This window comes from Ursus americanus, chromosome 32, assembly GCF_024610735.1.
Source record: "Ursus americanus isolate L20-20 chromosome 32, mUrsAme1.1.p, whole genome shotgun sequence".
Taxonomy (NCBI): domain Eukaryota; kingdom Metazoa; phylum Chordata; class Mammalia; order Carnivora; family Ursidae; genus Ursus; species Ursus americanus.
The window spans coordinates 7,584,498-7,728,676 of NC_142158.1; the positions used below are offsets into that span (position 1 = coordinate 7,584,498).

The 144,179-nt window shown below is 44.6% G+C and overlaps 2 protein-coding genes and 2 long non-coding RNA genes across 12 annotated transcripts; 2 read left to right on the top strand and 2 right to left on the bottom strand.

Annotated features, from left to right (window-relative positions):
• Window positions 1-38,747: 38,747 nt before the first annotated feature.
• Window positions 38,748-88,713, bottom strand: SERPINB9 (serpin family B member 9). Of its 5 annotated transcripts, XM_087858225.1 has the most exons (10): window positions 88,303-88,713; window positions 61,599-61,762; window positions 61,109-61,255; window positions 54,735-55,039; window positions 51,857-52,034; window positions 48,313-48,450; window positions 47,841-47,958; window positions 45,759-45,901; window positions 44,532-44,687; window positions 38,748-43,311 (listed from the first exon to the last, which is right to left on the bottom strand). In XM_087858225.1, the coding sequence occupies exons 5-10, from the start codon at window positions 52,022-52,024 to the stop codon at window positions 42,907-42,909; spliced, it is 1,128 nt and encodes a 375-aa protein (XP_087714351.1). In that variant the 5' UTR covers window positions 52,025-52,034; window positions 54,735-55,039; window positions 61,109-61,255; window positions 61,599-61,762; window positions 88,303-88,713; the 3' UTR covers window positions 38,748-42,906. The 5 variants fall into 5 exon arrangements, with proteins under 5 accessions (XP_087714351.1, XP_087714350.1, XP_045667596.2 ...); XM_087858224.1 differs by having other exon boundaries at window positions 61,109-61,762; XM_045811640.2 differs by having other exon boundaries at window positions 54,206-55,039; window positions 61,109-61,762.
• LOC148107308 (uncharacterized) lies at window positions 52,715-57,235 on the top strand. The gene is made up of 2 exons (XR_015722669.1): window positions 52,715-52,857; window positions 53,303-57,235. It is a non-coding gene; the product is annotated as an uncharacterized LOC148107308 (long non-coding RNA).
• Window positions 88,714-90,661: 1,948 nt separating the features above from the next.
• SERPINB6 (serpin family B member 6) lies at window positions 90,662-111,412 on the bottom strand. Of its 5 annotated transcripts, none has more exons than XM_045811623.2 (7): window positions 111,267-111,412; window positions 100,243-100,417; window positions 99,114-99,260; window positions 95,906-96,023; window positions 94,700-94,842; window positions 91,405-91,560; window positions 90,662-91,214 (listed from the first exon to the last, which is right to left on the bottom strand). In XM_045811623.2, exons 2-7 carry the CDS (start codon window positions 100,405-100,407, stop codon window positions 90,810-90,812), a joined length of 1,134 nt encoding a protein of 377 aa, XP_045667579.1. In that variant the 5' UTR covers window positions 100,408-100,417; window positions 111,267-111,412; the 3' UTR covers window positions 90,662-90,809. The 5 variants fall into 5 exon arrangements, with proteins under 5 accessions (XP_045667579.1, XP_045667581.1, XP_045667580.1 ...); XM_045811625.2 differs by lacking the exon at window positions 111,267-111,412 and adding an exon at window positions 111,138-111,241; XM_045811624.2 differs by lacking the exon at window positions 111,267-111,412 and adding an exon at window positions 110,926-111,036.
• An 11,909-nt stretch (window positions 111,413-123,321) lies between these two features.
• Window positions 123,322-125,398, top strand: LOC148107309 (uncharacterized). Its single transcript, XR_015722554.1, has 2 exons — window positions 123,322-123,695; window positions 124,566-125,398. It is a non-coding gene; the product is annotated as an uncharacterized LOC148107309 (long non-coding RNA).
• The last annotated feature ends 18,781 nt before the right edge of the window (window positions 125,399-144,179 follow it).

A 144,179-nucleotide genomic window follows, 5' to 3' on the forward strand; every position in this document is an offset into this window, starting at 1 on the left:
CACACTACAGCAATACACAACAGCACGTTTGAATCTCACCAACACGCTGTTGAACAAAAGAATGCAGACATAAAAGAGTATGCTTCTAGTTCTGGAAAGTTCAAAAACAGAACTAATCCATGGTGTTTAAAGTCAGGAAAGACATTATCTCTGGGAAAAAGGAGTACTGTACTGACTGTTTTCTTATTTTCTGTATTCTTGGTGCTCTGGCATTTGGGGCCCTGATGCTGGAGAGACTGCCCCTACCAGGGCTCACTAATCCCTAGAGACAGTGAGTGATTCCCCTGATAGTGAAGCTTTGGCATACAAACCGACCGGTTTGGTGAGCATACTCTCGACTATCTTTTTTAGCAAACTCTCACACCTCAAGCCAGTATTCCCCCTGCCCTAAATCAGGGCCAGGTACCAAATAGCTAGAGACTACCTGAATAGCCCAGGGCCCAGCAAAATCATTTAAACCTCCCAATCCTAAGTTTTCTTGCCTTGCCCATTCCTGCCTGCAAAAACCCCAGCAAAAGCTCTGGGCCACACTTTGCCCTCTCGCCTTCTGCCTGGGGTGCTTGCCAGGTCCTGCATGGTCTGGCATGATGTGGCATGGCGTGGCATGGTATGACATGGTTTGCCTTTTATTTCTAGGGATCTGAGAGTATAGACCTCCTTCATGACTGTCATGCCCATGTCGGCAGTCCTACCATAACTGACAAAAACACATCCCAGCTTCACTTTTAACACAGGGGGTGTGAGTGGGAGCGGCATGGGGTGGGGAGGGCTCTGGGGTACTGATAATGTGGCATTTCTTCACATGGGTAATGGTTACACAGATGTATTCATTTTGTGATAATGCACTGAGTTGTACACATAATTTCTGTACTTTTCTGCATGCATGTCATACTTCAATAAAAATCTTTTAAAAGTAGCAAAAGAAAATGCTGAATGCCAGTGACTATCTTTTTTCCTGTCTCCTCTTTTCCCCTGCTGCAGGCTCAATCCGCGTGAAGCTGATTGGCATGTCATCCAGCATGTGCACTCCCCTGTGTCAGCAGCCTGTGCCCAAGGGACCCGGATGAACTGGTGAGTGCCCTGCCCTTCCAGCTCTCCCACGTCCGGCAACACACAACTCCGAAGCCAGGTAAGAAGCCCTTCCCGTCTGTTCCCGCGTGTGAGCACACATCAACACCTGACTCACGGGGCACGATAAAGCAGATGCAGTATAAGTGTTTCAAAGATCCACAGCCTTGGGGCGCCTGGGTAGCGCAGTCCTTAAGCGTCTGCCTTCGGCTCAGGGCGTGATCCCAGCGTTCTGGGATCAAGCCCCACATCAGGCTCCTCCGCTGGGAGCCTGCTTCTTTCTCTCTCACTCCCCTGCTGTGTTTCCTCTCTCGCTGGCTGTCTCTCTGTCACATAAATAAATAAAATCTTAAAAAAAAAAAAAAAAAAAAAAAGATCCACAGCCAGATTTGTAAAACCCAGGAGAAAATCTCCAAGCAGCACCAGTAGGTGTTTGAGAACGACTCGTGTTTGTTCCTGCCTTCCAGGCTGGCTATACTGTGGTTAGAGAAGGGGGCTCTCTCTTCTGGTCATCTTTAGAAGTGTTTTCAGACTTGCTTTACGGTCCACATTATGGTCAATTTTTGTGAATTCTCCTGTGTATCAGAAGAAAAGATCTATCTGAAATCCATTAGGGGCAGTGCTCTATATAAGTGGCCAATAGGATAAGCGCACTAATCGTTTTATTCAGGTCTCTACTTAGGTTTACCAAGCATATTTAGCAAGACAACGACTAAACATCAGTATTTCTGTTGACTAGCAATGAATGGAAAATGAAATGAAAAGAAAGATACCACCTAAAGTAGCATCAAAAAATCAAGAGGGTGGAAATATATCCAGCAAGACATATAAAAACCTCTATGCAGAAAGATTTTAAAATTATTAAGAGAATTTTTTTAGAAATCTAACTAAATGAAGCAATGAATCATGTTCATTGAGTGGAATTCACTATTGTAAAGATGGCTCTTTACCTTTAATTGATTTTTTAAATCAATCTCAATCCCAATCAGTATTCCAAATGAAGTGTGTGTGTGTGCGTGTCTGTGTGTGTGTGTGTCTGTGTGTGACTGTGTGTGTGTGTGTGTGTGTGTGACTGTGTGTGACTGTGTGTGTGTGTGTGTGCATGTGAAACTAGGGAAGCTGATCATAAAATCTGCATGGTGTTGTAAATGATCAAAACACTCTTTTTTGTTGTTATTTATTATTGATCAAAACACTCTTGAAGGAGAACAAAGCAAGAGGACATATCCTGCTATATATCAAAACTTACAAAGCTGTAATAATTAAAACAGCACGGTGTTGGTGCCGAGAGAGATGACAGGTTAATGAAATAAAATGGAAGGTCCAGGAACAGACCTTTGCATATACTGACACTTGATATATGACATAAGTGGCAAGGTGACCATGGGGAGAGGACAGAATACTTAATAAGTGGTGAGAATATCTATATGCAAAAAGTAAAGAGAGAGGTGGGGGGGGTGCCTGACTGGCTCAGTGGGTAGAGCATGCGACTCTTGATCTCAGGTTGTGAATTCGAGCCCCGTGTTGGGTGTTCAGATTACTTAAAAATAAAAATCTTAAAAGAGAGAGAGAGGGAGAAGAAAAAGTCCTTACCTTACACCAAACCAAAAAAATCAATTTCATGGACATTTAAGATCTATGAAATGCAATGTGAAAAAATAAAATTAAATAAACTTTTGGAAGAAAATGTAGGAGATTTTCCGTGAGTTTTCAAAGAAGATAAAGAAAGCATTTAGTATAAAAGAAGCAATTAATAAATCTGACTACTTTAAGAATTTCTGTTTATTACAAAAATACCATTAAAAGAGTTAAAAACACGAGCCACACAGTTGAATGAGAATTGAATGGTATATGATGGACAAAGACTGTTATCACATGTACATGCATGTATATAACTGAAAGAAATCACATCAAAAACTAAAAAAAAAAAGGCAAACAATTTGAATAAACACTTCAAAAGAGAAAATCCAAATGGCTCATAATGTATGAAAAGGTGTTAAATGCAAATTTTAATGAGATACCTTATACTCACACTGGCAAAAATTTAAAATTCTGACAATTCCAAGTGTTGACAAGGAAGTAGAGCCACTGGCATTCTCTCACTCCTTGGGAGGATTATGACCTGGTAAAACCACTTTGGAAAATAGTTTAATGTTATTTAAGAATCTTGCCCCAGCAATTCTTCCTTCTCCTAGAGAAATATGTTCACATTTACATCAAAGAGATGTATAAGAGGGGTGCCTGGGTGGCTCAGCTCTTGATCCTGAGATCCTGGGATCAAGTCCCACACTGGGCTCCCAGCTCAGCGGGGAGCCTACTTCTCCCTCTTCCCCTGCTGGTTGTCTCTCTCTCTCTCACACACACACACACACACATAAATAAAATCTTTAAAAAAAAAAAGTACAAGAATGTTCAAGGAGCTTTATTAGTGAACTGCAAAGATCAATAGTAGAATGGATACATGAGCTGTGATATATCCATTCAGTGGAAAGCAATAAAAAGAGACAAGTTATTGCTACATTCACAACGTGGATGAAATTCCAAAACATAAGTTGAGCAAAACAAACCACATTCCAACAACTACATTTCAACATTATCTCATTTCTCTCCATCTCAAAATCAAGCTAAAGCAAACTACGCCACTTTAGAGAAAAGCAAGGAAATGATTGCAAAAGTCAGAAGAGTTGTTACCCGTTGGGGGGATGTGGGGGCTGTGATCGGGAGGGGTCCCATGGAGGGGAGAGTATTTGAATTTTTGACTTGGGTTACTTGAGTGCATGCTTTGTAATTAGCTGTTCCATTTCCCTTATGGTCTGTGCTGTACATTTTATAATAAGCGAGATAAGATCATACCAAGTGATCGAGCAGATGAACATAGCACCAAATGCCTGACAAGGTGCTGTGTCTGTAATTACAAAGTTAAATGAAGAAATGAGTAGAACATAGGAGTCGGAGATAAAGGAGTACTGGGCAGGTGCGTCAGCAGGGGAGCTGGTTCTGCTACCAGCCCTACTTCCCTTGACAGCCCTCCCTTGGGATTCCTCGCTTGTGCTCTGTGCTGCGCGGCCCCCTGCTGGGACGCTCTGTGATAGATGCCGCGCTGACCACAGACGGCCGTAAGGGGGCGCTAGCCTGCCGGACGAGACATGGAGGTGAGTCCTGGAGGGGCTTTGCCGGGCTGTAGCGGCGTTGCCTGAAGTCGAGGCCGGACCCTGTCCTCCGAGCTGGCTGTCAGCCTTGGTAGTACTATGCAGCAGTAGCTGAATTTTTTACAGACCTTTTGATTTTGTTCAGAAGTTGCCAGTCAGATAAAAGCCAGGCTTAAGTAGGGGGAAAGAGCTTGCTCTGCACTTGCCGCACGAATTGAGAATAAGTACAAACAAATCCACAAATCTGGCATTCTTCTAAAGAGTAGGAAGACTCATGTGTAAAGACTGCCAGCCTTGAGTCAAGTCATCTGAAATGCCAAGTCACTGCATGAAAAGCTGAGCGCTCCCAACTCAATGCTCCGAAGCAACACAGACATTCTAAAACAGGAACCAAAAAAAGTGAAAATCAGATGCTCCAAACAACATGAACTGATCTGAAGGCATTGCAAGAAGGACACCGTCGCTGAGATGGAATCCAAGTCCATCAAACGACACGTGCCTTTTCCACGCATAGTGCAAGAGACGGCCAGCGTTCCCATCCACTCCCTCATCAGTTTGTTCGGGTTGGAAAGGGGAGCTTCCCCCAGTGTTCACACAGGCTCTCTCCAGTGCTGTGTGCACGCTCCTTTCTCCCAGTCTGAGGACTCATTGCTGGTGGGTGGGAGGGAGCTCTTCCTAAGACCCCCTCTTCAGTCCTCTTATCTTGGGCACTGCCAGCATTACTTCCCACCAAGTCTTCCTGGCCCAGCTCGACCTACAACGAAAAGGAGTATCAGTCCTCCACGGGGTTTTCCTCATGACCCTGCATCTGGACTTGAACTATTCCTCCTGCCCCACATCCTGAAAGTAGGAGGGCCTTACTCTTAGATTTGTCTTGACCTTCAAAACAAGGTAATCACAGATCATCCAGAAGCCCCATAAAAACCTTGATTTTTTTTCTCCTCTCTTTTCAAAAGTCATTTTGAATTGGTTTGTTTTGCCATTCAGTTTAAGACACTATAATTAAGCAAACTGTTGCACTTTTAATTAACTTGAAGGTTGGCGGAGTTAAAAGCCTCATAGTACCATTTTGTAAATACGTTAAATGTGGTTCTTATGAGTAACTTATTTCCATGTTGTTGTGGTCTCTAGATAAGATATTTTATTTTAGATAATCTCTCAAGACATTAACAAAATGTACAATATTCCATGAGCATGGAGCTGTTTTAAGCTTAAAAAGTGATTTTTGTAAACTGAGAGCAGTATTTACTGTAGGTAAAAGAGAAATATGACAATTACTTGCTATTTACATAAATAATTGTTCAACTTATTTCAGTAACTTATTTTTAACTTGTTAAAGCAAGAAAAATGACTCAAATCACTCTGCAAATAATGTTTTCCTATGAATAGTGTGAGAGTAGGTGAGACACAGTAATTTCATGACAATGAATAATTTTGTCCCTGATCAGAGGCTGCAGGTGACAAGACAGTCCCGGGAAATTCTAAACCAGTTACATTATCATATCTTGGGCAGCTTAATGATTGAGGTTAGAGAAATGGATAAAATAATCCCTCAGAATTTCTTCTAGTCCCTTTATTTTCTGCCAAAAAATGGGACAAACCCAGTGTTCAAATTTCAGCTGCATAACATAGTTCTATCCACCAGAGGGCTGAATATCTTCATTATAAAATAACCAGGGCTCTCCTGTCCTAGGACCAGAACACTCCTGTAGTTCTTCAAACAAGACTAGTCCCCTTTCCAGGATACCTGAAATTTCCAGAAAATTTCCACTTACAAGTGTACATGTCAGTCAGGGTTTTCCTTAACCTCACTTCCTTTCTTTCTCCTTCGTTCCATAGGTCTTTTTTCAGTATCTCAAATTAGCAAACCCACTTTCTTCCAGATCTTTGTCCCTGCTACTATCTGGCCCTGGAATGCCTGACTCCTTACAAGTCTGACCTTTGCTCAGTGCCACCACTGCTGAGACTGCCCCTGGCCACTAGGCCTCTGTTCTTGTTCCAAGTTACTTTCTGTTTACTTTCCAGCACCTGCCACCAGCAGAAATTATCCTGGTCATGAATGCATTGTCTGTCTCTTTCAACAAACTATCCCATCACAAGGGGGCTTTGACCCCCTTTTTCACGGCCATATCCCCAGTATCCAGAACAACACCTAAAACGTAGTAGATGTTTAGTAAGTATTGAAAAATGCCCAGAGGCGCCTGGGTGGCTCAGTCGGTTAAGCATCCCACTCTCGGTTTGGGCTCAGGTCGTGATCTCAGGGTTATGAGACTGAGCCCCGTGTGGCAAAAAGAGCTGCACTGGAGTCATGAGGAATGGCTGATTATATACTTTCAGATTGGGAGAGGGTTAGGGACAGCACAAACTCCAAGGTCTTTTGGAAACAAGGTTTCCAGGATCCTGAGGGGGCTAGCTATTGTTAGAAAAACATTATTTATTACTGTTTAGTAAAAACTCAGTCATGAGACCCTTCCGGTGTATATCGGTGGGTCATATGCTTAGGGAATGTTTGCCAACATGTATTTTCGGGGGTAAAGATGAAGGAAGGTTCCAAAGGAATTTTTATATGTTAAAGTAGACTTTCAGGATCCTGGGGGTTGGGCTAGGATTGCCTTTTGCCCTCAGCAAAGTATTAACACTAAGGCGGCTGAGTCCCCGGAGGAAGGTCATTCTGCCGGTTTCAAGGGCTTGTCAGTGGGCTGAAGTAACAAGGAAATTCCATATTTCTTTTTCCTCTGTTTCCCACGTCAGCGGCCACGTAGGGCTCTGTGTGAGAGCTGCCTCGGAGGGGTGGCTTCCCTGCCTTCCTGTCGGGTGGTGCCCTTGGCACCCTTACCCCACCTCTGCTGACGTTTCCTTCACAGGAAAAGTTGAACAAAGTATGTAACTCCTTTCACCTTTTTAAGCACTCTCTTTATAGCATATTTCCATATTTCCAACTATGCTCAGAAAAAATATCGTTTTAGGGGCGCCTGGGTGACTCCGTTGATTAAGACTCTTGATTTCAGCTCAGGTCTTAATCTCAGGGTCCTGGGATGGAGCCCCGAGTGGGCTTCCGTGTTCAGCATGGGGTCTGCTTGAAATTCTCTCTCCCTCCCTCTCTGCCCCTCCCACTTTCTCTCTCTCTCTCTCTCAAATAAGTACATAAATCTTAAAAACAAAAAAGAAAGAAAGATACCACTTTAAAGATTTTTGCAGTTCCTGGTCATCTATGCAGAGGAAGCTTCTTCCAAATTCTTCCAGCTTCTTCCAGCTATGAGGGCATCCTGCCACCTATTACCTTCCAACACAACCACTCGTCAACACCAGCTGGGGTCCTGCACCTCACTGCATTCTGACAGTAACACCCTGGAGTTCCGGCAGAGGCCACAGGTCGTGGGCTGGTCTTCCTGGTATGGCCAACCCCTCCCTTGAAACAATCTAAAGGCCCATTATGAACCACCTCATTAGTGTGCAAAAGGCACTATGAATAACCAAAGACACAGCTAACGCTCAGGAAATCCCACGGGTTTGTGTAGTTCTAAGGCAGGAACTAGCCGTAGGCCGAATCTGTTTTGTTATACCATACCTAAACTCACAGATAACTAGCTCCTACGGCACTAGCCTTCTGGGTCAGACTGGCGCTGTCTGGGGAGGGGGCTGAGAACTCAGGAAAGCATAGACTTGCAGGTCCATCGTAGAATTGCAGATGTCCTTCCCCATCATCCAGTTCAGCTCATTTTTCTGAGACACCAGGTGAACAGAGAAGCTCAGAGACTCTTGCCCAGAGTTGACCAGTTGGCCAGTAACAACGCAAATAACACAGCATAGGAACTGGGTCTGCGGTAGGTCACTGTTACACAGCCTGGCCACTGTGTATTTCCTCATGTACCAATCATTTTTACACAGGCCGGTGACCATCCTTCGTAATGAAGCTGGTATGTTTAATCCCCAAGCAAAACCTCCTTGACAGCGCTCTTCCCACGAACCTGCCTTAGCCGCGGTACTCTGCGTCATCGACAGCATCAAGTCCTCTTTCAAATAACCTGAGAGGTGGGTAAGACACCTCGTTGGTTGCTTGGGTTGGGAGGTGAGAATGTGTGAAACCCTCAAAGGGCAATGTCAAGAAACAGAAGGGGGTGCCTTCACAGGGGACAGGCGCTGTCCGGGAAGGACTATGCAGGCATTGTGGTGAGTGTGTTATGTGTGAGGAGGGCCGAACTGTTCTGGGCAGAGCAGCCGAGAATTCGAAGCTGGAAGGGCAGCCAGAGGCTACAGAAGAGAGAAGAGGCGACAAGAGGCTAGCTTCTGAGCAGAGAAGAGGGGGTTCCCCAAAACGCCAAAACACTTCTGCTAGTGTGGCTAAGGAGGGAAAAAGTCAGGGGTACAACCCTGCCCCACTCCCTATAGCCTCCTCCCCACGCCCTTGACGTCTCTCAGATGTACCCCCTCCTCTCCTGACCTTCTGCCACAGCCCCTCCCTGCTCCCTTGACCCTCTCCTGCATTTTCTCCTACCCATTTCGCAGTAAACGTGCGCTACCACAGACCGTTTGTGTGAGTGGGGGGCTTTTGTTTTAATCCCGAAGACCAAAATTGTCTCTGACTCCTACACTCTGTGTTCTAGGGCTCAGCTGATTCTATTAGTCCTGTTGAACAGACCCTTCCTGTTGACTAATTCAATATAAAGTTATTAGGGCTCTTACTAACATCTCTCAAATATCCCTTCTCCTTTGCCATTTAAAATAGCATAATCATGGGAGTCCTATCCCTCATGGTCACAAGTCCTACCATCATTCAAGGGGAAGACACTATACAGGGGGTGAAACATTGGGCGCCATCTTAAAATTCTGCCCCCTGAATCAGCCGAAGCATTTTCAGTCCCTCTGTGTCCTCTCAAAGACACCAAAATCATTAAGATCTGTAATCTCTGGGACTTTTTTTTTTTTTTAAAGATTTTATTTATTTATGTGACAGAGAGACAGCCAGCGAGAGAGGGAACACAGCAGGGGGAGTGGGAGAGGAAGAAGCAGGCTCATAGCGGAAGAGCCTGATGTGGGACTCGATCCTGGATCGCCAGGATCACGCCCTGAGCCGAAGGCAGACGCTTTAACGACTGCGCCACCCAGGCGCCCCTCTCTGGGACTTTTTGACTGTGTAATGATGCTAGTCCTTTCTTGCTGTACTTTCCCTGTGTCCTGGCAAGTTGGTACTACTCCTGATTCTCAGGTTCTTTTTTTTTTTTTTAATATTTCATTTAAATTCAATATAGTTAACGTATAATACATTATTAGTTTCAGGGGTAGAATTTAGTGATCATCAGTTGCATATAACACTCAGTGCTCATTACATCAAGTGCCCTCCTTAATGCCCATCACCCAGTTACCCCATCTCCCACCCACCTCCCCTCTAGCAACCCTCAGTTTGTTCCCTATAGTGAAGAGTCTCTTACGGTTTGCCTCCCTCTCTGTTTTCAGCTTATTTTATTTTTCCTTCCCTTCCCCTGTGTTCATCTGTTCTTTCTTAAATTCCACATATAAGTGAATCATATGGTATTTATCTTTCTCTGACTGACTTGTTTCATTTAGAATACCCTCTAGTTCCATCCACGTCGTTGCAAATGGCAAGATTTCAGTCTTTTTGATGGTTGCATAATAGCATAATATTCCATTGTATATATGAACTGCATCTCCTTTATCCATTCATCTGTTGATGGATATCTGGGCTCTTTCCGTAACTTGGCTATTGTAGACATCGCTGCTATAAACATTGGGGTGCAGGTTCTCCTTCGGTTCACTACATTTATATCTTTGGGTTAAATACCTAGTAGGGCAACTGCTGGGCCATAGGATATGTCTATTTTCAACTTCTTGAGGAACCTCCATACTGTTTTCCAGAGTGGCTATACCAGTTTGCATTCCCACCAATAGTGTAAGAGCAATCCCTATCAAAATACCACCAGCATTTTTCGCAGAGCTGGACCAAACAATTCTAAAATTTTTTGGGAACCAGAAAGACCCCAAATAGCCAAAGTAATGTTGAAAAAGAAAACCGAAGCTGGAGGCATCACAATGCCAGACTTCAAGCTATGTGACAAAGCTGTAATCATCAAGACAGTATGGTACTGGCACGAAAACAGACATAGATCAATGGAACAGAATGGAGAAACCAGAGATGGACCCTCAACTCTATGGTCAACTAATCTTCTACAAAGCAGGAAAGAATATCCAATGGAAAAAAACATTCTCTTCAACAAATGGTGTTGGGAAAATTGGACAGCCAAATACAAAAGAATGAAATTGGACCATACACAAAAATAAATTCAGAATGGATGAAAGACCTAAATGTGAGACAGGAATCCATCAAAATCCGAGAGGAGAACACAGACAGCAACCTCTTCAACATTGGCCGCAGCAACTTCTTACTAGACATGTTTCTGGAGGCAAGGGAAACAAAAGCAAAAATGAACTATTGGGACTTCATCAAGATAAAAACTTCTGCACAGCAAAGGAAACAATCAAGGAAACTAAAAGGCAATTCAGGTTCATAATCTACCACCTGAAGAAATGAAAGCCCTCATGTGCCACAGAGAGGGTAGTGTAGTTCTTTGTAATTACAGGATGTTTAATGGTAATGTCTCCAATAAAAATTCTCTCATAGTTTCACTAAACGAGTGTTTGTAACATCCCGTGCATAATGGACCCAAATGGAAACAATTCAAATTTCTATCAACAGTAGGACAGATACAATAGTATACTTATACAATGTTCATTTATAAAATGGTATATTTGTACAATACAATGATATGCTGCAATAAGAATAAGCTATGAGTGAACTGAAAAATATAGAGGAATTTCTTGTGTAATGTATTTAGGGGAAACGCCAACCATAAATTTGTGAAAACAGTAAGATTACATTTAAATAAAAAGTTCCAAAACAGACTAAGCTAACTTACAATGTTCAAAATCATCATAACCCTGGAGGGAAGAGTAACAGTGATTAGAAGGATAATTCTGTGGTGTGATCTTGATCTGAGTATTTATTTCATGAGTTAGTTCAATAAATAAAAATTCACTGGACTCTATACTTATGAATGCTATTATTTTCTGCATGTATTTTATATTTCAGTAAAAAGTTCAAGGATAGATAAAGCAAATGATAACCACAAGAAAATATATGGAAGAAAATATCCTCAAATAAATTACAAACAGAAGATAAGACGATCACCCTCCTGAAAATACCTCTGCGATAACGTTCTCTGCTCATACGATGCTTTTGACTTTGAAATTATTTTACAGATGAAGTCAGGTTACAAAGAGTGTAGAATTACCTATCAAGTCGTATGTATTAGAACATAAGCACATTTTCTGGAATAAAACTATCCCTTTTATTTCCCACAGATCAGGTAGAAGTTCTGCCCTGAGGCTTTCATGCTGTCACATTCACTTTATTTTTTTTTAATTTATTTTTTTATTATGATATGTTAGTCACCATACAGTACATCATTAGTTTTTGATATAGCGTTCCATGATTCATTGTTTGCATATAACACCCAGTGCTCCATGCAATATGTGCCCTCCTTAACACCCATCACAGGGCTAGCCCATCCCTCCACCCCCGCCCCTCCGAAACCCTCAGTTTGTTTCCCAGAGTCCACAGTGTCTTGTGGTTCATTCTCCCTTCTGTTTACCCCCCTTCATTCTTCTCTTCCTTCTCCTACCGATCTCCCTGCTATTCCTTATGTTCCACAAATGAGTGAAGCTATATGATAATTGTCTTTCTCTGCTTGACTTATTTCACTTAGCATAATCTCCTCCAGTCCCGTCCATGTTGCTGCAAATGTTGGGTACTCGTTCTTTCTGATGGCTGAGTAATATTCCACTGTATATATGGACCATATCTTTATCCATTCGTCTGTTGAAGGGCATCTCGGGTCCTTCCACAGTTTGGCTATTGTGTCACATTCACTTTAACAGAGCTTTGGGTTAATTTTGGTGGAATGGCTCTATGCCCTGTAGCAAGCATCTTGGCTGTTTCAGTGGGCTTGGCATAGCTTTTTTTTTAAATATATTATCATTAAGGAGCAAAAAGTAAATAATTTTTAAAAATATATAACCTTGTAGTTTGTTTCCAATCACTTGGTTTATAGAGAACAAAACAGATTGCAGCATATCATATTGAACACGAGTAATCTTCTCAAAGGATGTGAATGAATGACATACGAATGAATGACATTACATTGGATGAGTAGATATCATGAACACAGATACACGACTATTAATTGTAATGTATCTTAGAATGGCAGTGATTCTGACTTGAAATCTACATTTCACATTTAATTCTGGGAAATCTTTGTTGGTATTATACTTTCTTTTATCTCGTGTATGTATCAACTATTGGTGATAGATTTCATCTTCTCTATGGTAGTTTTGTGTTGAGATCATTAAATATAAGGTAGTGTAAACCAATGGTGGCAGAGGTCTGGGAGAGTTAATATCCTTATGTATTTTCTCTCCTGGTTCTGTCCTAGACTTTGCATCTTCTCATTTTATTATCTTCCCTGGGTTATCCAATCCATTGCTGTGCTCTAAAAAATCTACGTCTACACTGCTGACACTTTTTTAAAACATTATTCGACAATTCTATACATGACTCAGTGCTTATCATGATGAGTGTACTCTTTAATCCCCATCACCTATTTCACCCATCCCCCCACCCACCTCCCCTTTGGTAATCATCAGTTTGTTCTCTAGACTTAAGAGTCTGCATCTTGGTTTGTCTTTCTCTCCTTTTTTTTTTTTTCCTTTTTTCATTTGTTTTATTTCTTACATTCTACATATGAGTGAAATCATATGGTTTTTGTCTTTGATTGGCTTATTTTGCTTAGCATTATACTCTCTAGCTCCATCTCTGTTGTTGCAAATGACAAGATTTCATTCTTTTTAATGGCTGAGTAATATCCTGTATCCCTTTGATGTATCCCTTTGAATTAGTGTTTTTGTATTCTTTGGGTAAATACCCAGTCGTGCAATTACTGGATCATAGGGTAGTTCCATTTTTAGCTTTTTGAAGAACCTTCATACTGTTTTCCGCAGTGGCTGCACCAGTCTGCACTCCCACCAACAGTGCATGAGGACGTCGAGAACATCTTCTCCAATACTTACTGTTTCTTGTGTTTTTGATTTTAGCCATTTTGACAGGTGTGAGATGATTTCATTGTAGTTTTGATTTGCATTTCCCTTATGATGAGTGATGTTTAGCATCTTTTCGTGTGTCTGTTGGCCATCTGGGTGTCTTCTTTGGAGAAATGTCTGTTCACGTCTTCTGCTCATTTTTTAATTGGATCATTTGTTTTTTGGGTGTTGAGTTTTATAAGTTCTTTATATATTTTAGATACTAAATCTTTATATCAGAGATGTCATTTGCAAATATCTTCTCCCATTTTAGTTTTATTGATTGTTTCCTTCGTTGTGCAGAAGCTTTTTATTTTGATGTAGTCCCAATAGTTTATTTTTGCTTTTGTTTCCCTTGCCTCAGGAGATATATCTAGAAAGAAGTTCCTACATCCAGTGTCAAAGAAATTACTGCCTGTACTTTCTTCTAGGATTTTTATAGTTTCAGGTCTTACATTTAGGTCCTTAATCCATTTTGAATTTATCTGTACATGGTGTAAGCCAGTGGTCCAGTTTCATTCTTTTGCATGTTGCTGTCCAACTCTCTCAAAGCCAGTCTAATACCATGTTTTTGAAAAGCCTTTTATTTGAAATGATTACAGATGTATAGGAAGTTGTGAAAAATGTACAAGAATGTCCTGTGCACCCTTCACCAGGCTTCCTCCTGGTGCTGCGGTACCATCTTGCATAACTGAGGTACAGTAGCAAAGCCAGGAATTTGACATTGGTACAATCTTCAGGATTTATTCATATTTCACCCATTTTCTGCATGCATGCATTTGCTGTTGTTGTTGCAAAAGCAAATACAAATAGAGTCAAAACATTAATTTTGCATGGTACAAAAAGGAAAAAAACTCTTCCCCCATCCCCTTCTCTTTCAGAGCACTTTTTAAGAAAAGTTGTAATTATACATTCTTTCACTATCCCTTTGAGTCATTTGTAAACCTTTTTAAAACCTAAATGAATTTCTCACCAGCTTTATAACTCAGGGCTTTCTCTCAAGGCCTTGGGAACCATCTCTCTGAAATGCAATCATCAAGGAAGACAGCATTCCTATCTTCTAGTCGCTATGGGAGAGTGGAAGCCTAACTTCAGTGGGCATCTCCTTCCAAGTTGCAAAACTACCTCTCGTTGTAAAGATATGAGAAGTTTACTTATCCTTTGGATGAGCCCAATGAGCTAACACAGATGGTGACCTCGGCTATCAGATGAATTTCGAATGAACGGTGCGTAATAAATGGTACTGTCAGGTCCTTTTATTTGAGGACTGGTTATTGTTTATCTCAAGAACATGTGTGTAATGGATTGTACCTGCCTGGTGTAAAAGGCTAAGATTTCTATCTTTGCACTGTGTTAGTGGATTGCCTGGGATGCACATCAGATTCCGGTTCAATCATAAACTGTTTTCTTTCTCTTCTCCCTTTGGAGAGATGTTTTCTGGGTTAACAGGAGATTTTAACCATGTGTGGTTCTGTGCAACCTGATAACATGTGCAGATTTGTTTCATCACCACAACCAAGATATATAACCATTCCTTCACCACAAAGCTCCCTCCTGCCACCACTTTCTAGGTACACCTATCTACCTGTCCCCCTTCTCCCAACCCCTGGCAACCACCAATATATTCAAGAAAATAATTTCAAGAAGATTATATACATAGAATTATATTATAAAGTATGTAACCTTTAGAGATTGGCTCTTTTTCACTCAGCATACTTCTCTTGAGGTCCCTCCAAATTGTTGTGTGTATCAATAGTTCGTTCCTTTTTATTGCTGAAAAGTATTCCATGGTAAATGGCTTTTTAAACAATTCATTTATGAAGGACATTTGGGTGGTTTCCAGTTTGGGACTATAATGAATACAACCACTGTAAACATTTGTGTTCATGCTTATTTGTGAACAAAAGTTTTCTTTACTCTGGGACAAATGTCCAAGACACAGTTGTTGGGTCATAAACTAAGTACAGGTTTCATTTTTAAAGAAACGGACAACTATTTCTAGAATGTTTGTACCCTACCAGTGATGAAGTCTGAGTGATCCAGTTTCTCCAAATCCTTGTCAGCATGTGGTGTTATCACAGTTTTGTGTTTTGGTCATTCCAGTAGGTGTGGAGTGATAACCACATTGTGATTTTAGTTTGCATTTCCCGAATGGCTAATGACACTGAACATCTTTTCATGTGTTTAGTTGCCATCTATTAATCCTCTCCACTGTAAGGCCGATCATGACTTTTGCCTATTTTTTTTTTAAGATTTTATTTATTTATTCGACAGAGATAGAGACAGCCAGCGAGAGAGGGAACACAAGCAGGGGGAGTGGGAGAGGAAGAAGCAGGCTCACAGCGGAGGAGCCTGATGTGGGGCTCGATCCCATAACGTCGGGATCACGCCCTGAGCCGAAGGCAGACGCTTAACCGCTGTGCCACCCAGGCGCCCCGATACCACACTGTCTTGATTACTGTAGCTAGACAATAAGCCTCAACACTGGGTAGAGTAATTCCTCCCAGTTTAATCTTTTTCAAAAACTTTTTTAACTATTCTCTGTCCTTTGCCTTTCCACACAAATTTTAAAATAAGCTTGTCTATGTCTACAAAAAAACCTTGCTGGGATTTTGATAGGAATCACCCAAAACCTATAGATCATTGAGGAGAACTGAGTCTTTACTATGCTGAGTCTTCCAATTCATGAACATGGTATGTCTCTCTCTCTATATTTAGATCTTCTTTGATATCTTTCATCAGCATTTTGCAATTTTCAATGTACAGATCCTGTACATGTTTCACTACGCTTGTACCTAAATATTTCATTTTCTTTGGAGTGACTGTAACTCACTTTGAACTGACTGAAGTCATTTATTAATTCAAGGGGGGATTCCTTTTGTGGATTCTGTTAGAGTTATTACATAGACAATCATGTCATCTGTGAAAAAGAACAGTTTTATTTCTCCAAGTCCAATCTATATGCCTTTTATTTTTTTTTCTTTCCTTATTACACGAACTACAACTAGTATCACTGTTTGTAGTTGATATGTCTCCTAAGTCTCTCCTTTTAAAAAAAAATAATAAACCTTTTTTAGAATAGTTTTTGATTTAAAGAAAAGTTGTGGCGATAGTACAGTTTCCCCTACTGTTAACATCTTACAGTAATGTGGTACATTTGTCACAACTAATGAATCAATACTGATACATTAGTAAAGTCCATAGTGGATTCATGTTTTCTTAGTTTTTACCTAGTGTTCTTTCTCTATTCCAGGATCCCAGTCAGGACAAAACATTATATTTAGTCCTCACATGTAGTCCTCAGGTTTGTCTTAGCTCTGACAGGTTTTCAGACTTTCTTTGCTTTTGATGACCATAACAGTCTGGAAGAGTACTGTTCAGGTGTTTTGTAGAACACCTCTCAACTGGGATTTGTCTGACATTTTTCTCACGGTTAGACAGGGGTTGTGGGCTTTTGGGAGAAAGATCACAAAGGTAAAGTGCCACTCTTACCAAAATATATCAAGGATACATGCTATATCAACATGATTTACTACTGCTGATGTTGACCTTGCTCAGCTGACCGAGGTAATGTTTGTCAGGTTCCTGTGCTGTAACTCTCCCATTCCAACAACGAGAAACCTGTTGCCACCATCCACCTACTTAAATGTTCATTAGTAATATTACTTTTTATTAAGAGAGGCATGGAGAAAGTCCCTCAGACCCCTTGATACTGAAACCAGGCAAGAAATGTCTAGTTACAATTCCTCAAATGAAACCCCCTTGATTTTCCCACAGTTTCATTTCATTATCTTCAACCTACCTAATAACCGAGGCCGCTTAGGAACCTTGGACATGAGCATACTTACAGCTAATGTTGAAATTGGAAAGTTTGTGTGGATGCCAACATTAAAATTTTTTGATATTTCCAAAAAATTCACATGATTTCCTGTTCAGTTACAAAAGGTAATCTGAAGAAATCAAACTGCTTCCCTCCCTGGGTAAATTCACCTTTGTGGTTTCTTCTTATAACTTACAGTCAATTGTGCTTATGTGGGTGTCCAAACAGTCTAAAGTTCCCTTATTTCTTATTCTGTGTAAGGCTGTGTTTGAAGATCGCGTGCTATAAAGAGAACCAGAACAGATAACCAATGCCAAGCAGCAATCTTGGCCAAGGGCTTCCCTCCTGAGAATGTAATGCAGCATGACCACATTGCTGAGCAGGATGATAAATAAGGCATACCCCTGGGGCAGATTATAATAACTATTCCTGAGAGAAGAATCAGAGTCTGGTCAAGTGAACCCACAGGTCAGGAAGTTCTGTTCGCTCTTACAGTTCTCTTTGGTAAGTGTTCTCAAAAGCAAGGAGATCAGCCCTTTTATTTCCACATCATTTCTCAGAAGGAGAGATGTTTCAAGTGCACTTTCAAGATGTTTAAAAGGATCGAACAACAGAGGCATCTTTATCTGGGATCTTTATCCTAAAAGCGGAAGACAGAAAGTTGTCACTACTGAGATGAAAGAGCACTGGAAGACTTTTTAAGGGTCAAAGTGTGAATGCTGACAGACAGACAGACATCCAGGGGATTGGAGATGTATGCTTTATGGAGAAAACTGCAAATAGCCATTTGCTCCTCTAAATCGAGGATAGGCATTTTCTTTCTAAATCCAAATTAACATTCATTCCACTCCTGCTCTAATTTGCAGTGTACTCTCAGAACATTCTAAAGTTGTTTGAAAATCACAGCATAAAGCTTAAGTGCACATACCATTAATTTCTGAGCTCAGAAGTTCAAATGAGATCCTTTATTAGGGTGTTCGCCCTGCAGTGTGGGGGGGTGAGGTCAGCTGCACATGTATTGTAACGGGAAAGAGAAGAATACAGCAGAGCAGCCAGAAGGAATTGGCTTATGGACAGGACAACCTTCCACAGAACGCTCTTTGTTCTGTGGCGCTAGATGAAGAAAAGGAACGGGTGATCTATACGCAACATTTGGGGTTTGTGCATTTTGCCACCTCAACGTCTGCAGTGGTCACGACAACCACTCCCGTCCCTCCCTGACTGACCTCCACAGAGGACCTGTGCACAAACTTAGATAGGGACATCTCTGTCTTGCACAACATTCCAGAAAAGTCAGGCTTGATATTGTCAAAAGCATTGGTAATTCCCTAAATGCCAAGAACAGACCCCACACTGCAGTTTTCTTTGTTGTCCATTGCTCCTGGCTTTGTTCACCTGCTGAGCTTTCCACGGGTAAGATCATTTTTCACCCGGAAGAAAAGAGAAAAGAGCCCTGTGGTCCAGCTGGTGACCCAGTCACTCAGGGCTGCACTGCTTCCCCGTGGAATTACCCAGGATGGTGGCATCCTGAAGTCCTCTGTCCATGAGGTAGGGCTTCTTGGAGGTTCAGACACGGCCAGGCCAATATCACTTTTTGAGTCTCCTGGTTTAATAAAAAATAAAAATTAAGTAATGCAAGCATTATGGTATGTTTTAAAATTTTGTATTTAACAAATGGTTGCTTTTAAAAATGCAAATCAGTATAGTTGTGCTATCCCCAAGTTAACTATAGGATTTATAGGTAAAACATTGTTATATGGTTTCTTTTATGGGACATGAGCCTAAATTTTATTATTAAAGTATTGTCTGTCCATCTTTTCAGTGTATCTATCTCTCTGACCCGTCATATAATGACATTAGAAAATAATGTCAACAGTTGAACTTTGAGGTAAGTGGCCCCTAGTCCCAGGCTCTGCTGCCTGACATCCCAAGGCCTGGAAACTGTACCAGGTCCCCAAATACCCTGACATTAGCCCTGAACGGTCACCTGGGCCCTGGAGGGAGGTGTTTAGTTGTATGCAACAGGTCAAAATGGAGTTAAGGTTCAAGAATATTTGAGTTTTCCATCCCCGACAGCTGGTTTAAGATGGCGGTCAAGTTGATTTCAAATAACCAATTAGTTACTAATTACTAATTTGTTGTATTTTTATGTTTTATTAGCTACTCTGAATCTATTCATGAATTGCTATAGAGCTGACAGTAAAGAGTTTCTCATCTCCTTGGCAAAGAATTTAGCTTACATCTTTGAGCCTATCTGCAGTTATTTTTTTAAAAAGATTCTATTTATTTATTTGACAGAGAGAGAGGGAGAGAGAGAGAGCACACAAGCAGTGTGAGCGACAGAGGGAGAGGAAGAAGTTGGCTCCGACATAGGGCTCGATCCCAGAACCCTGGGATCATGACCTGAGCCAAAAAGAAGAGTCTGATATTTAACCAACTGAGCCACGCAGGCTCCCCTGGAGTTATTTTTTTAATTTTAGTTCCCGTAGAGTTGAAATAGTGTTACATTAGTTTCAGGTGTATAACATAGTGATTCAACACTTCCATAATCACCCAGTGCTCATGACACTGCTTAATCCCCATCACCTGTTTCACCCCTCCCCCATCCTCCTCTCCTCTGGTGACCATCAGTGTGTTCTCTACAGTTAAAAGTCTTTTCGGTTTGTCCCTCTTTCTTTTCTCCTTTGTTCATTTGTTTTGTTTCTTCAATTCCACATATGAGTGAAATCATATGGTATTTGTCTTTCTCTGATTGGCTTATTTCACTCAGCATTATACTCTCTAGCTCCATCCATGTTGTTGCAAATGGCAAGAATTCATTCTATTTATGGTTGAATAATATGCCATTATACACACTCATGTGTGGAGGGACACCTGGGCTGTTTCCACAGTTGGCTATTGTATTTCCTGCCGCAATAAAGCATAGGGGTGCATACATCCTTTTGAACACTTTGAACCTGTCTGCAGTTTTGCATCTGACATTTAAGTAACGTCGATGTGCTAAGAGGTTTTGTTCTGTTTTCTTTCATCTCAAAATGCAAATGAAACTTGATCCAGAAAGTTTGTACTATGATAAAATAGTCAAATAATTTCTACAAGGAGGGAGCTAACTGTGTACTATTGAATTTTCAGAAAAAGCACAACCAACCATTATGAAATAAACCCATAAGGCATTTCCATGGAAGTAGGGGTAAGAAGCTTTATTTTCACTTTACTTACATGGATATGCTTCATGGGGAGGCCCGCTGTTTTGGATAAAACAAGCAGTAGGAGGGGCGCCTCGTGGCTCAGTCAGTTAAGCATCAACTCTTGATCTCAGTTCAGGTCTTGATCTCAGGGTCGGGGGTTCAAGCCCTGCATTGGGCTCCATGCTGAACATGGAGCCTACTTTAAAAACAAAAAACCAAAAAATACAAACAGTGGGATTTTCTTGAACAGTGTCTACCAGCCTGTGACACAAAACAAGAAATCCCCCTTGGGGCACAGAGGTACTTCAAAGAACTCAGACAGACAGTGGGGCCAGAGGAAGACAAGCCAGTGGAAGCATAAGGCAGGTCCCAGGATGTCACTGAAAAAGGCATGGGTTGTGCTGCTTCCATGATTCGACCAAAGGGAGAGGATTTCAGGCTCTGGGGTAGGTCTGGGGAGACAGAAGAGCGGAACTGCCTTGCTGGAAACTGGAGAATGCAAGGTGGTGTGCACAGAGGGTCTGCTGCTAGGCAGCCTGAGCTAGGATGGAAGGACCCCCAATCACTGAGAAAATGAGCAAAGGATGAAGCACCAATGCCTTTTCAAAAAAGGTTCCTGAGTGAGGATGTGGAGAAAGTGGAATCCTTGCGTGCTGTTGGTACGACACTGAGAAACGGTATGACGGTACCTCAAAAAATTCAATGTAGAATTATCATATGATCCAGGAATTTCACTTCTGTGTATATACCCAAAGGAATTGAAAACAGACTCTTGAAAAGATATTTGTACACCCATGTTCACAGCAGCATTATTCACACCAACCAAAAAGTGGAAGCAGTCCATGTGTCCTCGGAAGGATGACCGGACAAGATGTGGTGTGTATGAGGAAGGAAGTTCTGACAGATGCTATGACACGGATTGGACCTTGAGGACGTGATGCTGAGTGAACAACACTGGTCACAAGAGGACAGACTATGATTCCACTTACACGAGGTACCTAGAGTAGTCAAATTCATATTAACAGTAGAAGGAGAAATGAAAGTGGAATGGGGGCCGCCAGAGGCTGGGGGAGCGGGGGAGGGCGAGTTAGTGTTTAATGCGGACAATGTTTAATGAGTTTCAGTTTGGGAAAATGAAAAAGTTCTATGGGTGAATGGTGGTGATGGTTACACAACAGGGTGGATATATTCAATGACACTCAACTGTATCCTCTCCCTCCCTCCCTTCCTCTCTTTTATCACTCAGCTAAAAAAAGAGAGAGTTCTCACTTGAGGTATGCAAAAAATAGTTTGGTTTCATTTTCTCCAATTGACTGCAGGCGTCTTCTGGAGCTAACAGAGCCCAGTCCAGCTCCCTGTCAGGAGTCCCCCTTTCTCATGCCCACCTCTGGTTCAGGCCTCCCCGCCTCTCCCCCCACACCCGGCCAGCCCCTGGCTGGCTTCCGGATCATGCTCTGACCCAGGCCTTCAGTTGTTTTTACCATGAATGTTTATAGTACAGTTTCGATGAAAGTGCCAGGAATCAGGTTAGGTTCTGGGAAGACAGAACTAAACAGTGTGGCAGCCCTCAAAATTACGTTACTCCTCTGATCCTAAACAATGGCCTGGAATTAAGCACAGATTAAAGATGGCTCCAGTCCTCACTGCTCTATTCCCTGTCTCTTCTCAGTCCGTCCCTTCTGTGACCATTTGATGGATTTTGTCTCTCCTCACCTTTGTCCACACTGATCATGTGGCTTAGGGTACGTCCACACCGATCACGCTGCTTAGGGTACGTCCACACCGATCACGTGGCTTAGGGTACGTCCACACCGATCACGCGGCTTAGGGTACGTCCACACCGATCATGTGGCTTAGGATACCCTATCTGTTCAGCTCATCAGCCTTTTCCTTGAGTTTTTGAGTTGAACTTTGTTAAATAACAAAAATTCAACCAAGTAAATTTGAAGATATAATTGGCTTTATGAAACGATTCGTGAATGGGTAGCACCCCATTTAGCACGTAGAGGGCTGCTCTGAGAAGTTCTACAAATGGAAGGTTTTTCTAGAAAGAGGGTGGGGCAGAAAGTACTAGCAAAAGAAAAGGATTCTTCTGGGCAAGGCCTCTTTCCCTTTGAGGGAAAAGCCAGGCGTCTTATCATGCAGGTGACCTCATCCTCCTTTGGGAGTGGAAAGCCCCCTGTACCAGACTCCCTGGTGATGGAAATCTTTCTGACTGGCCTGGTAAGACAATATTTCTGGCGAAGGTTGAAACTGCAGCTAAATCTGATATTAAGCCCCAATTTGGGGACGCAGGCTAAGTGATGACATTGGGGTCTGTGGTTTTCTTTCTAACAAGCTCCATCCTCCTCTCTTGTTTGTCTCTCTCTATAATCAAACACCTGCGTTTGAGTCCCAGCTGTGCCACCGACTGTCTGAGGGATCTTAGAGACGGTTCTAAACCTTTTTGTCTTAAATTCTTCATTTTAAAATGAAGATAATGGTTCTGGCTTTGCCTGTGGCCTAGAGCTGTTATAAAAATCAAATACACAAAAGGATCAAAAGTTTTTCTAAATTGTTAGTTGTTATTGTATTATCACAATACAATTGTGTTATTATCACAATACAATTGTGTTATTGTATCGTGCTACCTTGTGTTGCACGTAGACTTGCTTTTCTTTCTTATGCGGTTAACTCCTTGCAGAAGAGCACCATGTCAGAATTCTCTCCACGTTTCTCACAGTTCCTAGCACATTTCAACAGTGTCTCAGCCCTCCCACCGGAGGGCCAGGCCACAGGTTGCCCAGCTCCCGGAATGACGTACCTGTCACACTCTGTATGGATGGCTTGCTCTGGAGCTTTGCAAACAAATGAAGCCCTTCCCCGTCCCCTCCCCACCCAACCAGGAGAGGATCCTAACATCTCAGAAAATAAGTTGTCCTTGCTCTGCCACAACTTAAGTTGCATTGAATTTCTAAACCATCTCTTAACCCAAGAACCGGTGCTGGAAGGGTTTATTTTATTTTATTTTATTTTATTTTATTTTATTTTATTTTTTAATACGGGAAGGGTATATTTTAGAAGTGGGTAGAGAGAACACAACAACAAGCAATGACTCATGGCATTTACATCCCCGTTGACATGGACGTCAGGGAGCAGAGTGGGCTTGCTCAGCCCCCCGGGGACGTGGGGCAGCTCCAGGACCTAGGCCTGCACCTCTCTACACAGGATGGGGGAGCCCCAGCTGCTGGTTCATCCTGTGCCCCATCTGTTCTCATTCTAAAACACAGCAGGTGTAGCTAGGCAACCACGCCAGGGGACTGAAGGGGAAAGCAAGGTCTTATTCAACACATAAGCTTGACTCAGCATACTCACGTGATTGCAGACCCAGAGAAACCACCTCTGGTGTCTAGGGACTCATTTGCATTTTAAAAACCGAAAGAAATCATAGTGGTTCTTAAAATCTGAATTACTTTCTTGTGGCTGCTTTAACGAACTACCACAGATGGGGGGCTTACACAACAGAAGTGTATGGATTCCCAGTGCTGCTGGTGGCAAGTCCAAGATCAAGGTGCCAGCAGGTTTGGCTCTCTACGCATCGTCTTCTCTCTGTGTGTCTGTGTCCAAATTTCCTACTGAGTTAGGGCCCACCCCGTGACCTCATTTTACCTTAATTTCTCTCGAAACGTATCTCTAGGGGACGCCTGGGTGGCTCAGTCGTTAAGTGTCTGCCTTTGGCTCAGGGTCCTGGGATCGAGCCCCACATTGGACTCCTCCGCTATGAGCCTGCTTCTTCCTCTCCCACTCCCCCTGCTTGTGTTCCCTCTCTCGCTGGCTGTCTCTCTCTCTGCCAAATAAATAAATCTTTAAAAAAAGAAAGAAAGAAAGAAAGAAAGAAAGAAAGAAAGAAAGAAAGAAAGAAAGAAAGAAAGAAAGAAAGAAATCTCTAAATCCCACCTCCAAATATAATACGTATTCTCGGGGGCTGGGGGGGTAAAACTTCAACACATGAATTCAAGGGGATATGATTCAGCTCATAGCAATATGCCAATGTTTCCAGACAAGTTTCTGCACAGGTAGACGTACACTTAGCTTGCTAATTTTAAAAAGATCTCTTCTGTTTATTTTTTCATTGAACTGCCTGGACTGCTTTCCTTTGAAGTATGCAGCATGGATAAGGGCCAGTTGTCAATAAACCAGTTGAGTTGGCAGGCAATACGTCTACCATTTTATCTTTTTTAAAAGAAAGACAATAGGTCTAAGTAACGCTTAAGCACTCATGCTATGATAACACACATAAACGATATATCGCGAGCTAAGGACCAACTTCTCAAACTGTGTTATGGTTATAATGCCTAGAAGTCGAGTTAACCAAACAGTAATCTGCATTTTCCACAGGGTGTCTGAAACTATTCCGGACAAAATGGAGTGCAGAGAGTTTGGGCTGACTGTTGTCTCTGCCAGAGGGCAAATTATAATTCTCTTAAAAAGGTGTTGAGCAGAAACAGAAGAGCAATATTGAGTCATTCATAAATAGAGAGATGTTTCTAAAATCAGTGAGCAGGCTGAAGATGGTGAAGTTGTAGCTGTGGCTAGCTTTATGAAGAAAGCTTTTCAGGGCTGAAGAAATGAAAGAATGAAGGGAATCCTGCTGCTCCGGGTGTGGAGAAATCCAGAGTGGGATTGGGGTGGCGTGAGGAAAACGTACCTTGTCTGACTGGAAGGGCGTTGTGGCTGGTTGTGGAAGGTGGGTGTCTGGGATGAGACACCCGCAGCCTCACTGGGACTGATCATGCCCCAGGCATTGCCCCGAGAACTTGAGAAACATCATTGTAGTTCGTCCTCACAAGCCTAACCCCTAGGAGGAAGGTCCTAACGTGACCCCCACAGGATGCTAAGAGTAATGGGGCTTCTCAGAGCCCCCTGATGGAAGGTCGCTTTGAGCTGAGGAATGCAGGAATTATTCCCACTTGTCATGCCAGACAGTCAAAGACCACAGCCAAGGTGGGGTTTTGGGGGGAGGGGTGCTCTTTTGTATCCCCAGCTTGTTTTTTAAGTATAGAGCTTGTTTTTTAAGTCTCCCGGAATAATTAAAAGTAGAGCACTTTTCCTTAGTGTAAAAATGTTACCAATTTATACGTGGCAGAAATACCCATGGAAAATCCTAATAACAGCATAATGATGCGAGCTTTCCCCTTAGGTACCTTGTGCCCCCCCACAGCCCACGCACGTGTGTGGGTTGCCTGGATACACCTACAGCCTCAGCAAAGTCAGCCCCTCTGGCTCTGCCTGATAACATTGCTGGCCAGATTAAAAGTCCTACAGAAAGACCAGAATTAAAACAAGCCTTCTCATTCCTAAATAGTCAATAACTTTTACAAGAAATGAAAATCCTAAAAATTGTGCTGATGAGATAGCTTCCTCCCAACAGTCACAGGTGGCTGTATATACAGGGCTACATGGCAAAGAGGACAGACTGTGACAGCAGGAACTGGCCAGCCACACCCAGAGGGAGAGAGGGGCAGCCCGCTGCAGAGAGGCTCAGTCCTACAACCATCGGCCCGTTTGTCCATCTTGTTTCATGGCTGAATTTTAAGGCCCTTAAAGATGGCGTTCCATTGTGTACTTTTGTGACCCCTTCCTCTGTCCTCCAGCATCCAGCAGACTTCACTCAACACTTGACTCATAACCAGTCATTCCATTCTTTTTCAGGCTTCCTAGGAAGTTAGTTTCATTTCAGGTGCAGTATAATAAAAAAAATATGAGTCGTCATTCCCAGTTCCTGGCACAGAGCTCCTAAAATGGGCAAGTAGAGGGTTGGAAGTTTCAGCTCCACCCTCAGACCTCTGAGGAAAGGAGATAGGCTGGAGATTGAGTTCAATAACAAAGCCAGTGATGACTCAATTGGACTTACATGGAAATCCCTAAACAATGGGGTTTGAAGAGCTTCCAGGTTGACGAACACATGAAGGTGCTTGGGAGGGTGGCGTGCCCAGAAAATTCTGTGCCCCTCCCCACATACATTGCCCTGTGCAGTGATATCCCTTATAAGAAACCAATAACTGTAAGTAAAGTGCCTTCCTGAGTTCTGTGAGTTGTTCTGTCAAATTATTGAATGTAGGGGTTGGTCATGGGAACTTCTTTTTTTTTTTTTTTTTTATCCGTATAGAATCCTTTATTTTTTTTTTTTTTAATGATTTTTTATTATATTATGTTAGTCACCATACAGTACATCCCCGGTTTCCAATGTAAGGCTCAATGATTCATTAGTTCTGTATAACACGGTCATGGGAACTTCTAATTTGTAGTGATCTGGGCAGAAATAGAAGTCTCCTGGGCACCCCATTTGCAGCTAGCACCCCCACTTCAGGGAGCGTCTTGTGGGGCTAAAGTCTTCAATTTGTGACATCTGTACTCTGTGTAGATTGAGTTGAAAAAATGAATTATTTTTGGACAGCCCGTTGGTGTCACAGAACTGAGTCATGTGAGAAAAAAACCTCTGAGGCACTCCGACTTAGACTTACTGATAGTGTTGCTAAATGCGTGACAATTTTTTCCTTGTCAGTCATGGTTTCATTAGGTGTGACTTACTGAGAGGAAATCATGTCTTCTCGCCAACGAGCCTATTGGCCATTCTAAGCAAGTACTCAGTTCCCAGTTTGTTAATGTTAAGGAGAAGTAACATTAACATGCAAACCTTGACAAAGGTCTTTACTTCTCTTTACAGAAAGTGCTTTTCAAAAAAAGAAAAATAAATTACCTTAGGTGTTGCCCTTCCGTTTCTGAAAGAACAGTGGGTGTTCAAGGAAAGTCTTTCTACTAAGTCCACTGGGTCTTTTCCTGGTGATGTTGTCTGGGAAGCTCACACATTCAGGAAAAGATCATGTATAAAATTAGAAAGGGACCAAGCAGTGGTGTTAATATTTGGTGGGCTGAAACTTGTTCTGTTCCTGAGTCATCGACAATGAACAAACATGATGATTCTAACATCTGATTTGCGTGTGGACCGAAGTGCTCTGAGTCCAAGCTATCATCAAAGCTCTTATGTTCACATATTGGTGTTAATCCTTTGTGGTTAATTAATAAAAGGACATTTGGAGCACTTTGCGGTCTCCTTTGCTCTAGTCATGTGTGTTGACTTGCTCCTCAAGACAGGGTTACAGATGCAGGTGTTTCGGAGGACTCCTACCTTGTCTTTGCCCAATAAAATGGAATTAACTAATATCGTCACTATTTTTAATAAACACAAAAACCTATTAGCTTAAAAATTTGGTTCCTCGTATGTTAGTCTGAAGTAAATTCCAAAATAGATTAATATAAAAAATAAAACTATTAAACCTCTAAAGAAAAATATAGGTGAATATTTATATAATCTTAGTGCCAAGAAGACTTTCTATGTGGGACGGTATAAAAGAGGGAGAAGGTATAAAGAAAAGGTGATAAGATTGACCACAAAAATAAGAAGATTTCATGGGAATGTATTAATGGACATTGAACAAAGCCTATGTGATATTTGGTTAAGCGAAATATGCATAGGTGGGACACTGCTAGCTGATTTAGGCACTAAAGTTATAAAGTTCCAGAAACTGTTTATTTTGTGTATCTTGTCTTCTCCCAGTCCTGTTTTAGCTGAGATCAACTAAGATGAGCATCAACAGTAATCTTGTTTGCAGGACATGGTCTAAGAATGATCTCTCTTTTCTCAGTGTCTCAGAAAATGAAGGAGCTGGGGTGTTCAGAGAGGCTGTACTGGAGTAAAAGAGTTTTAAAAGACATGACAGTGAAATTTGATGCCGAACCGTGAATGGTTTCTCATGAGAAGAAAAGAGTATAAAAGACATTTCCAGGGATGCCTGTGTGGCTCAGTCAGTTGAGCAACCGACTTGATTTCAGCTCAGGTCATGACCTCGGCGTCCTGGGATCGAGCCCCACGTGTTTGGGGGTCTGCACTCAGGGGGGAGTCTGCTTGAGGATTCTCTCTCTCCCTCTGCCCCCTCCCTGTTCTCACTCTCCCTCTCTCAAATAAATAAATAAATCTTAAAAAAAAAAATATCCAGGACCATAGGGAAATTTGACTGTGGATTGGATATGAGGAAATAATTGTTCATTTGAATATGTGTGAATATGGTATTATAATTATGAAGGAAAATGTGCTTTTTTTAAGATTTTATTTATTTATTTATTTATTTATTTATTTATTTATTTATTTATTTGAAAGAGAGACAGCTCAAGAGAGAGCACAGGCAGAAGGGCCGAGAGAGAGGGAGAAGAAGGCTCCCCGCTGAGCAGGGAGCCTGACTTGGGGCTTGATCCCAGGACCCTGGGATCATGACCAGGGCCCAAAGCAGACCCTTAACCGACTGAGCCACCCAGGTGCCCAGAAAATGTCTTTTTAAAAAATAAATGCATACTGAAGTATTTAGGAGTAAAAGTCGTAATGTCTTCACTGATTTTTTTAAATGGCGATGTCTGATCCACTGTTAAGACCATCTACTAAGTTTTTTATTTCAGGTTTTCAATTCTAGAATTTTCTTTCTCGTGTGTGTGTGTGTGTGTGTATGTATGTTTTAATATCTATTTCTCTGTTGGGTGTTCGTTCTTTATGCCATCTATTCCTTAAATCCTTTAACATGTTTATACCACTTATATTGCAATCTTTGGCTGTTCATTTCAACATTTGCATCATTTTTGTGTCTGTTTCTATTGACCGCTTTTTTCCTCTGGTTATGGGTCATATTTACTTACGCTTTCATATAATTAGTAATTTTTTACTCCATGCTAGACATTGTGGGTTATGTTGCCTTCCTTTAAATACAGGTGAATTTCATTCTTACTTGGTGGCTCCGTTTGATGCTGCTGAGGCCAAGTGCTGTCAGGGGGGGGTCTAGAGTAGCCTTTATTCTTGGGCTATATTAACCCTAGGCCTAAGGCCTGGGCTTCCTGGACTCTCAGTCCGATGCCCAAGTTGTTCAGCAGGGGTTTCTTCACCCTATAAGGTCAGGAATCTAACAAGGCAGTCAAATTGCACTGCACAGCCCGCTATCTGGAATCTTGGTTCAGCCCTCATGACCCGGTCTGTTCTCTGCCAAATCTCACAGAATCTTGTCTCATCTTGCAGCTCAGTGTTGAGTCAACAACTCAAGGAGACGCCCCTGCACGCTTCGGGGGCTGCTTTTCCGCGTCTCTCTTCTGTGGCGCTGCAATTGTGGCTTGCTCCAGCAAACTTGGACTCCCGCCTCTGTCCATTCTACCCAGTGAGACTCCTCCTTTCTGCTCGGGCTCCTCCTCCCTGTGCTACAGTTCGGAACGCACTCAGGTAGACTATAGACCTCATTTCATGTGTTGCCCATCTTTCAAAGATCACGGCCTTGCACCGTCCACCCAGTTCCTGAAAGCAGCTAGTTCGTATATGTTGTCCAGTCTTATGGTTAATTACAATGGGAGGACAAGTCCAGGACTTGCTTCTCCATATTGCCTAGAACTAGAAGTCACCTCAACTTGCTCATTAATCTCTGAACTTCAGCTTCATCAACACCTGTGGCATGAGGCGTTGGACTAGATCCGTGGTTCTCAAACGTTATCACCACCTGGAGGGGCCTCATCCTCGGAATTGCTGAGGTCTGGCGTGGGGGTATGCAAGAATTTACTTTTTGGGGCACCTGGGTGGCTCAGTCAGTTAAGCGTCCAACTCTTGATTTCAGCTCAGGTCATGATCTTGGGGTTGCGGGATCAAGCCCTGCATTGGGCTCCACGCTCTGTGTGGAGTCTGCTTATCCCTCTCGCTCTGCTCCTACCCCTGCTTATGTGTGCTCCACGCCTCTCTTTCACTCTGTCAAATAAATAATCTTTTTTTAAAAAAAGAATGTATATTTTCAACAAATCCCCAAGTGATTGCAATGTTGCTTTATTCCGGGGGCACCTGGGTGGCACAGCAGTTAAGCGTCTGCCTTCGGCTCAGGGCGTGATCTCGGCGTTATGGGATTGAGCCCCACATCAGGCTCCTCCGCTATGAGCCTGCTTCTTCCTCTCCCACTCCCCCTGCTTGTGTTCCCTCTCTCGCTGGCTGTCTCTCTCTCTGTCGAATAAATAAATAAAATCTTAGAAGAAAAAAAAAAAGACCACATTCTGAAGAACCACCAGACTAGATCTATGTGTGTCAACACTGTTAGTACATAAAGGTTTTTAAAAATACCAATGTTGAGGCACCAACATAAAAAATTAAACTAAAATTCCTAGTGGAAGCTAGGCTTGGGATGTTTGCTTGTTTTAATTGTACACCTGTCTTTACAACTGTTCCATCCATCCTCAGTCATCCAGGAGGCCACGGAGAACTAATTTTATGTGCGAACTTCAATGTGCACATCATTATTTTCTTTTCATTGATTTAATTATATTGATTGTTAAAACTACATTTACGATAAAAATTCAAACATTGCAAAGGAGCACACTGAAAGAAAGGTAAGATATCCAGGCCTAGATAGGATGAGTAGCTCCCCAGGAGATTTTCCTATGTGGCCAATGTGGAGAACCCCTAGGCTAGATGTTTCCAGTGGCCATTCCAGCACTGACTTTCTAGAATTCCATGATATACAGAGGGGAACTTGCAAAGCAGTTGGAGAAACAAGGACACTATTCACCTGGGGGAGGGCAAGCGAGATGGCAGGACAAGGAAGTCTTGCCAAGTAGAATTCCCAACTCCAAAGGATGGAACACGTGAGCACCCCAGCAACGGTGACATCCAAGAGAGGACTCTCAGAACTGCCCCGATTTGAGTTAGGCAGACGGTCCTCATGCTCCTAAAGCTGTGCGTCTGGTGTATAATTCTGCCCACGCTCAGAACAACTTCTCAGTCTAGGCAACGCTTTCTCCACCTACAATATGTGTTTCCAGTGTACAAGTTGGATTTACTCTCTTGCATAAACCCTTATGCAGTTACAGAAACTTTTTGAACTGCAAAAATCTTCAGATGTTACAGAGTCAGTATTTTTATGGCTAAGATACACATTACTTAACAGTTTATAAAGCACTTTGGCATACATATGTCACTAGTTTACAAAGGTTCAGTGTTTTGTGAATACAAGCGGAGCTGATGTTATCTGTGTTTTATAAGGTTCTGAAAAGTTCTGTGGCTTAGGAAAGGTTCCTTAGTGGACTGGAGGCACAGCCTGGACAAAGCTGATTGACTCATTCCAAGCCCAGGCCTTCCCACGAAACAACACCTCTGAGTTCTTTGCAAAGTGAGCCATGGAGGAAGTTATCACAGATCTTCAAGGTCCCATCACATTTTTTACTTCCTTTCCCATTCCAACAGCACCGGCAGAAGTCCTCATGAGAAGCTCTATGAAGGTGTGGGGAAAAAATCAATGTTTGATTGTATCGGTCAGGATAGGCTTGGTTACACGGTAGTAACAAATAATCCCTCAAATCTCAGTGGTTTAAAATAACAGAGTCATTTCATCTTCAGGCTGTATGTCCATGATGGATAGGCAGGGACGCTGGGGGTCCCAGGCTGGTGCGGCAGCTGTCATCTCAAATGTTGCCGATGCCATGCTAGATTGACAAAAAGAATTCTAGCGGACCGCAAACTGCCAGTTAATATTCCTGTGTGTGTCCCTTCCGCATATAACCCAGTGGCCAGAACGGGTCATGTGGCCCCACCAGGGAGCCAGAGAAAACAATCCCTGCCAAGTTCAAGAAGGGAGGAAACGCAGGGACTTTCGGCAAATGATTCTAATGACCACACCACAATCCCTCCTCATCTGCAGTGGGAGCCTCTGGGCGTTTGGGCAGCAACGTTTCCCTTTGACCCCAGGAAAAGCATGGCCAAGGCAGAGGAGACATTTAGGAGAGAAAAAAAAAACCCAAACATTGTGTGAAGGGTTTTCTTCACATAGTTTCTTTAAAAGATGGATAGCAAAGGTGCCATGTGCTTGAGAGGGCATCCATGGTGGGGGCGGAGGGTCAGGAACTAGAGCACAAAGAGAAATGTATTTTGTGTGTTTGACGGTTTGCTGTCCTCTCCTCAAGGACAGGTGGCTTCTCAGTAGAGCCAGCAGAGTGTTCAGGGCTTGGAGGGGAGGAGGAGCTTGGCTACTGCACAGCCCAGGGAACTGGGGGAGGTGAGGGAGCTTGGGAAGCTGCCTCTTCTCGTTCCTCCTCACTCACACTCAGAGGACTCCGCAAAGCAGGTGATGGCCAGCGAGGCTGGGCAACAGTGAAGCAGGAGGTTATGCTTGCCAAGGGAGGGAGCGATGCCAGAGGCAGCTCCCAGGGGCCATCTGACAGGGGGGAGGGAAGAAGGCCTATCAGACCTGAATCACCACTCCCCATTTAGCCCCTTCCCTCGCAGTCGCACTTCTCCCCTGCCTGCCCACCACTCATGACCCTCCCTTATGCTGCCTCTGGTTGTCCAAAGATGGCCCCCTAGGGAGCCCCGGGTTGGTGAACCCCTCGGCCGGACCCTGCATTAATTAATTAATAAATGCCTGTCTCTTCGTCCTTCCACTTCTTGTCTTCACCATCTGCCCATGAAAGGTTTCATTCCCCATTTCCTGTGGCCTTAATTATGCCTCAGGAGGAGAACAATCTGATTAACTTGAAACAGTCACAGAAGCTAAAATTCATCAAGCTCTTACTGTCAGTTCCCTGTTGTCCCAAGTTTATCACAACCCTAATCCTTGGAGACAGGCATGGTCACAGACGAGGAAATCAGGCTGGGGAACTGCAGTCACTTACTTGAGAGAGTCCAGTCAGTAAGTGGCACCATAAGGGTCACACCCAGGCCCTCCGGCTGCAGAACCCAGCACCTAACCACTGTGCCGCCCTTGCGCTCGGCTAACGTAACGACTGATCACAGCACGCCCGGCGGATCTCGATTTCGGGAATTTCAGGCGACTCAGGCATAGTTTTGCTTGGCCCCCAGCCAGAGCACTCCCAGACCAGGGTCTTCTGGTGGACACCAGACGATCCTCCTGCCATGCCAAGGCCCTCCTCTCCTTGCCCTCGGTGAGTCCAGAACCCTCTCCCAGTTCTTGTCCTTGCAGGACTTGAGTCCCTCCCAGCCCTTGCCTCCATCCCGTCTTTGATGACCTAGATGCCCGCCTGGGAGCTCTGCTTCCCCAAGCTCTCTCCTTGGAACCGAAACCTGGGCTACCATCCTTGGCTTACCTCTGGAAGGCCCCACGGACCAAGGAGAGGGTGCTTACCAGGTATTGGGGGGGCGGGGGCGTCACAGAGCTGATCTGCCGGAGAGCAGGCCCAGGGTGGTGGTGAGAATATCCTGGGCAGTGGCCAGTCAGAATAAATGCTGGCCAAACACAACCAACGAGACCATATTGCTGCAGACTTGTTAACGATTAGCATCATCAGGCTTCTCCCCAATGAGGTTGTGGAATATACGTGAGGTTCAGTGGGGTGGAGTCCGGACCCGACAACCAAGAAAGAATTCTTGAGACATCTTCGGTGCAAAATGGTGGTTTATGAAGGCACGGGGACAGGACCCGTGAGCAGAAAGAGCTGCTGCACAGGGGTTGTGAGGGGTGGCTGATTATTTACGATGGGGTTGGGGGAGGTAAGGAAACAGGGAGGTTGAGAAAGGACTTTCGTATGTTAAAGAAGTATGTTAAAGAAGACTCGCAGGATACCCGAGGCCGAGGCCGGGCCATCGTTGAGTTGTTTTTTTCCTCTAGCAAGGCATTAACATGAAGATAGCTGGAAACTTCCTGGATTCCTAGAAGTGTCTGTCTGTGGTCTGCAGGCTATAAGACATTTAGTTGTATTTCATTTCCTTCTGGAAACTAGGTTAGCGATAGAAATGCTTTGCTCTTGTAAACTGCTAAGACATTCGCAAACTGAGGGAGACTCAAGTCTTGCAGGATTGTGTTCTCTATAGGCTGTTTCTTTGTCCTTTAGGGCAGCCAGGAGTGCCTGAGGAATGTCACGTACATCCCATGGGGGGGGGGGGGGTTGCGGGGTGTCAGTTTCTGCTTTGTCCTCAACTTGCCTTCTGTTCCCTCATCATCCCCAAGTCACTAATTCCAGATCTCACATGTTCGTATCTAAAATCAATGCTCATATGAGGACATAATGTCCTGGCTCTCAGAGCCTTCTCTCCTGACCCTTCGCAGCTTCCACTCTGCAGTTGCCTCTGAATAGGAATCAAAAGCCTTGGCCTTAAGAAAATGGAACACTGAGGTCTTGTCCCTGCTAGTCCAACTGTAATTACTAAACAACGCAGCCCTGTTTTCTAATCCCAGGCACACACGAGATGCCTGGATCCTATGGTCCTTCCCTGTCCTCTCCCAAAGCCGAAATGACTCCCCTCGGGCCCCAGGGTTCTCCCGTGACACAAGCACAAGTGAGCAGACGGCTGAGAGCGATACCAGTCCCGCAGATTCCCCTCCATCCCTCTCCAAACGTCCAGCAGCTCTTGCTCCTCCTCTTCCGCTTCCAGCGATTGGCCTCGGTGCGGGAGGAGGGGGCTAGGGGGAGAAGGAGGGTGGGGGGAGGAGGGGAGGAGGAGGGGAGGGAGAAGTGGGGGAAGGAGGGGAGGAGGAGGGGAGGGAAGAGTGGGGGAAGGAGGGGAGGGAGGAGTGGGGGAAGGAGGGGAGGGAGGAGTGGGGGAAGGAGGGGAGGAAAAGGGGAGGGAGGAGGGGAGGGAGGAGTGGGGAGAGGAGAGGCCCGGGACTGGAGGGCGGGGCAGGGCCCCTCAGACCCGGAGGGACGGAGCTGGGGGTGGGGGGGCAGGGCCGGGGCTTCGGGGCTTCGCTGGACACCCTGATACCTGGTCCACACCCCAGAGCTGCTCTCCCTTCTCCCCCACCCCGAGGTCTGGACCAACTTGGCTTCACTCCAGGCATTTCCTACACCGAATCCCGCTTCATCCTGTCCACCCAGGCTGGGGCTCCCAGGGTGGTGGCGCAGGGTCTGGGGCATCCATAAGCCATCCTTCCTTGGAGAGATCGAGTTTTGGAGCCTGGCTACCCTCGCCTTCCCCCCTGCTTTGCCTGAAACTTCCGGCAATAGACCCTCCTTAATGTTTAAAGAAAACAAGGACAAAACACTGGCAAGGCAACGTTTCCACTGCGAAAAGCTAGGCCGCCGGGAGGGCATCCGGGCCAGGCTGGCGAGCAGGGAGCCCGTGTGTCCTGCAGTCGGGGCGCGCGTGGTCCACACACGCTCTCCCACGCTCCCTTCTGACTTGCAGTCTGCGAGCCCTGGCTTCATTCCCCTTGCCAGCCTTGCAGTACCCAAGTGAACAAGGGGCTGACCCTCTCTGAACCTCAGTTTTCTCATCAGTATTTACCTTCCCAGGTTGCTGTGCGGACTAAGTAAGGTAAGGCATGCGCAGTGCCCAGCACGTTCTGGCATCCAGCAGGATTTAACAAGTGCCAATTCCTCCTTCCCCAAGACGAAGGGATTACCAGATCTCCTTTTCTCTACCTCCTAGTTTTTCAGTGGAGTCCACAGTCCCTCTCCTTGGCGGCTTAGGCTGTGCTGATGCCGTCTTTGCCTGGTTGTTGCGAAGAGATGCAGAAACGTAGGCTTGGAGAGCGCTGGAGCTGGAAGTCTTGTCCAAATGGACTTCCTTATTTCGTAGCCCTGGAAGGTTAGGGCCTGGCTCCCACAGCAGGTAGTGGAGGGAAGTATTAGGACTCAGCCTTCCCACTTTGGGATTAGCATCATGGTCTGGGACTGGAAAGTTCCCCTCCTCCTGCCCACATTGTACAAACAACCTTAGCTCCTGAGAAGTCAGAGAAGCAGCCCAAACCCCAGAGAACAAAGAAGAAAGGCTGTTGGTCTCTACAGTCACCAGGTCCTTTTAGCAGCTCGGCAATATCGCCAAGTGCTCTTGACCTTCCCTGTTGTGTGACCCAGCTCTGTGAACCTCACCCACGGTCGCATCACAATCAAGCTGCTCTCTCATTTTACGGGCCAGGAGCTGGGCCCAGAGAGGCCAGGCAACTTTAGTTTGGCCCATTTTGGTTTGTTGAGATCGATATTTGCACTCCCTGCACGGTTCTCCTGGGCAATATCCCAATGTCCGGCATACCCAAGGGACGTGAATCAAGCTCACTTACTGAGTCTCTATCTCTGTCCATCTCTGTCTCTCCCCCCCTGCACCCCCCCCCCCCGCCTCTGCATGAGCCAAACTCATTCAACAGACTCTCTCTGTCTTCCCCTGCTTCCCGTGCACAGGGGTGGGGGAAGTGGTTCTCTCTAATCCCTCTTACCTGGGAGAGGTCTAGAGATCTACGTGCTTTCCTGGGGGGAGAGATGTCAGTGGCACAGTCCCCGAGAAGGAAACTTCCCCTCCCTGCAGCTTGCCCGACCACCTCGTCATTCACCACAGCTCCTCACAGTGCCCTGGCCAGTGAGGCTGATAAGGGACCGTGAAGCATTAACTAACCCTCAGACACCAGGTCTGTAGACCGGACTGAAGACACTGCTGACCAATGAGCTTGTAAAACACAAGGGCTCCTTCTGTCCTGGCCAGAGTGCTGGGTTCCAAGAGCTCCCTCTTTTCAGCCTTTCAAGCATCCTTGACTTTTTCCCCTTGGCAAACTATTCCTGGAATTTCTGATTGTTCCCTTGCCGGGCTAGTTAATGACCTCAGCCCTGTTGGTGTTTGTTTTAGCCTTGAACATACATCATCTTTGTGTTTCAGGCAAAACTAAAAGATTCCCATTGTCATATCCTGTTAGAAGATCATTCAGAAAAAATTGTGTTTCTGTTTCCCTTGACAGCCAAGGATTACAAAGTTGAAACGCTCTCTGGAATCTCACAAAGCCCAGTCTGTCCTGGCCTTGTGTGATTGGTGTTGCCCAGGTGACACGGGCTTCAGCAGCATGGGACCTGTGGATTTGCAAAAGACCCCACACTCGCCAAGGCCCTGTCCCTGATCTGATGCTCGGTTGTCGTGTCCTGAAATTCAAACCAGGGACCTCATTTTCATTTGCACTCAGCTTCATAGATTGTGTAGCTGGTGCTGGGTGCTGAGTCTGGGGTACAACTGTGGGAAAACTCCTGCCCTCCAGGGGTTTACAAACTCGTGCAGGTGGGTGAATAATTCATTTACATTCAGTGTACCAAATGCTTCTGCTTCAAAGAATTAAACACACAGGTGGAGTATTTCATCCACAAGGATTAGTGAGTGTCAGCGGCTGATGGGGACTTTGGGGCTGTGGGAGGCGAATGGAGGGGGAAAGGTGGGGAGGAAGGGTTTCAAGGTAGAATGTGGAAAGTGTGAAGCCCCAGAGGAAAGACAAAGCATGGAATCATCAGGAAGCTATAAAGAGTTGAGTCAGGCTAGAGTTGAGGATTGTCCTTGGAGAAAGGCAAAGATGGACAGGAGAGTGGGTTAAATTAGGAAGTGTCTTGTATTAGCCCACTCTGAGTGCCCTAATAAAATAGGGCAGACTGGGCGGCTTACACAACAGACATTTCTTTCTCACAGTTCTGGAGGTTGGAAAGCAGAGATGAAGATGTCAGGAGGGCTGGTTTCCCCCAGGCCTCTCTCCTTGGCTTGAGGATGGCCGCCTTCTCATGTGGCCTTTTCTCTGTGCTTGTTTGCCCTTGTATCTCTTCTTCTTTTTAATTTTTTTTTAAAAGATTTTATTTGTCAGAGAGAGAGCGCAAGCAGGGGGAACAGCAGGCAGAGGGAGAAGCAGGCTCCCCGCTGAGCAATGAGCTGGATGTAGGACTCGATCCCAGGACCCCGGGATCATGACCTGAGCCAAAGGCAGACGCTGAACTGACTGAGCCACCCAGGCGTCCCTCGTCTTCTTTTTGTAAGGACACCTTTCATGTCAGATTAGGATCTCACCCTTCTGACCGCATTTAAGTTTAATTACTTCCTTAAAGGCTCTGTCTCAACATAATCACATTCTGGTTGGGGTGGTGTGGGAGTTGACATGTACCTTTGGAGGGAACACTACCAAGTTCCTTACAGTTTAATCTTTATCTTAAAAGTGGTGTGAAACTACCGAAGCCCGTCCTCAGCCACACAGCCCTAGGGAGTATTATGGGCAAAGTATATGAAGTCGGGGGCGGTTGGGTGGCACAGCGGTTAAGCGTCTGCCTTCAGCTCAGGGCGTGATCCTGGCGTTATGGGATCGAGCCCCACATCGGGCTCCTCCGCTGGGAGCCTGCTTCTTCCTCTCCCACTCCTCCTGCTTGTGTTCCCTCTCTCGCTGGCTGTCTCTATCTCTGTCGAATAAATAAATAAAAATCTTTTAAAAAAAAAAGTATATGAAGTCGGTTCACAGGACAGGAAATCAAGTTTTGGAAAATAATTTTTTAAAAAGATAGAAATGAACCTTACTCATGTAAAGAGGAACAAACATGTGAGACTGACATTCTTATTAAAAATTCTTCTAAAAGCTAAGAATAAAATAGTTCAAAGCTGTTCATGTAAATTTTATTTCCGTTTCAATACTGTGTTACTCAGAATTACACGTGTGGTTATATCCTAGAGTTCTTCCTCCGAATTATGTGCAGATCACAGGATTCGATTTTCCTAGTTGAAACGTTAAATAATATGGAAACAAGAGTGAAAACTGGAAATTTTCTCTCATCCCCCCTCCAAACCTTTCCCAGAGATAACCTCTGTTAGCGGCGAAGGCTTAGCCCTTTAAACCTTTTCCCGGAGACACATACATGAATTCACGTGCACACGTACAGGGTCTGTTCACATAAATGCCTGCATCACGCTATCACGTTGCGCTGCAAGCTGTATTCTTCACTGAATTTGTTCTGATGATCTTTTTCAGGAACGGCATATAGACCTTTCACAATTTAAAAAAATGTTCTGCAGAGTATTGCACAATATAAATGAATTAAATTCTTCTCCTATTGCAGAAAAAATAAATTGAAACGGTTACATCCTAAGGCACCCAGTCAGTGTCCCTGAGAAGTGAAGACCTGCTTGAGGTGGAAAAACCCACACCCACTGGTGTCAGAAGTATTTCGTAGCAGGAGGCAGAAACGGTGTTTCTCTTTAGTACGTATTAAACGTCAATTGTTTGTTTATATGCCACCCATAACCAGAGGAGGGAAAACTGCTCTCACTTACAATTACTATAATGATCATAAAATTTAGAAATTACCAGAACAAGAAAAACAAAACTATGTCTCTCTCTCGCTCTCTAGAGAGAGCGAGACAGAGCTAAAAAAGGATTTGAATAAATGGAGACTCCTCACATTTTCCAAACAAAACTAAATACTGTAAATAGATTAATTTATCCCCAAATTTTTATGTTTAATGTCACATTAATCTCTCCAAAACAATACCAAAGTTAAAAGCATTATTTTGAGTACTGCAAAATTATTCTGACATTCAGCTTGAAGAATGAAGATGAGAAAATCACCGTGAACACTGGGGAAAAACTAATTATTTACAAATGATGTTGAGAAATTGGCTATTTGTCAATAAATAAAATTATGTTTTCTTCTGAATGTCAACAACACAAAAACAAATTCAAATTAAAAACATAATAATTTAGAAGAAAATATAGGTGACGAACTGGCTTCAATGGGAAAATGCTCTAAGAATTGAAAGCAATGTAAAATCACTGAGGAAAAACCTAGATTTGACTATAGGGAGGAAAAAACCATTCTTTTAACAAAACATTGTAACAAAATTTATGAAAAGTTTGTCACCAATAAAAGAAATACAAAAGGTGGGTATCCTTGTATAATATATACTGCAGAGATGTTTACATAGGTAAAACTTTTAAGTTGTTAACATATATATATATACATATATATATATATTTTTTTTTTTTACTTAACATCATCTATCCATGAGACTGAATGTACACCCACTTTGTACTTTAGTTTCTAACTCCTACATAGTATAACAAAGTATGCCCATATCTTCATTATCTATTCCCACTGAGATGGACACTTAAGTAGCTTCCAACTCATTGCCAACATAAATGAAATTGCAGTGAACACCCTCTTGCCTGTGCCTCTGTGGACTCGTGCAATGACATCAGTGGGTCACACACCCAGAAATGAGCCTGCTGGAGCCCAGAGCAGACACCAATTGAGTTCACTGCCAGATTGCTTCCTATCTTGGCCATATTGGTTCCTGTTCCCACAAGGGCTCCCAAATTTCCCCTCTTCCTGGCTGACACTGCACAGTATTCAACTTTCTGACGCCAATCTGATGGATGTAAAGCAGTATCTCATGGTATTTTATTTGTACTTTTCTGATCAGTTATTGTCTTACTTTCTTTGATTTGCAGGAGTTCTTTGTATACCCTAGTGTTAATTCCTTACTGATTTTTTATAATATTTTCTTTCAGTCTGGTTATGGTGTCCTTCATGGAATAGATTTGATACACATATGCCTATTGTATAATTTTTCACCTTATCACTCGTTTCGATATTATCTTTCTTATCTATTAGAGATATCTTTTTTCAATTCAAAAGTAGTTATAGGTGCTGAGACAACTGATATCCCATACGCAAAAAAATTAAGTTGGACCCCTACCTCACATCCGTATACATCAAAATGGATCAATATTCGAAATATAAGAGCTAAGATCATAAAAGTCTTAGGAAAAAACAGTTGTAAATTTTCCTGACTTTGGATTGGGCAAAGGATTCTTACATATGATACCATAAGTATGAGTGATAAAAGAAAAAAATAGATAAACTGGACATCACTGAAATTAAAAACCTTTGTGGATCAAAGGGCACTATCAAGAAAGGGAAAATATAAGCTACACAATGGGAGAGAATATTTGCAAACCATATATCTGATAAGGGTCTCTTATCCAGTATATATAAAGAACTCTTACAACTTGACAACAAAAAGACAACCCAATGAAAAAATGGACAAAGGACTTGAAGAGACTTATCTCCAAAGAAGATATTCAAAGGGCCAGTAAACACATGAAAAAATGTTCAACACTATTAGTCATTAGGAAAATGCAATTAAACTCACAATGGGATTTCACTTCCCACCCACTAGAGACACCATCCCTTTTTTAAAAAGAGGGGTGGGAAATAACAAGTGTTGGTAAGGATATGAAGAAATTGGAACCCTTATACAACAGATATCCAAACAAATACATGTACTTGCATGTTTGCAGAAGGATTACTCATAAATAGACAAAAGATAGAAACAAATCAAATGTCCATCAACGAACGACTGGATAAACAAATCTTATGCTACAGCCATACAGTGGAATATTATTCAGTCATGAAAAGAGATGAAGTACATGCTAGAACATGAATGAGCCTTGAACGTGTCATGCTGAGTAAAAGCCGAAAACCAAAGGTCATATATTATATAATTCATTTATATGAAATATCCAGAGTAGGTAAATCCATAGAGGTAGAAAGCAGACTGGCAGTTGCCAGGAGTTGGACGGGGAGAGAAGGGGGAGGCACTGCACAGGGTTTTCCTTTAGGGTGATGAACATTTTTTGGAACTAGATAAAGGCAGTGGTTGCACAACATTTTTAATGTACTAAAGGTCACTGCGTTGTTCGCTTTAGAATGATTAATTTTACACTATGTGAATTTCACCTCAATAACAAATTCTTTAAGAAGGCCCCAATAATGTCACTGATATCTAATCACTTTTTAAAAAGTTACTGAGCTCACATGTGATCCAATTACTATCGCTGCATTGTACACAGCACCTAGACATGTAAAGTGTAGCCCCAACCCCTGAGGAATGGGTCCAGTTGGAGAACACAGATGATTCATAAATAAAGCAACTGCCATAAGAGAAATGCCCTCCCTCAGTAAGCAATAAGAGTTCAAAAGATACACATCTGCTTATGCAGAAAAGAAAGATTTTCCCGGAGAAGAAGACATTGGAAATTTAAGAGTTGAATGGAATTTTTGTTAGAGTTGGAGGTGAAGAAAATCCAAGAGCAACAGGAAATGGGGATCCCTACAAGGGGACCACATGATAAGTTTAGGGACATTACTTGTCCAGCCTAGCTGTCATAAAAGCCACTCTGGCATGAGTTTTAAAGACCAGGTGTCAAAAGACCATGACTCCGCCCCTATGTCTCCGATGCCTGACGCCCTGTTTGCCACCTACTTAGTGAAGCATGAATGTCAAACAAAGATAAAATAAAAATGTGCATTAAAGAAGCTTTCTAAAAAGTCCATGCACTGGGCAGACTATAAAACAGTAGCCTTAGCTAGCAGCATTTATTACTACTGAGCTGGCTAAGGCAGGTATGCAACTGGATTTGAGATACAAGGCAGAACACAAGTGTCACTAGAATGAATTACAAGTGGAATGAGGAGGGAGCAAGTCTGGGGCCATCTAGGGAAACTCTGCATTCCATCCTACGGGATTCGGACTGCACTTGAAATACTACAGGGAATCATTAAGGCCTGTTGTCCCGTGATCTTGAAGAAGTAGGGCAAATGGGTGCTCAGGATGGGGAGAGCTGGGTGTGGACAAGCATGGGATTGAGACGCAGGGGGAATCTGCCCTCACCTTTGCGCGGGGCTTCAAAGGTCCATCTTCCCGGGGCTATGGAGAGGGACAGGACCAGAAAGAGGGAAATGCTCACCCTTACGGAGAGGAAAACCTGCCACAGAACAAAATAGTGTTGGCTGCGTTGTGCCTAATAAAGAAAAGGAAGGGGTGGTCGGCGCAGAACGTGGGGCCGGGCGCCGAGCAACATTCCAAAACCACGACGCCTGACGCGGCCGCAGCTTCCGTGCCTTCCTCGTTCACCTCCACGAAACTCTTGTGCACGAACTTGGACAGACACAGACCTCTCTCGCCTGACAGTGCCGAAAGGTCAGCCTTGTCCTCCTGAAAGGCATCCACCATTCCCAAACCCTGGAGCACAGATCCCATGTCATAATCCCCTTCCAGCTGAAATCTCGGAAGGAACACTTCCACTTCCACGCTCCGCAGACAGTCTGGCCCGGTCCAGGTTCTGAATTTCTCCAAAGTGAGATTTTTTTCCACCTGAAAGACCAGAATTAGATTTTAAAATTCATACTTCTGTACGTATGTACATGCACACCCACGTACCCGTCCTCCTCTCGGAGATGGGTGGTGATTGTCACACAGGACCAGGGGCCCCTCTCCACCGGGAAATGTGTGAGACCTGGGACCTGTGCTGTTGCCCAGCGGACAGGGCTCGAGGCAGCCCAGAGGCACAGAAGCAGCGCGGTGCCTCTTCTTACCCAACAGCAGCTATGAGACATCTTTCATCCTGACAACGCTCAATGCCCAGCGGACTGTGGTTTTCTTTCTTTTTTTCTTTTAACTGTGCTTATTTTTTGAAGATGAGGCATTGTTGGTAAGAAAAACAACTGGAAAAGAAAGGGCTCTTGCCAGAGCAATTTGCCAGAGACGCAATGCTGTGTGTGTTCTGAAGAAGAGACATCACGCGGGAAGGACAGAGAGCCCACGGCTGCAGCTCTGCTCACACAGGCCCCTCGGGACAATGGGAGCGCTGTGTGTCCCTCAGTGCCAGGGCAAGAAGCTCCCAGGCCACGGTTGACTCTCACACCAGGGATCCATGCCGAAACGAAGCAAAGGGAGTTGGGAGTGCCGTTTGGGGTGTCTCTGGCTCTGCTCTCCTGAGCTTCAGGTTCTTAGGATTTAAAATAATGCAGGGGTGCCTGGGTGGCTCAGTGGGTTAAGCGGCTGCCTTCAGCTCTGGTCATGAGCCCTGACTGGGCTCCCTGCTCAGTGGGGACTCTGCTTCTCCCTCTCCCTCTGCCCTTCCCCACCCCACTGCTCATGCATGCTCGCTCTCTCTCTCGCTCTTTCTCAAATAAATAAAATCTTTAAAAAATAAATAAATAAAATATAATGCTAACAACGATTATGATAATAATAAAGGATCACACTTATTCAGGGCTTATTATGTACCAGACAATGTGCTAAGCTTGTTACTCGAACCACCGCCGTTTCATCCCCCTAATAACTCTCAGGCACATGTTATCACCATCCCCGTTTTGGAGGTGGGGACACAGAGCTAAGGAATTCGGCGAGATCACAGATAATAATGGGAGCAGTCGGTCCTGAGTGACAGTTTGGGTCCCCAGCCCGAGGGCCTGATCATGGTGTTCTGCTGCGTGGGGGCCCACACCACGGACTTCAAAGGTCACATAAACCTTGAACGCGGTGCTGGAGTCCCGGCAGGAAGGACACAATGGGCGTCCCTGGATTCTCACCAAGCTTAGATCCACGTGGCCGTCCGGGAGCAGGATGACCATGCTCAGCTCCTCACCCGCGTAGGGCAGCTCCAGGACCTGGGTCTGCACCTCTTTGATGTAGGCAAGCTTAAACGTAGCTTCTTGAAACATCATCTGCACTGGCCTTTGCTCCTTCTGACGGGAAGACACAGATGAGCACGGAATTAAAACAGATTATTGAGGGGCGCCTGGGTGGCACAGCGGTTAAGCGTCTGCCTTCGGCTCAGGGCGTGATCCCGGCGTTCTGGGATCGAGCCCCACATCAGGCTTCTCCGCTAGGAGCCTGCTTCTTCCTCTCCCACTCCCCCTGCCTGTGTTCCCTCTCTCGGTGGCTGTCTCTCTCCGTCAAATAAATAAATAAAATCTTAAAAAAAAAATAAAATAAATCCAGTTGTTCCAGTTCTGATACTCTAATCCAAGGAAATAATTTTTTAAAAATACAGACGGAGTTAACTGGAGTATATACTCTTTTAACGTTTTAAAAGTTGATAAGGACCAGCTATTACAAAAATTAGAATAGTTTCTAAAATCAATGCTAGAAAAGTTCTCCCCCTCCCACCTTTGTAACCAGAGAGCTGATTATATAAAGTATATCTTATGCCCCCCCCAAAAAGGTTTTACCTGTACAAGTTTCCTAATTGCATTAAAATGGTTTTGTTTTTTTTAGGGGCTGGGAGATTTGGCAAGCTACTTTAATGCCTGCCTGAACTGAAGTTATACCTCCATATCAAGACTAACATCTTTGTCAGTTAGTTTTAATATTAGAAACTTATATATCTAGATTAATAATGATTAATAATAATGCAAGTCTATACTTATTTTAATTTTTCAAATATCTGACTAAAGAAATATTCACTCCTTCTATCCACCCCCCCAACATACACACGTATCACACTTGCTTAACACGTGTTTTTTGCTATCCGTTAAGCAACTTGGGCTTAGAGGAAAGACTTAAGTTTCCTGAACCAGGTGACAGCAATGGCTATAGGAGACATGATCAGAGGCAGTAGGAGCAGTAATAAAATGCAAAAAATCAGAGGCAGCAAATAATTTTTATTTCTCAGTCCTTTTCTCCTGAGTTTAAAATTTCATTCAGAAAGGTGTTTTCAAAATTATGTCTAACCAATTATTTATGCTTTTACAAAGTTAACCTTTTCCACTCAATTTCTTCGTGAAACTAGCAGGATATTCGAAAGCTTCTCTCACCTGGTTTATTTTAAAAGGCATTTCCCTTGTGTACACCTTGTTGAACTGTTCATCCCACCTTCCTCTGAAGTAGATGGCATTGACCAGAATCAGCCTGGTGTCTGCACTGACCGAGCTACTTGGCAATAAGTCTCGAATTTTACCTTCCGGGAAAAGCAGAGAATATATTCAGTTGGTTTTCACAGAAGTGTGATGAATAATACATCGTGATAAGGCTTATTGGCAAATCCTTGGTTATTAATCAAGAACCATTCTTTTCCTTTCCAACTTTGCTGATTTTGGATTGCTAGGTGCAGAAATTAAAAAAAAAACCCAACACATACAAGTAGTTTTCATGGTCAGGTCACCAGGGTTGTGGGAATACCCACAAAGTCGATGACAGTGAAAGGTTTCTAAATTACTCAAAGGAAACTACTACACTAGGTCGGACAGCAAGGCAAGCAGGAAACGAGAGACGGGCTGGGAGGGACTTAGGTTATCTCAAGTGCTAAAATGGAGTGTTTGGTTTAATGCACCAAAGGTACAACGGGTGCCAACATTCCACAACTGCGTCCACATGTCAGAGGCGGCCAGAATGAATGGCTCCAAGGGGAAATAGTTGACAACGGGCAGCATGGGTACATTGAGGAGCTTCTGGAGGCATCTGGAAGAGATTTCACTATTTGATCCTCTAAACAAAACACCAGACACTCCTGGAAAAGGTAAGGTGGGCAAGTGAAAGATAGTCCCTTCTTCCCTAGATATCAAGTTGTACCTTTCCAATGAACTAGGAGCATCCCTGCTAATTTGCTGCCTCCAGATGGCATAAGTGGCAAATATTCCAAGAAGAAGTGGTAGCAGTAACTGCTAACTCTTTAAGGAAAGACAACCTCTTGTTCTCTGCTGTCCGATTTATTGATAGAAATAGGAGTGTCCCGGGCGCCTGGCTGGCACAGCGGTTGAGCGTCTGCCTTCGGCTCAGGGCGTGATCCCGGCGTTATGGGATCGAGCCCCACATCAGGCTCCTCCGCTATGAGCCTGCTTCTTCCTCTCCCACTCCCCCTGCTTGTGTTCCCTCTCTCGCTGGCTGTCTCTATCTCTGTCGAATAAATAAATAAAATCTTTAAAAAAAAAAAAAGAAATAGGAGTGTTCCTAGTGGTAACAAGCAGAGTGGGTGCAGAGGGTCCTGAATGATCCAAACATCATTGATCATGCAGGCCAAGATCAGAACATACCACTCGGTAAAACAGAAGTGAGTAAGGCGCAACGCCAAACAAAGGATGATTTCAGTCTGTAGAACTGATCGGCCCTGAGAGAGCATCTGCCGTTGGCCTACCAAATCTAGGCTTATCAAATCTAATTCAGGGGCGCCTGGGTGGCACAGTCGTTAAGCATCTGCCTTCGGCTCAGGGCGTGATCCCGGCGTTATGGGATCGAGCCCCACATCAGGCTCCTCTGCTGGGAGCCTGCTTCTTCCTCTCCCACTCCCCCTGCTTGTGTTCCCTCTCTCGCTGGCTGTCTCTATCTCTGTCAAATAAATAATAAAAATAAAATCTTTAAAAAAAAAATCTAATTCAGAGAGTGTATGTGGAAGACAGGAAAGAAGTAATAGAATAAGTAAGCTTAATGTGTAGGGTAAAGGTGGTGGTGAGGGAGGTCCACAGAGAATTTCAAAGCCCAACTGTATGTCTCGCAGAAGACTGGACAGATAGCCTCCTTCCTACGGAGGTGAGGAATTCACCCAACACGTGAACGTGACAGGTCAAGTGAAAGTATGTTTCAGTATAAGTCATTACACCGGAAATCCGGCCAAGAGTTTCTCTGGACATTTGTAGCAATCTTTTTGGTCCCAGGAGAATGGACAAAATTAAGTCTCTGTGGTTGAAAATCTGAGCATCTGATTGGAACCTCGTGAGTCCATTAAGGTTCAAATATGCCAAGAGGCCCAGCCCGTCAGCAGGACTCTGACCATCTGAACCACAAGTGACATCAGAGCAGCAGGGAAAGCAAGGGGAGGAAGAGGGAGGGGAGGAGAACCAGGAGAAAGAAGGGAAGGCAGGGAGAGAAGGAAAAAGAAGGAGGTAAGGACATGTAATTCTGACCTTCAGTCTTTTCTGAGACCCAAGCGTTGATGTGATTCCTGGACTGCTCTGCGGCACTGGCGAAGGGAAGCGGCTCCAGGTCAGCGTGATAGAACCGAGCGCAGGATTCCTTGAAGGTCTTTGGAGAGAAAGGGGTTCAATATGGCTATATTCCTCAATCAAGTGTAGTTTCCAAAAGATCAGAATATTATATACATTTTCTTAAAATGAGTATACATCTCTTAAAAGTGGTTATATCTTAGTCTACTAGGTACCAAAATGACAGAGTTTATAAATAGGTAAGTACTAAGCCAAGACTAAGTAGAAATGGATAAATGAATTTAAGAAGTCAAATTTGAAATAATTCAAGGCACAGTTATAGAATTATGATTTTTTAAAAAAAATGTTCACCATAATTTTCCGTTCTCCAGGATCTTTCTTTCAGACTCTGTATTTTGATTACAACTTTTATTGTTCTGTTGACTCAACTTACCGAGAGGAATTCAAAGGTCTTTTCTCCAAAGAGCTTGTTGGCCGTTCTGAGCAAGTACTGGGCGCCAGGTTTGTTCACTTCAGCAAGAAGTGATTGGAAACTTTGATGAATGTCTTTCTCTGTGCTTAATGAAAGCACCTGTTGAGAAAAATAATTGTAAAATTTATCAAATTTGTTCTTTGGGGGGCACCTGGGTGGCTCACCCAATTAAGCATCTGATGCTTTATTTCGGCTCAGGTCATGATCTCAGGGTGGTGAGATCAAGCCCCATGTCAGGCTCTGCACTCAGTGTGGAGTCTGCTTCAGATTCTCTCTCCCTTTCTCTTTGCTTTCCCTGGTTCCCCTCAGTTGTTCACGCACTCTCTCTCTCAAAAAAAGACTGTCTCGAAAAATCTGTAAACAAAATTCTTTCTTAAATAGTAACAAAATTTTCCTTTAAAGGAGATTGTTTTCTCTTTTAAAAAAGGACATTTTCTTCATTTTAATTGTAGGTTTAATACATATTAGAGCAACACTACGTGGGGTGGAGAGAAGATACAGAGAGAAAAGGATGGAGAGAGAGAGGAAGGGAGAGAACAGAAAACAGGGGATTAAGACAAAAGGGATGAAACACCTAAATGTGAGACAGGAATCCAACAGAATCCTAGGGGAGAACCCAGGCAACAACCTCTGTGACCTTGGCCGTAGCAACTTCTTGCTAGACTCGTCTCTGAAGGCAAGAGAAACAAAAGCAAAAATGAACTACTGGGACTTCATCAAAATAAAAAGCTTTTGCACGGCAAAGGAAATAATCAACAAAACTAAAAGGCAACCTGAGAATGGGAGAAAATATTCGCAAGTGACATATCAGATAAAGGGCTAGTATCCAAAGCCTATAAAGAATTTATCAAACTCAACATGCAAAACCCAAATAATCCAGTCAAGAAATGGGCAGAAGGCATAACAGACATATCTCCAAAGAAGACATACGGATGGTCCAGACACATGAAAAAATGCTCAACACCGCTCAGCATCAGGGAAATACAGATCAAAACCACAATGAGATATCATCTCACACCAGTGAGAATGGCTGAAATTAACAAGTCAGGAGATAACAGACGTTGGCAAGGATGTGGAGAAAGGGGAACCCTCTTACACTGTTGGTGGGAACGCAAGCTGGTGCAGCCACTCTGGAAAACAGCATGGAGGTTCCTCAAAAAGTTGAAAATAGAGCTAGCCTATGACCCAGCAATTGTACTACTAGGTATTTATTCAAAGAATATAAACATAGGGATTTGAAGGGGTACCTGCACCCCAATGTTTATAGCAGCAATGTCCATAATAGCCAAAATATGGAAAGAGCCCAGATGTCCACTGACAGATGAATGGATAAAGAAGATGTGGTATATCTGTACAGTGGAATATTACTTGGCCCTCAAAAAGAACGAACTCTTTACATTTGTAATGACATAGCTGGAACTAAAAGGTATTATGCTAAGTTAAACAGGTCAATCAGAGAAAGGCAAATACCATATGATTTCACTCATATGTGGAATTTAAGAAATAAAACAGATGAATATAGGCGAAGGGAAGGAAAAATAAAATAAGATAAAAACAGAGAGGGAGGCAAACCATAAAATACTCTTAAGTACAGGGAACAAACTGAGGGTTGCTGGAGGGGTGGTGGGCGGGGGGGATGGAGTAACTGGGTGATGGGCGTTAAGGAGGGCACTTCATGGAACGAGTACTGGGTGTTATATGCAACTGACACTAAATTCTACCCCTGAAACTAGTTAGCTATATGTTAACTAAATTGAATTGAAATTAAAATTTTAAAAACAGGGGAGGGGCGCCTGGGTGGCACAGCGGTTAAGCGCCTGCCTTCGGCTCAGGGCGTGATCCCGGCGTTCTGGGATCGAGTCCCACATCAGGCTCCTCCGCTATGAGCCTGCTTCTTCCTCTCCCACTCCCCCTGCTTGTGTTCCCTCTCTCGCTGGCTGTCTCTATCTCTGTCAAATAAATAAATAAAATCTTTAAAAATAAATAAAAATAAAAAATAAAAAACAGGGGAGTAAGAGTTGGCTTTTCTGCCTAAATAGATCTCTATTGTTTATACGCAAGTAATAGGAAGGGGCGCCTGGGTGACTCACCCCGTTGAGCATCCAACTATTGGTTTGGGCTCAGGTCATGATCTCAGTGTCCTGGGATCAAGCCATACATCAGGCTCTGCTCTGGGTGTGAGGTCTGCTTGGGAGTCTCTCTCCCTCTCCTCTGCCCTTCCTGCTCATGCTCTCTCTCTCTCTCAAATGAATAAGTAAATCTTTAAGAAAATAGAAAAAATAAGTAATAGGAAAGAATGACAAGGATAAGACAGGTTCAGAAAAGGGGCTATTACAAAAGCTTCCATCCCAAGGAAAACATAAGTATGAAATACACCCAATATAGGGGAAAATTTGTTTCTAAGATTTACAAGGGAAAAAAAAAAACCACAACACATAGAGTTAAAAGCATGAAGAGTTCACGGAGAAATAGGCAGAAATACACTCAGTAGGGAAAACATCACTTTCAGTCTCTGCCAGTGCACACGGACTCCGAAAGCTGGTTCTCAGAAAGAAGTTCCCTCAGTGCTATGAGTAGCAAGGTGGACTTAGCATATTCACTGCCATTCCTGTCCAGCTGAGCACCGGACGATAAGGAATTTTGATGTCTCTGAATACAAAGTAACCAGACAATCTTGAGGTTAAAAAAAAAAACAAAAAACCTCCCAGAGGGTTCATCAGGTAGCCTAAGACACAGAAAATTCAGTAAGCCCAAAGAATCCCCCTTCTACACTTAAACCCTCAATCCCTCCTACCACAAGCTGAAAAATGGTTAACATCAGTAGTCACCCCAGATAGGGCTCTCAAGGGAAAAGAAAGTTGTATCGAAACAAAGGGCCACACTGAATTACATACCGATACTGGGGGCGGGGGGGCATGAGGTAAGTGTCTAGGTTTCATCTCGGGCACGTGTCCCCTACCCACTCTATAAAACCCTTCAGGACAGAGATAGATTCATCATCATTTTCAGATGTTTGCTGAATGTTTGTTAAACTAACTAGTCCACATGCATCTGTATATGCAACAAAAATATGCTTTTTTTTACCCACTTTTGCATATTTTTGTCCATCCCCTTACTGAGCTAGGAAGGCATGTTGGTATATTAATGACTTGAAATAGATATTAACTTCCCCTTCCCTCCTTAACAAAAAATAATTATACTTATGAAGTCTTTTACTCCAAAAATGAGAGCTCTTAGCTGCTCAGATTTCCAAATAATTTCAGTATCATTTCCTAAACAAAGACAGTGCTAGGACAAGATTTTGATAGTCTTATCCAGAGTATTAATTAGGGAACTTGCCCCTCAAAATAGCTCAGTGAAGGAGACTCCCAGCCTTGTCCTTTGTGTCTTGGTCCCCAGGCAGCCCCACCTGCCAGAAATAAGCACAGGTGTGTGTACGCACTGGCCACCCCTCCCATCCTGCTTTGTGGCAGTTCTGGAGCCTGAGGTAGACAGGCAGGTTTACCTGGGCCATCTGGGCAGCAGTGTTTCCTTTCGCCCCCAGGAAGACCATGGCCAGGGCAGAGGAGATGCTCACGGGAGAATAAAACACGTTGTGTGAAGGGTTGTCTTGACACAGTATCTTTAAAAGCTGGATGGCAAAGGTGCCATTTGCTTCAGAAAGAGCATCCATGATGCAGGGTCTGGAACCAGAGCATAAAGAGAAAGCTGCTTCAACACGCCCCCCCGAACGTTATTGGCCTCACATATGGCAATTATGGAATTGTACGTTGTTGTTTTTTTTTTTAATAATAAAGCTCATAAATATTTTAAGTTGAAGGAAAACCCATTTACTGTTGCTCTCCATCCAAAAACCAAGTCCAAATATTAAGATAATTAGCTACATGTGGTGCTGGCAGAAGATCAAACCAGCTTGAGAGCCTTGGGGAAAATGCAGAGCACTGGCTCCCGGGCACAGACACACGGCACTCAGCCTCCGGAGATCAGGGAAGCCCAATCTTCTCCATAATACTTTCTTCTTCCATACATTTATGGAGAGAACTTCCGACAGACCACAGTCTCCCCATCTATTAGCTGATTCCAGAGAAATATTTGAGATGCTGGTATGAGAAGAGAGACCGGCTACCATTGGGTATGATATTGGCTGTGAGGCCAGGACCTTTCATCAACAGTGACTGGTCAGCAGTGGAGGGAGAGCCAACGTGCTCTCCCGCTGAGCAGCCCGCACCAGCCACCCACCTGCCCGCCCCCCATGGCCAATTAACTCCTGATATCCCATAACCCAGCTCAGTGCCAGAGTGCCGAGGCATTGCTAGCCGCTAGGCATCATGCGACCTTGGGACCTTGGAACTGAGGGGAGGAGACTGTGTTTTTGCTTCACGATTTTTTTACTAACTCAGAAACACTGATTTGGGAGTTTTACTTGTTAGACTCAGAAAAAGCCACTAGAGTGGACTGCGCATGAGAGGGCGAAGAGCTGCCCCGGTGGAATGCCAGCACTGAGAGGTAAGGAGGAACAGAGGAGGGTCCAAGAAAGAGCAAAGCCACTGAGAATGGGGAGGCCAGTACCACGGAGCTACAGAGGCGGGAAGCATCAGCGTGGGTGGGGAGGTCTGCTGACCACACACCGTTCCCACCCCCCAGCCCACATTTCTCCAGGGAATTAGCTAAGGGTGGAAATGAGACCCTCGCTCACCCAACTGCGGGCCTCACACCCAGGGAGACCTCCCTGACTCCTCCTTCCCGCAGCTCCTCATCCCCTGCCACCCATCACCAAGGCTCGCCTTCGGGGGCCCACACGGCTCTCGAACCTGTCTACTTCTCTTGATCCTGCACCTGGTCTAGACCTGCTCCTCTCCCCGCCGCCGCCTCAGAACAGAGCACCCCCCACCCAGTACACCCCTTCTGACAGGAAAGCAGACGCTTTCAGCCCTCCTCTTAAACCTCCCAGGGCCCGGAGGATGACCTGAAGCTCACGTCATGCAATGGCTTATCCTCCACCTGCCGGCCTCCTCTGGCTCCAGCCTCCGCCTCTAGACGTCCTGCCTGCCTTCCATGCCCTCCAAGTCACCCCCGGGCCTTTGAAAACGCCGTTTACCCTTGAACTCCGCGCGCCCTGCCCGGATTAATGACACTCGCGCCTCCCTCTGCGCTCAAACATACCAGCCTCAGGCGGCTTCCGAAGGCCTGCCCTCGACAGGTCTCCCTTCACCCGCTCCCCCCTCCCAGCGGCCCCGGGACCCTGCCCTGGAATTCCCGCTTTGGCCCAGTGTGGTCCCCCTGGACGGGGAGCTCCGCCCGGCGAGGGCCTGCCAGAGAGCTCTGGAAACGGCCAGGCCTCCGTGAATTTGTGGGGACTGCCTGAAAGAACGAGGATGGATCAGAAGCGCCGGCAGTTCGCAGCTGCAGACTGGTGACTGTAGCAGGAGAGGACAGGTAGGGAGAGGTCATCACGCGGACCCCTAGGGCAGAGAGGAGGCGAGGAAGCAGGGCCGGGGGCAGTGCGGCTGCGGGGCGGCGAGGCTGCGGGGAGGAGGCGGGGGGAGAGCCGAGAGAAGACCCTGGAGGAGGGCCAGCGGCTGGGGCTCGTGGGAATCTGGAGGCAGGGCATGTGGGGCCCGCCGCAACTGCGCCACCGAGCAACTGCGCCACCGAGCCCGCCGAGCAGCTGCGCCACCGAGCAGCGGCGAAGCGACGACGTCTCTTTCTGGCAGCAGGGAGAGGGCCCGGTCGGCTCGGCTTCGCTGGGACAGCGATCGCGCTCGCGTCCTCGCGTCCTGTCCCCCGGCCGGAGCGCGGGGCTTCTCCTGGTCCGCCGCCCCCGCCCTGCCCCCGGAACGCCCCCACTTGCCACCTCGGGCCCCGCGCCGCTCCTCCCGTCGCCGCCCTCCGGGCCCGGATCCCGACGACTCTAGGCCGAGCTCTGCAGCCGCGGCAGGTCCCCACTCGGGTGACGGACGCCCGCAGGACTCTGCCGCCCCCAGGGCCGGAGACCCCCTTTGGGCTTCCCGCTCGGCGGGGGCGGCGCTAGGCCGGCTCTCCCTCCCCGCGCTGGGCGGGGGCTGGGGTCGCGGACGCCCCCAGGCCCCCCTGGCCCCGCCCCGCGAGTGGGACCCTGCAATCTAAAGGGCTCCAAGGGCCCGCGCGGTCTGCCTGAGGCCTCCGAAACCGATTGTGAAAGCAAACGCGTTTTCAAACTGGCGGGCGACCCGGCTGTGACCGCTGTGCGGGCGACCCAGTGGAGAAAAACCCGGGGGCGGGGGCAGGACGCGAAAACAACGCAGAAGCCCTGGCTTTTCTACTTCCAGAAGCAAAGGTGGAGTGACCGACTCTCATTTAAGAGTAGGAAGGGCTGTGGATCTTTAAGCCGCTCCACCGCCTACCTGCAAAGTGATGGGGACAGACAGAGTCAGACTGGCGCAGGGAATGGGGCTTCTGTGGTAGAGTGGACGCGCGGATGGCTGATCAGCTCAGAACGTCGTCAGGGATCACTCACGGAGCAGCTTCACCTTCAGGCTGGTGACCCCAGGCCTCGGCATTTGAAAGCATTTCTTGTTGATGTGATGATGTCCAGAGGAAGAGGTCAGGTGACTTTCTGAAGCCCAGAGGTTTTCCCAGAAGCCCTGTCCTTCCGCAGATTTATCTTCTTATTTCAAATAAACCTGAATTAGTGCATTTTCCTGGGGGTCTAAATTAGAGGAAGGCAAGCCAGGCAACTAAATGTAATTAGGGAGGCACACACCCTTAGGGACTAACCCCTGCAGCTATGTGACCCTGACAGCGGGTGGCTTCCTTTAAAAAAATAAAATAAAATAATAATAATAATAATAATAATAATAATAATAATAATAATAGTAATCACAACAGCTTTATTGAGCTATGAGTAGCGCACCATAATATTCACCCTTTAAAAATATACAGTTCAGGGTCACCTGGGTGGCTCCGTCAGTTAAGTGTCTGCCTTCGGCTCAGGGTCCTAGGATGGAGTCCCGAGTTTGGCTCCCCTCTACTCCTCCCCCCTGCTCATGCTCTCTCTCTCTGTCTGTTCTTTCTCTTTCTCTCAAATAAAAAAAAATCTTTTGAAAAATGCTTGTTTTAAAAGAAAAAGTATACAGTTCAGTGGGTTTTAGTCTTTTCACAAAGTTGTACAACTATCACCACTAACTCCAGAACATTTTATCACCTCAAAAAGAAACACCGAGCCCATTAGCAATTGTTCTCCATTCCCCCCTGCGGCCCCTGGCAACCGTTAATCCATCCTGCCTAGATTAGCCTCTTGTGGGCGTTTCACATAGATAGACTCATACATAATACAGTCTTTTGTGACTTCTTTCACTTCGCACAGTGTCCTCAAGGTTGATCTTTGCTGGTTCAAGGTAATAATTATCTGTATTTCATTTCTTCTTACAACTGATAATATAATAATATTGAGCCCATACACATATATATCCATTTTGATTATTCATTCATTCATTGGTAGACATTTGGGTTGTTTCCCTCTTTTGTCTGTTATGAATAGTGCTACTATGAACATTCACATATAAGGTTTTATGTAGACATATATTCTCATTTCTCTTGGGTCTACACCTAGAGTGGAATTGTTAAATCATATAGTAAGTCTATATTTAACTTTCGGAGGAAATGTCAAAATATTTTTCAAAGCAGGGGCACAATTTTACCACCATCATTGTGTGTGGGTCTCAATTTCTCGACATCTCTCTTTTTTAAATTTTAACCATCAGAGTGGGTGTGAAGTGATGTCTCACTGTGGCTTAGAGTTGTATTTCCCTGACGGCTAATGACGTAGAGCATCTTTTACTTTTTTCATGTGCTTATTGGCTCTTTGTCTATCTTCTTCAGAGAAAAATCAATTCAAATACTTTGTTCATTTTCAAATTAGGTTATTTATCTTTTTATTGTTGAGTTTTAACACTGTAAGTTTTTATTAAATTCATCATCATACTGCATAATAAAACTGCTCAAAACCAGTGAAAAAAAGGATATCTTAAAAGTGATCAAAGAAAAAGGTATATAAAAACAGAGATGAAGAGGAAATCAAATTTTTCTTTGGCAATAATGCAAGCAAGAATAACAGTGGAGAAACATTTTTCAAGTACTGCAAGAAAAAGAGAAATGATCAGCCAAGAACTCTGTACCTTTCAAAAATATTTTTCAAAAATGAAGGTGAAATAAAGACTTTCTCAGACATACAAAACCCGAACGTTTTCAGCACCAACCAACCTTGCACTTTAAGAAGTTTTGAAGTAATTCCTTCAGGCAGGTGGACTAAAAATGTTAAAGAAATAAATATCTACCCAAAGGAAGAAGAGCATTGGAAATGATAACTACCAGGTAAATATATATAAGACTATTTTTCTTTTTTTTTTTTTAAGATTTTATTTATTTATTTGACAGAGACAGCGAGCGAGAAAGGGAACACAAACAGGGGGAGTGGGAGAGGAAGAAGCAGGCTCCTAGCGGAGGAGCCTGATGTGGGACTCGATCCCAGAACGCCGGGATCACGCCCTGAGCCTAAGGCAGACGCTTAACGACTACGCCACCCAGGCGCCCCAAGACTATTTTTCTTATTTCTTAAATGTCTTTAAAGGATAACGATTTTAACAAAAATAATAACAGTGTATCATAGGGTTCATAACACCTATGAAAACAACAGCACGGAGGCCAGCAGAGTCTAATTCTAAAAGTTATAGGGAAATGCAAAGTATGCAAAATAGCCAAAACAATTTAGAAAAAATAATAAAATTGGAGGACTAACATTTCCTCAAAACTTATTGTTAAGCTACAGTAATGGAGCTGTTGTAGTAGTGGCATCAAGAAAGACATTAGATCAGTGGAATCAAATATAGTCCAAAAATAGAGCCATGTGCATATGATCAATTGATTTTTGGAAAAGGTGCAAAAACACATCAGTGGAGAAAGAATGGTCTTTCAACAGATGCAAAATGAGCTCAAAATGGATCATAAGCCAAAATGTAAAATATTATAGTATAATATTTCTAAAAGAAACTTGAGATAATTCCTGTGACCTTGGCTTCAGCAAAATAGATAAAAAGCACAATACATAACAAAAAAGTTGAATAAGCTGGACTTCATTAAACTTAAGAACTCCTCTTTGAAAGGCACTGTTATCAAAATGAAAACTCAAGCCACAAGCTGGATGAAAATATTTGCAAATCATGTATCTAATTAAGGACTTGGTGTCTATGAGAATGCTCAAAATACAATAAGCAAATACCCTCTCCCCACAAATAAAAAAAATAGGTGAGAGATTTTATTTTTTTTTTTTTAAAGATTTTATTTATTTATTCGACAGAGATAGAGACAGCCAGCGAGAGAGGGAACACAAGCAGGGGGAGTGGGAGAGGAAGAAGCAGGCTCACAGTGGAGGAGCCTGATGTGGGGCTCGATCCCAGAACGCCGGGATCACGCCCTGAGCCGAAGGCAGACGCTTAACCTATGTGCCACCCAGGCGCCCCTGGTGAGAGATTTTAAAAGGTATTTCACCAGAGAACATGTATGGATTGCAAATGGACACAGGAAAAAATGCTCCATGTCACTAGTCATTATGGAAATGCAAACTAAAGCCTCAATGAGATACACGTTATGCACATATTAGAATGGTTAAAATTAACGACACTGACCATACCAAGTGTTGGCGAGGAGACAGAGTATCTGGAATTCTCATTTGATCTACTGGGAATGTTAAACGCTATAACCGTTTTGGAAAACAACTTTGCAGTTTCTTAAAAAATTAAACCTGCCATGTGACCCAGCGAGTCCACACTCCTATGTGAAGGGAAATGAAAGCATATGTTCCTACAAAGACTTTGCAAATGAATGTTCATAGCAATTTTATTTGCAATAGTTAAAATCTTTGCAACAACACGACAGATGAATGGATAAGCTAGTTGGAATGTATCCATGCAAAGGAATATAACTTAACAATTCCAAAAAATGAACTACTGATACATACGACCACGTGGATGAATCTCAGAATAATTGTACTGAGTGATAGGAGCTGTACCCGAAAGGTACATGCTGTGTGATTCCATTTATATAAAGGTCCATAAAATGCAAACTAATGCGTAGTGGCAGACAGCAGAGCGGTGGGTGCCTGAGGACTGACGGCATGTGGGTAGGACGGAGCAAGGAGGGAAGAGAGACAAAGATTAAAAGGTATAAAGGAACCTTTAGGGCGTGATGGATATGTTCATTATCTTGATTAGGATGATGGGTTTACCAGTGCATCCAGTATCACAACTTATCAAATTGTTCATGTCAAATGTATGAAGTTTACTGTACTCATTACACCTTAATAAAGTTGTGAAATAATTTTTTGTATTTTTTAGTAATTTTTTATTATGTTATGTTAGTCACCATACAGTACATCCTTAGTTTTTGATGTAGTGTTCCATGGTTCATTATTTGCATGTAACACCCAGTGCTCCATGTGAAATAATTTTTTAGAGGATAAAACGAAATTAAAATTTGTAGATTCCTGCTTTCCAGTCCTGTGGATTAATTTTTTTTTTTCCAAATCCATTTTAGAAAGCACAGCCCCTGAAATGGATGTGGTCTAACAGGGAACATAGTCTAACTTGACATATTTTCATAAGAGCTGCGATAGAAATGGTAAGTGGCTCAGGTAACACGCTGATGAGCTGTGAACCCGAATTTGAACCATGAGCGACCATGCTTCAGTCCAAGTCATAAAGAAGAAGTCGGGCAGGGGTCAGTGGTAGCTAAGTGCAAGTGTTGATCAGTACTTTTTGGAGACCAGTTTGGAGACCAGTTTAGGAAGACTTCCTTTAGAATATTAAGGATGTCAGCAAATAATTAGGATATTTATAACAGTGCAGTATATAATATAAATAATTTTAATTACCCAAATCATCTACGAGTAAACAGATCACAAGAGATACGCACAATCGCACAATGGAACTGTGTGCATATCAACACCGATGATGTGGAAAGATCATTACCTTGAGGAAGGCTTCTAGGAAGGAGGGGCTAGCAGAGTCGATGACTAACTTGTGGGAAAAGATGATGATAAGCTTATATTTGCATACAGATGCTGGTTCTCAACCCCCCTGGAAGTTTCCCTGGTGTAATCTGAAACCAGCCTCATGCTGGAGATCAGGGAGAGACTGGAGAACACACGCAGGCCACGCCAACTCGGTAGGGCGCAGTTTCACTGACAAAAGGGAACTGACATACACGGCTTGTCCTGGGGGGCAGCGAGATGAGTACGGTCAGTGCCCTGCATTTTAACGATTCTAATGTGCGTATAATGTTATCTCACTGAGGCTTTAGTTTGCTTATGAGCTTTCTTCTTATCAACACACCAAGACTCTTTGCCAGTTCTCGTGTTTTCCTTGTCCTAGGGACGCAAGAGTAAAACAGCCAGAGAACAACGGAGACCAGTAGAGGTTTTCTTTCTCTTTCTCTCTTTTTTAAGATTTATTAATTTATTTTAGAGAGAGAGCATGAGTGGGATGCGGCAGGGGGGGTGGGGGAGGAGAGAGAATCTCAAACAGACTCCCTGCTAGATGCGGGGCTTGATCCCTCAACCCTGAGATCATGACCTGAGCCAAAATCAAGAGTCGGGCGCTTTACCAGCTGAGCCACCCAGGTGCCCCCTAGCAGAGGTTTTCAAAAGGAACTATTTTCCCCAAACTCATTTAAAATATTCAATTTCAAAGTTCTCATAACTAATTGTTACATTTATATTTGTGCAATACACATTCTGTGAGTCAAAGGACAGTCTGGCAAGGGAGAGGCCAAGATCACGGCGTGGGCATCTGACTGCGGAAGAGAAGGAAATCAAGGAAGGGTGGCGTGCTTCCTGTGAGCTGAGAAAGGAAATGGGAATTAGAGGAGTGCAGCTTCAGGAATCCCTGTTCGCCCTCACAAGCCAAGCTAACTGCCTGCCCCGGAGTTAGTTTCTGGTCCCCCAGGAGCTGTCACTCATTCTGTGTGTCCGCAAGGAAGGAAGGACAGAGAGGGGGCCTCCATTTGCATCTGCTCCTCCCCTCCCCTAGAGCCCCAGTGGGTGCTTCTCTTCAGGACAGCTCATGGGACATCAGCTCTAGTCCCAGTCTCTCCTCATTTTCTTCAAGACACATCTCACCCATGGCGCCACAAGGGAAGTGCCTTCTGGTCCCATGAGAGAAGGCGGGGAAATCAGGCAGGCCCCCCTCAGCATCTGGGCAGTGGTGAGCTGGAGCTGGCTGCTACCTGTGGCGAGAGGCCGTTCTTAAACTTCCAGGAAATTCGCAAGCCAGTTGTCAAACTCTTGGTAATGGAAGTCAGCCGTGGTGGGAGCATTTACCCCACAGGAGCCAGCAAACATCACTATTCAGGGCTTCCACCTCCCCCCACCCCAACAAGTACACATCACCTTTGGGTTTGCTGAGCCAGTTTGCTAGCAGCATTGATCCTATGCCTCGTACCTATGAGTTTATTTGCCCTCCTGGACTCTCTTCCTTCTGTCAGAGGAAAAGCTCTCTCCTCCTGTCCAAGGTAAGTTCCTCCCCTGTACTTCAGATCCTTGCTGCCCCAAGTGTGGCCCATGGACCAGTGGCATCTGTATTATGTGCAATCTTGTTAGGAATAGAAACTGAAGGCCACACCCAGACCTACTGAACAGACACTGCACCTGAACAAGATTGCCCAGGCAGCCATAACCAAGTAGCACAGATCACGTAGCTTAAACAGCAGAAATTTATTCACTCACAATTCTGGAAGCTTGAAATCCAAGATCAAGGTGGCAACAGATTTCGTTTCTTGTGAGGCCTCTCTCGTTGGCTCGTAGACGGCGATCTTCTTTCGGGGTCCTCACATAGCTCCTCCTCTGTATCTATCCGTGTCCAAACTTCCTCCTCTTATAAGGGCATCAGTCAGATTGGGTTAAGGCACACCCTAAAAATCTCCTTTTTGCTTTTACCACTTCTTTAAAGACCCCGTCTCTACATACGGCCACATTCTGAGTACAGGGGGGTAAGGACTTTGACATATGAATTTTGGGGAACACAACTCAGCCTCTAACAATTTGTATACATATTAATGTTTGAGAAACACGGTCTGGCTCAATCCCTACCCTCTCTTTCAAGACTCTTGTTCAATAATTATTGGGCCTTCGCCAGGCCCCTCCCTTCAGAATAAAGAATAATGTCCTTATATTTTTGGCACGCTCTCTTCTTAGCTTCATCAAAACTTGTCCTTACCGGGGCGCCTGGGTGGCTCAGTCGTTAAGCGTCTGCCTTTGGCTCAGGGCATGATCCTGGCATTCTGGGATCGAGCCCCACGTGAGGCTCCTCCACTGGGAGCCTGCTTCTTCCTCTTCCACTCCCCCTGCTTGTGTTCCCTCTCTTGCTGGCTGTCTCTCTCTCTGTTGAATGAATAAATAAAATCTTAAAAAAAAAAAAAAAAACTTGTCCTTACCAACAAGTCCACCTTTGAATACCCAAGAGAAACGCATACATGAAGGGGTGCCTGGCTGGCTAAGAACATCTGACTCTTGACCTTGTGGTCCTGAGTTTGAGCCCCAAGCTGGGAGTAGAGATTCCTTTAAAAAAGAAAGAGAGAAATGCACACACCAAAAGACATGTTCACCAAAAGACATGCAGTGCTATTCATCCAGCCCTACTCGTGATAACCCAAAGTTGGAAACTCCTGGAATGCTATCTAGTGGATGGCTTTAAAGAAATGAGCTGAGGCTGGAATCCACCGATACTCAGACTCATTGCCGTGGGCCACAGGAGTATTGTCATCAGGAAGCAGAATGACATCAGGTCCTCCTGTGCACAGGACAACCCCAGGTCTGGGGTTTGCACCTGTCTATATGCCCTGTTTCAAATTTAGCTTGCTTAAATATCATACATACTATCTCTTTCTCCTCATAAAAACAGGAAGTCAAAATTAGATTACTGAAATATGAACACAGCTTACCCCCCTCCCCCAAATAATACATCTAACTGGAAGAACCTCTTGGGGACAAACAAGAGAGTTTTTACTTCTTCATATAAAATACATATAAAATCTTCATCGGTACATCTTAGTGTTGAGGACAGAGTGCTTTTGTTCCCACAGACCAAATATTACCAGGGCAGAGAGACTAGATTGGCAAATGTAGAGAGACCTAAACTTTTTTTTTTAAAGATTTTTATTTATTTACCTTACAGACAGAGACAGCCAGCGAGAGAGGGAACACAAGCAGGGGGAGTGGGAGAGGAAGAAGCAGGCTCCCAGCGGAGGAGCCTGATGTGGGGCTCGATCCCAGAACGCCGGGATCACGCCCTGAGCCGAAGGCAGACGCCAAATGACTGCGCCACCCAGGCGCCCCGAGAGACCTAAACTTTCTTAAGATTTTATTTATTTATGTGACAGAGAGACAGCCAGCGAGAGAGGGAACACAGCAGGGGGAGTGGGAGAGGAAGAAGCAGGCTCATAGCGGAAGAGCCTGATGTGGGACTCGATCCCGGATCGCCAGGATCACGCCCTGAGCCGAAGGCAGACGCTTTAACGACTGCGCTACCCAGGCGCCCCAAAACTTTCTATATTAGTTTTGGGAGGAATTGTGGTTTCGTTCCTCTTTTGAGAAGCTGAATAAAGAAACACCCGGATGGATGTTCTAATTAAACAATATTCTTCCAAGTTCAGAGGATCATCAACTAATATTCAGGCCTTTGGGGAGAAGGTTCTGGTTAGAAAAGACGTTGTTGGCCAAAGGGAGTTATCCTTTCATCCTGAAGAGTTGCCCAATTATGTCATATAAATGTAACTATAAAGCTTAAAAACATATTCAAATACATTTTATACTTTTATATCTTTGAGTGATATGCATATTCGGTTGATGGAGGCCAGATCCAAGCTATAGCTCCCACCCACCATCCCATTCAAAAGGGAGTGGAGGGGGGCGCCTGGGTAGCGCAGTCCTTAAAGCGTCTGCCTTCGGCTCAGGGCGTGATCCTGGCGTTCCGGGATCGAGTCCCACATCGGGCTCCTCTGCTCGGAGCCTGCTTCTTCCTCTCCCACTCCCCCTGCTTGTGTTCCCTCTCTCGCTGGCTGTCTCTCTGTCACATAAATAAATAAAATCTTTAAAAAAAAAAAGGGAGTGGAGGAAAGGGTTTAACGTCAGCCTTAACACCCAGTAACACTGTTTCTTGAGCTCGGAATTGTAGAGCCATGAACCTGAAGACAACCAACAGGCATCCTTGTCACCCACGTTGCAAGAAGGTGTCTGAGTGAATGTAGAGCAAGATAGCACGCCACACACGTGCTGGCTGCCCCTGGGCTCCAGGGCTTAGAGGCGATTTACCTCCAATCCATATCATATCACCAAGGACAGAAGCTGGATTTGACCAAGGATGAAAAAACAGAACTCTCACTACAAACATGGTTTAGGCTTTTTCTCCCTTCCTCCCAGTAGAAAGGGGACATGAAATCCATTCATTCAGCAATAGATTAAGAATTGAGAGGGGTTTTTGGTTTTGTCTTTTTTTAAGATTTATTTATTTTAGATGGGCAAGAGAGAATCCTCAGGCAAACTCTCCACTGACCTCGGAGTCTGACGTGGGGCTCGTTCCAGGATCCTGAGATCATGACTCGAGCCGAAATCAAGAGTTGGATGCCCAATGGACTGAGCCACTCAGGTGCCCCAAGAATTGAGAGGTTTTGAAATAAGCTTTTATCTTTTTCAATCAGAATCTTTCCCATCTTATTGCTTTAAGAAAGGAGCAGTATCTGAAAAATATTTCCCTGTCTGGGTGACTTTTAAGGATTCTCCCACATAAAAGATAAATAAGACCCCAAAGAGGCAGCATTTTTCAGGGATTTTCCCGTGTTCAGAAGGGAGGAGGTTTAAGTATTTTTTGAAAATCACTATTTCATGCCCCGATAAGACAAATCACGGAAGTGTGTTGCTGGCCCAAAACCCTGTCAAGCACACACAGAGAGGCCTCTGATGACTGGGTCAGGGTGCTAACCCCAGGAGATCACACCGCAGCCAGGCTCAGTCCTTCTTTCCTTACTGACTTGAAGACTCCCAAAGGTAACACTTCATACCACCACTGTGTGACCCAGTTTCCCTGTCTTTCCTGCCTCTAGCTCTGCCTGAGGGAACTCTGACGGAATTCCTTACAGAGAGCAAACACTGAGTTTGGCTCTATTCTGCAAGAGTTTCCACAACTTAAAAAAAAAAAATTCCCCTCTTAACATGTTTCTACCATAAATACTTGCACAGGTCACGCTGCATGTCAAGATTCATTAATTCGATTAACAAAAAAAGTAAAACCAACATCTACCTTCCTGTCACTCTGCTAGGTTCTTGGCACCAAGCTGAAGACACACTATCTGACCTGAGGTGACTTACGGTCTGATGACAGAGGCCGAAAGTACAGAGTGGTACTTTCATGGTGTTATGAGAAAACAGATGGCGGCAGCCATGCTCCCCAAACCCCAAGAACATCCCTGTCCCCATTACACTCCATATAGACTCCATTGACTTTTCTGTCTCTCTCACTAGACTGTAAGCCTTAGGACGGCCTCACTCTCCTAGACTCGTTTTTGTGTCAATAGTATCAACCACAGTGTCTGTAACATATCTGTTGAATGACTGAGACACTTCATAGTGGGGTGTGATCATTTACGAATATTATAGCTCTCCAACGGGACAAAGAGGGAACCAGCATTTCACATCTGGATCATCACAGCAACAAGAGAACAGAGAGCAAGCATGGTCTTCCGGGAATGGATTGGGATGGGTTTGGAGGATGTGTGTGTGTGTGTGTGTGTGTGTGTGTGTGTGTGTGTGTGTGTCAGGGTAAGGGTTAGGGAGAATGCACTGGTGGGGAATGATCATTGAAAAATAAGTTTGAGACCAAACAGAGAAGGACCTGTACCCAATACACTAAAAAATAGAGACAACTTTCCCATGATTATTTGGTTTCAGTTATAAAGAGCTTGGCCATTGGCTCCCATCCCCCATTCATCACATGTTTTCAAATATTTCAGCTTTTATAGAAGAGGAAGTAGAGTGGAAGAGAAGCCAAGCAACCAAGGAGAGTGATGGGTGATTCCCTGTGTCCCCAATATTCTCCAACATGGAAAGATCAGGCTGATGTTCAAAAATGAACATCAATTAACCAGATGTTTCCTAGAATGAACAGTGCTTATCCAGGAAGACCCAGCCAGCCAAAGGACTCAGGATCTTCCCCAGGGAGATCAAAGCCCAGAGCAGGCAGCCTCCATGGGATGGCACCATATTTGTGACTACAGAAGCATGCTTGGCACTGCCAACCAGTGAGATGGCCAGGATCACTCCATCAGTTCATGAATCTCACAATAACATCACCCGGTATATTACGGGGTAGTTCTGTCTGTTTATTTGTTTGTTTTGCTTCACTTATTGCATTTAGAAAGGGTTTTTCTGGACTAAGGAATTTTGTAGAAGCTACCCAGATTTAAAGTCTCAGTTTGACAATAAGATTTTTATTTAGAAAGACTATTTTGTCAGTACTGTGGATTTATGAGACAAAGGAAAGAACTAGGCTGGACTTGGAGGACCAGTTCAGCAGCAATTAAAAAAATACTGTAGAAGATACAGTGAGACTCTGAATCCAGGCAACAGTAGTGTGACTCAGAAAAGGGGGAAATTTAAGATATCTTGCAGGGGAACCAGCCCAACCAGCAGAAGTAAGACTGGGGAGAACTCAGGATGGCTGAGCCTCTGCCTGCTACGGCACTGTGGGGAGCAGGGGGTCAAGGGGGGGGAGCAGGTTTGGGTGCAGAAGGAAGGACATACTGAGAATGGTGGCAACGACATAATTCAGAAGCAATATTAAAATTCAAAATTATAATTACAGAGGTGTATTTCTAAGCACGTTTTTAAGGCAGTAGAGTTATACAGAGGGTCCCCAAATTACTATGCTTCGGCTTACGATTTTTTTTTTTTTTTACTTTACATTAGTGAGAAAGTGACATGCATTCAGTAGAAACTGCTCTTTGAATTTTGAGTTTTTCAAGGCTAGCAATACATGGGACAATCCTCTCCCACGATGCTGGGTGGCACCCAGAGTTCCCAGGCGGCCATGCGACCACCAGGGTCAACAGCCCATAGCTGACAACCATGCGGTACCCACACTAACATTCTGTTTTTCACTTTCAGTACAGTATTTAATAAATTACGTGAAATCATCAACACTAAAATAGGCTTTGTGTTAGATGATTTTGCATAATTGTGGGCTAAGCACAGGGTGTTCTGAGCGCTTGTAAGGCAGGCTAGACGAAGCTACAATGTTTGATAGGTCAGGTATATTAAATGCACTTTCAACTCTGGCTATTTTCACTTTATTGGGGCATAACTGCGCGGTAAGTCAAGAAAGATCTGTACGTCATCCTCTGCTCTTCTGTAGTTCCACTCCTATTTTCCTGTTCATACAATGTGTGAACTTACTGAAAGGAAATTACACATTTTCTCTCCAAAGGCTGCCAGCAGTTCTGAGAAAGCACTGCTTGCCACATTGGTTAATGTCATTGAGCAGTGAGTGGAAACCTTGGTGAATATCTCCATCTTTGTTGCCAAGTGTCTGTTAACAGAGAACACCACCAACCACTTTGAACATTGCCTTCTAATTGCCTTCTAGTGACCTCGAAACAGATCTCTGTACTGAAGATCATGTGGGTTCCTATAGGAAAAGGAGTTTGACTTAATGGTCTAGCACGGGCTTTCTTGGCCACATCACTATTGACATTTGGGGTCAGATGATCCTTGGTTGTGGGGGCTCTCTGTGCATTTTAGGATGTCTAGCAGCATTCGTGGCCTCCACCTACTAAGTACCAGTAGCACTTCCTCCATTATGACAACCCAGGTGACTCCAGATGCTGCCACGGGTCTTCCAAGGGGACGCCATTGCGCCTGGCTGAAAACCAATGTAGCAAATGTATTCCTATCAGAAAAGTATGATAACAGGAGGCAGAAAGAAAGGAAAAAATAAGTCTTTGGGATTGAATCTAACATGACCTCAGGGAACATGAAAAAGAGCAGACATAAAAACGAAAATGTCTCACTAGCAATTTTACAGAAGTTCTCCAGACCAAATTGTGATTAAATGTCAAATCAGAATGGAAACTAAGCTTGTTCCTGTATCTCCCACTGCAGCCCAAAGTCTCCCTCCTCCAGTGAAGAAGAAGAAGGAACCTCAGGGTAACCCCAACTGAGGTTCATTGCTACATTCGGGGGAGTGTTCCTGTAACCCCCTGATATTACGTGCAAAATGTTAGGCATATTGCAATGCTCGGGGACACTATCATCAGATCATCATAGAAACCCAAAACACAAAGAGGCTAAGAACTGCTTCCTGAAAGCGTTACCCACTGTTTCATTAGTACAGAAGGTCACATATAACCCACTTTGGAGAAGGTTATGTGTTCCCTCTAAAGGACTCCAGAAGGTATAATGCGCCACACTGGTTTTCATCAGCTGATGTGAAGGTGTGAAAAGATCAGCTCTTTGGAATCGCAGGGAAAAAAGCATGGCCTCGCTCTTCCTGTGTGACAAGCACGCACATCTGGGCCACCTGGGCAGCAGTGTTTCCTTTTGTTGCCATGAAGACCACAGCCAGGGCAAAGGAGATGCTCAGGGCCAGGGAAAACGCGTGTCCTGGGTTCTCCTTTTCTCCCCCACATTCCTTTTTTAAAATTTCATCTCATTTCATTTAAATTCAATTAATGAACATACAGCGTATTATTAGTTTCAGAGTAGAGTTCAGTGATTCATCAATTGCGTATCACACCCAGCGCTCATTCCATCAACTGCCCTCCTTAATGCCCATCACCCAGTTATCCACCTCTCCTCCAGTGATCCTCAGTTTGTTTCCTAGAGTTAAGGGTCTCTTATGGCTTGTCTCCCTCTCTGATTTCATCTTATTTTCTTTTTCCCTTCCTTCCCCTATGATCCTGTTTTGTTTCTTAAATTCCACACGAGTGAGATCATATGATAATTGTCTTTCTCTGATTGACTTATTTCACTTAGAATAATACCTTCTAGTTCCACCTATGTCATTGCAAATGGCAAGATTTCATTTTTTGATAGCTGAATAATATTCCATTGTGTGTGTGTGTGTGTGTGTGTATAACATCTTCTTTATCCATTCATCTGTTAATGGACATCTGGGCTTTTTCCACAGTTTGGCTATTGTAGACATTGCTGCTATTAACATTGGGGTGCAGGTGTCCCTTCAAATCAGCACTTTTGTATCCTTTGGATACAATTGCACTAGCAGTGTAATTGCTGGGTCATAGGGTAGCTCTATTTTCAACTTTTTGAGGAACCTCCATACTGTTTCCCAGAGTGGCTGCACCGGCTTGCATTCCCACCAACAGTGTAGGAGGGTTCCCCTTTCTCTGTATCCTCACCAACATCTCTTGTTTCCCGACTTGTTAATTTTAGCCATTCTGTCTGGTGTGAGGTGGTATCTCAGTGTGGTTTTGATTCGTATTTCCCTGTTGCTGAGTGATGTTGAGCATTTCTCATGTGTCTGTTGTCCATTTGTATGTCTTCTTTGGAGAAATGTCTGCTGATGTCTTCTGCCCATTTCCTGACTGGATTATTTGTTGTTTGGGTGTTGAGTTTCATAAGTTCTTTATAGATCTTGGATACTAGCCCTTTATCTGATATGTCATTTGCAAATATCTTCTCCCATTCTGAAGGTCGTCTTTTGGTTTTGCAGAAAAGCCCCCAAATAGCCAAAGGAAGGTTGAAAAAGGAAACCAAAAGTGGTGGTATCACAATTCCAGACTTTCCCCACATTCTTAATGAGCTCAACCGCCAAAGTACCATTTGCAACACAAACAAGTCTGTGACCTAAAGGATCATCAGGGAAAGTCGAGATCTAAAGCAGAACCCAGAAGCACATCAAGTCCTTTTTTAGTCACCTTGTCATTACTACCTCTGTTGGTGGACACTGGGTGTGGTCAGCAGAATAACGGCCCCCCAAGATGTCCACATCCTAATCCCCAAACACTGTGACTGTGTCACCTTACATGGTAAAAGGGACTTTGGAGATGCGATCAAGTTAAGGACCTTCAGATGGGGAGATTATCCTGAATTATCTGGATGGGCTCCATGGAATCACGAGAGAGAAGCAGGCAGGTCAGAATCAGAGAAATGAGGACAGATGTAAAGGCCAGACCAACGCGGGGCCATCAACCAACGAATGTAGGCAGCTTCTTAGGAGCCGGAAAAGGCAAAAAAAAATCTCCCCTAGATGGTCCAGAAGGAGCAGCCCTGCCGACCCGTTCCGGCCTTCTGAGCTGCGGAACTGTGCAATGACAAACTGCAGTTGTCGTCAGCCACTAAGTTTATGGTAATTTGTTACAGCAACAATAGGGAAAAATACACTGGTTTGTTCACAATGCAGCCAGTCCTGGCTCCCTGACGGCCGACCATGAGCAACAGGACTGCCACAGGGTCGCAGACACTCCAGGACCTGCTTCCTGTGCCCTCACCAATAATGGCCAACTTCTTCGTGCCGGGCCCTGCTGGAGCACTTGACAGGCATCCTCTCGGTCACGGCAGCATGCTGAGGTCGGTGCCTTAGCGCTTCTGCCAGAGGCCACAGGCAGCCATGACGGATGGCGGCAGTTGATTCCAGAGCCTGAAGCATCACCGAACCGACCCCCAACCCACCTCCCGCCATTGTTGCTCATTCTCTCTGCCTGGCGTGTCTCTAATCTAATTTGTAAATGATGGTCTATGAGTAAATAATGTAATTCTCTGTAAATAGAAACAAAATTTTGGTCACCATGCCTTGTGAAAACAGCTGGGCAGAATTCACCAGACCTGGAGGGTTGACTTGAGACAGTCTGATCTAAAATGTGAGCAACGTAGAAAAGACAAATTTTACTCTGAAACAGGGGGACTCCAATGAGATACACCATTTTCCACTACCGTGGCTGACACAGGCCAAGGAGGGGTCCAGAGGGCACATGGCGCAGACAGCAAATATGGGTCTAGCACAGTTCGGTGGGCATTTTGCACTAGAGACATTCTTCTGGGTCCAGCTGCTACATCGCCCAGCAACTGTATGACTCTCCCAGGAAAGGAGCAGCAGGATTCCTGCACGTGCACACAGGAAGAAGGAAAAGAGAGGAAAAGATGCCCTCCAAGAGAAGCTTCATTACTAAATTGAAAGTTAGTATAGATTACTATTCTTACTATAAGCTTAACAAATTATTATAAGGCTTCAGTAAACCTTATTTAATAAGAGGGGCTGTTTTTGGCTGGACTACTACTCAATACAGTATGGAAGTTCATCAGCGCACCTGTTTCCCTCGGCTGCTTTGCCGTTACGATTGAAAACATCTTGGGAAATAAAGGGACAAATCATCCATAATCCCATAGCCCTGCAATCTGGGGTTGGTTTTTTTTTTTTCTTATTTTATCCTTTTTTTTACATGTATGTATAATTTTACTCAAAAATTTTAAAACCACATAAGAAATATAGTTTCCAGTTTAGAAAAATGGAAAAAGCAAAACAAAGTTACTGAAAACTTTGTTTTCAGTATCTCTATAGACGAGATAAGGATCATCGTCTATAGATTTGAGGTTTAAAATTTTTTTTTCAATTATAGTAAAATACACGGAACGAAGCTTACCGTCTTACCCGTAGTTAAGTGTGCAATTTGAGGCACTGACATTGAGTACATCCACAGTGTTGTACTACCATCACTACCGTCCGTCCATGGAGCTCTTCTGATTTTGCAAAACTAAACCTCTGTACCCATTAAACACTAACCCCCCGTTCCTTTCCCATCTCCCCAGCCCCTGGCAGCCACCCTTCCACTTTCTGTCTCTGAATTAAACTATTCTAGGAATCTTAGAAAAGCAGAATCATACATTTGTCCTTTCATAATTGGCTTATTTCACGGAGCATAACATCCTTAAGGTTCATCCCTATCGTGGCATGCGTCAGAAGTTCCTTCCCTTCTCAGGCCGACTGATATCCTGCTGTGTGTAGACGCCACACTCTGTGCACCCATTCATCCGTCTATGAACACTTGGGGTGCTTCTACCTTCGGCTTTTATGGACAATGCTGCTATGAACATGGGTGTACACATATCTGAGCCCCTGCTTCTGCTTCTTTTGGGTAAATATCCAGAAGTGAAATTGCTGGACCGTATGCTACCTCTATGTTTAATTTTTTCAGGAACCACCATAATGTTACAGACTCATGTCCACAAGCAGATGGGTCATCATCTGATCTGTCGCCTTCCTGTTTCCTAGGGGGCTGCAAAGTGCCTCGCTCTGCAGTTTTGAAAACGTGCTCCATTAAGCCTTAGGAAAAGTCTTGTGAGTCTCTTAGGGGCACAGCAGGAGGAGAGTAGAGCCGGGTGGGTGAGTCTAAGGAGTCGGGAGATCACAGTTTCGATAAGAGCAACTCCACTGTTAGATGTTTTATGGGAAGCTTCCTCTGAAAATAGTTGTTTAAGAGGGAGTGTCTCACATTTAAAAAAAAAAAAAAGTGTGAAGGCCACTCTAAATACAGATCAGCCCAAACCAGTACAAATTATTTTGTCTCAAACAGTGTGTGAAGACGTCAACAAGCAAGTACAATAGCGGTATCGTTTGCAGAGCAAACCCTACACATTAATAAGTCATGTTAAATGTTAGCGTGCCTCGACTGTCCTCAAATCACGATGGCTCCTGGGAGCCTTCAGCTACACAGCTTGTCCTCGAAGCCTGCAGTTTCTGGAAGGCTGGTGTGTTGGCCCCAGGCAAGCCCCTGGCAGAGCAGGGTCCAGCCTCCTCTGGGCCACTTCCAGCTCACACAACCTCACCTTACACATTTTGGGAAATGTCTGGCCAAGAGCCAGAAAGAGCTGCTCAAACTCCAAAGCACTTGGGTCCACGCACTAACGAGGCCCAAAGAGAGAGAGAAGTAGGTAGAGCAGACATCACAGAGACACAAACAAAATTTGAGTTTGATCCCACTTGACCTTGAGAGTTTTGCCATCTACATGAGGCGAGCATAAACCTAGGCTGGTGAGCGTGCGTCTGTGTGTGTGTGTTTAATTGTCCTGTCTGAATAGGTCAAAGAATGAACTCGAATATCCCATCAATGTCAATCTTCGATTATAACCACTTTGACAGCCTTGTTATGGTCTACTTTCGGTTTCTCCTGTCTTTTCTCTTTTTGCATCTCATTTCCTTGCCTCTATTCCTTTTCAGCACCCAGGTGATGGTCAGCAGCATGGTAGTTCCCATCATTATCTACTCCAGGGCCGGACACACAGGTGTGCATGCACACTCCCGCAGTGTGCCTCCGGGCTGTGTCTCAGCTCACGCCAGCGTCAGCAGGGCAGGAGGGAGGTAACAGAATGACTCGTTCTTGCACTTCCTCGTCCTCCCCCAGTAAAGCTTTTGAGAAGGTTGCAACTTTAAACAACAGGAATTTCTGGGGCGCCTGGGTGACTCAGTCGGTTAAGCGGCCAGCTCTTGGTTTCGACTCAGGTCATGATCTCAGGGTCCTGGAATCGAGCCCTGTGGGATTCTCTCTCTCCCTCTCCATCTGCCCCTCCCCCCCCCACGTGTGTTCTCTCTCTCTCTCTCAAATAAATAAACAACGTGGACCTCCCACCAAAAATCTAAAAAGGCATTCATTTCAATATAACACAAACAACACGTGTGGGCTCCAAGGCCACGTGCCACAGGGTCATATACACGGCACTGGGGAAGGGCTTGATTTCCAGCCATTACAATGAATTAACATCAAACCAGTTTTCCTTTAACAGGTGAACACGTAAGGCCTGGGGCGATTTAATTACTGTCCTCAGATCTGGCAGAAAGAGTGACAAAATCTCAACATCAAGGCTTCTGCTTTCCAATATGTCGGAGCCTCCTGGGAGCCTTGTATGCCTGTGAACTCCCTGCTTCTCTACACACAGCCCTAAATGAGTTTATTCAAAGAGCATTTAGGTAGAACTTTCCTTACATGTTTTGGGGGATGAAAATGCAAACTAGGTGCTATCCGTCCTCCCCAGGAGCCCAGCTCCCAGAGGAGAAGAGATACCCGAACGCATGGGTGACCAGTGAGCCATGAGCTCTGTGAGAACAGCAGGAAAGGCACGTCCACACAGGGCCTAGGTGAGCGGGTCTGCAGGGTTTCCTGTGAGAATATTGTTAGAGGGCAAAAGGGAGGCTCCCTCGGGCAGGTTGACAAGTCTGAACTTGATACACAGTTTGGAAAGTCATGCATAGTGTTAAACAAATGTTGGGTACAACTACTTCGGAGTTTTAGAAAAATAACGTGGCCCACCATCTGCTGGCTGGGAAGCCCGTGGGGAGGCCGCTGGGGCAGACTACCAGCTGCTGGAATGTAGAGGAAATATCTTCGTCGGACATGTAGGAAATAAAATCACTGGGCCACATGACTGGTCACTTAGGCTTAGGGAGCAGGAGAAGTCAAGGATTTGTCTGAGTTTGCAGCACACTTAGGGTGAGCTAAGGACCACAGGGACAGTTGCATGAGGAAGCCATCTCAGAACAGGGAAGCTGATACATTCCTTGTGAGGTTTGTACTAAACCTATAACCACGGATAGCCAAGGGCTGCTGCTCATATAGGTAGGAGACTCAGAATTAGTAGTGATTCTAGTGTTTGGAGCCATTAGCATCCCTATTCCAGAAGGTTCCATGTCTACAAGGAAAGAAATTCAACGAGTTCTGGGGACTTTCCAGTATTTGGAGGTCCTAAGAGGAAGGAGGAGGAGGAGCTTGTGACCCCTGTATGGGAAATGGGAGGAGATCCGAGAGAAGCGGGAGGTGTGTGAGGAGGCAGGGAAGGCGCTGGTTCTCGGTGGGAGGCCTCAGCGGTGGAGGATGAAGAGGATCTGGGGTGAGGAATTGAGTTAAGGAAGCCCCTGCGATGCGACCCGTGGGGGAGCCTGGTGAAGAAGCATTTTTCCAAGTTGAGGGGAAGCGACAGATGAAGGAGATAAGGTTAAATTGTTTTGCTTTGTTTGATTTAACTGTTAATCTCATATTTAGAGATACCTTCACAGCAATATTTAGACTGGGGTTTGACCACCTATCTTGGTCCTACGGCCCAGTCATAAGTGACACGTAAACTTAACCATCACACTGAGTTTCCTCTTTGTCTCATGGATTATGGGGCATCACCAAACGATCTTATGTGGCAAGAAGCACAGCCATTTCCTTGTTTCAGAAGGACCCTCCAGCTGCATTATGACGAGTCTAGTGTGGGAGGCTGCCACCACGAGCGGTGAGACATGACGTTAGGCAAACCCAGCCAAGGTGAGAGATGAGGAAGAGGGTCATGCGGTGGAGGCTGGGGAATACAGAGGCTCTTCCCTTTGCTCTTCCTGCCACACCCTGTGGTGACGATATTGTCACAGGACAGTATTAAGGACTGTCCCACACATCCAGTGAGGGAGAAGGAGTTGAATGAAGGTGAAGGCGTGTCACGAGGGGTGCGGGTGTGTTGTGTGAATGCTTACTGAATGGGGATTTTATTTCCTGAGAGCAGCCAGACTACATGGCTCCACTCAGGCTTCTTCCCTGAGATCTGTGATGCTGCTTTGCTGGAACGAAACTCACATTTCTTTCTTTCTTTCTTTCTTTCTTTCTTTCTTTCTTTCTTTCTTTCTTTCTTTATGTTCAGTTAGCCACTGTATAAGTACATCATTAGTTTTTGATGTAGTGTTCAGTGATTCATTAGTTGTGTATAACACCCAGTGCTCATCACAACACGTGACCTCCTCAATACCCATCAGCCAGTTACCCCATCCCCACACCCCCCTCCCCTCTGAAACCCTCAGTTTGTTTCCCAGAGTCCAGAATCTCTCATGGTTCATCTCCCTCTCTGATTTCTCCCCCCTCAGATTTCCCTCCGTTCCCCTATGGTCCTCTGTGAAACCATATGAAAATTATCTTTCTCTGCTTGACTTATTTCACTTAGCATAGTCCCCTCCAGTTCCATCCATGTCCGTGCAAATGGTGGGCATTCATCCTTTCTGATAGCTGAGTAATATTCTATTGTATATATGGATCACATCTTCTTTACCCAGTCATCTGTTGAAGGGCATCTCGGCTCCTTCCACAGTTTGGCTATTGTGGACAATGCTTCTATGAACATTGGGGTGCATGTGCCCCTTCCTTTCACTACATCTGTATCTTTGGGGTAAATACCTAGTAGTGCAATTGCTGCGTCATAGGGTAGCTCTATTTTTAACATCTTGAGGAACCCCTATACCATTTTCCACAGTGGCTGCCCCAGCTCTCATTCCCCCCAACAGTGTAAGAGGGATCCCCTTTCTCCACATCCTCTCCAACATTTGTTACCTGTCTTTTTAATTCTTGCCATTCTGACTGGTGTAAAGTGATATCTCATTGTGGTTTTGATTTGAATTTCCCTGATGGCTGGTGATGCTGAGCATTTTCTCATGTGACTGTCGGCCATTTGTCTGTCTTCTTTGCAGAAGCGTCTGTTCATGTCTTCTGCCCATTTTTTGACTGGATTGTTTTTTCAGTGTTGAGTTTGAGATATTCTTTATATATCTTGGATACCAGCCCTTTATCTGTAATGTCATTTGCGAATATCTTCTCCCATTCCGTGGGCTGCCTCTTTGTTCTGTTGACTTTCCTTTGCTGTGCAGAAGCTTTTTATCTTGATGAAGTCCCACAAGTTCATTTTGCTTTTGTTTCCCTTGCCTTTGGAGATGTGTATTGAAAGAAGTTTCTGTGGCCAATGTCGAAGAGGTTACTGCTTATGTTCTCCTTTAGGATTTTGATGGGCTCCTGTCTCACATTGAGGTCTTTCATCCGTTTTGAGTTTATCTTTGTGGATGGTGTAAGAGAATGGTCCAGTTTCATTCTTCTACATGCGGCTGTCCAATTTTCCCAGCACCACTTATTGAAGAGACTGTCTTTTTTCCATTGAATATTTTTTCCTGCTTTGTCAAAGATTAGTTGACCATAGAGTTGAGGGTACATCTCTGGGTTCTCTATTCTGTCCCATTGGTCTATGTGTCTGTTTTTGTGCCAGTACCATGCTGTCTTGGTGATCACAGCTTTGTAATAGAGCTTGAAGTTGGGCATCATGATGCCCCCAGCTTTGTTTTTCTTTGAAACTGACATTTCAACTTGAAAATGATCCTCTGCTTTTTTGCCACATCTGTTGAGCTCAGCATGTCCCTCCACACTAACGCATTCTCTTCTCTCCAGTGTTCCCACCACTTCTCTCTATTCACTCTGATAGAAAACCTTCTTGGACATTATTTGGCGAGTCCACAAAGTTAATGAATCATTTACGGAACATCTGCTCCAGCCCTATTTCACTCCCCTGCCACCATGCAGCTAGTACCGCGTCGTATCAACACGGTCCTCAATTCAGAGTACTCAGCTATATCACGTGGTCATGCAGATAATCTAAGACATGCTCATATTAAAATGTTCCAATTAGTACCCCTATGTGAGCATGCTGTTAAAAAGAAATGTTGGGGCGCCTGGGTGGCTCAGTCGTTAAGCGTCTGCCTTCAGCTCAGGTCATGATCCCAGGGTCCTGGGATCGAGCCCCACATCAGGCTCCCTGCTAAGGGGGAAGCAGGGAGTGCTTGTGTCAAATAAATAAAGTCTTAAAAAAAAAAAAAGAAATGTTGTGGAGTATGTACTGTGCTCCGGGAATGTGCAAAATAACCCAGTGGACCTCAATTTCAAAAGCATCACGTGACTTCTGCCAGGTTTTGTGTTTCAAGGAACTTGTGAGAGAAACAGGAGTGTTTCTGACATGATACCACCTGGTCCCTGCCAGCAGTCACTTGTTAACGCCCTGTCCTCCTCTCCCTTAATTTTAAGGGTCTTATTTAGAAGTACAGTCGACCCCTGAACAACGTGGGGGTCGGGGCACCCACCCTCCCACATAGCCAAAAATCTGTGTATAACTTTTGATTCCCCCCAAAAACGTAACTACTACGAGCCTATTGTTCACCAGAAGCCTTACTGGTAACATCGTCAATTAACACATTTTGTATGATATATATATTGTATACTCTATATTCTTCCAATAAACCAGGCTAGAGAAAAGAAAATGGTATTAAGAAAATCACATGGAGGGACGCCTGGGTGGCTCAGTAGGTTAAGCATCTGCCTTCGGCTCAGGTCTTGATCTCAGGGTCCTGGGATGGAGCCCCGCACCCGGGCTCCCTGCTCAGCGGGGAGTCTGCTTCTCCCTCTCCCTCTGCCCCTCCTCCCCACTTGTGCTTTCTCTCTCTCTTTCAAATAAATAAAATCTTTTTTAAAAAAGAAAGAAAATCATATGGAAAGTACATTTATAGTATCGTACTATAGTTATTGAAAAAATTTGCAAAAAATTGACCCGTGCAGTTCAAACCTGAGTTATTCAGTTGCATGACAATTACATAGAGCAGTCTGTCTTCTAAATATGTGCATTCCTTTTGGGGGGGCTTTGACTGGATATATTGCGGGTGGGAAGTTAAGTAGAACATAACCTTCACACCCTCTTGGAACGTGGTAGAGTATAATTACCACACCTTGGTTTGTCAGGGACAGTCCCAGTAATAGCTGTTGTCCTGGTGTCCCACTGAGTTCAGCAGTTGTCACAGTTTTTTCATTTTTATTGTGGTATTTTTGCTAATAGCTACATTAAACCAGGAGGGGTTTGGTAGACCTTCACTTAGAATGTCAAGATTCTGCCCTGGTCTTTCCAACAGTGTGTGACACTCTTAGTTACATCAGTCAAGGCCCCTTAGGAGACAAAACCACTGCAGTTCTTTGAACGGGGGAAGCAGGGTGCAGAATTGTTCAATAGGCAAAGGAGGGGAATGGGGCTCCCGGGGGAGTAGAAGTAGCAGGTACAAAGGTCCAGCTGCTATCTCAGGGCTAAGCGGAGTGGACGATGACAGACAGTGAAAGGACCTAGGACCTGGGAGACGCTGCTGAAAGTCAGACCTCTTTGAAGAGGGCGTGGCTGCCACGGGCACATGACGCCAGCCACGGGCCAGTGGACCGGCTCAGAGCTGGCCCAGAGAAGCCATCTGCCGCTGCTGGTGGGGGGGGGCTGGGCTGTAGAAGCAAAACGGCAGGTGGGGGTAGAGTTGCCTGAGGTTGCAGCCTTCGTGACTGCGGAAAGGCACTGCCGGGGAGGGGGGGCGGGGGACTGCAGGTGGAGGCGGGCGGGCGGTGTGGGCTGCGTGCCCCTGCGCTGAGTAACCACAGGAGGCCAGCGTCCCAGGGAGGTCAGTGCCTTTCTACTGCTGTCTCCTCGAATGTCTCTCTAGAGCCCCCTACAATGCTGCTAGGATTTTAGGGTGCCAATGACGGGTGCAACCGACACAGCGATGACTAGAGCTCGCACTGCTCACTCCCGCCTGGGGGGAGCCTCCGAGGCAACTGGTGAGTCTGGGCCTCTTTTCCTGGCCCTTTCCAGGCCCTCCCCTTCCACGCACGTCACTCAGACACACCTCATTTGAGTCCCCTTTGTTTTAGCACACTTTGCTTTATTGAGCTTTGCAGATATTGTGGTTTTGGGGTTTGGGTGTGGTTTTCTTTTTTCTTCTTTTTCTTTTTCTTTTTTTTTTTTTTTACAGTTTGAAGGTCTGTGGCAATCCTGCATCAAGCAAGTCTCCGACAGAATTTGCTCACTTTGTGTGTCTGTCTCACATGTTGGTAATTTTTGTAACATTTCAAACTTGGTCATTATATGCGTGATGATGGTCTATGCCTGGTGATCCCCGATGTTGCTGTAATTGTCTGGGGCCACCGCAAACCACGCTCCTATGAGACGGAGAACTTAATCGATAAATGTTGTGTCTGCTTCGCTCCATCTCTCTCCCTCCCCTCGCGCCTCCCTGCTCCCGGAGACGCGACAATAGTGAAAATAGGCCAATGTATCCCCGTTCAAGTGAAAGAAAGAGCTACACGTCTCTCACTCTAAATCGAAAGGCAGAAATGATTAAGCTTAGTGAGGAGGGCATGTTGAAAGGCAAGGCAGGCCTCTTGTGCCAAACAGCCAAGTTGAAAGCGAAGGAAAAATTCTTGAAGAAAATTCAAAGTGCTACTCCAGTGAACACATGAATGATAAGAAAGCAAAACAGCCCGATTGCTGCTGTGGAGAAAGTGTGAGTGGCCTGGATAGAAGATGAAACCAGCCACAACATTCCCTTAAGACAAAGCCTCATCCAGAGCAAGGCCCTAACTCTCTTCAGTTCTGTGAGGGCTGAGAGAGGTGGGGAAGCCCCAGAAGGAAAGGCGGAAGCTAGCAGAGGTTGGTTCCTGAGCTTTAAGGCAAGACGCCGTCTCCGTAACATCAACGTGCAAATGTAACGCTACAAGTGCTGGTGTGGAAGCTGCCGCAAACCATCCAGAAGGTCTAGCCAAGGTCACTAAAGACGGTGGCTGCACTGCACGACGCACTCTCAATGAGACAAAACAGCCTTCTATTGGAAGAAGATGCCATCATAGCTAGAGAGGAGAAGCCAATGCCTGCCCTCAAAGCTTCAAAGCCAGGCTGACTCTCTTCTTGGGGGCTAATGCAGCTGGTGACTTGAAGTTGAAGCCAGCGCTTATTTGCCATTCCAGAAATCCCAAGGCCCTTGAGAATCATGCTAGGTCTACTCTGCCTGTACTCTGTAAATGGAACTACAAAGCCTGGATGGCAGCACATCTGTTGACAACATGGTTTACTGAATATTTAAAGCCCACTGTTGAGATGTAATGCTCCAAAAAAAAAATTATTCCTTTCAGTATATTCCTACTTATTGGCAATTAGCTGGTCACCCAAGAGTTCCAACAGAGATGTACAAGATGACTATTGTTTTCACACCTGCTAACACAACATCCACACTGAAGCCTGTAGATCGAGGAGTCATTTCAACTTTCAAGTCTTATTATTTAAGAAATACATTTTGTAAGTCTAGAGCTGCCATGGATAGTAATTTTCCGATGGATCTGGGCAAAGTCAACTGAAAACCTTCTGGAATGGATTCACAACATTTGTGATTTGTGGGAAAAGGCCAAAATATGAACATGAACAGGAGTTTGGAAGAAGTCGATTCCCACCCTCATGGATGACTTTGAAGGCTCAGGACTCCAGTGGAGCAAGGAACTGCAGATGTGGTGGAAAGAGCAAGAGAACTAGGATTAGAAGCGGAGCCTGAAGATGGGACTGAACCGCTGCCATCTGGTGATAAACTTGAACGGGTGAGGAATTGCTTCTTATGGACGAGCAAAGACCGTGGTTTCCTGGGATGGCAGCTGCTCCCGGGGAAGATGCCATGAGGACTGTTGACATGACAGCAGAGGATTTAGAATGCTACATAAGCTTAGTTGATCAAGCAGCGGCAGGGGGTGAGAGGATAGACTCCAATTTTTGAAAGAAGTTCTCCTTGGGTCAAATGCTATCAAACAGCATCACGTGCTACGGAGAAACTTCTCGTGAAAGGAAGTCAATCAGTGCAGCAAATTTCATTGTTATCTTGAGTACAGCTGTAACCACCACAATCTCCAGCACCAATCACCCCGATCCATCAACTGCCATCAAGAAGGAGACAAGACCCTCCACCAGCAAAAAGATTATTCACTAAAAGCTCAGGTGATGGTTAGCAGTTTTAGCAATAAAGTATTTTTAAATTAAGGTTTGTACATTTTTTAGACATGATGCTATTACTGCACACTCCATAGTCTACAGTGTGGTGTAAACATAACTTGTATATGCACTGGGAAATAAAAAATGCATTTGACGCTTTATCACAATATTTGCTTTATTATGGTGGTCTGGAACCAAAACTTCACTATCTCCAAGGTGTGCCTGTATACAGAACTGACTTGCTGATAAAGCCACAGTCTATCTGTTGTCAAGGTGGTGTGCGTGGTCACAGCAGCTAGGGACACGTAAGTCCTTCTGTCTCTAGCGTGGGTGGGAGAAGTATTTGGTACCCCCGTTGTCCCTCGCTTGTGCCGTGGTTCCTGCAAGGCATATGAGAAGCCATCATCTGGCAGGGGCAATTGGAAACATGGAAAATTTAAGCTTAGACATAGGTAAAATATGTACAGAGAAATAGAGGCTGACCAGTCCAGTTATGGTGTATTGTAGAAAATCCAGTTATAGCGATTATAGGGGGGAAAAAGTCTAAACTCTCTGGCAACAGTGATTTTATCTTTCATTATAGAGTGAAAATCCATAGACATTTACTTATTGTGTGGTTATACTCCTTTATTTTGCAGTAAATCATTTCGGCAAACCGTGGGCTCAAAAATTAAGTACTGGGTTTTCATATCTCAAGAAATAGAGTGTGTAATTTGCACACAATGGTGTTTCCCAGCCACCATAGTGGGTAGCATAGTGTGATCTCTGCCCGTGTGAAGACCAGAAGATGCTATCTATAAGACAATACCAGCATTTCCTTCAAAAAGTGGTAGTTTATTTTTTAAAGATTTATTTATTTACTTGAGAGAGAGAGAGAAAAGTGAGAAGGGTAGGGGCAGAGAGAGAGAGAGAGAGAGAGAATTTCAGGCAGACTCCCTGCTAAGCATGGAGCCTGACCCGGGGCTCAGTCTCACGACCCCAAGATCATGACCTGAGCCAAAATGAAGGGTCGGAGGCTTAACCAATTGAGCCACCCAGACGCCCCTAAAAGGTAGTAGTTATTTTTTTAAAAGACGTATTTATTTTATTTGAAAGAGAGAGCACTAGAGTGAGTGGGGGGAGAGGCAGAGGGAGAGAGAGAATCCCAAGCAGACTCCCCGCTGAGCAAGGAGGCTGACAAGGGGCTTGATCCCACAACCTTAAGATCATGACCCTGAGATATGACCTGAGCTGAAATCAAGAGGCAGACACTTAACCAACTGAGCCACCCAGATGCCCCTAAAAGGCAGTAGTTATTTTAAGAAGATTCTACCCACAGAAGAGGTCTAGTGAGTCCAGCTGCAGGGGCACACATCCTGTGACTTGTACTGTTAACTCTAAATTACCTTCTGTCATTTCCAAAAAGCAAAGCCGTATGTGAACGTGTACTGCCAAAGCCAGTTTCATCATGGCTTCAAATTAAAAAGCAGCTTAAGGTGTTCATTTAATTCATGGACAGGATCCAAGTTAAGGTTTTGGGAGTTGTGTCTCCCAGAAGTGAAATCTGTAGTACTCTGTGAATAGATGCTGTTATAAACTTAGTTAAAATGTGTATCAGTGAAGATTTTTGTAATGACAATATGAGTCAAATATTGATGGAACACACACCCCTGTGTCAAAACGATATTCTTACTAGGTTAAAAACCTTTGGAGAAGAAGTGACCTGGAGTTGGTTATGAAATACACACAATCTGGACCGCGTTTACAAGTTGCAGTATTCTTCCAAGCAAGATATAATACGTAGTTGTGCAAATTTACAAATACTCTTTATATAATCGCCACTACAAACTATCTGTGGAGAAGCTGCTGACAAATACAAGAACAGATGTCCACACGGCAGTACATGCTCTTCCTCTCTGGGGTCTCTCAGCAGATGGAACGCAGCTGTCTTGCTCTTTTGCAGAATGACTCTAAAGTAGCCTAAATGTCCAATGATGGTGTTCGCCTTTGAACTGAGTCCCCTAAATGTCGGGTGCATTTGTTCAAAAGCAATTAGAAATGTTTAATCAAAATATTCAAAGAGTGGAGTATCTAAATGTAAATTTTGATGGTCAAACACAAAATTTGCAAACAGGGAGATATTCAAAGTTGTACCTACAGAAACATGGGAGAAAGAAACAAATTAAATAGTCTGAGCTCAATGATACACAGGACTTAACTCTGAAACTCTATAATTGAATTTTGGAATATTTTGGCTCATGGGAAGAATCTTTCGATAGAGTTCCTATTTTTAATTGGATAAACTTATACTCTATATTAGAATCCAATGAAACTGATGTCAAAAAAATTTGTAGCATATAAATTTGGAGAAAACTTCAAAAGAGTTTTATAGATAAATCATTTGATACATTCTTTTTTTTTAAAGATTTTTTAAATTTATTTATTCGACAGAGATAGAGACAGCCAGCGACAGAGGGAACACAAGCAGGGGGTGTGGGAGAGGAAGAAGCAGGCTCATAGCAGAGGAGCCTGATGTGGGGCTCGATCCCATAACGCCGGGATCACGCCCTGAGCCGAAGGCAGACGCTTAACCGCTGTGCCACCCAGGCGCCCCCATTTGATACATTCTGTCCCATACAAGCATTTGGAAAAGAAGCACATACTGTGTGGAGGCAAAAAGACGGTAGCTATGGAAATATTCCCACTGAAATATTTATACATTTTGTCGATGCAAAATGAGCAAATCTTTGAAAATTTCTTTAAAAAGAAAGATTTATTGGTGCTCAAGTGAGGACAGCTGCCCAGGATACTCAGTCTTGGCAAAGAAGAAAGTTCTCCTCAGAAGGACTGTGTAATACAGAGTTATACATGCTTTTTTGTTATATCAAGAGTTACAAATCATCAGGACGTAAGACATTCCAGAAAATAACAAACTTTATCTTATGCATTTAGTATGTGCAAGGTTGCAGGCTTTGAAGTGTGGGAACTTAAGGAGATTTTCACTCTTAATTTGAAATGCTTCTTTCAGGTTATTTGTTGATGAAGCAGGCATACAGTGTATGGTTTGCGCAGAAACGGAGCCCGAGCTTTGGCATGGCTCAGTCATTCTGATTCTGGTAAAAGGTCAGGTGTAGCTTCCCTGAGAGCCCAGGAGCAGGGCCCACCTACAGGGAAAGTTGAAAACTTCCTTTATCAATTTTAATATGAAAAAAATAGAATTGAGAAGATCTTTATTTTTCAGAATTTGCTCTGAGCTTACCTAGGTCCCTCAGCATCTGAAAAATGAGTGAAATGAAAAATGAATTTTAAAAATGCTGTATTCGACAGCAGGTCTGGCTACATAATTGGCAGGATCCAATGCAAAATGAAAATGAAGGACCCCCTGACCAAAACTTTGAGGTTCAAGACAATAATAAGAGAGCATGAAACCAAATGTGGGCCCTTCTGAGAGGGGCTCAGGATGGCCGCACAGGCCACGTGCTTAAGAAGCCACAAGTGCTGGTCAACAGACAAGTGATGGGGATAATAATTTCAAATTTGAGAATAATACAACGAATAAAAAATCTTTAAAAATTTTTAATAAGATCATATTGAAAAATAAATTTTCGAGATAACTACCAGGGACATTTCAGCAGATCCAGCTAAGAATCAAATTAAAATATATTAATAGGTAGCAAGAATAATTATTCTGGGGGCGCCTGGGTGGCACAGCAGTTGGGTGTCTGCCTTCGGCTCAGGGCGTGATCCCGGCGTTGTGGGATTGAGCCCCACATCAGGCTCCTCCGCTATGAGCCTGCTTCTTCCTCTCCCACTCCCCCTGCTTGTGTTCCCTCTCTCTCTGGCTGTCTCTATCTCTGTCAAATAAATAAATAAAATCTTAAAAAAAAAAAAAGAATAATTATTCTGCTTAATTTTTAAACATTTAGATAATCAGGGGCACCTGGCTGGCTCGGTCGACAGAGAGTGCAACTCTTGATCTTGGGGTTGTGAGTTTGAGCCCCATGTTGGGCATAGAGATTACTTAAAATCTTTAAAAAATAAGTTAAAAAATGTTTATTTTTTAGATATTATTTAGATTATTTAGATAATATATTTTTAATTGTGCTTTAATTTATATGTTAAATTTAATCTTTAAAAATATATTTTTAAAGACCATTTTGACAAGAATTATTTTTAGGTCAACTCTAATAAAAACCAAGTTGGTAGTCAGTAAAACAATTTCTAAAAAAAAATCAATTATTTTCATGACCTCTTTCATTTTCAGGTGTCCCAGTTTGGACACACTACATACCTAGCAAGTATATTTGATGTCACGCTTAAATATTTCATGTTATACAGATGTGTCTACGTGTTACATATGCTTTATATACTGAAAAAATAATTCTATGTTTTCAGGAAAATGTGTGAATTGGTCTCTAATCTAATTCCGGTTGTGTGTTGATCTGTTTCCTCTAAGAATGGGGGAGGAAAAGGAAATGTTACTTCTAAAAAAGATTTTTTTTTTTTTAAGAGAGAGATAGAGAGAGAGAGAGAGCACATGCTTGAGAAAACAAGGGGCAGGGCAGAGGGAGAGGGAGGGAGAGAATCCTCAAGCCAGCTACCCCCTGATGTGGAGCCCGGCTCAGGACTGGATTCCAGGACCCTGGGATCATGACCTGAGCTGAAACCAACAGTTGGACGCTTAACTGACTGAGCCACCAGGTGCCCCTAAAAAAGAATATTTTTAAATTAGCTACAAGTTCACCGAAGAGTTATGACATCTATTTTCAGCATTCATTTCCCTTTGTAGCTCACTACCTTTTAGCAAAGTGACATGGGTACTTGTGAATTTCAGGAAAACTGGTTACATAATTGCCCTTGGCGTTCTAAGGAAGTATCTAAACGACTGTAAAAAAGAAAGGGTTTTTAATGATATTGGGAACACTTTTTTAATGTTGAGAAGAAAATGTATCCAAAGTTTTGTCTACAGATTAAAAATAACAACAGCAATATAAGTGATATTTATCTCAAAAGGTATCTATGGAAATTAAATTAGTGTATGCAAAGGGCTCTGCATTTGGTCTAGCTGATTAAACAATAAAAAATATTAACAAATGGGCCTATTATTGTGTCTCTTAGCCACACTGTCTTCTCCTACAGGGTTAGATAGCTATTTCTGCATCTCCTGATATCACTACACAATTTCACTCCTTTGTTCTGTCAATGAGACAGATGACATTAATTTGCTCACGTTGTACTGAGTTTGCATTCCTGCGATAAACTCAACTTTTCCATAGTATCCTTATAGTATCAAGGCTGTGGTAGCCACAAGCAATGAGACCAATTTTTTGTTTTGTTTTGTTCTATTTGGTTTTGTTTCATCCTCCTCATATTTTGGCTAAGTCCGATTTGTGCCTTGATCACTACCTACAGTTTCTACTGCTGGGAATTTGAACCCAGGTCCCATCCGACAGCAAGGCTTGCCCCATTCACCAAGATCCAGTCTCAGTGAGGAAGTGAATAAAAAACACGGCCCCAGTGCATTCATAAAACAGTTGGGCCTTATCCGATGATTCCATTCTCTTTTCTTCAGACCACGCATTAAAGCTTCAGAAAGAATAATATGAAATCAAAGTACTTTACTGACATAAAGATATTGAAGTGCATCCAAGGACAGGACCTCAACTGGCTCTGGTCACCATCTGCATGACCATCGTAGGCCAAATTCAGAGAGGGTCATTCCAACTAGAACTGTGCTTGCACTGATATTTTAAGGCTGAGTCGTTGGAAAGAATGAATTAGGGGCGCCTGAGTGGCACAGCGGTTAAGCGTCTGCCTTTGGCTCAGGGCGTGATCCCTGCATTATGGGATCGAGCCCCACATCAGGCTCCTCTGCTATGAGCCTGCTTCTCCCTCTCCCACTCCCCCTGCTTGTGTTCCCTCTCTTGCTGGCTGTCTCTATCTCTGTCGAATAAATAAATAAAATCTTCAAAAAAAAAAAAAAGAATGAATGAATTGATATAAGAACTTCAGGAAGAAGGAGGATAAGATGGGAGAAATGTGAGAGAAAATCTTTGCAGGCATTTATGATGATTTAAAAGGAAAGTACATCTCCAACAAAATATTAGCAAACTGAATTCAACAAAATATATTATAAGGATCATATACCGTGATGAAGTGGGATTTATTCCAGGAATGCAACATCCACAAACAATCAATGATATGTCACATTAACAGGATAAAAATCATATGATCATCACAATAGATGCAGAAAAAGCATTTGACAAAATTCAACACCCATTCATGATAAAAGTGCTCTTCGACAAAGTGGGTATAATAGGAACCTACCTCAACATAATAAAAGCCACAGCTATGACAAGCCCACAGCTAAAATCATACTCAATGGTGAAAAACTGAAGGATTTTCCTCTAATATCAAGTACATTACAAGGATGTCAACAGTCAGCACCTACATTCAACATAGTACTGGAAGTCCTACTAAAGCAATTAGGCAGGAATAAGAAATAAAAGACATCCAAATTGGAAAGAAGTAAAATTGTCTCTATTTACAAATGATACGTATATATAAAACTCCACACACACAGAGAACTGTTACAAATGATAAATAAATTCAGCGTAGTTGCAGGATGTAAAATCAGTATACAAATATCAGCTGTATTATACTAATAAGTCAGACAGAGCAAGACAAATATGATCTCACTTACGTAGAGAATCTAAAACAAAGGGGGAACCACAAATTCATAGATAGAAAGAGGGGATTGGTGGTTGTCAGAGGTGAGGGCTGGAGGGGGGGTGAGTGAAATGGGTAAAGATGGTCAAACTTCCAGGTATAAGACATAAATCTTGGGGTGCCTAGGTGGCTCGGTTGGTTGAACCCCGGATTCTTGGTTTACTCAGGTCATGACCTCTGGGTCCTGGGATGAGCCCATAGTCAGCTCTGTGATCAGTGGGGAGTCTGCTTCAGGATTCTCTCTCTGTGTCCCTTGGGCTCTCTCTCTAATAAATTTTTTTAAATCTTTAAAAAAAAGAAACTTTAAAAAAATTTAATCTCTGGGGTGTAATGCACAGCATGATGACTATATTTTTTAAAAGGAGAGACCCCACATACCATTCAAACACAATTCCACGATATTTAAATATAACAAAGCCTTTCTTTTCTGTCCATAGTTTTTAAATAATATTTTCCTGATTATATAAGAATACACGTTCATTGTAGAAAATTTTTAAATTACTATATATATCTCCAAATAATAATAAGCAAAACCCACCTACAATTCTGGAACCTATTTTAAACATGTTAGAGTGTGAATTTCTTGCAGCTCTTCTACTCACCTGGAGCCAGTGGAAGTTGGATCACTGCTCAAGATGATGCGGGCGGCGGGATTCGGAGTCCTGTCCACTGTGGAACAGGTGTTTCGAAACGCAGTGAAACCCGAGCAAGGAAGGGAGTTCAGCAGCGCACGACCCCGGAGGCCTCCATCCGTGCATCCAAATCCCATGTCCTGCGGCCGCGCCTCCTGGGATTCCCAGGCCCTGGGCCCCGCTTCCCGCCTCCCCCTGCCAGCAACGCTGGGCGCAGGTCCTGGGGCCCGGCTCCGTGCTGCGCATCGGCGGGCGTGTAAGATCAGGATCAGCGGGTGCGCGAGCCCCCCACTCCGTCCCCTTCTACCCAGGCTCTGCGGTCCTGCCGCGTCTCCCGGTGCTCCGCGTGCAGACGGCGCGGGCCTCCGCAGGGCGCTCCCCGCCGCCACGCCCCTGCGCCCTCCCGGACTCCAACGCCTGCACCCTCAGCGAGGCCGCAGTCCGAGGCTCCTCCTCTAAGAACAGCAGCAGAATGGAGGGGTGGGGGGGGCGTGGGCTCCCCAGCACCTCCCTCTGGCCCTCCTGGAGGGCTGCCAGCCCTGCGGGTTCCTGGAGCCTGCTGCGCCCCCCGGCCCCAGCTCCACAGCCATGGCCCTGGTTTTGGGGTCCAGTTTCGTGTGTTTTCAGGGCTGGACATGTCCCAGCCCCGCTTTTGCAGATGAGAAAATGGAAGCAGAGAAATGAGACTTCCTGTTTAGAGGCTGGGACATTTCCTGCTCTCCTGTGCTGCTTGCTGAGGGCTGTGCTGATGGGAGCCTTGGTTTCCCCTCAGCCCCGCGGAAGGCGAGGTTTGGACGCATCAGTACCGACCCCAGACCTGGCTTCTTTCCTTTGCAGGGTGCAAGAACTTGTTCACGGTGCTGAACCCTTTGGGCCTCAGATCCCTCCTGGTTTATTCATTGCTGAGGATTAAATAAAATCGTCTGGGTAAAACACTGTAGGGCAAAGCATGTGATCAGGAAGCATTTGTGAGCGGGTGAGACCAACTCTTTCCTAGAATTAAATCCTGGGGGGATTTTATGTTGTAGATCTGTACAAGAAACGCTGCAGGACGGAGTAGAAATGTCTTCGGGTACAATCTCGTAAGAGACATAGAAGCATTATTCGGGTGACTGTGCCTTTTACTAAAATTATATCTCGAGTGACCTTTCAAAGGCAGTTTGACAGCTAAGTGAAAGAATTCTGGGAGAGCTCTTAGAGCAGCAAGTGTGTTTATTCTACACGCATTGTGACTTTTGACCTGGTCTTACTGTGTGATAGGTCTCCAACAGAGAGGAGCGCTGGTGTCCATTTGTATGACTCACTGCTGATCCGGCCTGACAGTCCTCCAGAGAAAGGGCAGACAGACACTTGAAACCTGGATGCTTAGAGACTACAGGCAGCAAATGCAGACAGTGCTGGGGACAGGGAGGGGGATGCCAGCCACCTAACCAGAGACCCCCTCTAGCCCTCCTTCCTCTTCTCAAGCCACTCATCATATCTTCAGTCCCAGCCTCTCCCCAGGGCCAAGCTGCTGGCTTGCGCACCGTGGGGAAGGTGGACCAGCAACAGAAGAGAAATACGAATCCCATCGGTTCAGCTCTGATCGCACCAGCGAAGGTCCTGGAGGAAGTCCTGCGGCTGTCCCCAAAACACAGCCCAGTTCTCCCCCACTGAACCTCACCCATCAGGAGGCTCGAGTGTCACTGAGCGCGGCGATCACGTTTCTAGCACAGAAACCTTAGCCACCTTTGCTCTAGTACTTGCAGATCAAAAAATCATCCACTATTTACAGCTCAGGAAGTTGTCTTAGACTACACCACGGTGAACAGAACCTGTGCAATCACCTCTGGCTCCTGGTCGCCACATAAAGTGTTCAGAGAAACTGATGTCGTCCATCTCAACGCGCGTGTGACCACGGATCCCTATGATTGTGGACTGTGAGAGAAGCCACACGGGTGGGCAGTGGGACCGGTTTCTCACTGGTCTGGGTTGACCGCTCTCCCGGCTTCTGTGCTGGCTTCCAGAGTCCTTGCAACACGTGTGGGGACAGAGCACGCCACGGGGGTCTCTGAGACCAGCTCGCTGCAGCGCCCCATAGACAAGTGTCACCCTGTCCTCTCACTAACGCTGTCACCGAGCAGAGACATGTGAGACACCATGTGTCCTCCTGTGCCTGTCGCATTCTGTGTGGGATGTGGGTGTGAGGTGGCTGGGACGACGCCTCTCAGAGCACCGGGGTTGGCTAAGTGGCCCGTGCTGGCCCTGCCAATGTGACCACAGAGCTGCCTGAATGGCAGTCTCAGACCCTCAGAAACATCTGACACGTGAATACACACACATACAGGAGTCCAGAACACGGGGTTTCAAAACTGGGCCTTTTATTTTTGGATTGTCACCCCACGTCACTTCGCATTATAGGCACATCGTGAAGGGTCAGAGGAAAAGTGGGTCGGAAGGAGAGAGGAGGAGGACTCCGCACGGGGCCAACCACGTCCCTACGGGGAGGAGAAGCGGCCGCAGAACAGGATGCTGTTGGTCTTGCTGTGTTGGATGAAGAAAAGGAAGGGGTGGTCGGCGCAGAACCGGGGCGTGATTCTCGCACACCGCAACATCATGACGGCCGCGGTGGCGGCCGCGGCCTCCGTGCCTTCCTCGTTGACCTCCACGAAGGCCTTGTGCACCACCTTGGACAGATACAGGTCTTTCCTGGACGACATCCCAGAAAAGTCTGCCCTGGCCTGCTCGAAGGCATCGGTCATGCCCAGGGTGCAGAGGACATTCTCCATGTCGTAGTTCTCCTCCAGCTTAAATCTAGGGAGGAACACTTCGGCCTCTTCTTCGTCCAGCATGTCCGGCCTCGTCCACTCTGTGAATTTCTCGTAAGTGAGTTCTCTCTCCACCTAGAAGAGAGTTGAAGATTTTCAGACCTGGAACAGTGCCGCCCGGCAGAACCATCTGCGGGGCTGGGAGGGCTCCGGGCGGGGCAGGCCGAGGCGGCAGGAGCAGGAACGGGGTCAGGCGAGCTCCAGAGGCAGCCCCCGCGGCCCCCCGCCGCACCCCGCCGGCGGCATTCCCGTCAGCGCTCCTTACCGTCCTCAAATCCGTGTTTTCATCTGGAAGCATGATGACCATGTTCAGCTCTCTGCCCACGTAGGGAAGCACCAGAATTTTGGTGAATATTTCTCCTATATAGGTCATTTGAAAGGTAGATTTTTTAAACATCATCTGCACAGGTTTCTCCTCATTCTATAAAGGAAACAGATGAACGTTAAGTCGAAACCAGACCCAGGGGACGCACCGGACAGACAGACGGAACCAGCCGGTGCAGGCTCTACAAACACTTCCTTGGCTGGCCTCCGGAATACCACATCGGCCCCTTCTCCTGCCGGCCCAGCTCCGGGGTGCTCAGGGCTCAGTCCTTCCACCGCTTGTCTCTCGGTGATCTCAATCTTGTGACTTCAGACAGAATTCACACACAGGGACCTCGAGCCGGGACCTCTCCCCTGTACTCCAGATAGGTTACCCTCCCGTGTGTCTTACTGCTTACTTGGCACCTGCATTTGGACAGTAAAGGAACTTCCAATGTCATGTGTCACACTGGGCTCCTCACAGTCCCTTCCGGGTCCGCTCCATTTACAATGTTCCCCATCTCGGGTGACGGCAATGCCATTCACCCCATTGTCAAACATTCTGGAGTATCCCTGTCTTTCACCCCACAGTGGGCTCATAAGCAAGTCATATCAGCTCTGCTTTTAAAATATTAACAGAAATGAGATCAAATCACTTTTGGGTTGAGCAGCTTTCTGTGGCTCCCCCTCTACTCCAAGGGAGTGAAAAGGCTGAAATCCTTGAAGCGACCTGTGATGTGACAAGAGCCTGCCCCCATGCTCTCCGCTCCCATCTCCCTTTGCTTCTCTGCTGCAGTCACAGGGGTCCCTGGATGGTTCCGCGGGCAAACCCAGCCTGCCCGGCCCCCAGAACCTGGACAGCACGCCCCCTTGAATTGTTCTGGTCTTTGCTCAGTGAGGGCTGTAACCTGAAACTGTACCACCAGCCACAGGCTGGATGCTTCTTCTGGGTCTGTCTCTGGATCACTACCACTGTCTCATCCACTCCCACTTTCCAGGTGTGCTCACTGTCTCGCCCCCAGGAAAACGGCAGCTTCATGAGAGGGATGCGTCACGGGTTCTGCACATGCCGGGATGGCACCAGGCACCACGCCTGGCCCTCAACCAGCGTCGGCGGAATACATGGATCAACAACTAAAGGACCAGGAGACTGAAAGGACCCCGCAAAAGGAACACATCTTACTAGGAGAAGAATGCATTTGTCACCAATGCGTCCCCAGCCAGGTGGTAAGAACACCGAGGGACAGTGAGCACATCCTAGCCAGCAGCGCTGCTCGGCTCCTGACCTGCGTGCAGGTCCCTCAGCGGCTGTGAATCAGCCAAACCCCACGCTGCAGTCCCCAGCTCTCTGGGATAGCACATTACTCTGTGTTACATGGAAGCACCTCAGTTTCTGCTTTTCACCTGTGCCTTGCCAAGGCGCACCTGAACTGGCCTCAGCCACACCTGCCCCCTCAGTCCTCAGCACCCCATTCACATCCCAGGCCAGTCGTCGGCACCCTTTTTCTCTAACAGGCCAGACAGTATACATTTTCAGCTTTATGGACCATACAGCTTCTGTCCCAACTACTCAACTCTACAGTTGCAGCATGAAATACATAAATAAGCAAGGCTGTGTTGCATTAAAATTTTATTTAAAAAAAAAGTGGTGGGCTGGCTTCGGCCTCAGACTGCAGTTTGCTGACACCTGTCCGGGGCGATTTCTCCTTCTACCCATCCCGGGCCCGAAGCCCCCAGTCTTATACTATAAAAGGATCCAATCTCAGTAACTGAATGATTCATTAAGTATACAATCATGGAGATAAGTTTCATCTTACTTAGAAATAAAGGAATTTTAAAAATCTATAGGAACTCAAAATCTGTTTCCTTTCAGGCACAACCCCCCATACAGATACGCTGGTGCGCTCGACGCCTACTACGCGTCTTCTGCCTTTCTCTGCTGGAGAGATTAGGAAGCAAGCTGGACGTCCCCACCTCCCTGCAGCCGGCAGAAGCCCCACAACATAACCGGGGCCTATGAGACACAGAAGAGAGGTTTCTCTTTCTGAACAAGATGTCAGAACCCCGAAGGAGAGGGTTTTGCTCTCACCCTTCGTCCTTTCCCTCCCTTCCAGCTGGATGGTGGATGCCACGACTGTGACTGTGGACGAGGGCTGCATGCTAAGCACGGCAGAGCGGGAAGGCGTGGAGCTGGCTCCCCGGTGGCCCCACTCTTGGCCCACCCGCAGGCCTCTGCTAGGGGAGATGAACTTTCCACGAATGAATTTTGAGGAGAGAATTCATTTCCCCAGGTAAAAGTAGGGCAGTTCGTTTCAGAATAAACCTCAAAGGAAAATATATTTCTTGAGAAACTGAAAGGTCAGGCTCACATCTGCTGAGAGGATCTAACTCGTGGTCAGTGATCAAGGCCGGAACTGATCTAGTCTGCTACTTAGATGTATGTGCAAAAAGTCTCTACAAGTAAAGATAAGTAAAAGAGAAAGGATATCCTAGATTCAGTGACAGAAAAGATATAAGGCCACCAGCACATGACATCTTCGAAGCTGGAGATAGCTCAACTTGCTGTCTATCCTATATACATGTCCTTTTGTTTGCTTGCTTTTTAAACAAAAATTAGGGTTTGTTCTCCGTATTATCAAAAGAAGCCCGCAGATCAGTCGTTTGTTCAGTATTCATTGAGCACCAACTACATGCCAGGTACTTGCGAGACAGCCACGTGCCCTCAGATGGCCTTGGCCATTCAGCCACCGCAATGCACCCTCAGGACCAGCAGGGCGAGCTGCGGTCGCTGAGAGGAGGGATACAGAATTCCCCACGGGGGAGGACGGTGGGGGAAGGCTTCCAGATGGTGCTGGAAAGGAAGGGATATGCAGGTACTGATGGGAATGAAGATAGAGAAATGAGGACAAATGGGTAGAATCTAGGTCTACAAAGAGCCTCATACGCTATATTTTGGAGTTCAAACTTTACCTCAAAAGTTCTAGAAAGCCAAGAAAGACCTTAAGCCTCACAACTGACATGGGATTTGTGACTGTAGACAGAACACCTGGCAACAGTAACCTATGAGTATGTAGCTACCTTTGGTGACACAGCAAAGAAGAAGGGCAGGGCGAGCAGGGGAGCCCGGCTGCCGGACCGCCTGAGGCCACACGGGGCACAAGCCAGCTTATGAGGCGAGCTTTCTTGCATGTTTTAAAAACCAATGTGAACACAGGGACTGTTTCCAAGAAGCTCCTTTGTTATTCCAAAATATTCACCTTGCTGACTTTAAATGGTCTTTCCATGGTTTGCGATTTGTTAAACTGCTTATCCCAGTTGCCTTTGAAATAGATGGCATTCACGAGAATCAGATTAGTCATTGGATCAACTGAACCTGGAGACAGCAACTCTGCGATTTTACCTGAAAAGAAGAATTAAAGAGTCAGTGAGCGAAAAGAATTTCAAGATGGTTAGAGGAAGACAAATACCATGTGATCTCACTCGTGGAATTTAAGAAACAAAACAAGCAAGGGGGGAAAAGAGAGGGAAAAACAAACCAAGAAACAGACACTTAACGATGAACAAAGTGACCATTACCAGAGGGGAGGTGGGCAGGTGAGGGGCTGAAACAGGGGATGGGGATTAAGAGGGCACTTATCTCGATGAGCACTGAGGAATACACAGGAGTGCTGAATCACTATACTGTACACCCGAAACTAATCTTACACTGTATGTTAATGAACTGGAATTTTTAAAAAAAAGTTTCCTGAGGCATGCATCAGGGACCATATTTAAATTGGGCAATCTCCTTGTGAAATACACAGATAAAAGGAGTTTACTGTCTCCCAAATATAACCATGTAAGGGGATTCTGGTCCTTAAGACAACAGCAGCAACAAACACCTAAAACGCCCTGGTAAGAAAAATACCATCACTTGAACAAAACATAAAATGGACAAAGGAGTAGGTGCGGGATGAATGCACAACAAGTGAGACAGAAAGGAATGCTTGGCGCCTTTGATCACAGACGGGCACGTAAGGGACAGTCAGAAAGGTGAGAGGCGGTGTGAGCGTGCAGACGAGTTTCAGTAAAGAGCCGCAGGAGGCGGAGGGCTGAGAAAGTGTCCTGCCACCACGCGTGGCGGTCTGGACAGCACGAGCAGCGCTGGGCAGGCGACAGCACGAGGCCTGGATCTTTTTTTTTACCGTATTTGTGAAAAGAAAGACTATATTAACAACGACAACCATATGGATTGTTCTAGAAGAGGTGTACTGAATATTCAGAGACATCACAGACACATTGAGGAGAACAGGGAAGAGCTAGAGAAAACAAGCAGACACAATATTTTAGAAGCAGATTTTAAAAGTTTATAGTTATTCAAAGAAAGATGTCATCCTGTTTACATTTTGATGGTCTTGTGAAAGAACAGGCAGTGAGAGTGATTAATAAAATACTCGTAAGAGAGAGTAACACTGTATTTTCACCTTCTGTCTTTTCGGCCACCCAGGTGTTGATGTGTGCCCTGGACTCTTCCGCAGCGCTTTTAAAGTCGAGCTCTTCCATCTCTGCTTGGTAGAACTTACGGCAGGAGTCTTTGAAAGACTAGGAGAGACACAGCGACGTAATCACACGGCTGCAGAAATCATCAACACTTACAGCTCACTTCGTCGTTGCGTCCGTTGCGTCCATCAGAATGTCGGCAATGTTACGATTTACGTGGGGAATATGCGAATAATAAGTATGAGGAACGAACTGAAAAATCCATTTTTCAGCTACATTTAATCTTAGCTTATAAACCAAGTAAAATAGTGGTCTGGATATCAAGTAAGCATCATGAACCGCTAGATTCTTTGAGGGATTCGCTGCGCATCAGTGAGGCAAGGACAGAGACACAGAGACCCCGAGGTTACCAGGGTGTCGCTCCTGGCCAGACACAGCAAGAGCCACCGCTGCCACCACGTGCCAGAACAGGCTGGAAACAAGGGCCTGCTGTCCCGTACAATAGGGGACGTGTGCGCTGCCACGCCAGCCCTTCCACGACAGCTCTGATGGTGGCAATGTTCTAAGTCTGTGCTGTCCCAGACAGTGCCTCGTGCAGCCCGTGCGCCCGGGGAGCTGAGGAGTGACCTGTAGTCGTAATTACTCACACTGAAGCTCAAACAGCTCCACGTGCCTCGTGGCTACCACTTTGGATGGCTCCGTGTTAGAGGGCGAGCGACTCTCAAAAAAGTTTAAACTGTATCTTGTTAACAGAGTCTATTAAATAACGAGGACATTCACGAACACGTCCATCATGCCCCGTAAAAGCAGAAAATCTGAAAGAAGATAAATGGACTGAAATAACTCCTGTGTGGCCAGCCTACTACGGGATGGTTTCCCAATCCTTCTTCTGAACAGCTTACGGCTAAACATTTAATCCCCCTTTTCGGGACTGGTTTTCTATTACAGGATTTCACATTTCTCCTTCGAGACAGCATGACAGAGGTAACGTGGCACAGTAGCTACCAACGCTGGCCCTGCAACTTACTAGCTGTGCGACCTTAAAAAATCACTTTGTTTCTCCAAGCTTCCTTGTCTTCCCCCGTGAATGAGGATACGGCATTCGTGTGAGGGCCAGACGAATTCTTATCGTCAGTGCTGTTTTATACAGTATCACTGAATTCTGCACGCTGCAGACGCTGCACTAGGGGCTCTGGGGGTACCAGTGCATTTAACGCGCGTAGAGTCTGCGCTCTGCCAACATGGCTGCTCTGCTGTTGCCCCGTGCCCTTGAAATCTGTCGAAGTCGCTCATTGTAAGAAACTACTCTGGGAGCAACCTGGGCCCTCAGGTATGGATAACCTGTCACACCCTTGGGTGATTTCGACAACTTTTAAACACATTTGAAAATAACTGTTTGCTGTTTCAATTGCTGTCTTATAAGCACTGATAATCAAACTGAAGGGGTATCTCGTGATATGTTGTGATTGGTACTGGATTCTTGGAACATGAAATTAGTAAGAAATAATTGAGAAACATTTCTGATCCCTTTATCTTACATTTCAATATCAAAATAAGATTCGAAAAACATTAATGCTTTTTTTAAAGTATCCACCAGAAAAGAAAGAAAATTAAAGAAAATCAGCCAATTCTTTGTGTTTATTGGAAGTTTTGTTCTTCTTTATGCCAAAGGCTTATAAAAAGATGATAACGGCCTAAGACGGATAAAATAAGACAGGTTGCAAAAAAAATTACACTGCGGTGAACAAATCTTGCCAATATTTGAACTCATGCTTGACTACACTTACTTTACTCCAATTGTTTTAAAACAATGAGTCTGAAACAAGTTTAAAAAATAATGAAAAAAGTCATATAATAGATTAAGATCGATATCCCGAACATAGAACTCAAAAAATAGTAAGAAAAAGATACATGGCCCAATAAAAAGCATGCAGAGAAAATTCTCAGAAAAGATACAAATGTTCAATAAACATAAGGAAAGCTGTTCAATATCATTAATTATCAAAATTTAAGAGGTTAACCACATGCAGTGTTGATGATGACGAGTGGAAATGAGCACTCTGCTACTATCTCTAGAGAGAACATAAAGGACCACAGCACTTTGGACAATTTGGCAATCTTCACTGCCTTCCTCCCTTCTACGAATCCGTCTTGGAGTAACACACACACAGGATTTCGTACGGCAATGTTCACTGTCTAAATGCCCGCCAATGGGGTGCGGCCCACTATGTACGCTTCAGGACATCCGTACTGAAGAGTAGCAGGTAAAGGTGAAACAGAGGTCCAAGATGCAAAGACTTTCAGACACAGTGTTGGGTGAAAAGAAACAACTGAGGAAGTATTATGGTATAATGACATCAGGTAGAGAAAACCCCACCAAACAGACTTCTACATGTATGCCTCATACACATCAGTCTATAAAAGCTCTTCTACTGGGAGGGGAGTGATGAGGTGAGGAAGAGGCTGTGAGGACTCTTGCTTTGTCTGCTTTACTTGCATTTCTGTATAACAAGAATATACTCATTATATAACAAGAATGGGCTCACATATTACTTGAGCAGTTTTTAAAAAATGAAAAAAAAATCATGAAAGCACTATAAAAAAAGAGAACAAGTATAATTAGAGAAATAACTTTATAAAAATTCTGCACTGGAAAAAATGGTAAAAATATTTATAAGTGTAAAAACTGGACCAAGTCACAATGCACAAAAAATTATCAATATGTGGAAAACAATGATTAGAAATATTCATTTTGATCACTTTGTTGTTTCGGCCAATTTACCTCTTTTTTTTTTTTTTTTTTTTTAAAGATTTTAAGTAATCTCTGCCCCCAATGTGGGGCTCGAGCTCACAACCCTGAGATCAAGAGTCACATGCTCTTCTGATAAGCCAGCCAGGTGCCCCTTGGCCAATTCACCTCGAATTGTGTTTGCTCCATGTTAATTCTTTTATAAGTATCTCATTTAAGCTTCACAAAAATCTGGACGGTATTTGTGATAAGGCTCATTTTACAGAAAATAGCACTGAAGCCGGGTTCAAGGGAATGCATGAAGTTACTGAACGGAGAGCCAAGTTCCTGCCCACTGGTACGAACTCATAACCCCCAGGCTCTCTGCTCTTACCTCATGACCCCTCCTCCCCACCCCCTTGGTGTCTTTACTTTCTTGGTCAAAAACAGCCAGTATGACTTACCGAGAGGAACTCATAAGACTTGTCTCCAAAGAGCCTGTTGGCGGTTCTAAGCAGGTACTGTGCATCGGTCCTGTTGACTTCCGTGAGAAGCGACTGGAACCCCTGGTGGACATCACCTCCTCCACCGCTTTTACTTAAAGAAAGTGTCTGAAATCCAAAACAGAATACAAACGCACAACTTCAGTGTGCCCGGACTTCGGGAAATGGATACAACACTAAACTCAGCCCAAGAACCGTACAGATCCAGCCTGAGAGAAGACTGGTCCAATGGAAGACAAAGGGCACTGCCTGCAGGGGGGGCAGAGCCTCGCCAGCGCCGGCACAAGCCGCAGGGCCCCCTGCAGGCCGTGTTCTGTGGGCTCGCTACTTGTAGTCTGTCCGCAAACAAGGCTGCCCAGCAGGCCTCCCATCTCCGCAAGCACAGGCCACCCCTGAAACAGAAAGGGCTTGCTAAGCATCTGTGCATTTAAGCTGGTCCTCTTGGAAGCTGGGTGCCGTCCTGTAAGGAAGCCCAGGCTACCCTGCCGAGGAGGCCACCCACGTGGAAGAGGCCCGAGAGCCCACACCGGTGAGCCGGCTGGGGCCAAGTGGAGCAGAAACACCACCCGACACAGCCAGAGTCCGGCACCGCCGAACTGTCACCTGAAGCTGCTGAGTTTTGGGTACCGCTTCGTCAACAGCAAACAACTGAAACGCTGCTGACGACATCTGCGGCTGACCAGTGCCATTCTAAGAAGGTTTAACACTTGTACGAGAAAACCAAAATAACAATTTCTAACAACTGGAAAGCAAGTGACAATACCCAGAGAGTATCACAGAACTCAGCATGGCCCTGTGACCGAATCCCTACTCACAAACTCAAACGCAGGTGTGAAGCACGGTCATGATGAAGCCTGCTGACATCACTCACCCTTCCACACGGCGCACAGCGCCCCCTCCCCCACAGACCCCAGGCGCTACTCCGGGCTGCTCGCTCGCTCGGGGCTAGCATCACCGGGCGGCTCTGCCCTCATCCCGCAACGCCAGCGGGGTCTGGCGGGAGCAAATCCCGGAGGTGCAAGTGGAAAACCGGCTCAGCTGACAAACGAACAGCACGTGCTGTTGCCCAGAAATGGCTTCGGGTACGTACCCGGGACATCTGGGCTGCCGTGTCTCCCTTGGCGCCCATGAAGACCATGGACAGGGCCGAAGACATGCTCATGGGCGAGAAAAACACGTTTTTCGAGTTCTCTTCACCCAGCTTTTTCAGAAGACTTAAGGCAAAGGTGCCATTTGCTTCCGAGAGAGTACCCATGATGGTGAGCCTGAAAGAACGGTTTTAAAATCAGTCTCACATTCCAAATTAAATAAATAAATAAAACAGTAAAATTGGTATCACATAAATACAGGCTTACACGCTGACCACATTTCACTCTGTTATTAATAGTTACCACTTTGGCTCAGTGGGCAAATAGGTACATACACAAAACTCTACTTCTTTTTGGGGCCCTCAAAATTATTTTGTGTGCTTCTAATATTAAGGGGAAAAGAAAACTGGACAATGATATTAGCTAATATAATCCTGTCGTGTGGGGGGAAAAGGCAGTGGGGACTGCTACAGACCCACTCACCCGGGAGCACAGAGGAAGCGTGGAAGGTTACACGCTTGACAACTTACCCAAGTTACTTCCTGGGGGCGGGATCAGGAAAGGAGTTATTGGCTTTTGCTTCCATGGTGTGTTGTGTGGGTTTGTTTGTGTTATTTTATCATTTAAAAATCATTTAAAATGATCAATCCAACCACAAGGTTACACAAAAAAAAGATGGTTGAACGTTTTCATAATGTGGGAGGACTCCATTTTGAGATAACCTGAAGCCTGAAGATAAAAGATAATTCCAACCACATGCAAAGATGTATGAAAGCCTTAAAAACAAGGACTTTTGAACTTCAATTCTCCTTCTATGAAACTTCTGCTTGTGTCGAGGCCCAAATCTATGGCCGTGTTCCCCAGACCCCCTGCTGCCACAGGCCCAGGCCTTCTTGCCCCTTGTTCTGGACAACAAGGGCACATGGCAGCAGGTGCATGCCCATGGCCACCCGGATACAGGCCTTGGGTGCCAGGGGTCAGACTGCACATGTTGGGCGTGTGGCCATGACCCCGGTGGCCTAGCCGGGGTCCAGAACAGGAATACTTCTGGGCAGTCAGGGATGGGGTGGGTATGAGTCTTCAAGCAGGTCTTCAGAAAGACCTATTATCGACTCCCCATTTTACAACAGGGGATCTGAAGGTCCCAGAGGTGAAGTGATAAATCCAAGCTAAGGAACTGAATAGCTAAGGCTGAACTCAGGGTCAACACCCTGTCTTGGCCGGAAGGCTCGAGATGTCCCTACTTCAGGAAGAGCCTGAAGTGTAGGACAGAGGAGTAGGCGAGAAGGCAAGAGGTGGCCCAGGGCCCCATAGTCAGACAGCTGCAGATGCAGCAGCAGGCCGGGGAGGAGCAGACTCTGGGGGAAGCAGCTCCTGCTCTGATGTCTTTACAAATATTTCCCAGACTCACATTCCCCGGTCAGAGACTGGGGAAATGGCGCATCTGAGCTGTGGGTGGGAACCTACAGAACAAGCAAAGGGGACACAAGACTAGATATTTTCTTGGAGCAGAAGGGAGAGGGAAGGGCAAATCTATCTGAAAGACCCAGAGAAGAGAGTGAGGAGTTAACCCATTCTTCACCAAGCCTGCCTTTCCGTTTGCAACTGTGGTCCGCTGAATATGGGCGGCAAAGATGCCCCCATCCCAACCCGTGGAACATGCGAATGTTCCCTTATACAGCGAAGGAGACCTTGTAGATGTGATGAAAGGAAGGATCTCGATATGGGGAGATCATCGTGGATTATTCAAGTAGACCGTAACGTCATCACGTGTATCCTGATGAGAGGCAGACAGAGGGGGATGCAACCAGTGAGGAAAGCAATGTGGGGACCGAAGCAAAGTGCTACCCTGTGGCTTGCAAACTGGAGGAGGGGGAGACAAGCAAGGGATGGGAGAACTGCAGCTCTAGAAGCTGGAAAGGGCACGGGACAGACACCCCTCTCGAGCCTCTGCAGGGAGCAAGGCCAATACCTCAATGTCGCTCAGTGCAACCTGCCAGCCTCCCGACCTCCAGACTCGTGATGAGAGAGTGAACACACTGAGTTTGCAGTGATCGCTTACAAGAGCCGCAGAAAACCACTACTATAACGATTACACCCGATAAATGTTATTTACTGTCCTTGTTTAAACATTTTGTTTTCAAACTCTTCTTTGTTCATTATAGAGAAAAGCCGGGGCACTGCTCAGACTTTCCGTACATATCTTAAATTGCTAATTTCTGATGAAAGTACAATAGAACATACTAAACTTCTCCTTACTTAGAACGTTACTAAAATTCTCCTGAATACAACTGATCGTATGATGATACAGAAATAACCTCAGGATTTTGCAGGGCCTTGGGAACAGCAACATAAACAAAAGTAGCCATTACATGAAACTGATGCAAAGTTATATTATTTGGATTTCATATTAGCAAAGGCTTCCTGCTTACCAATTTTAAAAGAAACAACTGTTCAAACAGGTTTAAGAATGAAGAGCGAGGTAAGAGGAGGCACCACAGGACAAGAAGCGCAGTCCCAAGCATTCCCGACACAATCAAATGTCAGGACTCAGGTTCTGTGGGTCCCCCGCCACACTAATCTCCTTCCCTGGGGACAGGGGTACCTCTGGCTTTGCCCCCAAGATGGCTCGGCCCCCACTGACGGGCTACACAGCCCCTCAGTGAATGGAGAAAGCTGAAAGATTTAAAAGTATATTTTTTTTTAAAAAAAGGAAGAAAGCTAAAAGATCAGTAGTTCCTCAACGTAACGCAGCTTCAGTCTTATTTTAAATGCTGACCCTGGGAAGAACAGGCCAGGACATTCAGAGGAAAAGGCACGAGTCAGGAGGGAGAGGAGGTTCACAGTCCCAGCTCTGGGACTGTAAAGACGTTCTTGATTTCTGTCCCTGTGTGAGGAGGATCTGTGTTCCCCTCCATCGTCAATGCCTACTAATTGTCAGCTGAGTGTGGCTCACTCTGCGAAGCCCACGGTGACGTCTAATAGCTCCCATTTCTCAGCTGCAAGTGACTGATAGCCACCAAAGGTGAAATTACATCCACATCCTATAAAAATTGCTAAATAAAAAAGAAATATGAAATCAATGATGCCCCATAGGTTTATCCCAGATATGCAGGATAATCGTATAGCAGAAAATATGTTAATCGTGAGATAACTAAATTGCGCACTCGTAATAAACGTCCTTGAATCAAATAGGAAATGGCACTTCCTATACGTCCTTAACGTGATGAGGACTGTCAGCCATCACCATGGATGAAAAATATTAGAAACAGTTCCCTTGTTCCCCAAACAGGAATAATAACGAATAACTAGACTAAAAAGCTTTAACTTGAGAAAAATTTATAAGTATTCCTTTTTGAGTATTACCACACTGGGACCTACATTAGCACTTTTCCTAAAAAGACTCTTACAACTCTGTAAGGCAGGTTGAGAATATCAGCATTTGACAAGCAAAGAAATTGAGCCATAGCTGTTTTCTCCTGCCCCTGTGGTCACGAGGCTCTACAGGTAGTGGGGTGAAGGTGGGAAACCAGGTCTGTGTGGCTCTGGAGTTCTCTCTCTTAATCGCTAAGGCATACCGACTTCAAAAAAAAAAAAAAGGACAGGTGGAGAACAAATTAAAGATACCTTTTCAAAACACAATTTTTGAGAGTTCAAAAACCATTAATTTCCAACAATGACTAAGATAGGTATTCCTTCCTATTCTGTGTAAATGATACTATAAATTGGTATACCAATATTTCCAGAGCGTAATTTAGAATTATATAAAAAATAAAGGAAGACAAAAAACATCATGAAAACATTCATATTACCTGAACCAAAAATTCCACATCTAGGGATTTAATTAAAGGTAAAACTCAGAGTTACTGATGCAAATTCCATGCACGGACCAACAGGGCAACATAGATCGTTCCCGTCTTCACTCCCCCTCGCAAGAAGAACTAACATCTATTCAAGAACGAGACACCACTGAGAGAATCCTAGAACACGGGGTGAGGCTGCAGACAGACTGCATTAGACAAGTAAGAGGAGCAACTACACATTGACCATACTGCCTCCCACCCCCCAGGACAGTGCAACACCATGTGGAGAGGTCTTCCCCGAGTCTCCAGTTTCTCCAGTGGGAAAGAGAACCCAGGGGAGACAAGCAGCCTCCCCCAGAATTGGGGTTGTTTTGCAGGAGCCCCTACTCTGATCTCACACTACAGAGACTGCAGGGGAATCTGCATGGCTCAACCACTGGGCATCTGTGATGGAGAAGAGGGGAGGGGCTTGCAACAACCAGCACATGGATCTTGGCAGACCAAGTTCATGTTTGCAGTGTCCAGCCAGTAATCCCACCCAGAGGCTTTGCTCAACTGTAGGACTAAGTCAAGGATGCACTCTGACCAGGGAACATGCTGGGGTGGAGATCTGCCTGATTCAGATCTTCAAACTAGGAGATTGCCAGCCCTAGAGTGCAGTTTGCCCATGCCCAGGCAACATGCTGATGATAGCCCCACCTGCTGCGGAAAGTGCCTTCCAGCCCCATCTCACCAGAAGGCCTTTACAACTCGTGGAAGCTGTGTTGCCCAGTGGTGCTTGAGCTGAGAGGGGGGCAGGCAGAGCTGACTGCCCCCACAGCAAAGCCAGTACCAGGTATGGAGGCAGAGGCATTAATCACAGAGGACTGAGGGTAGCTCAGGACCCTCCCAACCAGACAGACTGTTTGGGAAACTGAGAGTAGCTTGGAGCAGCCTTCCCTTTCCCACCCAGGCAAGGTAGCCGAACCACAGCCCCACCTGCTGTGGAGAGGGTCTTCTGGCCCCATCTAACCAGAAGGGCTGGGGACAAGCCCGGGGGTGCTATGCAGCCTAGGGGTGTTTAGCCAAGAGAAGGACAGACAGAGCTGAGAATTTATAGAGCAAAGCCAGTGGTCCTGTTCAACAGGGAACTTCGGGTATGGATCAGTCTGAGTTAAGACAACAAGGAGTTTTACCAGCTCTAGAGCTGCTTCTCCTACTGCACTGGAACAGGGGATCTAATTCATAGCCCCACTCATCTCCGAATACAGCCTTCGGCCTGTCCAATCAGGGAACCTAACCAGAGCACATGAGAAGCCCATTCAACCTTCCTAGGAGCACAGGCCCCTGAACAGAGAGCACAGCCTGTGACTTGCCCCATCTGCAGAGTGAAACCTGTGGCCTCACCCGAGTAGGGAACTCAGTGCACACTCTGGCCTGATTCAGCGCCCCAAACAATGAGTTGCATAGGCCCTGGTTTCTGGCCTGCTGCCCTGGCAGGGCAGGAAAGCTAATTCAGAGCCCCAGCTGCTACTGAATATAGTACCCCCTGACCATCTAGTAAGCCAGACCAGAAAATCCAAGCAGCTGCTGAGCCCACCCTACAGCCTCACTTAGGTAGGGAACCAGGCCAGTAGTCCTACCCACCATTCTCGGCCAGTGGCACAACCCACCATCTCCATCCTCAGAGCTCGAACAGTTGCCTCACCTCAAACTAGACCATAATAACAGGCCCCACCTGCCCAAAAACATTAGCAGATGTATCCAGAAACCCAACTGTGCTGACTGGTGAAGAACTGTCTCTGCCAACACAAATCTGTAAAGTCTAGAAGAGAAACCCCATTAGTCAAATGTGTAGATATCAGCGTAAGGAATCAGGATCATGAAAAATCAGGTAAACAGGAAACCACCAAAGGAAACTAATAAAGCTCCAGTAACAGACCTAAAAGAAACGGAGATCTATGAACTGTCAGAAAAAGAATTCAGAATAATCCTCTTAAGGTAGCTTAGTGAGCTAAAAGAAAGTACAGACTTAAAACTAAACAAAATTAGGAAAACAATGCAGGATCGAAATGAGAAGTCTGACAAGGAAATAACCACCATCAAAAAAATCCCTAAAAACTGAAATCTTAGAGTTGAAAGTACAATAACGGAACTGAACCAAAGAATTCAAGAGTTTCGAAGGCAGACTTGATCATGTGGACAAAAGAATCAGTGATCCGGAGGACAGGATACTGGAAATTATTCAGTTAGAGAAACAAAATGAAAAACAGTGAAGAAAGTCCAGGGGAATTATAAGACACAATGAAAAGAAAGAATATTTGCGCCATGAGAATTCCAGAGGGGAAGAGAAAGAGAAAGGGACAGAGAGTTTATTTAAAGCAATAATGGCTGGAAACTTCCAAAACCTGGGGAGAGAAATGGATGTCTACATCCATGAGGCCCAAAGGACCCCAAATAGGCTGAACATGAACAGGGCTGAGACACATCATAATTAAATTGTCAAAAGACAAAGAAAGAACTTTAAGAGCAGCAAGAGAAGAGAGAAGTTACATACTTGCGGGAACCCCAGTAAGACTATAAACAGATTTCTCAACAAAAATTTTTCAGGCCAGGAGAGAATGAGATGGCATCAAAAATATTGAAAAAACAAAAATAAAAACAAAAACAAACAAAACCCCAAAACTGTCAACTAAGAATTCTATGCCCGGTGAAGCTCTCCCTCAGAAACAAATAAGGGATAAAGACTTTCCCACACAAACAGAAGCTGAGGGATTTCATTACCACCAGACCGGCCTTACAAGAAATGCTAAAGGGAACTCTTTGAGTGGGAGTAGAAGAACACTAACACAAAAACACAAAAAGGTAGAATAAATCTCACTGGTAATGCTAAATATATAGTTATAGTTAGATTCTGCAACATGGTAACAGTGGTACATAACTCACTTAAACCCTAGTTTAAAAGTTAAAAAAAGAGAGATTAATGTAGCAAAAAACCCCATAAATATAATAATCTGTTATTAGTTCCTCAACATAAAAAATGTTAATTGTAACAGCAATTACTTATAATGTGAGAGGGAGAAGAAGTTAAGCTATTATCAGTTTAAAATAGGGTTTATAGGGGCGCCTGGGTGGCTCGCTCGGTTAAGCGTCTGCCTTACGCTCAGGTCATGATCCCAGGGTCCTGGGATTGAGCCCCAAGTCGGGCTTCCAGCTCAGTAGAAAGTCGGCTTCTCTGCCCCTCCCCTGGCTTGTGCACATTCTCTCTCTCTCCCTCTCTTTCACTCTCTCTCTCTCAAGTAAATAAATAAGACCTTTAAAAAATTTTTTTAAACCAAACTTGAGTAGACATTGAGACTTCTTTTTTTTTTTTTTTTTTTTTTTTTTTTTTTAAAGATTTTTTATTTATTTATGTGACAGAGAGACAGCCAGAGTGAGAGGGAACACAGCAGGCGAGTGAGAGAGGAAGAAGCAGGCTCCCAGCAGAGGAGCCCGATGTGGGACTCGATCCCGGAACGCCGGGATCACGCCCTGAGCCGAAGGCAGACGCTTTTTAACGACTGCGCTACCCAGGCGCCCGACATTGAGACTTCTATGAACCTTATAAATCAAGACTTACAAATCCAGTAAGCTAGGCTCACCTAAGACTTTCAAACACGTTTAAGAACACACAGAGCATCACAGTGGTTACAAAAACCATTTGTACACCTGTGCGTAAGTCTAGCACAAAGATATTAACACCATGGATTTACCGTATTCTATCTTTGTTACATCTCCTTATACATTTCCCAAGGTGACAGTAATGCTCATTTGAATGGTTCTCTGGGGCTCAGTCAATCTTAAGGGACCATCCTCTCCCCACACAAGGAGCCTGGTTCTTGGTCACTGTGAGGTCCCCACCACTCCTTGGAGTTGGGCACTCACTCTTTGGTAGACAAGCACCTTCCAGTGGGCGGGGGAGTTGTGAGCTTCATTTCCACCTTTGCAGGCATTTTACAAGGTCCAAAGCAAAACACCAGCTTTCAGTTCCTTGTAACCCAGTGTCTTCCCTTAAAATGAAGTAGTATTTGAGTTTTCCTCTCTCTGGGTCGTATAACTTGGCTATAAGCTTAATTTTTAGGCCTTAGGTTGGTTTGTGTAACTACTGTGCTTGTTAGCCTAGGAACCTGGGATAACAGAACTTTTTACATTAACAATCACAGATGGATCATCACACAGCATTTCCTGAAACATTACTGAAATTCCTTGGTGCCTTTTTAAAGCTCATTTGTCTGCCTCATTTGAAGTTATTAATGGACTCAGGGATTTGTATAAACAATGCGTTAGCTGATCTCAGTTTTCTTCTCGGTGCTCACACTGCCATAACTAGGCTGGTGGGGGGGGGTGTCTCTTTAAATTGGTTACTTTATCTTGACATGTTGATTTCAAATGTCCTTGCTCTAGGGCAACAACCCTAGCTCTTACCAGCCCATTTTGATTTTTTTTCAGTCCAAACACCTGAGGTATCAGCCCCTCTCCTGGTTTCTTGTAATGGAGAAGCGTTGTAAAGTACAAAATACAGAACTTCAAGGAGTATGTGAGTTTTGATGCTGTTGTTTGGGCCACACCAGTGACAAAGCCAGATAGATGTTTCCTTTCAGGTCCCAAATGTGCCATACTGTAAATGAGACTGCCACATAAAGTTTTTATACACTTGACTTTTCTAAAGCATAATCACACTCAGAGGCATTCTTCTGGGCTGCCACTGTACCACCTTGCTCTCTCATTATACTCAGGTATTGCTACCTCTGTTTATCAGTCATGTTTTGGACACACCACTGTCCCACATGTCACACTGCTATCTTCTCTGAGAGATCTCTTTGCCAATAATATCCTTTGTGTCAGACCCCAATGTCTTCCGGCTTCATGGTTTACTCCCTTATTTTGATGAAGCAAATTGTCCAATAGTTTTCCAAAATACAATACATACATTTTGGCTTCTTGCATGTCCAAAAGTCTTTACCATTTCATTTAATTGACAGTTTGGCAGGGTCTGGAGTGAGCTGCACAGCATTTTACCTCCAAATTTCTGATGCATTGCTACATTGCTTTCCAGCCCTCAGCTCTGCTGTTAGGAAGTCTGATGACATTCTGACCCCACTCCCATCCCTCCTTCCCCATGTCTCCATTCTTAAAAAGCTCATATCCTTTATTCTAAAGGGGGACATAAAAACTGGGTAGTAAGGTTTTATTAATGAACAATTTCATATATGAGTGTGTGTGTATAAAACAAGTCTGACAAATCTATCCTCGCACCATTATTTTTCCCTGTAGCACCATCAGTAACTTTGAGCAATTAATGTTCACAATTGATTTGAGTCAACCAATCAAGTGTTCATTTTTTAAAGTGCCACTGTTTGTGCTTCTTGCCTTCCAGGTCTCCATTAAGATTGGCTTAATAGAGACTTGGGCTTCTGCTCTGTCCCTACCTTTGTGTTCTGGTATACTGTGTGTGTTTTACTTTTCTGAACAGCAGTTCTCCAATATGTAAACAGGAGATGATTCTTTCTATTTACAGGTTTACTGTGAGAATTAAGTAAACTAATGTCTGGCATGCAGTGGGTATTCAACAAATGCGTAGAATGATACACTGTTTCCTTTCTTCTGATGTCTAGGCCTGATCTCAGGTCATCAAGCTTGGAAATGTAAGGTATGTGGTCTTCCTCCAGATCTTACAACAAACACCAAGTATAATACAGGGTACTCTCAGTATAAACAGAAAAGAATGGTGATTCCATTCATTCTAATTTCACCCTACTCTTACAGGTGGAGCTAACTATACAGAATATCCTGAATTGTAATAAGATGCCTTGGATTGGAATTGGCCTCATATAATTTTAAATACTTAGCTGATGTGTCCAAGTATAACTAAAATTGTACCCTTTCTCTGTGATGGCATAAAAGAAAGGATACAGTCATTCAAAAGTAGTCATGAAATACTGGGTCACACCCCTATAATACTGATAACAGCTTCATTCATGTTAACCAGAGTGCACACTTCTTAGTCAGCAATACAATGCTGCTGAGCCAGAATCCAAAGGTTACTTTTGCCCTCTCATCTCACCACATCATTCCTAAACCACATCTGGGAGGAAGCAGGCAACCTCGGGTCCGTCATATTCCCGTCCTCAGGTACAGCTGTATGGCCCAAGGAGTAAAAGTGCCAACACTGACCCAGTTCCCGCCTAGCATCTAGGTATTTCTTCCTGGCAGCATATGACTATTCATTTCCCATACTTTCTTTTCTAAAACTGAGCTTTATGGGGAGAAAGGGGGAAAGAAAGTAACTTATGTGCCAATTTCATCTAGCACACAAGCCCCAAGTATGATTAAAATTTCTACCATGTCCTCTTAGCCCCTTAGACACCACATCTTGGAATATTTTGCCTGCGGGGAGTTAAATGAAAAAACACAGAAGTACCAAGATCTGGAATGATGCTCACGAGTATCTCTGCAGGCCTGAGTGACCTGGAAAAGTGCTGCGGAATTTGCGAAGCACCCAAGCAAGCGCAGGCCACACCGGTGGGCAGGAAGACCAAGGCGCAGGTTCAGTGAAGAGGCGCTGGGCAGCCAGAATCAGGCCGCCTTTAGCACCGACCCCCGGCCTTCTCTACGGCCTCCAGCACCCCCCGGATTCCCAACGCCCGGCGCCCCACGGGCCTAGGCCACGGGGCGGGCGGGGTCACCTGTAGCCGAGGGACAGGCGAAGTCACCAGTGGCAGGGGACCGCGCGAGGTCACCTGTGGCCGTGGGACCCAGCGCAGCAGTTCCGCACGCTCAGCGCTGTCCCCATGCCCGCTCGCGCTTCCTCCACTGCGGGCGCGGGGCTGCGCGTCCCTGTCTAGGCGGCCATGCACAACTCACCAGATGGCGTCACTGTCGGCCAGGCCGCCGGACTCCTCCAGCGAACCCGAACCCAAACGCTCACACCCCACCCCTCCCAGCCAGGACTGCAGGAGTCACGGCCCCGCCCTCTCCACGCGCGACCCCGGCTCCCGTGAGGCCACGCCCCTTCCCCTCCCACGCGCGTCCGGGCCGCGCGCGCGGCCACGCCCCAGTCCGCGCGAGCCCCCGACCTGTGCGCGACTGTGATGCGCAGCCCCTCCGCTCGCCGCGGCCTTTCTACCCTGCCTCCCGCGCTCTCCTGGCCTTGGAGCGGAGGACAGACCCTCGCGTGCGGGGCGGGTCCCACGCCAGACACGTACCTCGGAGGGTCAGCGCCGCGGTCTGTAGGGAAGGGAGTAGCTCTCGGGCCTCAAATACCCGCGCGGCCGGAGGGCGGGGCGAGTCCGGGGACGCGAGGCAGCGCGCCGCCCACCCCGTGACCGCCAGCGGCTGTCCGCAGCAGCGGGGGCGCGCAGGAGCGAGCGGAGGGAGCTGAGCAGGTGTGCGCCTGGTACTCCTGTGCACTTTGACCGCCACCCGGGAGCCCGCCGATCCGCGGCCGCAGGAGTGGCCGCACCGCCTTTCTGGGCCTGTTTCCTTGAGCTCGCCCGCTGGGCCAGCAGGGAAGTGAATCAAAGGAAGGCCTGACCCTCCAGAGGTGTTCAGTCAGAGGGCGGCCCTGCGTGGCCCCACCAGAGCCTTACCGTGGCTTTGTAGAGCCCGTGAATGATGTTCTCGGTGACTAGAAGAGTGCCAGTTCCTGGCACATGAGCATAAGTTCTCCACGGCAGGACAGAAATTTATTTTTTATGTATTTTGTAGAGATTGAGGGGGTGGGGATGGGCAGAGGGAGAAGGAGAGAATCTTAAGCAGGCCCCATCTCAGGACCCCTGAGATCATGACCTAAGTGCAAATCAAGAGTGGGACGCTAACCGAGAGAGCCACCCAGACGCCCCAGGACAGAAATTTTAAATGAACAAACTCTAAGTGATCATCTTGTGTGTTCAAAGACTCCAGTAGTCTTCCAACGCATGTGAATTTAAACTCCAGGGTACTGACTAAACAAATGCGTAGGAAATCCACCTTTGCCATCTTGGAGCAGCCTTGGAGAATGGAAAGGGCTCGGGTGACTGGAGGAGGGGAAAATGCTATTCACGTTTTAAAAATGAGTTCAATTTTGGAAACCTCAAACTGTTTTGTGCTTCCTCCATTCTTACCCTAGGCCAGGAGTTCTCAACATGGACACTAATAACACCTGAGCTGGATTTTTCTTGGTCGTGCTCTGACACTGTAGAATGTTTAACAGCATTCCCGGCCTCTCTACCCACTACATGGCAGTAGCAAACCCCACCATCCCTCTCCCAGTTATGACTGTTTTGATTTTATTTTTGGAGTACTGAAACGTAAAGGAATACCCAGAGGTATCACTCCACGTTTATATTCTCCATTCCTTTTCAACCCATTTTTATTAGCTTCAGGTTTGTCTTTCCAGCTTACCCTTTTGCAAACATATGTGTGTGTGTGTGTGTGTGTGTGTGTGTGTGTGTGTGTGTGTGTGCTGATCCAAAAGGTGGCTTTCTATTACTTACCTATCTGTCCATCTTTTATCTATGAATAGTCCTGCAACTTGCTTTTTTTCATTCAACAATAAACCTTGGAGATCTATGTATTTGCTACAGAGAGCATCCTTATTCCTTTTCATGGCTACCTCATTTTCATCGTGTGTCACCGATGGCCATTTGGGTTGTTTCCAATCTTATGTCATTATAAATAATGCCACCAATAACCTAGTGCTGTGCTTCTCAAACTTAAATGCACGTGTGAAGGATCTGGGGTGTGGTTAAAATGTGGATTCTGATTCAGTAGGTCCTGAGATACAGCATTTCTAACAAGCTCCCAGGTTGCTGAGGCTGCTGTCCCATAGACCACACTTTCAGGAGCAAGATACTAGTGTAAATACTGTTTTGTGTTAGTGGAGAAATATCCATTAATCCAGATTCCTAGATTCCTAGAAATGGGATTGCTAGGTCACAGGAAAAATACACATATTTTTGTTAGTTATTGTCAAATTCCTCTCCCAGGGATTGTATCATCTTGTCCTCTCACCAGCTGCGTCTAAGCAGTTCTTCACAGCCTTACCAACAGGGATACTTGGACATCTTTAGATTTTTACCAATCTGATAGGGGAGAAATGTTATCTCATGTTGTTTTAATTACCATTTCCTTTATTATGAGTGAAGCTGAACATCTTTTCATATGTTTAAAAGCATTTCCTCAGGACACCTGGGTGGCTCAGTTGGTTAAACACCCCACCCTTGATTTCTGCTCAGGTCATGATCTCAGGGTCATGAGATTGAGCTGTGTGGAGCTTAAGATTCTCTTCCTCCCCCTCTGTCCCCCCATCCCCACTCATGTGCACATGCACGTGCTCTTGCTCTCTCTTAAAAAAAAAGAAAGAAAAGAAAAAGCATTGCCTCTTTTCTGTTTCCCCCTGTGAACTGTTAATGACTTTTATTCATTTTTTTAACTCATTTGGTCTTTTTCTTCTTGATTCTTAAGTGCTCTTTATATAGTAGCATTAGTCCTCTGTGATATAAGTTGCAAATATATTCTCCCAGCTTCTCCTCTGTTTTCTGACTTTGTTTTCGGTGGTTTCAGCATACTTTTTCGTTTTTAATGTAGTCAAATTTAATGAGTTTTCCTTTATTGCTTCTAGATTTTTGAGTCATAATTAGAGACTCCTTCTCTAGATTATACAGTTCACTAAGGTTTTCTTCGAGTATTTGGTTTTTTTTTTTTAAGATTTTTTTTATTTATTTATTCGACAGAGATAGAGACAGCCAGCGAGAGAGGGAACACAAGCAGGGGGAGTGGGAGAGGAAGAAGCAGGCTCATAGCGGAAGAGCCTGATGTGGGGCTCGATCCCATAACGCCAGGATCACGCCCTGAGCCGAAGGCAGACGCTTAACCGCTGTGCCACCCAGGCGCCCCTTCTTCGAGTATTTGTATAGTTTCATTTCAGCCCCAAGTAATGACGGGAGGAAGAGAGAGCAGTGACGATGGAAGGCAAGAGTACCCCAGTCCATGTGCTGAAGGCCACCCACACAGTTGCTGCTCAGTAGTACTCGGTGATTCATTGCTGTCTCATGTTTGGAAAATTCACTTCAAATACAGCAATGATGTCAACAAAAAAGATCTGATTCCAGAGAATGTCTTTTTCTTGCCAATTCCAGTTTAATTGATCTCTGTTATTAACCCTGACAGAAAACATACGCCTCTGACTCTCGGCAATAGCGTGGCATTTTATTTCCCAAATTGCCCTGGATGGGGGATTGGTTCAATTTCAGTTTCAAAGGACTTTGGTAACTCCATGTGAAATAAAAGTAAAACAGACCCCTTTTGGTGTTTATAGAGCAGTCTGAATTTACAATCAGTAAATTGGAAATAAAGATTCTCGATTATGATACTACACAAAGCTCATTCTACTTATGAATTTGGGATCATTACAGGTAAATGTTTTGCTGTGTTCTATTTTCGAAAATAATCCCCCTTTTAAATGTTGGAAATAATAGATTGACAAAAACCCATTTAAAAAGCGTGTGGCAACCTGTATTCAGCTTATTTAACACAAGTTGGTTTTGACATGAATGTACAGCACAGTAACTCACCCGTGACCAAAGAGCAGTAACTAAAACATCACCCTGAATAAGTGCATTCTATTCTGCTGACATTCAACCCTCATACAAAAGGAGAAGAAAGGAGGGGCGCCTGGGTAGCTCAGATGGTTAAGCGTCTGCCTTTGGCTCCGGTCATGATCCCAGGGTCCCACATCGAGCCCCCTGCTCAGCAGGGAGACTGCTTCTCCCTCTCCCTTTCCCTCTGCCTCTCCCCCTGCTTGTGCGCTCCTCTCTCTCTCAAAGAAATAAATAAAATCTTCAAAAAAAAAGAAAGGAAACTCGTCTCATAACTGGAACCTGTGGCCATGACATTTATGTTATGTAATACTGTTGTTTTCTATGTCTATGCTCAGTGCTGTGCAGACTAACTGGAACGAACTTCCATTAAACTGGTGGAGCACTTCTACCTTGATCTCAATGGTAGAGTTGGATTTGTATTGATTTAATGATACCTTTTAAAAATCAGATTACAGTAAATGAGCCAAGCCAGACTAAGTGTCTAAATAGTCACCTGGGGCCTTAAATGAGTTAAGAAGAAGAAGGAGAAGAAGGAGAAGGAGAAGAAGGAGAAGAAGAAGAAGAAGGGGAAAAGAAGAAGGAGGAGGAGGAGGATAGGGAGGGGGAAGGGTGGGGGAGGAGTGAGGAGTAGGGAGGAGAAGGGAGAAGAAAGAAGAAGAAGAAGAAAGAAGAAGAGAACCCTAATGGACTGAACCATCCCTGACCGGGTCAATTGCTTAGCAAAACCAATTTAATTAAATAGACATCTACCACACATCTGCAGTGCAAAACTCTGAGACTGGCCCAGAACTAGAACCTCTGCTCTCCCATAAAGCACATAACATAATTTCCCAGGCAACTATCTCACATTTGGTTTTCCCTACAGATAGTAAACATTGCAATGTTTCCTACAAACAATCTGAAAGTTATTCAAATGGCATAGCAATGGCCTGTTAGCAACCTCGTAATACTTAACAGTTCTTCATATCTAATGTTCTTTCAAAGAAATTGTAGCAGCCTTTCTTAGAGATTCACTTGACAGACATGTTCACGTCATAGGTCACTTCTGAAAGACAGGCCAGGTTGGCAGCAGATAACAGAGGTCATGAACATGGAGAGCGTTGCTGGAAGGTTGACCCCTGCTAAGGACAAAATGTAACCTTGTCTTCTGCCAGTGACAGGTCATCAAAGAGGCCAATAAATAACACCCTGAAATCAAAACTACAATGAAATATCACCTCACCCCTGTCAGAATGGCTAAAATCAACAACACAAGAAACAACAAGTATTGGAGAGGATGTGGAGAAAGGGGAACCCTCATACACTGTTGGTGGGAGTGCAAACTGGTGCAGCCACTGTGGAAAACAGCATGGAGACTCCTCAAAGAGTTAAGAATAGAGCTACCCTACCATCCAGTAATTGCAGTACTAGGTATTTACCCAAAGAATACAAAAATACTAATTCAAAGGGATAGCAGCACCCCCGTGTTTGTAGCACCATTATTTACAACAGCCAAGATATGGAAGCCGCCAAACTGAGGGTCGGGGTGGGGGGGCGGATAATAGGTGAAGGAGGTTAGAGAGTATGCGTGTTGTGATGAGCACCGGGTGACATATGGAACTGTCGAATCACTGAAATCAATACAGCACTGTATATTAACTAACTGGAATGAAAATATAAACTTAAAAAACATAAACTAAGACATTGCCCAAAGTGGGCAAAATGTGAGAAGCAGAGATCTAATGAACCTGTCGGCAGTGGCTGAACAAAGACTGCTCACTCCCTTCCTCTGGGAGTTGGTGACCCCCTTTTGGGAAACATTTGGAAACTGAGGTGAGGTCTCGATTTTTCCTACCCCAGAAAAGCTTCTGGAATGATATCTAAGGAGCTGAGAGGTAGACATCAGGCTTATCTGCATTTTCTCCTTGAGGACAGTTTGGGAGTATCCAAGCCTCTGCACCCTGCACAGCCGAGCTGGTGAGCGCTGGCCCGCACTGCTCCCACCGTACTCCCTGCTCCTCTGGACTCCCTGCAAAGAGCTCGGCTCCTCCGGCTCCTCCCGGTGCTTTCTGGGACCCACGCCAAGAACCTAAAAAACAAAAACAAAAAAAAACCTACCTGCCTTCTTTCCTCGAATACCTTGGCAGAGGTTTGGGCAGCAACCCTGGAGCATTTTTGAGAGTGATCAGCCCCCAGCTTTCTTTCCAGACTCCTAGGGACCCCGTGCTAGACAAGATTCCTTTTCCCCCTGGCTTTCCTTCCCTAAAATGTGACCGTAGTCCTGCGAATGAGATAAATCCATGGTCCTTCCCAATGGACCTCACGTTGACTCTCTGTCCTTCCTGGGATTCTTGGGAAACTCCAGCACGGCCGTGCCTCTTCCACTCGGCAGCTGGCAGACGACCTTGGTGAGGGTGAAGGACTGAGCGGAACAAGCGGCCGGGGCGCTCCTGCGCTCCGCTGCAGTTTTCCATCACAGCATGTTCAAACGGAGAAGTGCCTTTTGTAAATCCTCCCCAGCTCCATACCCTCGAAGCCCCACTAGACAGAAGAGCTGGAAAACCCCAAGCTTCACTTACTAAACATTTATAATACTGAGTATTGTCTTGGGCACTGAAGCCGCAGGAGGTGACTGATTACAGGAGGTCACAGCCTCCTGACACCGACTCCGGGAGGAATCAAAACCAGGGAGAACTGGAAACCAGCTCAACAAAGGAGACAAGCAAGCAACTTTTTTAAACGACCCGATATAACCAAAATATAAGGTGTTTAGGGGACCTAAGGGTCTTTCTCAGGTCTGTGTGTAAATCAGGAAACCTTACTTTTTACACCATAACGAATTGCACCTTGCGGCGCACAAGTATTTGGAGCACCGACTGCAGCAGGTGCCCCTTTCCCCGTGCAGCTGGCAAGCTTCGGAGCGGTTCCTCAGAGCAATCGGAAACACTGCCTCCTGGACTCGAGTCCCAGGAAGACAGTGAAGAAAGCGTTCGCTAACCTACTTTGAGGTTGGTTTTCTTTCAGCAGACAGTATCAGGTCTCAAAGACGTTGAGAAATAAGACTGAATAAAACATGGTCCTTCCCTTTCTCAGCAGTTCAGATGGGTGCAAAGGGGAGATTGTGCTTGCAATATTCAGTAGTGGGGGATCTGTTCCAAGACCCCCAGTGGATGCCTGAAACTACCTAGTACCAAACCCACGATAAGGTCAATTGATAAATAAGGCACAGTAAGATATTAACAACTACTAATAAAATAGAACAATTACGGCAATATATGTAATAAAAGTTATGTGAATGTGGTGTCTCTCTCAAAGTGAGGATAAGTGGAGTTAAATGGGCAAGGTAGCGCTGGCCTGGAAAGGGTCCTTACACCATTCTAAGGAGCGTGGGATCTATTGGCCAAGCAATGGGGAACCATTATAGGATTTTAACTAGAGGAATAACATCATTCATTCATTTATTCCTTTCCCTACTCTCCCTCTCTCCCTCTGTCCCTCCTTCCCTTTCTTTCTGACTCTAGCATCAGCCTTTAGGATGGTTTGGATGCAGAAGACGGTGATGGCAGGAGTCTGTTAGGAGTTGGCTTTAGGGATCCAGAGCATGGGCCATTTGGGCTTAAGCCTACGTAGTTGGCATCAGTGATGCTGGTGAGGCAGGGAGCTAATCAGGAAGCAGAAATCATAGGATATAAAGGAAAAGAATGGAGTTCCAGATGACTTTTAGTAGTCTAACTCAGGTAATTGGATACAAGATGATATAATTAACTAAAAAAGAGAATGTAAGGGGAGGAGGATAGGTTCAGGGGTCAAATAAAGAATTAGTTTGAGTCAAAAGGGCTTTATAGTGCTTGTGACACATTTAGGTGACGATGTCCAGGATACAGGTAGAAATAAAGACAAAGCTGTGGATCCAGGGGCCAGAAGCCAGAAGAGGGATGCATCGGCCCAGCCAAGCTTGTTGATCAGGAAGGCATCTGTCTGGTGACAGAAGCCGAGGCAAAAACAACCAACAATTTAAAAGATTGCTGGGGGAAAAAGCACATAGCAAAGAAGACTGAAAAGAGCAGAAGAGGCTGGACATTGGAGAGTGAGGTCAACGACATTAGTAGCTCATGTTGGAGGAAATGGAGACTTAAAGAGGGAGAAGCCACTTGTCATTTCCAGGGCAATAGTTACCTTAGTGACAGGCAGGACAGCCACCAAAGTGAGTGCAATTCAGGATAAAAAGAGACGGGTGGAGACAGCCCTCTTAGAATACTCTTCGAAGAAACTTCGCAGTGATGACTAAGACCTAAGACAGGCCAGGTAGAGCGGGGGCTCCGCTGGAGGGAAGGCTGTGTTTGAAGGACTGAGCAGAGCGGAGCACGCCGTTTGCCTTCTGAAGAGTCACAGTCAGAAATAGCCAGGAAAGTACTAGGAAATTGTCTGATTTAAAGGAAAACCTAAAATGAAAAAAAACGATTGCTTTGTCAAGAGTACGATGGGGAAGCAAAGCAACGCTGCTTACTTCTGTGTTGACCATTATTCTCTGTTTTTTTAGGCCATCTTTAATCCAAGGACTCGGATGGAATTTGCACTTTCCAGACCAACATGTTAACCCAGTACCTGAAGGACAGGTGCCCCTGGGAAGAGGGGCCGCAGGAAGGGCCCACAGGAAGGGGCTTAGCGCTGGCTCACCTACCGCGTGCACAGCTTTACCTGGAATCCAGAAGGAGTTTTTCAGAATCTATGTTTCAGTGATCTCACTTTATTCATTTTATTATACACTTATTTCTTTGGAAATCATGCTTTCTTATTTAAAATCTGAGTTAAGTCAAAAGAATCTGATTACTCTGGAGATTTTTTTAATATTCATGATCATATGATTTTAAGAAATAGCTAAATAGCTGAACAGAGTTTCCTCTCTCTCCCTCTCTCTCTCTTACCTTTTCCCCCTCTTTCTTTCTTCCTCACAAGAGAAGCTTGTCTTCTTATTTGGTCTGGAATCACTTGGGAGATCCATTTCAGAACGCAAATGTAAAGAAAGGTGGATGGGAACCCTTTGTCTGGGGATGGGTGCCCTTAGCTCTGGGCCGCCTTGCCCTGAGGTCCAGGACATTGCTGAAAGGAGCTGGATGGATTTGCATGAGAAGCCCAAGGAAACTGTTTCCTCAAACACCGGGTTAGAGAGACGGTGCGCTCTGCCAGAGCAGTTCCGACTGGGCCCTGTGCTAACGAAGCTCCTAAAAAATCTTTAAAAAGCAAGCAAACAAACAAAAATGGTTGAGAGCAGGGCTCAACAGTTATGAGTGTAATTTCAGCCAGTCTGTGGCTTGTGCCAAGGTGTAAAAATCCCCTCCAGGCTGGTCACCTGTCACAGGGCCTGCTTGGGGAGACAGGGACTGAAACCAGGGCTTGGAAACTCCGAGAGTGTCTTCTTGGCCAGGCTTAGTGCTCAAGGGCTGGGACACCTGTGATAGCGCACTAGATTCTGCACAAAGGGCAGGAGGTTTAATTTCAAAATGCAGGTTTGGGTATCACAGAATGAAAACAAAAAGGGTCACAAGATACGCATTTTCATTACTCCTACTTGGTGAAAGCTGGTCAGGTCATTTTCATTCTTTTTAAACAAGGGAAGCAGCTCCATCACTTTCTAGGTGCCCATCTGCCTCGAGTTGGAGAACCCCAGTCCCTCAAGAGGAAGGTAACTGTTTGCTGAGCCCCAGGGACAAAACATCAAGGGCCGAGGGAGAGCTCTATCACCTCCTCACTGTTGTGTGCAGTACATACTTTCTCCCAGGGCCATCACAAATCCCAAAGGCAATGTAAGATCCTCACAAGGACCATGGGGAGTTCTTACCCTATGAGTTATCTAAGCAAGAGCAAAGTCTTTTATATCATTTGCAATGGTATTCTTTGATAACTTAATGTTTGCTCATCAGCCTTAATAACTTTATTATATGGACTACCTGGCATTCGCGAAATGGTAAGTGAGGTCCTAACTGGTGGTATGACTAATTATTTCATTCACTCCACAAACTTTAATTGAGCACCTACTATAGGCCAGGAGCTACGCTAAGGTCTGGCAATATGATGACAGAAGACAAGGTCCCTGACCTCAAGATATCAAATAGATATGGTGAGATAATACAGAACATATATATTGGTCCGCCCCCTGCTCCTAACAACCAGCCTCCTGAAACCTTTGTAATTTCCTAAGTGGTAAGAACACAAGGAACCACTTTTGTTCTGATAGTTGGTCGTTGACTCCAGTTATTGACATAGGGCTCCTGAAACCCTTGTAATTTCCTGGGTAATAGTAGTGTCTTTTTCTAGTGAGGCAACTCTAGGTGGGGCCCTGGGTGGCTCCTGGATGAGAGCTGGTCACCGGAAAGACCAAGCCATGATTAGAAACCAAACCCCCATCCTCTTAAGAAGAGAGAAGGTCTGAAAGTGGAGTTAATGACTGATCACGCCTACATTATGAAGCCTCTACAAAAATCCCAGCAAGATGGGGTTCGGGGAGGTACCACGTTGGCGAACACATTCACACCCCCAACTCCAGAAGGACAGAAGCTCCTGCCCTCAGGACACTCCCAGAGTTTGCCCTATGTATCTTTTTTTTTTTTTAAGGATTTTATTTATTTATTTGAGAGAGAGAGGCATGAGTGGAGGGGGAGGGGCAGAGGGAAAGGGAGAAAGGGAGAAAGGGAGAAGCAGACTCCCTGCTGAGCAGGGAGCCCAACCTGGGGCTGATCCCAGGACTCAGTCTCAGGACCCTGAGGTCATGACCTGAGCTGAAGGCAGACACTTAACCAACTGAACCGCCCAGGCGCCTCTGTATCTGTTCATCTATATCCTTTATCTCTCTTTTAATAAACTGGTAAATGTGTTTCCTTGAGTTCCCTGAGCCACTCTAACAAATTAATCAAACCAGGGTGGGCACAGGGTGGGGGGACATCATGGGAACCTCCCATCTGTAGCCAAACCGGAAAGGAATTGTGGGTAACCTGGGAACGTATTACTTGCAACTGGCATCTGAAGTTGAGGGGGGTGAGAGGCAGTCTAGTGGGACTGAGCCCCTAACCTATGGGATCGGACATGATCTCCAGGTAGAATGTGCTAGAACTGAGTTAAATTATAGGACTTCAGCTGGTGCTGTAGAGAACTGCTTGGTGTAGGAAATCCCCCACATACATTTGGTGACCAGAAGGGTCAGAAGTGAAGTGCTTTTTATGAGTAGTAAAGGAGACACACCAGAGAGAAACACAGGAGGAGGAAAGCATTGGGGTTTTTCTCTATTCAAGAGGAAGACTGGACTGAGGTTTCTCCTTATACAAACATGCCAACAAATGAAATAGGATGTGGTTTGTGCTGTAATGGCCTTCAGCACAAGGGGCAAGGAAAAGTAGGAGCAGCAACAAGGAGTCTGGCTGGAGGAATCCAGAAAGGTGTCAACTCTCCCTAACACTTGAGTGGAGGTCTGCAGAACAAGGCTGAGCTAAGCAGAGGAAGTATTCCAAACTGGGAGACAGGGAAACCTGCAAAAGTATGCTTGTTGGAGGAAGCAACAAACTATTGCCATATCATCAATTATGAGGCAGTTTATTTATTTATTTATTTTTAAAGATTTTATTTATTTATTTGACAGAGATAGAGACAGCCAGCGAGAGAGGGAACACAAGCAGGGGGAGTGGGAGAGGAAGAAGCAGGCTCCTAGCGGAGGAGCCTGATGTGGGGCTCGATCCCAGAATGCCGGGATCACGCCCTGAGCCGAAGGCAGACGCTTAACCGCTGTGCCACCCAGGCGCCCCTATGAGGCAGTTTAGACTAGATGTCTGTGAAGGGCTTTATATGTCATGCCAGTAAAGTTTTATTTATAGGCTGTCTCCGAAGTCTCCGGAGAATTCTGAACTGTGGGACACCTAAGCAGAGTTATGTCCGGGGAAGGTTGCTCTGCAGGAATGCAGACAAGGGGGATGGGAACAAGACTGAAGTGTCAGAGCTGCAGTCCTTGAAATGAAAGACCCCAGTGTGCACAGGGGCAGTGGCGGTGGGCAAGATGGAGGTATTAATAAACAAATTCAACTGAATCTAATTGGCTTTATTAAATGATTCCTGACTCAGGCAGTCTCCCATCCAGCAAGTAGAGGGGCGCTATGAGGAGTTGGGTAAAATGGAAAGTTTTTATAGGAAGGAGGGTGGGGCAAGAAGGTAAAAGCAGAAGAAAAAGATTGTTCCAGGCAAGGTCTCTTTCCCTGAGAAGGAAGAGCAGGGGGTTTTATCAGATTCTCATCTTCCTTCGGGGGGATGGAGAGGGCCAAGCTACAGACTCACTGACATGCATCAGAAAATTCCTGACTGACCTGTTAAGACTACATTGCTGAAGGAGGTTGAAATTGCAATGAGATTAGGTATTAAGCTCTGGTTTGGTGACTCGGACTGGACTAAGTAACACCATTTGGGGCCTGTGGTTTTCTTTTTTAACAGAAGGAAAAGCGGTTCAGGAAGAAGGTAGGATGGGACCGACAATGGGTTGTTGGATGGGTAGGTAAGGAAGGAGGAATCTAGCTGACTTTCAGATCACTGACTTGGACCAGCGGGTGAATGGCAATGACCACGAGCAAGACTGGAAGATTGGAAACAGGAAGACAAATGACTTTGGAGAACAGAATGCATTTTGGTTTTGTTAGGGCAAGGTTGAGGTCCCACAGAAGGCTCAGGTGAGAGGTCTAGGCACCAGCTGTCAATGTAGGGGTCATCAGCAAATGGATGAGGTGAAGTTATGGGCTGGAGAGGTTGGCCAGGGACAGCATCCAACCCTCAGGAATGCCAATACGTAATGATGACTAGAGGAAAAGAAGAGCCAGAAAAAGCCAAGGAGAAGCCAGAGAGGCATGAAAAGAATCTGGAAAGAGAATCATTAACAACAAACAAAAGAGAAGAGAGTTTTAAAGAAGGAAGCTAGCCGCGCACAGCTGAGCGGCAGTGTCACCGTCGGAATTCAGTACGTGTAGGATCTGATGGAGACCCTAACGGCTGCAGAGGTGTGGACCGATGACTCCAGCGGGACAGGCAGCGAGGAAGCTGAGCCAGGTGCTGAAATCCTCAGCCTGCGGGGAAATGGGGCCAGAAAGGAGGGTGGAGGTTGGTGATCCCCCGGGGGCTTGGGAGGCGCGCCACCCGTTCTTCCCCAGCCCGAGCTGGAGGAATCAGCACCTGCGGCGTTCACACGAAATGCTGCAGGGAAGGCGAGGCCGGAGAGGGTTGGGGACGCGGCGGTTCCGGGTAACCAAGAAAGCGACCGGGTGAGTCAGAGGGCAGAGCTCAGGGATGAGTCACCGAGCGCAGGTCACGATGCTCCCGGAAAGGAGGGGCGGCAGGCCGAGAAGGGCTCTTGAGCCGCCAGGGAGCTGAGCTGGACTGAGCGATGACGGGGCTCGGAGCCCCGAAAGCGGCAGACACCCCCGGACCCCATGGGGCCCGCCCGGGCTAAGGAGTGGCGGGACCCCGGGCGCACCGCGCGGCTCCCCTCCCGCCCGAGAACTGGGCGCGCGGGGTGTGCCGCCGGCGACCAGCAAGAGGCAGGCGGTTCCGGGGTCCCTCGCCTGCCGCCCACTCCCTGCCACGCCCCTGGCACCCGCTGCGCCCTCGGCGCCCTGCCCGCCGGCTCCCGCCCGCTTCCCCGAGGCCGCACCCCGCGATCTCCGCCGCGCGGCGTCCTGCCAGCCGAGCCCCCCTGCGCCCCAGCTCGCCGCGGCTGGGAGGAGCCGGCGACACAGAGGCGGGACCGGGGCTGGGCCCAGGGGGACGCGCCCCGGCGCCAGCGCAGCAGGGCGTGAAAGCGATCTCTTAGGATGACTCACCTGGGGCTCAGGCTTGGTAGAGGACGGTCTCGTGACACCCTGTACGCCCCGAGGAGACCCGTTAGTTTCTACCACAGCGCCCTCTTTATTTCCTCCACAGCACTAGCCACGGTCTGGAACCAGCTGTGTTGTCCCCTCCTTGGTTTCCACTAGAAGGTCCTTTCCAGGAGAGGGGGCCAGGTCTCCTGGAGTTCCCTACGGCTGGACCGGCGCCAGACTCGCCAGACTCTCAGTGCATCGGCGGGGGGGAAGGAGGGGAGGCTGGTCAGGCTGGGGAGGCCGGAAGACCCGCGGAAGAGGAAGAGACTGACGCTCAGAGTGAGCCGAACTGGGCGCCGCACCTGCCCGGGCCAGGGGCCGCGTGGGACGTCGGCATTGACTGTGTCCGCCGTCCAGCATAAAGGGGAGACTCATCACATTACACTGGACCTGCCGGTCCACCTTGATGCCCCTCGGACCTCTGCCAGAACCCCCCGGCTTTGCCGAGGTTACGTCCTGTGTAATTGTATAAAATATCTGGACAGGAGCGTCTCCATTTTGAAGCTCGGTTTCCTAACTAATGATCTCAAACTGTGCCAGAAGCAGGCATGGTTTTACAAGCAGCTGCTCATAAAACCCAACAGGATAACTGGCATTCGGACCATAAAACTTAATAGGAACTTTATGAAGACATAAAAGTTAACTAACGCGTACCAGGTATAGTTCGTTTGATAGCACCAATTAAACAGTCGATTAGATGGTAATCAAAATTAGCACCGAATTAAGATTTTTTGGGTCTTCTTTTTCTCTAAATCATATAATGATGCCTTCTTTCTTTGTCATAAAAACCCCTTGCTTTCCCACAGGAACAGGACACTTTTCTGGTTACTCCAGAATCTGTGCTCCCTAAATTGTAACCCCGAGACCCCAAATAAATGCCTTTGTTCTGTTTTAGTTTAACTCCTTTTCTCAGTAGACAGCCCACAGACCATCAGAGCCTCACCAAGTCCCACCGCTACCGGGACAGAGTCTGCTCATGGAGTCCTCAGGCCCAGCTTTCTGCTGTCACTCTAATTTTTAATTTGATATTTGAGATCTTATCTACACTTTAGACCGTTTCTACAGCACTTTCCAAAAGAAACACAAGGTATAAATAATTTAACTTCACCCCCAAAGTAGAGTTTTCATTATCCAATGCAAATTCCTAAAATGCTAAATGCATTTTGCTGGTCGCTTTGCACTTTGTACTACGTGCCAGGTAGTCTGAGTAAGTACTGCCAGGTTCTGCTATTCACGTGGGTGGGCAAGCAGCACTGTCTGTGGTGCAAGAGTTGATCTTCCCGATTGCTCCTGCTGGGGTTCCCTAATCAATCACCTGCGGTGAGTTGTTTGAGGTCCAGGGTGCTGCACCTGTGATCCTGTGTCCCCGAGGGTACAGGGCAGGCCTGGGGCTTTCTTGGAGGGGTTCCTACCTTTTATTACGGATGCTCCTGTGAATGTTTCTATTGGTGGTGTACTTCTTTGCTAATCCCAGCTTTCCATTTTTTTAATCCTTACTAAGAGTTTTTCTCTGATCCACCAAGGATTCTCTTGTTTTCCAGTGGGACTGAGGATTTATTTATGTTTTTAGAATATTTTTTTCTATCTGTAGGGATGTGGATGTGAAGGCCTCAGCAAGAGCTCAGTCTGCCCTCCCCCAACAGAATGGAGCTTCCACTCCAAGCTCAGCCCAGATTGCTCTACATATCACCTTACTTTCATAATGTGGCAAAAGCAATATCTGTCCCTGTAACAAAATCAAGCAATCCAGAAAACAGAGTTAAAAAAAGAAATATTCCTCTCCTTTCACCCCTAGATGCCCTTGTATGTATTAAAATACGTATATGTGGAAACATCTACATTTATATAATATTTTTTACAAAAGTAGAACCATACTATCAATAAAAGGCACCATACTATCAATTAAAAAAAAAAAATCCCTAACAGAAACTGAGACCCCTTCTATCACTACTCTGAAATAGTTTTGTTTTCCCTGGAAACAAATGAGGTCAGCAGATCATGAATATTATCTGTCCCTAAAGTCTGTGAAAAAGGTTATATATATTTGCACTGAGGGAGAACATGTAATATCAGCAAACAATTCCCTACAGAAAGACTCTTTATTTAAAAATCCGGAGCATTTGGGTGGCTCAGTTGGTTGAGTGACAGACTTGTGATTTCGGCTCAGGTCATGATCTCATGGGTTCTTAGATGGATAACAGTCCAGCTCCACATTCAGCGGGAAGTCTACTTGAAATTCTGTCCTTCTGCCCCTACCCTCACTCGCATGCTTGCTCGCTCTCTCTCTCCCTAAATTAAGAAATCTTTAAAAATAAATAAATAAAACAAAAATCCTGACATAAATTAAAAACACACACACATGCTCACACACACACATAATTTATTTTGCAATCATTCTCTGTCTTAGCTCCTGTTCGAGTCCATCGCCCCATCAGTTTGTAAGCTCCATGACACTTGGGGACCAGGAACCAAGGCACCAGGGTGTGGTTTTGCTCAGAATTGAGTCCTCCATGCCCCAAATAGTGACTGACACAGAAAGGTGGCCAGTGAACATTTTTTGAATGAATGAATGAATGAATCTTACCACTCTGAAACTTCTAGAGTCTCTTTATTTTTTTAATATATTATGTTTAAGATCTAATTGTCAGCCTTTGCAATAGTGTTGTACATGTCTTCCTTTATTCTGTGTTGGTTTCCATGTGGTCAGTTCACTTGTTATCTACTTCTGTTTTGAGTTCACGATAACATACAACAGTTAAACACTTAATTTACTAGAAAACAAAAGCAAAAGATTTCCTTCCATTGATACTTAATGTGAGATATTATGATAGAGGCAAAATGTCTCATAAAGATGTGATAAAACGTCATAATTTTCTACCTTTGGTAGTAAGGCATAACACCATTCTTTAATCTGCTATTACAGAACCAAGATTTGATTCAGAAAACAGATTTTTTTGTATTAATTCATACACCGTTCATGTCAGATTTTGTCTTTTATTAGATAAATATGGGGGAAAAACAACCTGGAATGATGAATCATTCTCTAAAATTAGAATAACAGCTGATAAGCAGTTGTGTAGCAGGGGTTTTAAAAGAAATTAGGAAAACACATTTTTTTTGGAAATCTTAGTATTACTAAAAATATCTTCTTATAATTTATTTTATGTATATGTGAAATTTACTCTTCTAGCTCATGAGATTTTTTAAAAGCAACGATGTTAGTATGTGTAAGCTTTGAGATATAATAATTATTTTAATACAATTTTTATTTCGATTCACAAAAAAGTGGCAAAGGTAATACAGAAAGTTTCCATACACCCCCTAACACAGTTTTCTCTAATGTTAATATTGTATTACCATGGTACATTTGTCAAAACTAAGATGCCAGCATTGGAACCTTACTATTCACTAAACTCCAGACATCATTTGGATTTCATTAGTTTTTCCATTAATGTCAGCATACATATTTTAAAAATAGGTAGCAGAAAAGGGGGTTTAATTTTACAATGGTAGTTTATAGACTATCAAATATATTCTTGAGAAACTTCAATAGCATACCTTTAACTATATATTATACTGATATAGCTGACAAATCAGGCCTTGGTAAAGGCCTGTTTTTCACTACACAATGCATATGAAATGTACATGACAATGGTACTTCAAGAATCATACAGCATTAAATTGAACATACTATTTCTGAAATGTAAAAATATAAATGTAAATGTCACATTAACACAAAAAACTTCTAAGGGATAAAAATAAAATTGTCATTCTCTCTAGCCATATAGATATGATAATATCTTGAGAGTGCATCATTTTAAGATTTATTTACAAAAAAAGAAACCAGTAAGTTTGGTTTTTTAAAATGACATGTTTGTAACACGATACATAAATCTACACATCTAAGCAGCTCAACAAACTCCAAGTAGGGACTCAAAAGAGATCCACACTCAGACACATTTTTATCAAACTGGTTATACGACAAAAAGAGAATCTTACAGGCAGCCAAAGACATGCAACTCTTCACATACAAAGGAGCCTCGATAAGATTAACAACCAATTTCTCATTAGAGATGATGGAGGCCAATGACAGTGGGATGACATTTAAAGTGCTGAGAGAAAAACTGTCAATCAAGAATTCTATACTCAGCTGTTCTTCAAAAAAGACTGTTCTTCAAAACTGAGGGAGAAATTAAGACACACCCAGATAAACAAAATCTGAGGGTATTCACCACTAGACCTGCCATGACAATGCTAAAGGGAGTCCAATTTGAAACAAAATGACATCAGGTAGTAACTCAAAGCTGTATGAATAGAAATCTCCAGTAAAGGTCAATACATGGGAAATATAAAAGCCAGTATTGTCATATTGTTGTTTTGTTTTGTTCTTTGGGTTTTTTTAAGATTTTATTTTTTATTTATTTGAGAGCAAGAGAGAGAAAGAGCAAGCACAAGCGGGGGGAGGGGCAGAGGGAGAGGGAGAAGCAGACTCCCCACTGAGCAGGGAGCCTGATGCTGGGCTCGATCCCAGGATCCTGGGATCATGACCTGAGTTGAAGGCAGACACTTAATGACTGAGCCACCCAGGTGCCCCTGTATTGTTGTTTTGTGATTACGCTTTTTTATTTCCAAATGCTCAAAAGACAAAGCTATAAAATATAAATCTATGTTATTAGGCAAAAAATGTATAGAGATGCAATTTGTGACAATAATATAAGGGAAGGAACAGAGCTGTATAGAGAAGAGTTTAATTTAACTACTGAAATTAAGTTGGTATCAATTCAAATTAGATTGTTATAAATTAGGATATTAAATGTTATCCCCATGGTAACAACAAAATATCTAAAGAACATACACAAAAGGAGATGAGATAGGAATCAAAATGATTCATTAAATAAAATCAACTAAATGCAAAAGAAGACAAATGAGGGACAAAAGCCTGTAAAACATACAGAAGACAGGGGCGCCTGGGTGGTGCAGTCGTTAAGCATCTGCTTTTGGTTCAGGGCGTGATCCCGGCGTTATGGGATCGAGCCCCGCATCAGGCTCCTCTGCTGAGAGCTTGCTTCTTCCTCTCCCACTACCCCTGCTTGTGTTCCCTCTCTCGCTGGCTGTCTCTCTCTGTCAAATAAATAAATAAAATCTTTAAAAAAACAAAAAAACATACAAAAGACAAACAGCCAAAGGGCAGAAGTGTTTCCTTATCAGTAATTCCTTCAAATGTTAATGGATTAAAATCTCTAATAAAAGGCAGAGATTGGAAGATTAGATTAATAAACCATGATCCAACTATATTCTATATCCAAATATGCAAATAAATTGAAAGTGAATGGCTAAAGAAAGGTTTTCCATGGAAAATGTAATCCACAGAGATACTAACATGAGACAAATAGACTTTAAATCAAAAACTATAACAGGACAAAGAAAGACATTATATATTGGTAAAAGTTTCAATACAGCAAGAAGATAAAACAATTTAAAAATTTTCCACACCTAAGAACAGACCCTCAAAGTATAAGAGGCCATAAATGACACAATTTAAAGGAGAAGTAGATTACCGTACATTAATAGTTAGAGACTTTAATACTCCACTTTCAATAACAAATAGAACACCTACACAGAAAATCAATAAAGAAGGAGGGAACATGAAAATAACTATAAACCAACTAGGCTTAACAGACATGCTACATTCAACAACAGCAAAATACATATTCTCCAGGACAGGCCATATTTTAGGGCATAAAACAAGTCTTTATAAATTTTTAAAGATTGGAAACATAGAAAATAAATTCTCAGACCACAATGGAATGAAGCTAGAGCCAATTTTTTTTAAAAAAAGGAAATTGAACCACACACTCTTAAATAGCCAATGGATCAAAGAAGAAACCACAAGGGAAATTAGAAAATACTTAGAGATGAATGAAACAAAACAACACACCAAACTTATGGGATGCAGTAAAGGCAGCACTCAGACAGAAATTTCTTGGTATAAATGCCTACATTAAAAAAGAAGAGAGATCTCAAATCAAAACCTTAACTTTACACCTTGAAGAACTAGAAAAAGAAAATGAAACTAAACACAAAGTCAGCAGAAGGAAGGAGATAAGAAAGACTAGAGCAGAGATGTATAAAATAAAAAATAGAAAAACAATAGAATCAATGGAACTAGAAGTTGATTGTTGGAAAAAAACAACTAAATCGGCAAAACTTCAGCTAGACTGACAAAAAAGAGAGAAGATGTAAATAACTAAAAGCAGAAATGAAAGTGGTAACATTACTGCAGACCTTAAAGAAATAAAAATGATGACAAGAGAATACTATGAACAATTGTATGCCAACAAATGTAATAACCTAAATAGGACAAATTTCCAGAGGCTCACAAATTACATAAACTGACTGAAGAAAAAATAGGAAACTTCAACAGATATATAACAAGTAAAGAGATTGGATCAGTAATCAAAAATCTCTCAACAGGATGTCCACTCTCATCACTTTTATTCAACATAGTATTGGAAGTCCTAGCTAGAGCAATTAAGCAAGAAAAAGAAATAAAGCAAACCCAAACCGCGAGGGAAGAAGTAAAACTTTCACATTTGCAGATGACATGATATTATATATTGAAAATCTTAAAGACTCCACCAAAAAACTGTTGGAATAAATGAATTTAGTAAAGTTGCAGGGTGCAAAACCAGTATACGAAAATCTGTTGCATTTCTGTACGCTAGTAATGATAAGAAAGAGAAATTAAGAAAACAACCCCATTTACACTTGCATCAAAAAGAATAAAATATCTAGGAGTAAATATGACCAAGGAGGTAAGAGAACTTATACTGAAAACTATAAAGACATTGATGAAAGAAACTGAAAAAGACAAATAAATGTAAAGATAATCTGTGCTCATGGATTGGAAGGATATTGTCAAAATGTCCATACTACCCAAAGCAATCTACAGATTCAGTGCAATCCATCAAAATTCCAATGGCATTTTTCACAGAAATAGAATAAACAAATCCTAACATATATATGGAATTATGAAAAGCCCTGAATAGCCAAAGTGATCTTAAGAAAGAAGAACAAAGCTGGAGGCATCATGCTCCCTGATTTCAAATTATATTACAAAGCTATAGTAATCAAAAAGAATGGTATTGGCATAAAAACAGACACATAGATCAATAGAATAGAACAGAGAGCCCAGAAATAAATCCATGCATATATGGTTAATTAATTTACAACAAGGAGCCAAGAATATACAATGGGGAAAGAACAGGGAAAACTAGACAGCCATATGGAAAAGAATGAAACTGGACCACTACCTTACACTATACATAAAAATTAAGTCAAAATGGATTAAAGACTTGAATGTAAGACTGAAACCATAAAACTCTTAGAAGAAAACCATAAAACTCCTGGTAACCTCCTCGACATAAGTCTTTGCAATTACTTTTTGAATCAGACACTGAAAGCAAAAGCGACAAAAACAAAAATTAACGAACGGGACTACAACAAACTAAAAGCCATCTGCACAGCAAAGGAAACCATCAACAAAATGAAAAGAACCTACTGAATGGGAAAAAAATATTTGCAAATCATATATCTGCTAAGAGGTTAATATATAAAATATATAAAGAATTCATACAACTCAACAGCAAAACAAACAATTCAATTTTTAAAATGTGCAGAAGATTTGAATAGCTATTTTTCCAAAAAAGACATACAGATGGTCAACAGGTACATGGAAATATGCTCAATCTCACTCGTCATCAGGGAAATGCAAATCAAAACCATGGTGAGATATCACCTCACACCTGTTAGAATGACTGGTATCAAAAAGACAAGAAAAAGCAAATGTGGACAAGGATGTGGAGAAAAGGGGACCATTGTGCATTGTTGGTGGGAACATAAGTACAACCACTATGGAAAACAATATGGAAGTTCCTCAAAAAATAAAAATAGAACTACCATATGATCCAGCAATTCCACTTCTGGGTATTTAATCAAAGAAACCAAAGACACTGATTTGAAAAGTTATCTGTACCCGCATGTTCACTGTAGCATTATTTGCAATAGCCAAGACATGGAAATAACCCAAGTGTCCATCAATAGATGAATGGGTAAAGAAGGCGTGTCTCATATATAAAATAGAATATTATTCAGCCACATATAAAATGGAATACCATTCAGCCAAAATCTTCTCAATGGTGACAATATGGATGGAATTTTAGGGCAATTATACTAAATGCACTGAGCCGGTCAGCAAAAGACAAATACCATATGATCTCAGTTATATGTGGAATCTAAGAAAAAAAAAAGCTCAGATACAGAGAACAGAATGTTGGTTGCCAGAAGCAGAGGGTGGGGATGGGGGAAATGGGTGAAGGGGGTCAAAAAGTATAAACTTCCAGTTATAAGGTAAGGAAATCATGGGGATGTAATATACAGCCTGGCCACTATAGTTAATAAGATCATATTGCATAGTTGGAAGTTGCTAAGAGACTGTATTCCAAAAGTTCTCATTACAAGAAAAACTAAAATTGAGAGGTGGTAAGGACCGGATTAAAATATACAAATTTCTTGGCCCCTCCCTTGCCCCTGCCTACACCCCACAAACCAAATATTCCAACTTAAGGTTAACATAAAAAAGAAAGAAACAAACAAAGAAACAAAGAAAACCTCTCAACAAAGAAATGTCCAGAACCACATGGCCTCACTGGTGAATTCTATCAAACATTTAAGGAATTAACACCAATCCTTGTCAAACTCTTCTAAAAAATTAGAGAGAACATGTCCAAACTCATACCTTGATACTAAAGCAAGACAAAGACATTGCTACCAAATAAAACTGTAGACGAATATCCTTATAAATATTGATGCAAAAGTCCTCAAGAAAGTACTAACAAACTGCATCCAACAGCATATTAAAAGGAGTACACATCACGACCAAGTGGGATTTAGTCCAGGAATGCAACATAAGAAAATCTATTAATGTAATACATCACCTTAATAGAACAAAGACAAAAAAACACATGATCGCCTCAATTGACACAGAGATGGCATTTGACAAAATCCAACACTTTCATAATAATAGTTTTAAAACACTCAGAAAACTAGGAATAGAGGGAACTTCCTCAACATGATAAAGGGCATTTATGAACAACCTGCTACTTCTAGCTAGAGCAATTAGACGAGGGGAAGAAAAGTCATCAAAATTGGAAAGCAAGAAGTAAAACTATTGCTATTACATGATCCTATATATAGAAATATATCAAATGTATAAAATATCTAGAAAATCCAAATATATAGAAAATTCCAAATACAGAAGATATATAGAAAATCCATGAGAAAGCTACTAAATCTCTGCAGAAATGTCTGCTCATGTCTTCTGCCCATTTCTTGACTGGATTATTTATTTTGGGGGTGTTGAGTTGGTAAGTTCTTTATAATTCTTGGATACTAGCCCTTTATCTGATAAGACATTTGCAAATATCTTCTCCCATTCTGTAGGGTGGTGGGATGGGGTAACTGGGTGATGGGCAATAAGGAGGGCACGTGATGTAATGAGCACTGGGTGTTATATGCAACTGATGAATCACTGAACTCTACCTCGAAACTAATAATATACTATACGTTAATTAATTGACTTAAAAGGAAGGAAAAGAAAAAAGAAAGCTACTAAGTCTAATATACAAATTTAGCAAAGTTGCAGGACACAAGATCAACATGCAAAAATCAGTTGTTTCTATATATGTGTAATGAACAATATGAAAAAGATTAAGAAAGAAATTCCATTTGCAATAGCATCTAAAATCATAAAATACCAATAAAATAAGATAATAAAATGCCTAGAGTAAATTTTATGTAGAGCAAATTTAAATTTAAACTACAAAATATTTCTGAAAGATCTTCCAAAAGATTCAGTGCAATTCCTATCAAAACTTCAACTGCATTTTAAAATTTTTTGCAAAAATGCAAAAGCCAATTTTCGCTTTCACACGGAATTGCAAGGGGCTCTGAATAGCCAAAGCAATCTTGGAAAAGGAGGACAAAGTTGGAAGACCCCCACTTCCTGATTTCAAAACTCACTATGAAGCTACAGATATGAAAACATCATGGTTTGGTACTAGCACAAATACAGACATATACGGTAACAGGATGGTATTGAGAGTCCAGAAGCGACCTCTGCGGTCGATCGATTCCAATAAGGGTGCCAAGCCCATTCCATAGGGAAAAGAATGGTTTCTTCCATAGATGGTGCTGGGGTAAGATGGTGCATTTCCACATGCAAAGAAGAAGCTGTACGATGACTTCATAGCATATACAAAATAATCAAAATCAGTTAACAACCTAAGAGCCAAAACTATAAAACTGTTAGAAGAAAACACAGGATGTTCATGAACTTGGATTTTGCAATAGGTTCTTAGGTATGACACCAAAAGCCCAAGGCAGAAACAACACAAACTAGATAAACAGGATTTTAATCAAATTTAATCAATTTAATCAAAATTAAATAAGTTTTGTCTTTCAAAGGACATTATCAAGAAAGTGAAAGACATTGGAAAGCAAGCTTGAGTGCGATTCCTTCAAGTCAGGTTAATGTGTTTTAAATTAATTTTTTTAAAGATTTTATTTATTTATTTGAAAGTGAGAGAGAACAGAGTGAGAGCACGAGTGGGGGCAGGGAGGGAGAGAGGGAGAGGGAGAAGCAGGTGCTCTGATGAGTGGGAAGCCTGATGCAGGTCTCGATCCCAGGATCCTGGGATCATGACTTGAGTCCAAGGCAGACACTGAACCGCAGCGAGGTGGCCCAGGTTAATGTGCTTTAAAGGCTCTGGGGCTGCCCGAGAGGTTGGTGAGTTCTTTCTTCGGTCGCTGCTATTGTCTGCTGTTGCCCCACAAAGCTGAAAAGTTTGAGGACAGAAAGAGTTGCGCTTCTCAGGAAACCTTTGATTCTCAACTTCTTTGGAAATAGACTCCATTTTTATAGGGTTTGTGGTTCTGATTTTTCTTTGTTTTAATCGTATGAAAAACTAATAGGTTCCTACTTCCGCAGAGCCCCCTCTTATCCCACTGGGGATATTTTCCTTCATTATCATTGTTAAAAGATGGGCTCTGGAGCCAGGCTGCTTTGCATCTTTACTAAACTCTTTGGACCTCAGTTTTCTCATCTGGAAAATGGAAATAACAGTAGAAACTGCATTCTGGTGCTGCTGTGAGGATTACGTCAGAAAGTAAAGAACTTGGCGTACTGCTAATACACAGTAAGCCCTCTGTAAATGCTAACGATTCTTTCCCCACATTATTCTTATTTCTAACAACTCTCCAGAATATTAAGTTGCCTTTTTAGCTTAACCTTGAAGTGCAGGGAGCACTCATTCAATTCACATTCCCTCATCCAAGTTTCATTACTCTGAGTCACGAAGAAAGTGGGGGGAAAAGTCATAGAACAGAATTCTGGCTTAATTATATTTACAATTCCCATAGTGTAATCCTTAAAGTATTTATTTATCTATAATTTTTAATCAAAATTTTACCCACTATACATCAATGTGTACAGTGAAAGCCTAATACCTCTATTCATACAATTGCCAGAATGTTCTGATTGATCTGGGGTGATGATACAAAGTTCAAGGTTTGGTTGGGCCCAGGTACACACAGCAGTGATTCTAAAGGCACTTTGACTTTGCCAGTATATGGCTGTCAACTAAATCCTTAGAATAAGTTAAGATATGAGAGGTTTGTGTTCTCATATTTGAGTCATCAATTATTCATGGTATGAATGGCCACGTAACATCAAAAACCTATTTAATAACACTCTCACTCTCGTGTTCTCTCTCTCATTCTCAACTAAATAAATTAAATCTTTTTAAAAAGGGGTGGCAGGCACCTGGGTGGCTCAGTCGGTTGGGCGTCTGCCTTCAGCTCAGGTCATGATCTCAGGGTCCTGGGATCAAGCCCCACGACGGGCTCCCCGCTCGGAGGGGAGTCTGCTTCTCCCTCTCCCTCTGCACCTCCCCCTGCTGTGCTCTCTCTCGCCCGCTCTCAAATAAATAAATAAAATCTTTTAAAAAACAATTCAAAAAATAAAAAAATAGACTAATAACAAAATGTGAATCTAGTCTCTACTGTTTTGTTTAGATGCTGTCCACTCAACACTTATTAATGCAAAAAGTTAATTCATACCACGTTGCCTTTAGAATTCTAGAATCAAGACTGATCACTCTTGACAAATAGCAGACCTTTCCAAAGTACCACAGGGAGAGAAACTTCTCAGAAACCAGGGGTTCTGTAAGGAGATGGACATACTAAGCTCATTCCCCAATGAAGCCGGCAGGGGTCAATGTCTTCCAGTTAAGTTTGAGGAAAAAGCCATTAGATTCTTCATGACATTTCAGAGTTTGAATGATCGTCAATTAGACACAAAGAACACCCTGAAAGTACACCACATCTGCTCACCCTGAAATAGCCAAAGAAACCTGAAAATATTCAGAACTACCAGTATGTTCATTGAACAAAGATTGTACCTCCATCCCACCTCCAAGATCTATTTCCTGATAATTCAGCAGCAAGGTAGGTATAACAATCAAAGGGAATTAAGAGAAAGAATAACTGGTTAATTGCTTACAGAGGAATAGGACACCCCCTCCAAAAAAGTCAGAATGGGAGAAAATATTTGCAAATTATCTACCTGATAATATACAGAATATATCAAAACTCTTACAACTCAACAAAAAAATAGACAACACAATTAAATGATGAGCAAAGGACATGCGTAGACATTTCCTCAAAGAAGATCTACAAATGGTCGATAAGCACATGAAAAGATGCTCACCCTCATTAGCCATTGGGGAAATACAAATCAAAAACAAGGAGATGCCACTTCACACCTATTAGGATGTGTGAAAATTAATAAAGGGGATCCCACTAAAATAGAGTCTTGAGGCTAGCAAGGGGAGGCATACAGAGGCAGTAGAGGGAAAACGAGAGAGACTTAATTCCTGTACAGCCGCTGGTAGGAGGGAAGGGTGCAAAGTTGCCATGTGCTTAGAGACAAATACCTCCTTCTTGGAAAGAGAACAAAGGAGAAAGAACAAGTCTTCAGGCAGTATTGGCTGTTTGAACAGAAACAGAAGAAACTGTTTGCCCAGAAATAACAATTTTAAGCCTGCCTGCACAAGTGTTTCTGTTTTTCAGGGGCCCCCAAAAATGTCAGCCACTAAAGAGTGACGACCAACGAAATGACATCCTTCTTGTCGGCTCCCCTGTATACAAGCTATCTCTAATAAACTCCACCTGTTTTCTTTCTCTCGAGTTCAGTATTCATTTCTATGACGCTGGGACTCAAGAACCTGGTTTCGGGGGTCCCGTAACAATACCACTCAATGCCAATCACAGGCAGAATTATCAATTACAGACGCCAAAAGAGTGATCGTCAATTACAGGTTCCCAAAGGGAAAAGATGTACATTGCATCTCCTACAAGAAACTGAGCACCCCCGCAACTCAGCCAGGGAGACATCGTCATCACCCTGCACTCTTGCTCTTCTGCAATGGTCTTTCATTCAAAATAATCCCTCCTAATTTTCTCCCTCCTCTTCATAAAATAACATTCCTCTCCTTTGTTTATTGGACTTGCCACATAGCTTGCGTGTCCCAAACTGCATTTCTCTATTATTCCTAAATAAACCCATTTTTGCTGGTAAAATACCAGCCTGTTTTGTTCTTAAGGTTATAGTTATAATAATTTTTCAAAGGAACATAACAAATGTCGGTGAGAACATAGAAAAATCAAAACCCTTGTATAGAGCCGGTGGGAATGTGAAATGGTGGTGTCACTACAGAAAACAGTTTGCCAGTTCCTTAAGAAGCTAACCGGATACCCTAAGCCCCAACAATTCCACTCCTAGGTGTATATCCAAAAGCACCGAAAACAGGGATTCAGATACTTGTACAGCAATATTTTCAGCAGCATGATTCACAACAGCCAAACAACCCGAGTAACCAAAGATGAAGGAATAAACAAGATGTGTTATAAACGTGCCACGGCCTATTATTCAGCCACTAAAAGTAATGAAGTTCTGTCTAGAGCTGAGACCGTGCAGAGAGAGCGTCAGGAGCCCACACCTGTCATGCCCGCTGGGGCCTCAGCTAGCCTCATGTTGGTGATTCATCTCTGCCTCAAGGACAGCCTTAGTGCCCGCTGGCCTCCATGGACCACAGTTCAGCAAGCTGCACACACTTTCCGCGCAGGCGGCATCCTCCGAATGCCGCTTCTCATCGCAGCAGTGAGGGGCAGGGATCCCTTTAAAAAAAAGAAAGGAACACAGTTCTGATATGTGCTGTGATATGGGTGAACCTTGAAGATGAGATAGGGAAGCTGAGGGGACTCCATTTTCAGAAAGGCTCTATCTCTGTTTCTCTGCCCATTTCCTCACGCTCTAGATTTTGCATCTGCGTAACCCAAAGAAGCTATACTCCCACTCCAAGGGGGAAGCACAACAGTGAGTCATTCTCTGAGTTTTTCCCAGGCCCCCAAACACTTGATAACATCTGAGAAGAACCAGCTCCCAAACACATACCAGGACATTAGATTCCAACAAACCTCGGCCAACGCTAGCATCGATACCCCTACCTTTGATGATTTACGAAATAACACCTATGATTCACGTGTCACTCACCTTTGATCAGACCCCACTCTGGATTCCTGAAGGAACACATACTCTGCACCCCTCGCCCCTAACTCCAAACAACAATGAGATTTGACCAATTCTCCTTTCCTTGCCTAGTCTCCTGGACATTCTGTCTGCCATAATCAATCACTATTCAATAACCTCTGCTTTTACTTTCTCCAGCTTGAGTTTGATTTCTATCCTGTGCAAAGCTAAGGACCCTCTTAGCGGGTCCGGTGGGAGCCCCATCTGGGTCCTCGGACCCAACTTTCCTGCATCAAAAACACTATGCTAAGTGAAAATAAGCCAGACACAAAGGGCCACATATTGTATGACTCCACTTGTACAAAATACCTAGAACAGACAAATTCGTGGAGGCAGAAAGTAAACAAGTTACCAGGACTGGGGGCGGGGCCGGGGAGTAGGGAGTGATTGCTTAACGCTTACTGAGTTTCTCTTTGGGGTGAATAAAAATTGGGGAATATATAAATAATGGTGTTGTTTGCACAACATTTTACGATGTAATTGCAAATATAATTATCACCACTGTACAGTGTGCTTACAATGGTTAAAATGGCAAATCGTATACACAGTTTACTACAATAAAAAAATATATGTTATTAGGAAGAATTTGTTTCCCAAAGGAAAGGGGATGCTGTTAGCAGAGTGAAAGAAAAGTCATTAAATAAGACGCAAAGGAACTATTCCTCTAGGAGATAGTTCAAACTGTTTATATGAGCTTTAATGTAGCCCTCGATATTTTCATCCGAAACACAAGTATAGGGAGTCAGGGAGAAGAGGAAATGTAAACTGGCTTAACTGTCTCTTTGCCTAGAATGCCTCATTCAGTTCTTGCATTTCTTCATAACAAGGGGGGAAATGAAAATGGAAATCTCAGAAACCCCTCAAGGTGATGCTTATTGTTGATGCCAAGTGTATTTATTTTGTTTTAATAGCACTGCCTTCTTACTAAACTCAGAATACAAATAGGGTCATATCTTATTTGTTTGCGGTAAATGCTCAGCTCCCAATACAAGATTAGCAGGAAATTCTGTTATTTTCTCTTGGCAGATGGGCTCCGACTAAACTGTCCTAGAATCAACCACGGGGGTTTACACCGCGGCAGTTTCCATTCCAAAGGGAGTAACTAGCTCAGTCCACATGTGTCATTGCTCCTCACTACCACTAGATGGTGCTGTCTGATCACAAAGAAGCATCATGAAGCCGCGCTCTGATCCTCCCCGCACCCGCTCTTTTTCAGAGATGAGGGTGAGTCTTGGTCTCCCAATTCTTTCAGTTTCCATACCAAGAACGAAGATGCCCCTGAGACTGGTTCTGGCATTTGCTATTCTACAGTTCCCTGACCTTCCCATGGGATCCACACCGCCCAGAGGTCTTAGAAGTCCTCGCAGCACAAGAAACCTGACAATAGGGTTACTTGCCCTCCCCATAAGGAAGCCTACCTTCAGTTATGCCAGAGGGCCTTTTAAGGGTGATTTATTTATTTTAGGATGATTTAGGGTGATTTATTTCTTTCTGTGGCACAGAGATGATTTGAGGACATCCCCTCAGTGAGTCAACAGAAACGGGGAGAAGACAAAACAAATTTCACCTTTGGGGACATTCTAGTCCATTAGAAAATGCCGCGAGCACTTTTTCCTCAGACAAAGGTCATTCTAAAATGGAAGCTGCCTCCAGGATCCCCTGGGCTCACAAGACAAGGCAGCCCTGTTCCCTGCCAGCACGAGGTCATCTCAGAGAGCCCATCTGCTCATTGCTGATTACATCAACAACGGAGAACATCCACAGCAACCCAAATGGTCTACAAAACAGCTGCAGTTATTTTCATCAGGAATATACGAACGAAGGGGAAACCTTACTTCTGCTTCATATGGTGACCCGAGGACACCAGAAATCAAAGCACAGAATTTGGGGAGGGTCCTTGAGAAGGTCACAAAGGTAGGTAGCCTATCAAATGAGGTAGCATAAACCAGAAAGTGCTGGGAAAAAAGAAAAAGATAATTAGCCCAAACTGCTCACCAGCACTTCTCTCTCTCTTCCTCTCTCTCTCTCTTCCTCTCTCTCTCTCACAGGCTCTGGTTCATGTACCTCTCTGCCTTCTAGGGGATATCCTTGGCCTTGAATATTCTTCTCCTCCTTCTTTAAGCTTTTTCTTTTCAGAAAATTGTAGACTCGCATGCAATTTAAGAAACAACACAGGGGGGGCACCTGGGTGGCTCAGCTGGTTGAGTATCATACCCTTGGTCTCGGCTCTAGGCTTGATCTCAGAGTCGTGGAGCCTACGAAAGAGAAAGAAAAGAGAAAAGGAAAGAAAAAAGAAAGGAGAAGAGAAGAGGAGGAGAGAAGAGAAAAAGAGAGGAGAGAAAAGAGAGAAAGAAAGAGGGAGGGAGGGAGAAAGAAAGAAAGAAAGAAAGCACGAACAGAGACATCCCCTGTGCCCTTTATTCAGAACCCTGCAACGAGAACATCTGGCCAGACTTCAGTGCAGTATCACTACCCGGATACTGACATCGATACAGTCCCATACAGAACATTTCCATCACCACAGGAGTCCCTGTTGCCCCCAGCCACCCCCTTCCTAAACCCTGGCAACCACTAATCTGTTCCTCATTTCTATAATTTGTCATTTCAATAAAGTCACATAAGTTAAGTCATACAGCGTGGAACCTCTTGGGATTGGGTCTTTTCACTCGGCATAATTTTCTGGAGAGTCTCACAGGCTGTTGGATGTTCGTTCCTTGTAAGTATTACGCCATGGACCTGCATTTTTTAAGCCGGATACCTAACCAGGGACAGAGAAGGGAAGAAGCACACAACAGGAAGGCTTTCCCCGCCGCCTGCAATCCGGGTCCAGTGCCACCGCCGGAGGGGGCGGGGCCAGGCGGCGCAGGGCGCGGGGCGGGGCGCCGGGAGAGGGCAGGGATGAGGGAGTGGCGGGGCTCTGGGGAGCTGCGGGGGCCGCGCCAGTACACGCGGCCTGGCCGCACAGGGCGCAGTCGCTGCTCTCCGCCTGGCAGACCTGTGAGAGTGCGGGGCCCCGGGGGCCGGAACCTGGCGCGGAAGCCCGGAGCTTCGCTCTCGAAGGTGGAGGGTTGATTCCTGCCGCTGCTTCTCCAGGGCCTGCGCTGCCCGCAGCGTGAGTGCCTTCCCTCGCCGGTGTGCGGGTTCTTGGGGGTGGGGGGTACTGTCCGGGGCGCTGCTGTCCGCACCGCGGGCCATTCACCGTTTCGACCCTAGGATTGTACTTAACCTCTTCCTTACCACGTGCGAGGTCCGGTTATAAGTGCTTAGCAGAATCGTCTCCTTTAATGGGCACTCTGCCCTAGGAGGGCCGTGGTGTGATTACCCTCGTGTTAAAAATGAAACAGGGCAGCCCAGGGTGAGTTTGGCGAGGGGGTGCCATCATTTAGGCCAACAGGGCACCGGCCAGGGCTGTGCTGGCCGCAGGGGGCCGCCCCTGTTTTGGCTCGTGGCAGTCTGTAGCAGATCCTAGAAAAATAATCTTCACCCTTTTGTCTTTCTGAGAATATTAGCTAAAGAAGTACATGAAAAGGAATGTGTATTAAACGAGACATCGGCTAGCAGCGCTATTTATACTTTGGCGGGGGGGACAGAAATACCTTAGGTGTCCAGTAAGAGAAATGGTCACAAATGGGCATGCATACATGTTGAGATGTTATCTGGCTGTTGAAATAACTGGCTCCGGAGCCTGTCTACGTGGAAAGAGGTATAGGAACTGTTAACCTTAAAAGTGACCGTTATTTCACCAGCAAAAAAAAAAAAAAAAAATGGGTTTATTTGGGAATTGCGGAGACTTGAAATCTCAGACAAGCAACTTTACAGCTGTAGGTAACTGCCCAGAAGAACCGGGAGGAATGCTGGGAAAGGGGAGGTTGGGAAAGCTGTTATAACCCAAAAGTCCATTGCAGTAAAAACCAGAGTTCCAAGTCTCCTGGCTTCTCATTGGCTGAGTGTGACCACCTCCCATTGGCTGGGCTGTTGCTGGGGCAGGAGGAAACCTCTCTACCCGCTGATGGGACAGTGAGGTAGTACCTGTGTGCGAGTGCATCTGCCTCTTCTCCTGGGTCTGCGGTTAACCCAGTGATAGCGTGCGAGAGCTGCTCCTGCTGGCCTCCCACTCCACTCTAAGTGACCTTTCCTTTTACTGATTTTCACAGACGTCACATGAGAACGTTATAAAATAGTTTCTGGGTGCTGATTAAGATGGAATACATAAAAAATATCAGAGCCATTGGGTGTGGTATACATAGTTTAATAGCCTGTTGACCTAAAAAAAAAAAAAAAAAGGAGCCAGTTATTTTACCAGCAAAATGAGTTTATTCGGGAATAGGAGAGGAATTGCAATTTGGGACACGCAGGCTATGGCAAACCATAGGTCAGTCCGGAGAACAAAGGAGAGGGACATTACTTCATCAAGAAAAGGAAGGTGGGATGGGCTGCTTTAAACAAAGGTCTGTTCGGCCTGTTGGAGGAAACCAAGAGTTCAGGGTGGTGATGGTTTCTGGTGGGCTGAATAGTGACAGTTTCTCACCGACTGGACTGTTGCTGGGCAAGGAGAAAGAAAATCTTTCTTGCTCCTGCTGGGGTTGTAAAATGAACCTCTTCCTGTTCAGGAATGTGAGGTAAGCTATGAGGGAGAGTGTGTGGTGAGAGGTCCCCCTACAAGGCGTCCTGACTCCACTTCAAATGAGATTTCCCTTTATAAATTTTCACACACCACATGGTTCCTTTTTCTTATTGAGCTTGGTAAGTGCCTCCTTCCTAATGAAGGAAACTGCTCTGTGCTGCTGGGTGTTAAGGAAGGGGGGTGGGGGGGGGGGGAAGAGCACTGGACAGCTAGTAAAGAGCTTGGCTTGGAGTCTTTTCTCTGATTTTGGACAAGGCACTCACTTCTTGGGCCTGTGTCTTACTCTGTACAAACAGGAGAATAGACCAGATGGAGAGCCACAAATTCGCATGCCTCAGGTGGCC

Bases quoted from the DNA above. Each gene is read 5' to 3' on its own strand.
- SERPINB9 (XM_087858225.1), bottom strand. From the start codon at position 52,024: ATGGATGCTCTTTCTGAAGCAAATGGCACCTTTGCCATCCAGCTTTTA. The intron at 48,451-51,856 runs GTAAACCTGCCT...TTTTCTCAACAG, and splicing joins CTGCTGCCCAGATGGCCCAG to GTGCTTTCATTAAGCACAGA. The intron at 45,902-47,840 runs GTCAGAATTACA...TTTTCCCGGAAG, and splicing joins GGTCTCAGAAAAGACTGAAG to GTAAAATTCGAGACTTATTG.
- SERPINB6 (XM_045811623.2), bottom strand. From the start codon at position 100,407: ATGGGTACTCTCTCGGAAGCAAATGGCACCTTTGCCTTAAGTCTTCTG. The intron at 96,024-99,113 runs GTAAGTCATACT...TGTCTCTCCTAG, and splicing joins AGTCTTATGAGTTCCTCTCG to TCTTTCAAAGACTCCTGCCG. The intron at 94,843-95,905 runs GTGAAAATACAG...TCTTCTTTTCAG, and splicing joins GGTGGCCGAAAAGACAGAAG to GTAAAATCGCAGAGTTGCTG.